The sequence below is a fragment of the Rhinopithecus roxellana genome, chromosome 4 (genome assembly GCF_007565055.1).
Source record: "Rhinopithecus roxellana isolate Shanxi Qingling chromosome 4, ASM756505v1, whole genome shotgun sequence".
Classification (NCBI taxonomy): domain Eukaryota; kingdom Metazoa; phylum Chordata; class Mammalia; order Primates; family Cercopithecidae; genus Rhinopithecus; species Rhinopithecus roxellana.
Genome location: NC_044552.1, coordinates 124,512,893 through 124,657,071, shown reverse-complemented (window position 1 = coordinate 124,657,071; position 144,179 = coordinate 124,512,893). Strand labels below are relative to the sequence as shown.

The 144,179-nt window shown below is 38.8% G+C and overlaps 1 protein-coding gene and 2 pseudogenes across 2 annotated transcripts; 1 reads left to right on the top strand and 2 right to left on the bottom strand.

The window, feature by feature from the left end:
- The first annotated feature begins 26,206 nt into the window (after positions 1-26,206).
- Positions 26,207-109,118, top strand: ENPP1 (ectonucleotide pyrophosphatase/phosphodiesterase 1). Of its 2 annotated transcripts, XM_010357612.2 has the most exons (25): positions 26,207-26,458; positions 64,449-64,521; positions 66,690-66,806; positions 67,842-67,967; positions 68,874-68,934; positions 72,485-72,582; positions 74,647-74,726; positions 76,342-76,461; positions 77,867-77,976; positions 79,574-79,639; positions 79,931-80,003; positions 83,083-83,191; positions 84,777-84,908; positions 87,493-87,524; positions 88,262-88,389; positions 89,603-89,672; positions 91,129-91,216; positions 92,345-92,514; positions 94,018-94,069; positions 95,340-95,494; positions 97,745-97,874; positions 98,959-99,039; positions 100,206-100,338; positions 101,837-101,999; positions 105,509-109,118. In XM_010357612.2, the coding sequence occupies exons 1-25, from the start codon at positions 26,219-26,221 to the stop codon at positions 105,677-105,679; spliced, it is 2,778 nt and encodes a 925-aa protein (XP_010355914.2). In that variant the 5' UTR covers positions 26,207-26,218; the 3' UTR covers positions 105,680-109,118. The 2 variants fall into 2 exon arrangements, 1 of the variants encoding a protein (XP_010355914.2); XR_004056929.1 differs by lacking the exons at positions 101,837-101,999; positions 105,509-109,118 and having other exon boundaries at positions 26,217-26,458; positions 97,745-98,254; positions 100,206-100,222.
- LOC115896914 lies at positions 37,952-38,329 on the bottom strand (annotated as a pseudogene).
- On the bottom strand, positions 40,170-45,160 carry LOC104657743 (annotated as a pseudogene).
- Positions 109,119-144,179: the final 35,061 nt, after the last annotated feature.

Below are 144,179 nucleotides of genomic sequence, written 5' to 3'. Positions count from 1 at the left end.
AAGGCATGTCCAGAATCTTCATTAATATTTCAAACAGCTCTTTTTGAAATTGGCAGGGCAGGTAGTATTATTATTCTCATTTTTTCAAATGTGGAAACCACAACAGAAAGAAGTCAAATGACTTGACTACAGTCATCCCACTTTCCATAGAGAAGCTAGGACTTCAATAAAGGCATTCTGATTCCAAATCCTTTTTTTGCCATATCATGCTACTTCTTTAACTACCTGTATTTGCAAGCAGCTGCAGAAGCCCCTGAAGTAATTCATTTTGGATGCAGCCCATTTAGGATTCATGGATCCTGGGCACAACCCAACCATACTCTTTCCTTCTTTCCTGCCACCACTCCCCTTCTTTTCATCCACTCCTCAAACACAAATCTAATAAAATATCTGTAACTAAAGGAGGAACTTTTGTGAGTAAATGTATTTAGGAAGCAGATTTCCAAACACGCTGGAGCCTAAGAAACAACTATTTTAAAATATGTTTTATGACTGCTCTGGGGTTCCACAGAAACAGATGGACACAGAAGTACTTAGGATGTTTTTGGCATGTGATGGGAAATGATATCACGAGAACAATGAAAAGGGATGTGAAACACAGCAAGCGAAAGGTAATACAAGCAACAACTTTCCCTGCTGCTGCTTCAAAAGGTCAAAAATACAGCTTCATGCTCTTCCCAGAGATGACCAAAGAATTAAGGAACGACTTATCATATGAACTATCACACAATGTCTTGTTCTGCCTTGGGTCCAGGCCCCATATCTCAGACAAAGATATCTCAGCTTTTGAATACTCTTCAAAAGCTACCTATTCTCTGCTAGAAAACAGGACTCCAAACCTGCAGAATTGGGCCCACTCTTTTTTTTTCAAGACTAGTACCCGCCATCTTGAAGATGAGCTGAGATCTTACAAAAAAAAAACACATGCTCACCTCGGGATGCAGCTCCCCTGTCCCCTGTCAGCCAGACCAATAAGTAGGGTCAAGTGACAACACAGTTGAGTTGCATGAGCATCGGGCCTGTGAGGGGAGAAAAAGGACTTAGATCAAATGAGACACAGGATACAGCTCACATATACCAGAGTCTCTGGGGAGAAATTAAGGAACTGAATTCTGAATGTGCTGAATTAAGGGGAATTGAATATCATAGACAATATTCAATACAATAAAGAGTTTATCAATATGGCAGCCTTCTTCTTTAACACAGGATTTAACACTGGTAGGATCCACTGAAGATGATACTAATGCATCGCTAGGCTGGCTTTGAAAACTTTGGGAAAATGATGGCTCACACTCACTTTATTTGAAATTCCACAACTCCATGGTACAAAGTTGAGCGAGGGAGATCAAGAGGCTCATAGCAGCAAGCAGGCTGCAGTGGCAAGATATACTATGTAAGGCCAAAAAGTTCACCAACTGGATATATTCTTTGGGAAAGCCAACGAAGCAGTTTGTCAGACCCGTAAGGAATGTACTAGTGAGAGGATGCCAGCCAGAGTTGTTGTGGAGTTCAGTGATGTTCTTCTCCGGAGTTCAGGGCTGAGGATAGCAGAAGCTTTACAGAACTGGGCTCCCAGAAAGCCGTGGTAATAATGGAAGCCAGGTGGTGGCATTGAAGCTTCAGAAGCCAGGTGGGTGCAATTATGATAATGAACTGCACTGTAGAAGTGGCAATGATAAGAGCCTGAGCCACCAAGAGCTATGAACATGCTTAACAGTGCATGGTATTCCCAGGGCAAGATAAGTGGGCAGACAATAAGGGCATCATTCTATCTAAACTATAAAAGAAATCAAGAATGGATAATCAGGAGGGTGAATACAGAAATTAAAATGTCACAGTCCCCAGTTTAGATTCCAGACCTAAGCCAATTTTCAGATCCAGAATTCATTGACTCATGGAGTGGCTTGGTCCCCATAAGGATGGATCACCATAACACCACAGCAAGGGGATACATTAATGATTCTTCCTCATTCCTTCTTGAAGGGATCTATAGCCGTTTACACAGGCAACTATATTCTGAAGAAATGCATATACCTAGACGTTTTGAGAACTGTTTAACCTAAGGTCTACCTTGATATTGACAACCAGAGACCTGAAGTCCCATCATGGCCACTCTAGCAGAGTAGGGGTGTATGGGAGGCCAAGCAATGGTGGAATGCTCACTCATGTCCAGCTTACCTGGAGCCCATGGATTGACAAAGCGTTCAGTTCCCCAGTCCCTGAATGCATGATTGGAGTGGACATACTTGGTATTTGTCAGAATACTCGTTGGGAGTTTTTGAGCTGTGAAGTAAAAGCTATCATACAGTGGGAAGGCCAAGTGGAAGTCTCTGAAACTGCCTCCACCAGCAATACAGCACACATAAAACAATTTCACACACCAAAGGAATTGTGGAAGTTAGTGTCATCCTTAAAGATCCAAAGGATGCCTGGGTGGTGGTGCCTTTTATGTTCTTTAATTTACCGGCAAATGAAATACATGGCCCCTACATACACTGGACAGATCTTGGCAGATAGTAGCCCCAATTGCAGCAGGGATTTTTATGTGGGAGTAGGCAGTAGTAGCTTCATGTGTGTATTAGTCCATTCTTGCACTGCCAATAAAGACATACTTGAAGCTGGGATAATTTATACAGGAAAGAGGTTTAATTGGCTCACAGTTCAGCATGGTTGGAGAGGCCTCAGGAAACTTAAAATCATGGTGGAAGGGGAAGCAAACATGTCCTTCTTCACATGGCAGCAGGAAGGAGAAGTGCTGAGCAAAAGGGGGGAAAGCCCCTTATAAAACCATCAGATCTTGTGAGAACTCACTATCATGAGAGCAGCAGTATGGGGGTAACTGCCCCCATGATTCAATTACCTCCCACCAGGTCCCTCCCACAACACATGGGGGTTATGGGAACTATAACTCAAGATGAGATTTGGGTGGGGACACAACCAAACCATATCACTGTGCCTTGAAGGGAGTTGAGAAAGATCAGCACAGCTATACTCAAAAAGGAGAAATGGAAGAGAATAGAAATATCTTCAAATACAGTTGAATGGTATTAAAGATCCAGCTAAGTTGAAGGCCATGGGATTCTGATGACATCCATTCTCAGAATATGTGAGTTTTCATGCTCAGAAGCCTAGATAGAGAGATTCTGCTGCTGTATTAGTTTTCTAGGGCTGTGATGGAAAAGTACCCACAACTGGGTATCTTAAAGTGACAGATGTTTATTCTCTCACTGTTTTGGGTGCTAGAAGTTCAAAATGAAGCTGTCAGAAGGGCCATGCTCTCTCTGGAGGCTCTAGGGGAGAATTGTTCCCTGCTAGTTCCTAGTTTCTGCTGGCTCCCAGCAATCCTTCGTGTTGCTTAGCTTGCAGCTGCATAGTCCCAACCTCCATCTGCACTTGGAGTTCTTCCTCTATGTCTTCATATGATTTTCCCTCTGTGCATGTCCGACTTGTGTCTGTGTCCAAATTTCCCTTCTTTCATAAGCACAGCAGTCACTGGATTAGAGCCCACCCTAATACAGCATGACTTCATTAACTTAACTAATCCCGTCTGTAAAGATTCAATTTCCAAATAAGGTCCTATTCAAATGTACTTGTGGTTAGGGTTTCAACATATGTTTTTGGGGAACACAATTTAACTACTGCATAGGTCATGAGGTTAAGACATGATGGAGCTGGGCATGGCAGTGAATGCCTGTCCCAGCTACATGGGAGGCTGAGGCAGGAGGATCAGTTGAGCCAGGAGTTTGAGACCAGCCTGGGCAACATAGGGAGATCCCTGTCTCTTAAAAAAAAAAAAAGCCACAATGGATGTTGGATGTGATAGACTTGCGTAAAAGAAAAAGTTCAGGATCATGTTAAAGAACAGGAGTAGTGGAAATGAGGGTTGGCTGAAAGAATAAGTGGCTCTGGTCAGAAACTAGAGAACTGAAGTTTATATTTTCAGAGGGTAGGCAGTTCCAGGTGGATATTAGATCCAGAGTGGAGCCATGACCTGCTGAGAAGGGTAAACAGAAAGATCATCAGATTTAGCAGGTAAAGGAACATCATGCCCATGAACATTGACATTGCTCATGATCATTGTAAGAGTTAGAGTATGAAGAAATTCCGTGGGCAAGATATAAGTGATATCTGTGAATAATCAGCAGTGATCAGAAGAACACAAGAGAATAATCAGGAAAGAAGGAAAGGATGATATAACCGGAGGATTTCAGGAATATGAAAAAGGAATAGTCCACAAAGCTCTTAACAGCTTGATCCACATCCATTTTAATGTCACATATCAAGTTTTCACCTAATGGTTTTAACAGTCACAGATGATCATTGTCCAGATCTGTTATTGCACTAGGGGTTGTAAACAGATGGTATTCCAATTCTATCACTCTTTTGTTATTTATTAGCTGAAATTTTGATACAAAGAATAATAGTTTCTCATCAATTATTTGGTTGTTCTGAGGTACTATTCAAATAGGAAGAATAAGACAAATGCTTGATTTATTCCATTTATGTATCAATTCTCAGAATAATGAGTTTGTTTCTTACCATATTACAAAGGTGATAGATCAAAAAGATAAAAATTATTTTTGTTAATGTATGGATTTAAGGTGATCCAAATCAAAATACTAACATGATATTTTAATTACATCAGTTTATTCTAAGTTTGTATGGAAAAAAGAAAAGGTGAAACTTGTTAGAAAAACTTCTGGAAGAGAATTATAATGAAGGAAGACTAGATATAGCATATGTTAAATATATTACAAAACTGTAATAATTAAACAATGTGGTTCAGTTACATAAATATATTAGTAGAGAACCTCAAAATAGTCTTCAGTACAAATACAATTCAGTATATGATAAAAGAAATATATATTTTCCAAAGATGCTTGCGATTTTCTTCTTATGATGTGATTTTGACACTTCTCACTCCTATGAGTTAACCTTTTGTTTCCTTTTCTTGACTTTGCATGGGCTTTGTGGCCAATGTGGAGGTGACATTATGTGACTTTAGAGGTTAAGTCTAAATGTGGTACCTATCACTTGACTCTTGTGGGAAGTGAACCCAGCCACCATGTTTTGAGGAAGCCCAAGCAGACACATAAAGAGACCACAAATAAGCATTGCGGCTGATTGCCCAGCTCGGGTCTCAGATAATAGCCTGTATCAACTAATGGGTGAGAAAGTCTTCAGATAATTCCATTCCCCATCACCCCAGCTCTCAAGTATTCCCAGCTGAGGACCCAAATATTGCGGAGTAGAGATAGCCTTACCTGCTGTGATATTTCTATATTCCTGACCCACAGAACTTGTGAGCATAATACAATCACGTGCTGCTTAACGATGGGGATATTCAGAGAAATGGGTCATTAGGTGATTTCATTGTTGTGCGAACATCATAGAGTGTACTTACACAAATCTAGATGGTACAACCTACTATACACCTAGGCTACAAACCCGTATAGCATGTTAGTGTACAGAATACTGTAGGAAATTGTAACATAATGGCAAGTATTTGAGTATCTAAACTTAGAAAATGTACAGTAAAAACAGGGCATTATAATCTTCTAGGACAGGTGTTGGATATGTGGTCCATCATCCACCAAAACACCGCTATGTGGCATATGCAACTATCTAATGGTTTTTCAGTTATGCCACTAATTTTGGGGTGGTTCATTATGCAGCTCTGGTGACTGGAACAGGTAGGAAAAAGATATTCAATAGATGGCTTTAGAAAAAATAGGTGGCTGTTTGTAAAATAAAACCCATATCTAGAATTAAAAAGGACAAACAACTAAGAAGAAAGAATTTCAAGTATGACACAAAAACCTGAAACCATAGAAGATCAATAAATGTGACTACATAAAAACAAAATATTGCATAGAAAAAAAAAACACTTAGGAGCAAAAGTCATAAGTAAAGTCAAAAGGTCTTGACTGTATGATGACTCAGTAAGTAAAAGCCCAGCAGCCTGGTAGAAAAATGAACAAACCAAAAGGAATGGCCGATTCCCAGGAGGGGGCAAAGCAAATTACTACGTAAAGAATGTCAATCTTATTATATGAGAAATAAATAAACCCTTCAATGAAGTACCCTCTTTTCATCCATCGGATTGCAAAAATAAAACTTGAGCAGTATAACCATGGATTTAAAAGCACGAACCCTAAATCAAAAGCCTGCCTGTCTGACTAGTTGTGTCACCCTGGGCAAATGTGTTCATCTCTATTTGCCTCAGTTTCCTCATCTGTAAGTGGTAATGAAATAATAGTACTTATCTCTTAGAGTTTTGTGAGCATTAAGTGACTTAATGTATATAAACCATTTAGAAGAGCGTCTAGAATGTAGTAGATACCAACATGTGGCTGCCATGATTGTTATCACTCTATATTGAGAAGTTGAGGGGGGGTGGGACAGGATCTATCATGCATTGCTTGTCGGAGAGTAAATCCACTCACTCTACATAGAGGACTATTTGCAAGGATCTTTAGAGACTTAAAAAAGCGACCCAGCATTTTCACTTGTAAGTGTGAATCCTACAGATGTAGTCACACTGGGAGATACAGTATGTGCAAAGGTATTCTGTGTAACATTCTTGGAAGTTACAAGATTGGAAACAACCTCATATCCAACTCTATACAAAGGGAATTGGTTTAAAATGTAGTTCATTGGTAAAATGGACTGTAACGAAAGGACTGGAAACCTTTTAGGCTTCTAATGAAAAGAGATGGTGATCCCTGCCTCAGGCAGAGGACTGATAGAGGCACAGCTCTCTAGATGGTTCTGTTTTGCAAACGCAAGTGAAGTATTCCCAAGTGGAGACAATCTGCAATCACACAGCTCAGTGCCTAGCATATTTTAAATGCCCAATAAGTGGGAGCTTTTATGATCTTATTATTTATCATTATTTATTTTCTTGACATAATAGAGTCGCATGGCAACAAGGCTCTCTATGAGGCACCTTATAAATATAAAATGATTGTTTCAACGCCCACTGGAATCATCGTTAGCTTGAAGCTCAAATTTCCTCCACAAAAGCGACTCCACCTCTTGCAGTGGCTGCCAGACTGGACTGTCATCAGCAGCTGTGTCCCAGCCGACCCTAGTCATGGCTTACTGCCGAAGAGCATACTTGAGTGAATCCTTAAAGTCCTTTTGTCTCTGTGATTATTTCACTGTGTTTATAATACAGCAACTGCTGGAGAGCTGAGCTGCCCATTCATCTCTTGTGGCAGCCTTAACTCCGAGCTGGGGAGCCTAGTGCTTCCTTGTGGACAGACTGATAACGGCCTCACATTGTGACTTACAGAGTCTCCATCCCCATTTTCAAAGATACATAATAATTTACTAAAATAAAAACTTGTTGCATTTCACAATTTGTAATTCACAAAGTTCAAATGTCTCTATTCTGAAGAAAGTGGAAAAATAACCAAAATGCATCTTTATATTTCACTTTTTCTGTTTGCACAGAAATTATTCCTATGAAATGTCTGCACAAGTTCAACTTTTTATGTTTGAAGAGAAAAAACAAGACATTCATTTCCCTATTACAGTCCTCAGTAGAATACTTGCTACTTACAGTATCTCAGAACTTAAGTTAAATCAAAACAAAAAATATCTTTACTGATTTCCTTCCTCAAAATCATTGTGTCCTGCTTTCTTTTCCAATCTCCTTTCAAAGGTATAACTTTTAAAATTTACTGCAACTTCCATCATTTTCAAAATACACATTTGAATCTATTTTCAAATGTATATGACTTAATTTACTGCTTCTCTCCCTAATTTTCAAATGCAAATACCCAAATCATTTTTCAAGTGTATATTTTCATTGAAGTTGGTTTACTTACGAGTTCAAATGCCTTCCTCCTCTCTGATTTATAAAACTATATCTGGCAATGTTGGGGGACATTGAATTGTTCCCATCTATAAAAGGGAGCCCATAAAATTGGTGGCTTAAGAACTGATGTATGAATAGTCTCCAGTTGGTGACTCATGGCCAATCTGTCTCATTTCTTCCTATATACACATTTTACACAACCAACAAAAATCATGTTTCGAAATCATCTAGGTCTGTGGTCTTATTTCCACTTCCTTTAGTTCTAAGCCCTACTTATCACTCAAATCTTGGTTCAAGCATCACTTCCTCAGGGAAACTGTCTTTGACCACATCCTACTCCTGCCACAGATTGGTTCAGCTACTCCGGTTATATGTTCTCCTTGCCCCTGGTCCTTTTTCACCAGAGTATTTATTACAATTTTTACAGTTATAATTCTCTGCACTTCATTTGATTCATATCTATGTCTCTTCACTAGACTAAATTTGAGGAGCCTGATGTTCTCTTACTCTTGGGTACTGTGCCTAGAATAATTCTTGCCTCATAGTAGGAACTCCATAAGTATTTGGTGAACAAATGAATTTTTTAAAAAGTCAGTGAATGACGAGGTGAAAAATGAATGGCTAAATTTCCCAGCACCATGATTAACACATGGTGGCACTTAATAAAATGATAGCTATCTTTATTCTTAGTTCCCATTCCTGATCAGATCAATTTGCTAAGTGTTTCAGTTTGTGGAAGATGTGATTATGCTTTCAGAAACTGGAAGTCGGCCAGGCGCAGTGGCTCATGCATGTAATCTCAGCACTTTGGGAGGCCGAGGCGGGTAGATCCTCTGAAGTCAGGAGTTTGAGACCAGCCTGGCCAACCTGGTGAAACACTATCTCTACTAAAAATGCAAAAATTAGCTGAGCGTGGTGGCGCATGCCTGTAATCCCAGCTACTCGGGAAGCTGAGGCAGGAGAATTACTTGAACCCAGGAGATAGAGGTTGCAATGAGTGAAGATCATGCCACTGCACTCCAGCTTGGGAGAGAGACTCCATATATATATATATGTGTATGTGTATGTGTATATGTATATGTATATGTATATATGTATATGTATATTTTTTGCCTTGATTTTCTAAATCATTTTACTAAAACAGTTAATTTTTAATGTTCACTTTTTTCCTAGTCAGGAAATATATTACCAATAGTCAACAAAGTTATTGAAACATTTTTCAATCTTCAAATTTCATTCTAATTTGAATATTTTAATAAAATTATTGCAGTTTTAACACTTTCTAAAGAAAAAGTACAATCATCCAAATAAAATGGGAGATTTCTGGATATTTACTGTTTTTATGCTCTAATAAAGTCAATCGTAATTTTTGATCCTCAGTTTGTTGATAGCAAGATCTCAGAATTACTTGATTTTATGGCTACATGGAAAATTTGCAACCTGTGCATAATTACCATTCCATTCATCTTACATTAATTTCTTAAAATGATTTTACTTATACTTCATTGACAATGAAGATATTTTTGGAAGCTGTTTTCTCCCATTGGAATAATTTTGTAAATAAAATATTTACACATAGTATTATTCCTGTAAATCTTTCTCTTCAAACCAAGTATCAACTCATCCTGTCTTTAATTGGCTTGTCAAACTTTCCAGTAATCTTATTTATTTTTTTCTGAGTTGTAGAAAAGAATTTTCCAAGATATGGGTGGGCGAAGAGTTCACTTAATCACCTCATTCATTCAGTGCCTAGATGTCGGCTGCACATTTCTGGTGTCTCTCTGTCCAGCTGTGATGAGCTTCACTGCATTCGAGTGCTTGCACTGCAGGTCTTGGAGGAAGCAACACTGTCATGCATATGAATCTGTGTACGTCGCTTCTTCATCCTGAAATATTATCTTCTTTCTTATTTTTGCCTAAATCTTGCTGGTCCTTCAAGATTTGCTCAGGCACCACTTTCTTTAGGAAGTCTTTTTGTATGTAATAAAAGAAACCAACTAAAATTAAATCATGGCAAAACAGAGGGACATTGTTTTAAGAATAAAGAAATATTTAAAACCAAAGACAGTAAGTGAGGGAGAGTAGAGCCACGCAGTTCAGGGCTGGGGCCCAACAATCAGGTCACTTCATATTCCCTCCTGTCTCTGTTTCTTTCCAAGAGCTTGCTCTGTGTTTGCCTTTCTGTGTATACCAGATTCCTCTGCTGACTCACTTTGTACACAGCACAGCATGGTCTCCCTCAGCCCCTTTTGCTATTAGGTTGGCGCAAAAGTAATCGCGGTTTTTGTCATTACTTGTAAAATTGCAAAAACCATTAATCGTAAAAACGATTACTTTTGCACCAGCCTAATACGTCATGATCTTCCAGCTATGTCTGCTGCAAAATTCTCAAGCAACAGAAAACCTCAAACTAAGCCAAGGAAACCTCAGTCCCAGCTGAGTCAACAAGTTGCTGAATTTCTGTGAGGCCTCCCTCTCTGCTCAAATTAGTCAGGGGGCAGTGCCATGTCCCAGGATCTGTGGGGCTGTCCCTTCTACTGGCTGTCAGGAGAAAAGGTTTTCCAAAGTGACTACAGGATAAGTGTAAACAATGATGGTCAAAAGGACTATGGCCCTCAATTTGGAATTGATACCTTTCCTATGGGTTCCAATACACTGTACTTTTCTTTCATAGCTGTTAACACACTGAATTGCAATTAACTGTTAATATATTTCTCTGTCTTTCCCACTAGGCTAGAATTTTCTTGTAAGAATGGGCCATTCTTTTTTTCTTTTCTTTATCCCTATGGTTTCTAATACAGTCCTTGGTATACAATCTGTTCAAAGGGCAGATATATTATTATTCAGTATAAACATTTGCAATTGATCTTCTGTATTATTATGGTAATGATATGTTAATCAATTAAATATATTAATAAGGTAATATTTTGCTTCTCTGTTCTGGAATCCTAGAGTCCAAGGGCTCTGGTTTTATTTTCTTCATAGACTAGACCTCACCTCCAGTTTTCTCTCGATAAAAGGGAAGAGACAGTCAGCAGTTGCATGGAGGCAGAAAAATAATCTGGCCTTCTAACAGCTTCTTAAACAGATTTTCAACCAACTGTCCTGTTTTCTAGTCCTACCTTCATCCTCTAACAGAACTACCTGGTGCAGCCCAACCTGGTTTCATCTTTTTTTTTTTTTTTTAGATGGAGTCTCACTCTGTCACCCAGGCAGGAAAGCAGTGGCATGATCTCGGCTCACTGCAACCTCCACCTCGCAGGTTCAAGCAATTCCCCTGCCTCAGCTTTCTGAGTAGAGGGGATTACAGACACCTGCCACTACACCCATACAATTTTTGTGTTTTTAGTAGAGACAGGGTTTCACCATGTTGGCCAGGTTGGCCTCAAACTCCTGACCTCATGATTTGACCACCTTGGCCTCTCAAAGTGCTAGGATTACAGGCGTGAGCCACCGGGCCTTGCCGCTGGTTGCATCTTGACTGTCTCCACATCTGTTTTAGGGTTAAACTTTCTTGGGTCTACTAAAGCAATTACCAAGTGTCCATTTGTTTGTCCATCTAACATTCTATTAATCACCCTCTTTGTCTTTATGGATTTATGTCTTTAAAAAAATAAACGGGCTGGGCGCGGTGGCTCAAGCCTGTAATCCCAGCACTTTGGGAGGCCGAGACAGGCGGATCACGAGGTCAGGAGATTGAGACCATCCTGGCTAACACGGTGAAACCCCGTCTCTACTAAAACATACAAAAAACTAGCCGGGCGAGGTGGTGGGCGCCTGTAGTCCCAGCTATTCGGGAGGCTGAGGCAGGGGAATTGCTTGAACCTGCGAGGCGGAGGTTGCAGTGAGCCGAGATCATGCCACTGCACTCCAGCCTGGGCAACAGAGCGAGACTCTGTCTCAACAACAACAACAACAACAACAACAACAACAACAAAACAGATCCGGCATGGTGGCTCATACCTGTTATCCCAGCACATTGGGAAGCCAACACAGGAGGACTACTTGAAGCTAGAGTAACAAGGCAAAACCCTGTCTGTACCAAAAATTAAAAAACTAGATAGGTACATTGGCTTCCACCTGCAGTTCCAACTACTTGAGAGGCTGGGGTGGGAGGATCGTTTGAGCCCAGGATTTGAAGGCTGTAGTGAGGATATGATTGTAACCAATGCACTCAAGAGTCTGGGTGACAAGAGAAAGATACTGTCTCTAAAAAAAAAAAAAAAAAAAATCAAGAAAGTGAATATAAATGTGTATGGTAGATCCATCCTCTTTTCCCAGAAGTCCGTTTGCATTCATTCATTCTTTATTTAAAAATTTTGCATTAGTGAGGTATATTTTATATACACCAAATGTTTTGATTTTAGGTGTACTATTCAATAGGTTTTGACCTATACATAGGCATTCAATATTCCAGTTTCTCACTAGAGCCACTTACTCCTTCAACCTCCCTCCTTTCTACTACTCATGTTCTTTGACGTTATCATGACCTTTTCTCCCAGTTTATCACATCCATCATGTTTTAACTTCATTCAGTAGTTGTGGTATGAATTGTGTTCCCCAAAAAGTGATGTTGAATTCCCAAATCTGTAGGATCTGTAGTGTTTGTGTTACCTGTTTCATTCACAAAGTTGGGAATTTGTGACTTCTTTTTTTCCTGATAGGTGTGATTAGAAGTTTATCAATTTTATTAAGCTTTTCAAAGAAACATCTTTTGCTGGGCATAGGGGCTCAGGCCTGTAATCCTAGCAATTTTGGAGGCCAAGGTGGGTGAATGACTTGAGCTCAGGAGTTTGTGATCAGCCTGGGCAACATAGTGCGACCCCACCTCTACAAAATTTTTTAAAAATTAGCAGGGCATGGTGGTGAGTGCCTTTGGTCCCAGTTACTTGGGGGCTGAGGTGGGAGAATTGTTTGAGCCCAGGAGATCAAGGCCGAAGCCACTGCACTTCAGCCCGGGTAACAGAATAAGATCCTATCTCAAACAAACACAAATCTTTTGATATTATTGATTTCTCTACTTTTTTTTTTTTTTTTTTTTTGCTTTCAATTTCATTAATTTCTGCTCTTCTCTGGTATTATTTTCTTCCTTTTGCTTATCTGAATTTAATTTGTTCATCTATTTTTTCATTATTATTATTTTCTTCCCTTTGCTTATCTGAATGTAATGTGTTCATCTCGCTCTCTTTTTTTTTTTTTTTTTTTTTGAGACAGAGTCTTGCTCTGTCGCCCAAGCTTGAGTGCAGTGGCATGATCTCTGCTCACTGCAACCTTCGCCTCCTGGGCCCAAGTGATTCTTGTGCCTCAGCCTCCCAAGTAGCTGGGACTACAGGCACATGCCACCATGCCCGGCTAATTTTTTGGTATTTTTAGTAGAAACGGGGTCTCACCATGTTGCCCAGGCTGGTCTTCAACTCCTGAACTTAAGCCATCCAAGTGCCTCAGCCTCCCAAAATGTTGGGATTACGAGCATGAGTCACCACACCTGGCTTAACTGGAGTAGTTCTAATTCCATTTCACCTTCTCATGCTGTGTGTCTTACTTCTGTGTATGTTGCAAATCCCATGATAAATTGACATTAATTTGGCTCAATTGAATTATACTTTAAAGAGATAAAAATGGGAAAAATTATATTTATCCAAACATTTGTAATTTCCTTACTGTTTATTCTTTTTTATAGATCTAAATTTCAGCCTGGTATCATTTTCCTTCTGCCTGAAGAATCTCCTTTAATATTTTTTGTAGTGCAGTTCCAGGGATATATTCTCTCAGTTGGTCTGAATATGTCTTTATAGTATCTTTGTTTTTTAAAGACATTTTAACTGGGTGTGTAAGTCCATTCTCACACTGCTATAAAGAACTACCTGAAACTAGGTAATTTTTGAAGAAAAGAGGTTTAATTAACTCTCAGTTCCACAGGCTGTACAGGAAGCATAGCAGGCAGACCTCAGGAAACTTACAATCATTGCTGAAGGGCAAAGGGGAAGCAAGTACTTTCTTCACATGGTGACAGGAGAGAGAGTGAAGGGGGAAGGGCCACACACTTTTAAGCCATCAGTTCTCATGAGAACTCACTCACTATCATGAGACCAGCAAAGGGGAAAATCCGCCCCCATGATTCAGTCACCTCCCACCAGGTCCCTTCCCCAGCACTAGAAATTACAATTCAACAGGAGATATGGGTGGAGACACAGAGCCAAACTACATCACTGGGTAAAGAATTAAAGGTTGATAAACGTTTTCTGTCTGTCTGTAGTTTAAAGATATCACTCCATTTTCTTCTGGCTCAAACACATTTGGACAAGAAGTCTTCAATAATTCTTATCTTTTTACCCTTTGTATACAATGTATCTTTTTGTTTAGCTGCTTTTTAGATTTTAAAAATTACTCTTTTTCAGCAATTTGACTATGAGATGCCTTGGTGTGGTTTTTTGGTGTCTATTCTGCTTGGTATTTGTTAAAATTCTGGAATCTGGAATCTGTTGGTTCATAGTTTTCTTCAAAATGGAAAAGTGTTATTCCATTATTCTTTCAGATATTATTTCTATCCATCGTTTTTGTAGAACCCTAATACACGTATGCTAATTATATGTCCCTTAGATACCTAATGCTCTGCTAAAATCTTTTTGGTCTTTTCTCTGTGTGCTTATTTTGCATAGTTTCTTTGTAGCAAATATTCTCCAAGGTAGATGAAAAGGAAGGCCATGTTCTTGCCTCTGGCTCGGTTCTCTGCTTTCCATGATCATATATAACCATGTATGATGATGTAATACATCTACTGATGATTACATCGGTAGAAAAAAATTGACATCCTATATTGGTGAATTTTTAAAAATTGTTAAGATTTTATATATATACACGTTATATAAGGTCATATACTAGCAGGGGCATAAGTGAGTAATAATTTTTGACAAGAATGATGAGGGTTTCTTTTGTTTTGTTTTCCTGTGTGTGTGATTTGATCCCTAATCAACCAGAATTATCCATTTGCCTCAGAGCATGGGGACAGAGATAAGGTAGGGAGGCTTGGCCTCATTATGCCAAATATACAAAGAAAAAGAAATTATTATTGTTAGTTTTCTGCTGCAAAAAGATAACTTTCATTACCCAGCAAAGCAAGGTACTGTTAAGAAAGAAAATGATTTCTAAACTTCTTAAACTCCTACAAGCATTATTAAGAGTACAGTCTGAAAGACTTGAATATTCAGTTTACTATAAACCATGGTTAGAAACAAGTCAGGAGATGATGTACAGGAAGTCCCTGCTAGCCTGGAATGAGAGAAAGGTGGCTCTTTTGACTCTGTGGAGTGTGGAAAAGAGTGATAAGAGTTAAGGGGAGCTCCCAATCACACACCTTTATGATGCCTTTACTTATGGAGGAGACTGTTGGATGCGTGTTTCCCTCATCAATATGCAGGTGCTACTTCCAGTGTGTCTAAGCAGAATCCAAGGTAACACTTTGAAGCTTCATTGACTCTCCTGTAGGAAGAGAGCAATCCAGAAGCTGCCCCATGACATTTGGGTCTATGGTGAGTACCTGAGTTGAGAGCCACTGGAGTAATACTGTGGACCTCACAGTTAAAGATGAAGTTATCCTAAACCTGACAGCCAACATTAAAGAGCTTAGACTATGGCTTTATGGAGAATGTGGCTGTATTCAGAGGTGTCTGCTGCTGTACCATGAACTGAGGTAGAGTTTAGCTATGAAAGACCTCTGAGCCTTGATGAAGTTAAGAAAACAAGTCAGAAATTTGCCAGCAGCATCTCAGAAGATACAAGTGGAAAGTTCCCAGGGACCATATCGGACCAGACACTGAGCACATAGATCAGCAAGGACATAAAGAAGAACTCAAAGAGAAGCAAGCCAACGCAAGGCCCCATCTCACACTGCCACAACAACCCTGTCCAACTCCTGCCAATAAACATCTAGACACAATCCTGGGAAAGATTAAAGGCAGGAGAGAAAACAAGAATAATGAACACATCTATCTCCAACCACTGAGTTACCACAAAGATACTGAAATGTATTGAGATGATATGATCTCATTTCCCCTCCCCTACCACTACCATCTCAATCCTTTCTTACCCAGTGGGATGAAGGCTTATAAAGACACTGGACCATTGTATATACACATCTGGCTAGAAATGTGTAGATTTTTGTCTTTTCCATATATTTCCTAAAATTCTGAGTAATATTCAAAAAACAGACATGATGCCCACAATAAGCAGAAGGAGTGGTCCTTCAGAGCAATTTGTCTCAGAAAAAAGTGCCCATGGAGACTTCATAATGTTTAGAAAATGTCAACAATAAATAGGAACCAGTGAAATTCTGGTGAACATTTGTTATCTTTGTTATCCAGCATGAAACTTCCTTTCTTCTGGAACAATATATCAGTTATACATTGAGGATCCAACCCCTTCTTAACCACCTTAAACCTTAACTCAGCTCAACACATGTTTTGGCTCTTTCTATACTACACCAATCACTGAGTTATCCTAAAGGATAGAAAGGGATTGAGATAATGTGATTTAGTATTTATAGAGTAGACATTGGCATAGATAGGGAATTCCTAGCCTACAGTTCAAATGACAGCTGAGGAAAAATTTTAATCCTTTGCAGACATAACTGGTACACCCTTAGGACAGAGTTTGCAAATTAGAAGCCTAAGGATAAGTCAGTCTCACTGGTGCATTTTTTTTTTTTTTTTTTTTTTTTTTTTTTGGCTTTCATGGTGTTTTTAAAAATATTGACTCATTTGCCAATACGTAAAAATTGAAAAAAATCTAATTTCCGGTACTTATTTGAAAATCTGGGATAGAGTTTCAGATATGAAAGTGAAAAGAGTGGCAAATTCATTTCACAAAATGCAAGTATTAAAATGAAAAATACTCTCAACAACACCCATTTCAGGGTTTTGTAAACTGAACATAGGCAGTCAAGTTGGCCTTTTTTACTCCTGAAAAACTGCTGGAGCTTTAGATAACAACAGTGGGAGTTTGCAGCTTTTAGCCACTGTAGGGATAGACTAATTTGATAGAATCATAGTGCAGTGTGAAAACACTGCTTTGTAAAAGTGACAACACCGGTAAAAAGAAACAGAAAAATAATCAGAATTCAGAGTTGTTATAACATATATTTAAAAGTCAAGTTTTTAACTAAAACTATAATTCATGCAAAGAAGATATTGTGACTCATATGCAGGGAAAAAATTAGTGCGTGTATGCAGATCTATATATACGTGTGTGTGCATATGTGTGTGTGTATATATACATACACATACATCTACATACCTATGCCCAATTTCTTTAAAAAGCATAAGATTATTTAAAGCTATGATTGTACCACTGCAACACTGACTTTACAAGACATATAGATTAATATATGACAGTAATAACAGAAAAGAGGGATGAATAAATGGATTTGTATTACATGAAAATTGCTATATTTTACCAGAATTAAGTCAGTTTCAATCTGAAGTAGGTGGTAAGTTGAAAATACATATTGTAACTCCTAGAACAATGACTAAGAAAATAACTTTTAAAAAAGTTACAATTCAACAGAGCAATGAATATGGTATAAAAAAAGCATTTTTAATATATTCAAAGAAGTAAAGGAGGAAGAGAGAGACAAAAAATTAGATACAACAAATAGCAAACTGGCAGGCATAAATTGGAACATCAATCATTACATTAAATATGAATGATTAAATACTCAATTTAAAAGGCAGAGATTGTCAGACTAACCAAAAGCAAGATTTTGTATTTAAACTAAAAGAATAAGAAAAGATATATTATGTAAATGGTAACCATAAGAGAGCTGGATAAGCTAAATTAAGATGCGAAAAAATCAGTTTTAAGACAAGAAATAGAACACTAGAAAATTTAAGGCTAAAAAATTATCAGCACAGAGATGAAGGATGGCATTTCATAATGATTAAATGGATGATACATCAGGAAGATATAACAATTATAAATATATACCTACCCAACAGTAAACAGCAAAATAAACCTACTTGAAAGGACAAATAAACACCTCAACAATTATAGTTAGAGATTCCAAGACTCCTCTCTCAGCAATTACTTTTTAAAAAACTAAAGAGAAAATTGCTAAGGATGTAGACCTACACAATGATATCGACCAACTTGACCTAATTAGCATACACAGGACATTCTACTCGACAACAGCAGAATGCACATTCCTTCCTAGAGTACCTAGAACATTATTTGGGAATAGAATATGCTAGCTATAAATTTCTGTCTAATATTACATGTATAATATTGATTTCAGATCTATTAATATATGACATTACATATTAGAAGGAAATGTATAGCTTTAAATGCTTACATTACAAAAGAATGAAGATCTGAAACCAATCATATAAATTCTCACTTTAAGAAGCTAGAAAATTATTAGCATAGCAAACAAAGTAAGTAGAAGAGAGAGAAAAATAAAAGAATAGAAACCAGTGAAATGAAAAATAAAAAATAATAGAAAATCCGTTAAACTAAAAGTTGGTTCTTTGAAAAGGTTAACGAAACTGACAAACTTTTAGTTGGGCTTGCCAGTATGAAAAGAGAGAAGATGGAAATCTCCATCAAAACCAGAAACAATGAAAGGGGCGTAAGTGTATACATCATAGAAGTTAAAAATATCATAAGAGAATATTATGAACAACTTTATGGACAAAATGATGGAATGGAAAAATTCCTAGAAATTACAAAAAAATTGACCTAGGAAAAAAAATACTATATAAAGTAAAGCAATTAACTTTTTTTGTTTGTCTGTTTGTTTTGAGATAGGGTATCACTCTGTCACCCAGGCTGGAGTGCAGTAGTGTCATTTCAGCTCACTGTAGCCTTGACCACCTGGGCTCAGGCGATTTTTCCCACCTCAGCCTCCCGAATAGCTGGGACTACAGGCGGGTACCGGCACACCCAGCTAATTATTTGTATTTACTGTAGAGATAGGGTTTCATCATGTTGCCCAGGCTAGTCTTGAACTCTGAGGCTCAAGCAATTCACTGTCCTTGGCCTCCCAAATTGCTGGGATTACAGGCATGAGCCACCATGCCTTACTACAATTGGTTTTATAATCAAAATCTTTCCACAAAGAAAGCCCGGGCCTGAATGGCTTAATCTCAATAACTCTAAAAAACACTTAAGGAAGACTGAATGCCCGTCCTACACAAACTCTTTTGGAAAGTAGAGAAGGTAAAATAAACACTTTCTGAGCTAATTTTATATGGTCAGCATTATAGCTGACACAAAAGGCAAATAAACATCATAATAAAAGGAAATTAAAGACCAAGGAAATATAGATTGGAAGGGAAAAAGTAAACCTGTCATTATTTGCAGATAACATGATCTTGCATTTGGAAAATTCTAAGGAATCTACCAAACTGAATCAAACTAAACTATTAGAACGAATAAGCAAGTTGAGCAAAGTCACAGGATACAAGATAAACATACAAAAAATTAATCATATTACAGTACATTGATAATGCACAAACAATATGAAGTTAAGAAAATTATTCCATTCATAATATCATCAAAAACATAAAAATACTTAGGAGTAAATATGACAAAAGAAACCAAGACCTGTATGGTAAGAATACACACTGCTGAAAAAATTAAAGTCAATCTAAATAAATAAAGTGATATCCCATATTCATGGATTATAAGACTAAATATTGTTAAGACGGCAATTCTTCTCAATTTGATTTATAGGTTAAACATAATCCTATGAAAATATGTAGACTTTTTAAAAAATAGAAATTGACAATGTAATTCTAACATTATATGGAAATACAAGGACCTATAATAGTTAAAATAATTTTGAAAAGAAACAAAGTTGGAGGTATGCTAACTTATTTCAAAAATCACTATAAAGCCACAGCAATAAAAAATGTGGTATTTGCATAAGCATATACACATAAATTAGTGAAACGCAACAGAGTTCAGAGATAATGTTAAGTGAAATAAGACAGGCACCTAAAGACAAATACCATATGATTTTACTTACATGTGGACAAATTTGAACTTACAGACATAGAAAGTAGAATGGCAGTAACCAGGAGCTCGTGTGGGATGTGGTGTGGTTGGGGAGATCCTCATCACAATCACAGGGCCAATCACAATAGGAATGAACTTCAACATTTACGGTAAATTAAATTTTGACATAGCTGCCAAGGTAATTCAATGGAGAAATGACAGTCTTCAAAAATTGGTGCTGGAACCATTGGGTAACCATGTTTACAACAATGAATTTAGACCCTTGTCTCACACATCATGCAAAAATTAACTCAGAATGGTCCTAGACCCAAATATAAGGGCTAACATTACAACACTTTAGAAGAAAACATAGGAGAAATTTTTGTGGCTTTGGGTGAGTCAGAGATTTCCTAGGTATGACACCAAAATCAGGTTCCATAAGAGAAAATATCGATAAATTGGATTTTATAAAAATAATTTTTAAAAACTTGTTATTTAAAAGAGAACATTAAGAAAAAGAAATTGGATAAAATATTTGCAAATCATAAATATGATAAAAGACTTGTGTCCAGAATATATAAAGAACTTTATAACTTAATAATCAGATGAGAAGCAAATCTGATAAAAATGGGCAAGAGATTTGAGTAGGCATTTCATCAAAGAAGACATATAGATGGCAGATAAGCACATGAAAAGGTGTTCAACATAATTAGTCATTAGGGAAATGCAAATAAAAGCTACTTTGAGGTACCACCAAACACCTTTTCAAATGGCTATTACAAAAGACTGAGAATAGGAAGTATTGCAAAGTATGTGGACTCTTTACACACGGATATACTGAGAATAGTAAATGTTGGAAGGGTATATGGGCTCCTTACAAGTTGCTGGCAGGAATGTACAATGGTACAACCACATTGGGAAACAGTTTCCTTGTTTCTCAAAAATTTAAATATACGCTTTGCATATGACTTAACAATTATACTCTCAATTATCTACCCAAGGGAAAGGAAAATGCAGATTCACACAGAGACATGCACATGAATGTTCATAGCAGCATTATTTATAATAGCTCAAGCTGGAAATAGTATGAACGTCCGGCAACCGGTGAAAAGATAAAATATGAAATATCCATACAATAAATTACTACTATGTATAAAAAGGGACTACTGATACTTGCATCAGCATGGATGAACTTCAAAACATTATGCTAAGTGAAAGAAGACAGACACAAAAGACAACTTAGTAGAATACCATTTAAATGACTTTTCTAGAAAAGGCAAAGCTACACACAGAAAGCAGAGAAGTCTGTGGTTGGGACTGGAGTGGGAGCAGTTTTTGATTACACATGTGCAGAAACAAACTTTTTGAAGTGATGAAATTGTTCCAAAACTGGATTGCATTATTAGTTGCACAACTGTATAAATTACTAAAAATCACTGAACTGTATGCATATAATGGGTAGATATTATAATAGGTAAATTGTACTTTAATAAAACTTAAAATTCAGGTTGCCTGGCAATCCTACATTTTGTTTGAAATAGAGGTGTAAGAGATAATGAAGGAGTGGCAGATACTGTGGTCAACCAAAACATGAAGGACTGGACAGCAACTTCCTGTAGCAGGTAATCAGCGACGATCTGGGGCCAGTGGTGTGGGGGTAAGAAGAATTTATGAAGATAATTGGAGGTAAAGAAAGTCATATTTATTAGAGCATGTATGAAAATGTGTTGCAAGGGAAAAATGGGCAGGCCAGCAAGAGAGGAGCTGACTGCAAGGAGACAAAGGCTTGCTGGGGATGTTATGGAATGGTGCTTGTGCTGTGTGCTGAAGAGGGCTTTGTGCGGTACTGATAACACTGAGGTTGCAGTGAATTAGCTTGCCTTTTTTTTTTAATCACTCGACGGTCTGATGATAGCTGGGTGCAGAAATATTGTGAGTTATTTGTGCAAGAAGGCTAATGTTCTGGACCACGAAGAAGGGCAGACTTATAGCTTACCTGCTTTATCTTTTTGCTTTCCCTCGGTCCCGCCATCCTGACTCCTTTTCCCTAATTAGAATCCCACACTCCCTTTGGATGGTATATGCGTTTTCCATTTCCCAGTTTCTATTACTCTCCTTTGGATCTTACACTTCTGAATTCTCTCTATTCATTTTGTTACCTAACTGATCCCTATAGGCATCTTTCCTTCATCCCAGAGCAGCAAGTATCCCTTCCTTACCCTCTTTGTAGATGCAGGCCTAATAACAGGTCTCAAACCTTCCCAGAGATTATATATAAACCATGCATAATATAGGAGAACATTAAATCTTTTTATTCTCTCCCTTAGGGGTAGTGAGTGATTGATTTACAAATGGAAAGGATAGATTTAAATGTTTATGTAAAGTTGAAATGTCAAACATTTTGTTGGCATTTAGAGATATTATCTGAAAGAGCATTTTACAAATAAGGAAACTAAGGCTCAGAGGCTTCTGGTAATCTGTTCAAGGTCACATGGTTATCCAAGCTTCTTTCTCCAGAGGACATATTTTTGTGCTTTCAAAAAAAGAAAGAAAAATCAGGATGTCATACACATTCTTAAAAATAAATTAATGGCACAGAAAAAATGTTTTCCCTAGGCCTCACAAAGATTAAAGAAGCTTGTAGGGGTTTTTTTTCTGTTTAGATTTGGCTAGATGTCTTTCTTGTTTTACTGGCGAATTAGAAGAAAGCTGGAAAAGCTCTGGAACAGCTGCTAAAATAATTACCCTACAGCATATTTCATTGTTTAATAACTAAGAAAAGTTGTTTCCCAACCTCAAAGCAATAATTAAACATTGATAAATTGCTTTAGTTTGGTATTTTGGACTTATCTACAACCAAAGCTTCAGGAACCAAGACAGAAATGTTTAAATATTTATGTGTTACAATAAAACTTAATAGAAAACTTGCATAAAATCTTAAATGATCATCTTTACTGCTATACCAGATTAGAGTATGCAGTCACTAAAACAGAGTGATTTAGGATTAAGGGTGAAACATTCATTGTTCACCTTTGCATTAACCCAAAAAATTGTGTTGTGGCTTTATGTCTCAAGACCTCATTGTACTTTGGAATGTGATGGTGAAGCTGCCCCTCAGACCATTTAGAATAAAGAAGACTGAGGCAATATTTCACTATAGGCATTGCAATGTCTATAGCTAAACCTGAAAATGGCATACCTGACTCATTTTTTTTTTTTTTGAAACAGATTATTGCTCTGTTGCTCAGGCTGGAGTGCAGTGGCATGATCTTGGCTCACTGGAATCTCCTAAGTTCAAGCAATTCTCCTGCCTCAGCCTCCAGAGTCTCTGGGGCTACAGGCATGTACCACCATGCCCTGCTAATTTTTGTATTTTTAGTGGAGACGGGGTTTCATCATGTTGGCTGGGCTGGTCTCAGACACCTGACCTCAAGGGACCCACCCACGTCAGCCTCCCAAAATGTTGGGATTACAGGCGTGAGCCACCGCGCCCAGCCTTGGCTCATTTTTCTTCTTCTGATTTTAAACTTCCAATTGGGTTTTTATAATTACCCATATAAGTCCCAACTGGCACAGATGAGGCATGAGCATTAGGCAGAGACCACATCCTGGTGGTGTGTGTGCCAGGTCTATCCTGCAGATGTGCTACATTTTGTTTGACTTTTAAATGTGCTACATTTTGTTTGTTTGAAGAAACTGTTACTCTGAATTTTGTAGACAACATTTTGTAACCTGGAGTATTCACACAAACATTTAAATTTCCTGCTTCTCTTGAAAAATCTGACCATCTGTCCACACTGGGCACACAATCCTGTGGAATAGATGCTACAACCTTTAACACGGCACATGATTCGCCTTTTGCAGTGTGTATAGTGCTGCCTCAGTCAATATGGCTCCTGGCATATTGTGTTTTCAAAAAAAAAAAAAGAGAGAAAAACCAGGATATCATAAAAAATCTTAAAAATAAACTAATGCCACAGAAAAATGTTTTCCCCAGGCCCTAAGATGTTTGTGACTCTGCAGACTGTCTGCACACTGTATTTTCCAAATGATAAGTCTTTAAAGTGGTTTGTTGCCTTGGGATGCAGACAATATACTTCTTCCACTTGTTTTGTCAGGTTCAAAACCACTTTGGATAGCGTCTCCGTTGAGTTGCTTGTAGAAGTTTTGACACTCATTTGACCAGTCTCAGTGGAGCAAATCTGTGTCCTTGAATCTGATTTTTGGAAAGAGTCAAAGGAAAATTTGGAGCCAAGTTTGGGGCAGAAAAATATGTGTGACTATGAAACAGTGAAAACCTGTTTCTCTTGGGTGGTTTGTGAGCTGACTCAAAGGTAACTTTTTAAAAAAGTTCAATAATGCTTTGAGGGAAGGCTTTTACTTCTTCCAGATGTCAACTGCCCTTTCTACTAAGCTCTGGTAATATTGAAGCAGCTTTGTTGTCTGGGGTGACACCCGAGGTTCTTGGTCTCACGGCCACAGAGATCAAATATGTGGACACACACAAAGGGTGACATTTAGAGCAGAATTTTTAATAGGCAAAAGAAAGAGAATAGCTCTCTGCTACAGAGGGGTCCTGGAAAAAAGGGTTGCCGGTACCTGATGAAATGCAGGGGTTTTTATACATGAGCTAGTGGGGAGGTGGTGTCTGATCTACATAAAGAGCGAAAAACCAGTTAGGACCAGGTGTGCCATCTGCATAGGGCTCAAATCTCTGGCAGCCCCCGCCCCAATCTTCTACTATATAGGCAGGTAGCTACTCCATGTTGCTTATTTCCTTCCTACTGTGCATGTGCTAAAAAAGAGGGGAGGTGGAACCCCCATGGTGGACATGCCTGGCCCCCAGTAGCCCCTTCTGTCTGTGCTGCTGCCGGCATCTCCCGTGCAAGCTTACAGTTTACTTACCTATGTTTGCAGCTCAATCTTCCAAGTTGCTCTTTGTTAGAAAGTAATTGATTTCTTGGGCTGCTTTTTGTTAGAAGGTAAGCTATGCCGAGGGCTCTTTTGCTCACACTATATGCCTAAATAATTTCTTTCTCGCTCCTGTATCAATATCGTATGTGTGACTCTATTGTGCATATATGACTTAGGTTTTAATTTTTTTGTTTACAAGTTGGTCTCACCCCCCCCACCCCCGCTTCCACCCACACTTGAGGAAAGATACATTTTAATTCATTTTTTTATATGGTATGCATAGTTGGAGGCCAAAAGGTTGAGTTGAAGGATTCATTACTTGATGAATGAATGGATGGGTGGATGGATGAGTCAGTATAAATGAAGAGCATCCCAAGTTGACTATTTTAAAGGGAATAACATGCATTTTATATTTGTTAAACATTCATTCTCATGTGTAAACATTTGTATGTATTCGTGTATTCAAAATGTATTGAAAATTGTTCCTTGGTCCCTGAAGTCAGTCCCAGGTATTGCAAAGTAGTTCGAAGTCACTGGTTTCCTTCTGTCTCACTTCACAAAACACTGGTGATTTTGCTCACCGACGAGCCAGAAAATAGACAAGTTCCAGAATCAAAGGTAAAACAAAACCCACCAAGAATCAGCTTACTGTTAGCGTCCTAGGTGAAAAATAAGGCTTATCAAAGTATTTCAGATTGCATTAACACTTTTGATATTGCTAGGTATCAGAGTCAACCTCAGGAGAGGGCAACACCAACTCCTGAAACCTTCAATGCAGAAAGTCTAGAAAAATAAGCAAATATACATAAAAACAATAGCAAGAAAACTCCAGAAACCTCATACAACCGTGGAAAACGAAATATCCCTTACACGTGTGTACAGTATATATTAAACCCAAGTATTTTAAGTGGACGATTTCTCTCTCATAGTACCGTAGGTAGTGGGGGACAGGGCTCAGAGAGGGAGAAACAGAATGTCGCCTTCCTCCATGGTTCATTTGCATTTCCAGCCAGAAACTCACAGGTCGACCCCAAGAGTCCACTCTCTCCCGCCTTTGAGAAGCCGGACCGGCATCGGCGGCTGCATCCTTTTCCTCCTCCCCGCTCTATTTTGGGGCCCCATGATCTCATGCCCTCTGTAGACCACATGCTGCAATTCCAGTCCAGCCCGCGCCGTGAGGCCACGCAGGGCGATTCCTGCAAGTGTCGGGAGGGTGGCCGGGGCGCGGGGAGGGGACGGCTTGGGGGGAAGTTCAAGACACGCCCACGTAAGGGACCCAAAATAACCGACACGCAGAGTGCCCGAAATCAGACAGGAAGCCAAATAATCCGGGGCGTTGAGTCGCTTTACCCTGACTGCGAGAACCGGGTGCAGGGCGGGTAGCCAAAGATCTGACCGCGAGGGGCGGGCGCGGCGGGGCGGGGCGGGGAGGCGCGGGGCCTATTAAAGGCGCGGCCGGGCGGCGGGGCCGGAGCGCCTGGGGCCAGGATGGAGCGGGACGGCTGCGCGGGGGGCGGGAGCCGCGGCGGCGAGGGCGGGCGCGCTCCCCGGGAGGGCCCGGCGGGGAACGGCCGCGATCGGGGCCGCAGCCACGCCGCCGAGGCGCCCGGGGACCCGCAGGCGGCCGCGTCCTTGCTGGCCCCTATGGACGTGGGGGAGGAGCCGCTGGAGAAGGCGGCGCGCGCCCGCACTGCCAAGGACCCCAACACCTATAAAGTACTCTCGCTGGTAGGTCCGCGGCCAGGCCCCGGCGCCCGGGAGGGCTGGGAGGACGGGGAGGGCGGCGCCCAGCTCCTGCACTCGCAGCGCAGTCAGCACCGGGCCCCGGAGAGAGGCATGGTCCGCGAGTGCTGCTTCGCCCGCTCGCTCTCCTCCGCAGCCTTTACAAGTGCCCTACACCGCCGCCCCTGCCCGGTACCCTGGCAGGGCAGGATGGTTCACTCTCACTTGAATTACGGATGCCTGTGAAAGCAGGCTGTTCAAAATCGTCATCCTTAGGAATACTCGACCCCCTGCCCCAGGAGAGTACGAGTTTTTAGAGGAGAAAAATGACAAACGTGAACGTTGTTGGTCTTAAGAAAGTGCATCAATGTGTTGCTTCTTTTGGGGAACCCTGGGTGCAGTATACATGATTTCACTTGGGTTAACTGATTCCAGCTGAAGAGTTAGCAGAGCTCTTTAAGTTTTATTAGGAACTTTAGGGAACACTTTTTCCCTTCGGCTCCGTTTTGGAATTTCCTTGCAGCTGCTCAGAAATTCCATGGATATTCACATTTATATGACTGTGAAGAAACCTTTATGATTCTTTGCCCACTCTTCTAACCGTAGGCTACATGGTTTGTGTTGCTAACAAAAGCTACCTATTACTCCTCTGCTATTTTGCTATGACAGTTGCAGGACCCACAGTCAACTTTATGAAATGTGGGGGTTGGTTTTTATTCTGAATTCATGGTGGGAAGTGCTGATTGAGAGAAGGCCTGGATTCCTGGCTGTTATTAATTGCTGAGGCCTTGCGTAACTGTCCCCAAACCTCAATTTCTTCTGTGTGAAAATGGGGCAACATCAGCTGCCTTGTGCATTGCATGGGATTATTGTGAAAATCAAGCTGAAGAATGTATGTAGGGAAGTAAATTGAAAACCACAAGGAAATAGAATCATTTTTATTGTATTATATGGAAATCACAGATTTCTATGTATAGTGTACCCTAAAATATATCCCTTTACATATGATTGAACAATGCTTTGTAGAAAAATTTCTAATTTTTGAAGTCTCCTTTCATTTTGTATACATTTCCATTTTCACTGTATTTGGGATATCATGGAGATGCTATAATACTTTGAGGAATCAATCAATCTTCCTAGACTTAAGAGATGGTGTCATATACTTAGTACTTAAAAAGAAGCCTAAGGTTCAAAAAATAAGTATCCCAAGCCACATGATGTTTGCATCTGAAGATAAAATTTTGCATCTTGTAACACTGTTTGAGTCTATAATAACACTATATTGATGAGAACTTAGTCTCTTGAGTCACCTTTTTAAAATTTTGTTAATGGAAGACCTTAGCTTTTACAACCTGATCACTTAAATTGTTTAGTATCAATATCTTAAGGTGTTTCACACACGACGAGGTAGTCAGTAATCGTATATGGAATCTGTGTATAACTCTAGTGTAAAACCATTTCTACATGCCTACCAATCTTTACAGGTTTTCCAATTGCACAATTCAGTTTTTAAATTTTTCTTGTTCATTTACTTATCCATCCACAACAGATATCAGCAAAGGTCTACTTTTGGAGCAAGCTGTGCAGTCTTTGAGACCTGCAGTCAACTGGTCAAACAGCATTCTGTGTGATGATGCTACTCTCAGCATTTGACATGGAAGTGTCCTAGGACTTACTTCCACAAGTAGGACTATTATGGACCTTTTTTTTATCCCATTAATTGGGGTCTTTTGCACATATTGAATTGGAAAGAATTCTTACTTCATATCTTTTGATGGAACACTGTGAGACATTAACATACGAATGTTACCAAACAGACCTGGTTCGTGACTCATACCTGTTATCCTGGCACTTTAGGAGGCTGAGGCGGTTCCATTGCTTGAGCCCAGGAGTTTGAGACCAGCCTGGGCAACATGATGAAACCCCGTCTCTACAAAAGATACAAAAATTAGCTGGGTATGGTAGCATGCATCTATAGTCCCAGCTACTTGGGAGGCTGACGTGGGAGATTCATCTGAACCAGGGAAAATTAACGCTGCAGTGAGCCGTGATTGTGCCACTGTACTCCAGCTTGGGTGACACGGTGAGACCCTTTATTGTTGAAATTGCTATTTAGCGACTGAACTTAAAGTGCAAACTTGTATTCTTCTTTCCCTTCCCTACTTCAATACCTTTTTTCCCCAACTCCCACTCCCCCCAGAACTTCCCCAAACAATGGGCTTCCAAAGGGAAAAGGCCCCAAAAGCAACCTGACAATTGTTGTCAAAGAGCTCTGGGACATGTCTTCTGGAGAGGAGCTGCAATTACAGAATTCCTTTTTTTCAGACTAAACCTCAGCACACTTTTCATAAAGCTGCAGAAATGGACTGAACTAATTGTACCCTGGGGTTAGGATTGGGAGAGGCCCACCACTGTGATCCTCAGCTACACTGTTTTAATTTAGCGGGATAAATAGAAAAGTTGCCTTGCCTTGCAGAGGCAATCATGTTGCAGTGGCAATGTAATTTTTACATTATTCTGCAGTTTTCTCAGATAAACTAAAATGATGTAGATGTGTGAGAGTGGATGAAGAAGTGAGGATTCTGTCCTTCCCTGGCTTCTCCCCAGCGTGGTGTTTGATCTTAGGAGAGGGCTACCAGGCTCTGCTTTAGAGGCTTTTGGCCCTGGGCCCTGGAATGCTTATGCCTAGGTACTGAGCCAAACTGAGGAAAACAGCAAGAAGGAAAAACAAGTATTATTCTCTACATGCTTCAGTAGATATGTTAGATATTAGATGCCTTTCCTTGCTTGTAAATGAAGTTTTGAACTGAAGTGTAGACTTCCACCGAGATATATTGACTTGGAGATGTATTTAAATATTCCTTTTGTTTCTTGGCGTGATTTTACAGGGTCATGTAATTCTCAACTACATTGCAATACATTTCTCCAGTTAGCTACTCAAAAGCATTTTTTTGTGTGTTTGTGACCTTCTGCTATGCTTATGAATACATATATCTGTGTATCTGTGTATGTGTAAAGGGCTTGTGTATGGGTGGTGGTCACTGAAGACTACTTTCATGTTTCAGTGAAAGAGTTCTTCTTCTTCTCCTTCTTCTTCTTCTTCTTCTTCTTCTTCTTCTTCTTCTTCTTCTTCTTCTTCTTCTTCTTCTTCTTCTTCTTCTTCTTCTTCTTCTTCTTCTTCTTCTTTTCTTTTTTTTTTAAATAAAAGTAGAGAGTCTGGCACAAGTTTGAGGACTGCAACCCAGGAGTGTAGATTCAAGTTGCCCTGAGTATATGCTCCTATTAGCAGCAGTTACAAATGGTTTTTTAAAGGAAAAAAGAAGAGGCAGTTCCTAAGTTGTTTATCAAGCATTTATGTTACAATAACAAGCTATTAGTTGGCTATACATTGTTCTTTGTATCACAGATTCCAGGAACACAAGACAGTGGGTGAAGCAGCTGTCAGGAACAAAATGCTTTTAAATAATTGCCCCTGGGAATGGCTGCAGTGAGATGTGACAGAAGTCCCATGCTTGTGTCCCTCTGGGCCTGATACATTTTGCATAGTTCACATATCTCAGACGGCTCTGAGCAATTTTTCTTTCTCATTTCCTCCTTTTAATAAAAATCTTTCTCTTCTGAAAATACTGATCAACATTTTGGATGTAAGTTTGTCCCACATTGCCAGGAAGGCTCATTTCCGGATAATCTAGTCCCATGTCAGAGGGAATGAGATGGGCAGAAGTACTATAACTTAAGAACTTAGTGAGGCTCCAAGGCTAAATTGGTTGGCAACAATTCAGGGATTGGATTGAACAATAAGGGGACAGAGCAGTGGAGTCTCAGGCCATTCACTTACACTGGAGTTGAGGCGTGTTGGGTCATTTCTAAGCATCTAGCTATTGTGATAAGTTTTTTGTTATAGAATTTTGTGGGAGACTTTAGACATCTTGAAATACAAAGCATAATCAATTTAAGAATAAAAAAGATGACACAAGTAAGGACAATTATCAACAAAACAACTTGAAATACAAATATGAAAAGTGTTCCTATTCCCGAAGGTAACCAAATGAATATTTTAATCCACTTCTTGTCGGGGTCTAAAGAACAAAGTGTTGAAGATCTCCACTGAGAAGGATGTCCACTTAGGCAGGGCAGCCTGATATTGGCACTTCTTACATGGCTGGAGGGAGTCCTTTATTTGATGGCATTTTCCATTAAACAAAATCTCCAGGTTGGAGACCATGATCTTTGATGTTTTTCTCTCCTGAGAGCTTGCTGTTAGAAGAATCCTTAATTAATTTAGAATTTTCAGTGAGAAACTTATAAGGCCTTGGCAATAATGAAGAGTTATCACCTTGTTAATGGAAAAACCAAACTCTGTAAAATATTTTAAAGAGGTTTATCCTGAGCCAAGATGAGTGACTGTGGCTCAGGGAAACACTTTCTCAAGGACTCCTGAGAACATGCACCAGAGGCAGTTGGATTACTGTTTGTTTTTATATATTTTGGGGAGGCAGGAGTTGCTGGCAGAGACGTAAATCAGTACATGAAAGATATACATTGATTCCATATGAAAAGGTGGGATGTCTTAGAGCAAGGGCTTACAGGTTATTTATTCAGCGTGTTCAGAGATACTTTTTTTTTTTTTTTGAGACAGAGTCGTGCTCTGTCACCCACGCTGGAGTGCAATAGCGCGATCTCGGCCCACTGCAACCTCCCCCTCCCGGGTTCAAGCGATTCTCCTGTCTCAGCCTCCCAAGTAGCTGGGATTACATGCACATACCGCCACTCCTGGCTAATTTTTTGTATTTTAGTAGAGACAGGGTTTCACTGTGTTGCCTAGGCTGGTCTTGAACTCCTAAGCTCAGGCAGTCCACCCCCCTCAGCCTCCCAAAGTGCTGTGATTATAGGTGTGAGCCACCGTGCCTGGTAATTCAGAGATTCTTTAATTTTCAGTTGATTAAAGGAGTAAGACTCTGTCTGAAATTTGATATCAACAGAAAGGGATGTTATGGCCGTGTGTGGTGGCTCAAGCCTGTAATCCCAGCACTTTGGGAGGCTGAGGCGGGTGGGATCATTTGAGGTCAGGTGTTCAAGACCAGAATGACCAACATGGTGAAACCCCATCTCTACTAAAAATACAAAAACTAGCAGGGCATGGTATTACGTGCCTGTGGTCCCAACCACTTGGGAGGCTGAGGCAGGAGAATTGCTTGAGCCCGGGAGGCTGAGGTTGCAGTGAGCAGGGATTGCACCATTGCACTCCAGTCCAGGTGACAGAGCAAGACTGTGTCTCAAAAAAAAAAAAAAAAAAAAAAGTGATGTTGTAAGTTAAGCATGCTATGTAGTAAGACTGTTTGCAGAAATGGCCTAACCCTCTCCTGGCATAGCCTTAAGGTCTTTTTTATAACTTGATGTCTTATTGCCACAGAGACTGTTTTTGCAGTCTTATTTCTATTGTAACATTAATGCTGGTCAATTGTTGCACCTAAATTCCAAAAGGGAGGGAGTATAATGAGCTGCGTTTGACCTCTTTTCCTATTTTGACTGAGAACTCAGTTTTTGAGGTTTCTCTGGGGTCTCCTTGGCCAAGAGTGGGTCCACTCAGTTGGTCGAGGGCTTTGGATTTTATTTTTAGTTTACAACTTTTCAGGAGAGCTGGTTCATAGGCTCCTTCATCCAGGTGCATGGATCTTTCCATTCTTATTTCAAAAGGAGAAAGCTGATGTTTTCCAAGCAGGGTAGAATGTAAGTTAAGCAAATGGAAGAGCCTTAGGCCAGAGAAGGTTAAAGCTTTCTGTAAGCTTTGCCAATTAACTTTTCATTATTCCATTTATTTATTCTTCCACTCTGGAAGACTGAGTGTGGTTTGCACAATGGAAATGCCGATCCATCTAATCTCAATCAGCTTCAACCACACAAGATAAGATTTCTGGCGGAGCATAGTGGCTAATGCCCGAAATCCCAGAACTTTGGGAGGCTGATGTGGGAGGATTGCTTGAGCTCAAGAGTTCACAACCAACCTGGGCAACATAGTGAGACCTCATCTCCACAACATGTAGTAGGACTTCCAAGAATGGAGAATGCAGTGAGTTCATGCTGGTACCAAGCACTGATTTTAGAGAAAAACACCAGGGGGTGGTGGGAAGTCACTGAATCCTGCTGACCTAAAGAAAAAAAAAACCAGGACTATATTAATATAATTAGAGAGTTTTATTTGGGCCAAGTTTGAGGAATGCAACCCAGGAGCATAGATTCAAGTTGCCCTGAGTGTGTGCTGTGAAAGAGTTCTTTCTAAGAGGCGGAAGCTGGCATTATTTGAGATTTGGGTGTAAAAATTAAAATTCAGTTAGCTTCCTTTTCCTTCCCTTATAATCTATTATCTGAACTCTAGAATACTGAAGGAAGAATGTTCAAGCTAAGTCTCTGCTCTTAATCAGACTTGGAGTTGACATTGTTCCTTTGGTTTATAAAATTTGTCTGTCCAGCCATAGTTGAACATTTCATTTCAAAATAACCAGAGCATCTTAAGAGGCTAGAGAAGTATCCGCAGTGTCCCTTATGGTATTTGTTTCACATGTTCTAATAAAATACATAAAGGATTCCTAGGAACCCAAGACTGTTGTGTTTACTATTAGGCAGAAGATAGTACCTGACACTCAGTGTCAGCTTTTAATTGCTTGAATGAATGTACTGCATTTTTAGTTAGACTGAGCCCCACTTTGACTTGGAAAAGAGGAAGGTGGGAAGACTGAATACACAAGCAGAGACCTATAGGGTCTGTGATGGTCAGGAATCCAAACAGAGATGACACTTGAGTATAAATTCAGGGGTAAGATTAAAACTGGGATATAATTTTATTTGGGTATAGGGAGATGGAGGACGTAGTGAAGGAACAGAAGTACCCAACTAAGGTGAGGGTGCCTAAGAAGAAGGCAGACAGGGCCTCTGATAACTTGGATTCAGAATCAGAAATCTAGTCAGTGAACATTCTCTCAGGTACAAACAGTCCAAGTGTGGCAGTCGGCATGTATGAAGGAGAGCCTCCTTCACTTACACCAAGGCCCCTTTGGTTTTGGTAACTGTGCTGCCACATCCTGAATTCGGTCTTTGTGATTCTTGTAGACGGCACGCTCTTCTTCAGCATTACTTTCTGTCCCTTCTTTTCTTCTGCTTTGAATCTTGTTCTGGTATTTCTTTCTCACCATTTATAGCTCAGCTGTTTCTACTCCATGTTGTCTCTTTCTCAGGGATACGCAGGTACTGTTTCAAAAACACTTTGCTAATTTCTCTTCTGTTTCACTTGTTGAGTTAACTTTGGACACTCAGTTTTGTCATGTCCTGCCCCCATCATATCCTAATCATGACTCTTAAGAAAATCCCTGGTGGTCACATTGACAGACCTTATGTGTTCTGATTAATAAAGAACTGGGGGCCATTAACCTTTCTAGAACATTTACAGAAACTTTTATAAGTTTCTGTAAGCTTTTTCTTTTCTTTCTTTTTTTTTTTTTTTTGAGACGGAGTCTCACTCTGTTGCGCAGGCTGAAGTGCAGTGGCGTGAACTTGGCTCACTGCAACCTCTGTCCGGCTCCCGGGTTCAAGCGATTCTCCTGGCTCAGCCTCCTGAGTAGCTGGGATTACAGTAGGGAAATACCACAGCTGGCTAATTTTTTGTTTGTTTGTTTGTTTGTATATTTAGTAGAGATAGTGTTTTACCATGTTGGCTAGGCTGGTCTCGAACTCCTGACCTCAAGTGATCTGCCCGCCCCGGCCTCCCAAAGTGCTGAGATTACAGGCGTGAGCCACTGCACCGGCTCTATCAGCTTTTCATCTTCATCCAGCGGACTCTTTTTATCTTAAGTAGCAATATTAAAGGTAAATGAAAATAGTTTCATATTCAGTTTTACTCTCAAGCTTGATGAATACCACTGTAAAATATTTGTGTGATGGTTAAGATACAGCAAATGTGTTTCATCTATATTGTGGCCTTTTTGTACAAGCCAGATAACTTTATCGTGATTTATAACTTCTCTTTTTTTCTTGCTATGGGGAGAGGCATTTTAAGTTCCAGACGACTTAGGAACAAATAAGCGTTTGGAATACAACTTGTAATTAGAGATCTGCTTTTGGTTAAAATAAGCATGCCTCCATCAACCATAAAATATCCCCCAAACAAGAAAAAATAAACAAGAAACCTTTTAGCAAATGAGCTCAGGGCTGAACATAGATTACTCTCCTAAGCATAATTCTTGGGCAACAAAACCTGATACTCAGAATTCTGACCCAACTCGAAAATCCCTTGTCATCAGATAAAAACTAAGTTATGCATTTACCAAGGAAAGACAGTGTAGTAACATATTTAAAGTTTTTCAAAAGAGTGACCAGAATGTTCAGTTAAATATTAACGAGAAGACTATTTTCTGAGTATTCTAGTTATCTGAGATTTAGTTATAACAATTAAGATAATATCTGTAGTGTCTTTGAAAAATTATTTTCACCTTTTTTTACTTTTAGTTTTTAGAAGAGTTGGTAGAAATGTAGGTGGTAGAGGTTTAGATGGTTATAATCATTTTTGTAGCACTTGGCAGTTTTAAAAAGCATTTCCCATATATTTTTGATTGATCCTCAATACTTAACAACTGTGAAATAGGAAAGTATGATGACAGTCAATTCTGCTTTACAGATAAGGAAGCTGAGACTCAGTCAGGCAGTCAGTCAGGTTTCCATGCAAACAGTATTGTGCATAAAAACCACCTGGGAAGTGTTAAAGACAGAGATTCCTAGTCTCCAATCTCAGCGATTATGATTTATTAGATTTGGAATGGACCCAAAGAATCCTCACTTTTTAACAAGCACCTCAAGTTATTCAGATGTAGGTGGTTCAATTACTCTACTTCTAGCAACAATGGGCTAAATTTATAGGCAAAAGTCACACCATTAGTAAGTAATAGACTTATGATGGTAACAGGAAGGACTTTTATCTACAGATTTTTATCATGGACTAATAGCTAAATGTTATATCCTATTCATCAAGCTTGGCCTGCTGTTGGGTTTCCAACTCTCCTTTGCCTGCTTCAGTATAACAATATGTAATTAGAACCTCAGAAATTTCTGGTGTGGTGATGCTAAAGATTGCCTCTATATTGAGATATACATGTGTCTTTGGTAGTTCAGTGACTAAATTTTCCTGGGTGGAAGCCAAAATTAGTGCACTTTATTAGTGTGAAGTCAACAATCCACTGTTTCTGTGAGCTTCCAAAGTAGGTATACTTTTGGGAATTTACGCTTTTCTTCTTAGAGTTTCCTTCTTGGCTTATTTTTGAGTGTAGTAGAATAGAAAAATAGAGAGCTTTGATAGAAAGTGATTTTGGGCTGTGTGAGGTGGCTCATGCCTCTAAAGGGGAGGCCGAGGCAGGAGAATCAGTTGAGGCCATAATTTAAGATCAGCCTGGGCAATATAATGAAACCCCATGTCTCGCTCTCTCTCTCTCAATCTCTCTCTGTCTCTCTTTCTCTCTCTCCATACACACACACACACACACACACACACACACACACAGACACACAGACACAGTGTGTATGTACATATCTCCATATTATATATATATATAATATGTATAAGAAAGTCATTTTGGAGGAAGTAAATTGTCACAGCGAATTGTCACAAGTGTTTCTCACTTATGAATTGACAATTTTCTCACCATATTTCAGGACTTTGCACAGACTTAGCTGGCAAACATCCTATGACAGTTGTGATTTGAGAGTCTTAAAAAAAATCACTCTATCTTGGTTTTCAGGTGAATATTTTTAAGAAAGTAGCTTGTTCCTAACAGTGTGTTTCCCGCCCCCCCCCCCCCCCCCCCCCCCCCCGCTTAGAAAGCTTTTTTTGACATTAGCAAGCATCTGGGGGTCTTGATGATTTTTTATGGTTAGAGAGAGAGAACTGAAAAGAAACTCAGTAGATTAAGACATTATTTGCCCTTTCAGTATGTTGACCTTTATACTGTGGTATTAAAGGAGTGATAGCACCTTAGCAGAAGTCATTGCAGTGGCACCAGTTGTACAAGTAGTCATGCCCTTGCAATAAAAAAAAAAAAAAAAAAAAAAAATGCCATTTCACTAAAAAGAACACCTTAGATGAAGCAATAAAAATGTCCTTGATGAGGCCGGCATCAAGGACAAATGACTTATGCCTGTAATCCCTGCACTTTGGGAGGCTGAGACAGGCGGACCACGAGGTCGGGAGATGGAGACCATCCTGGCTAATATGGTGAAACCCTGTCTCTACTAAAAATACAAAAACACTTAGCTGGGCATGGTGGCGGGCACCTGTAGTCCCACCTACTTGGGAGGCCGAGGCAGGAGAATGGCATGAACCTGGGAGGCGGAGGTTGCAGTGAGCCGGGATTGCGCCACTGCACTCCAGCCTGGGCGACAGAGCAAGACTCCGTCTCAAAAAAATAAATGTCCTTGATGAAGCAGATTTAATAATCTCAAACCTAGATTGCCTTTTTGATATTCTATGTGACACAATTGGAAGTATGCATGTAGCATATCTGCTGCATACTGAAGTACTGTTTTCTAGAGGAAAAGCAGCTGTGCAGTTTAAGTTGCACGCTGAACTAATTTTTTTTTCAAAGAACACCATTTTTATTTGAAAGAACTGACAAGCTTTTTATTTAGACTTAATTATTGACATATTTTCTCAAAAATGAGTGATGTTAGCTTGTCCCTTCAAGGAAAACCTATGAAACTACCAGTTGTCTATGATAAAGTCTGAGTTACCAAGCAAAAATTTGATTTTTGAAAAACTTGTATTTGCCATTTGAGTGTCACAGCTTACTGATCCTTATACAAAATTGATGAAGATAGCAAGGAGTGTGTGTTTTTTTTCATGTTGTTTAATGACATGCGTTAACATTTGGAAGAATGATAAAACTTAGTGAACCAGTATTTTCCAAAGGACGAGCAGATGATGTTACAAAATTATGCATTGGTATAATTTCCATTCAAAGTGCAAGATAGACTAATGGATTTTATTATAACAGTATGAAAAGTTCAGTAATACCTTTTCCATTTTTATGCCATAATTTACTTTTTTAATAAGACAAATATAAGATAAAAATTAATTCAAGAGCACAGATATATGCATACTATCAAAATAGATACAATGTGATTTATAAATGAGAACAAATTACCAATGAACAGTATTTCAGAAGTTGGAAAGGTGACACTAACAGTATTAAATACACAGCCTTTTATTTATATTCTTCAGATTCAGGTTTTTTGTGTGCATTTAATATAAAGATGAGGAGTTCATTTTGCAACCTAAAAATATTTACTTACTGAAACTGTATTAATACTTTAATAAACTATACAAAAAAGATAATGAGACAAACGTTCATTTGTGGAACTACGTGTCAGTCAGCCAGTTCCCTGCAGAGGGAATTCTCAGCGTTACCTCATTCATCTGTGAGGACATAGAGCAGTCCCTATTTAGACACACACATTTGTCTACTGCTCCAGCATGGCCAGCCCACCACTTATTGATGGTTTTCTTCTGCTGTGACTGTGCATGTCCAGTTGTCTTCTTCGTAGAGCAGACATTTGCCTTCCTCATCCACCAGCCATTGGAGGAGGACTGGGGCCATGCAAATGATTGATTCGACCTATTCTTTGGGGAGGATTTCCCTGTGGCCCTCTTCCATCATCATATCTGGAATCAGATGAGTTTCCATAGCTTCTTTTTTTTTTTTTTTTTTCGCATCTTGCTGAAGCAGAGTTTTGAAAAGCAAAACCACAAACTCTGCTATTCCCCAGAAGAAATCTTATCAATCTTCATGGAGACTGACTCCAGCTGTCCAACACTTGTCCGTTCGAGATGTAAACCATCTTGCCCCCCTTCCCTGCTTTGGAGCAACTGGCCACAGTTTAAGAAATTACTACTTTTAGAATTTTGGTGTGGTTTTAAAGAAGAATGTCCATAATCATCTGAAAAGGCATCTCAGGGTTGTTAGTAACTTTTAGAAGTATAATGGGATCCTGACAAGAAAAATTTTGTGAATATAGTTACAAATATTTAGGAAATAGGTGTATATTCAGTAATATTTTCAGTAATATTTTTAAAAACTAGGGGATGTGAGGGCGATCTGGCTGCGACATCTATCACCTCATTGATCACCAGGGCTGATTTGGCTGATCTGGCTGGCTACGCGGGTGTCTCCTTCCTCCCTCACTACTCCACATGTGTCCGTCCCGAGGAAGTGCACTTGGTTGAAGAAGACGACCATCTCCCACAGACTAGGACCAGTCTTTGGTCAAAGGTATATGAGTAGCTGCACTCCCCTGCTAGAACCTCCAAACAAACTCTCAAGAACTGGGGAGAGGAGAGTGAAAATTAACCTAGTTACAATGATTGTATCTTTACATTCTTTTATAGATTTCAGAATACCTCTGCACCTCCTACCTCATTAGTCCAAACCACAGTGCTGCTGTTATCTGTCCTCATGTTAGAGATGAAAAAATCATGGCTCAGAGAAAGTTTGGAGACTTTCCAAGATCACAAAATTAATAATTCTGTTAATCTCATCTCTGTAGTTTACTGGTGAATAGTTTTGGAGTCAGACAAAGTCAGACTTAAATCCTGGTACTGTCACTAGCTGTTTGAATATAGACCAAAAAGTTTCCCAAATAGTACCACAACTGTAGCATAGAGACAAAATCATATTAGAGTGTGTTAGGATAAGTAAATTATAATGTGTACAAAATGGTACATAATGTACCCTGAATAAGTGGTTTTTTTTTGTTGTTGTTATTATTGATAAGCTTCAGTGTGACTGAGAATTTTTATTTTTCCTTACTCAGAAGGCACTTTATATCCTTACTACCCAAAGTGTGGTCTGCAGACTGACATGTCAGTATTATCCTCTTAGAATCTGTAAGAAATGCAGAATCTTGGGCCCCACCCCAGACCCACCAAACCAAGATCTGCATTTTCATAGATCCTCAGAGGTTTGTCTGCACAATTAAGTTTGAGTATCAACACTCCATAAGGCTATGAGATGGCACAGAAGGCACCACATCTGGAATTTCTGTAGCTGGGAATTCTAATTAACCCTCGCTGTGCCACTGACTTCATATGTGATGTTGTGATTAGAAACCTAAAACAAAATGAAAAAACTCAGTGGGCCTCCCTGACCTCAACTGTGGTTGCATTAGGTTGAATTGGTGCTACTGTGGTTTGCATTTGGCCCCTTTCCTTCTGAGAACCTCAGTGGCACATGGATACAAGTAGCCTGATTGCTTTTGCACATATAGAACACGGCATAGTCTCCTCCCTTTGTATATGCAGTCTGCGTCTTTCAGGAACCTGCCTGTGCTCTCATTTGTTGCTTATAATTTAATTGCCTTCTTTTACTCTGCACTGGCTTGTCCTTTAATTGCTCTTTATTGCCCTTAGCTTTGCCAGTCTTCTATCTTTGCTGTTACCTGATAACATTCAGATGTTTTTCCAATTCAGCCATCCATCTATTAAAATATCATGTAGATGGTGCTTTTCATTGCACCATCAATGGAACTTTCCAATTCCAAGTTTCCACTGCAGTCCCCTCTCAACAATCGACAGTATACTTGACACAAAACCAAAACAAAATAATCTTATACCAATGCTTTTTCAGGTGATGTAAAATGAGGTTAAATGTCCTTGACCCAGAGTTTATTCCATAATACTTTATCATCCAAACACACTAGCTTCCTGTAAACTGCCACCCAGCACCATTTCGATTAGAATCTCTGGGATCCTAGGAAATGGGTGAATGAAATATTCATGTGGGAATGTGTGGTTTAGGAGCATTATGGATAGACTCTGTTGGTCTTACCTACTTTTGGATTAGTTGGGGAAATAAGCAGGAAACAACTCTACTTGGACACGATTTATTTGAATACCTTACTAATCAGCATAAAGGAGGTAAATGTGAAGAATATTGACATATATAAATATTTATACATTTGTTATCTCTTAGAAACTTTCAAAGAAAAAGAATATTGACTATTATGGAATGATTCAAGCAAAGGTCTTCAGAGACAGGGATCATGTAAAGGGTCTAAACTTGAATCACAAGAATCATTTGCTACGTGACCTTTGAACAATTACTTTCTTTCTTTGACTTTCAGTTTCCATAACCATAATATGAGAGGTTGTATTAGATGGGTTCCTTCTAGTTCTAAAATATTTGTTTTGAGAGCTTATAATATTTTCCCACTTGTTATAAAAATACTATCTATTGCAAAAAATTCAGAAAATATAAAAAAGGGTAAAGTAGAAAATGAAAATTGCTTTTGGTTTTTTTCCCCTCTAGGACTTTTCTATGTGTAGGTATCACTTTAAAAAAAAAAAAAAAAACAAAGATGAGATCACTTTGTGCATATTATTCTGTTGCCTTTTTTTATTTATAATCCATTATGAAAGTTTACCATTGATAGACAGCTTTCTATTGTACTTTTCATAAGTAGGATTTTGAGACTTTTATTTTAGTATCCTGAATTTAATAGGTAATCTTTGAAACTATTTCTATGCATACTTTAGACATTCTCAGCCCCCAAGAATTTTCAGCTTTTTGGTATGTGTTTATTTTCTGTTTTATTCATTCCACAGCTCCACCTCTGTTGCTCATGTCCTTTCTCATGGTTAGAGTATTAGGTTTTCTAAAACAATAACTTCTCCGCATTATGTTTCTGCTCTGAATTTTTCTGGAACTGCCACAGCACACAATGAGGCTAGTTGAGACTAGTTTTTATTTCCCACACTCGGGGTAAGAGTAGACGTTAATCATTGTAGGGCTCACCATGAATAGTTGCATCCATTCATAGCAGTGCTGAAAGTCTGTGACATAAGTGTTCAGTCGTTTATGAGTTAATATTTGTCAACCACTTAGAGTAGACCTTGCTGGTAGTAAGTGCTATGTGTGTTCATTAAATACATACATACCTATTTGTGTTTACTATTTGTCTGGCCCTATGCTAAGCACTTATCTCCTTTAATGGGTACAGTTCTGTGAGGTAGGAGGGAGCAAACCTGTTGGCTTGGGAGTGTCTGTCTGGCCTAGCTCCCATACCTCAGTGGGACTCAGTATCCTATTTGTTGTATAGTATATGCATATATTATGTGCATACTTTGTATTTAGGAGTTTGTGGGGCTCAGATATGTTTCAGTCAACTGCTGCTCTGATGGCACTTTGCCAGTTTAGAGAGTCAAAAAAGGACTGAAGATGCATATCTCTCTTCAGCATTCCACACCTCTGAAGCATGCCTTCCATGACATTCAGCTCAACCTTGTATAGTTCTCCAAATACACTTTGTACAGATTATATCTCTTTTCTACCCCAGAGTGATTTGTTTAACCTCTCCTTCTCTCACCGGTGCAACATCAGGCACCCACCAAGACCCAACTCAATGTGTCCTCTCAAAAGAAACATTCCTTAGATGCTCTTTGGCCCCATCTTCCTATCCCAGAACCACTCAATTGCTACTGAATCCTGTTGAGGCCATAGAGCTTAGTGAGTAAGGGCCAGACCCTGGAGCCAGATTACTGGAGTGTAAATCGCGTCTCTGCCAATAATTGCTTTGGGTCTTTGGGCAGGTCCCTTAACTTCTCTGTGTTGTAGCTTCCTTGCCTATTAAATGGGGATAATAATAGTAGGTACTTCATAGGTTTGTTTTGAGGGTTAGATGGATTCATATTTATAAACTAATGAGAAGACTGCCTGATAGTAGATGTTAGATCAGGGTTCAATATTGTTATTGCTGTGGCTTGTAACTTATTTAACAAATATGTAGAGTTTCTACTGTGTGGGCAGTCTGGTGCAAGAGGCTGGGGGCTAAATGGTCAAAGGGAAAATTTACTTACTGTCTGTTTTTTGGGTTTTATCCGAGGGGACCAGATACTTATCAAAGAATTACACAAGAATATCTCAAGTTGCAGCTGAAATAATTGCAGCCCAGAAGCTGTGTACGGGTTAGAGAGGGAATAGTGAGGGGGGAATTAGCCTTGTCCAGGAGGTCTGAGAAGGCATTTCTTAGGAAGTGACAGGCAAGCAGAAGAGGATTATGAGATAAGGCAGCAGCAGGGAAAAGGCCCTGGGAGAGGAGACGACATGGCCCATCCCAGAGCTCGGAGGAGGCCAGGATGGCTGGTGTGCAGTGCTGAGTGGAGTGTAATGGAAATGAGGTGGGAAATGTTGCCAGAGCCATCTCCAGGCAGGATTTTTGTTGTTGTTGTTTTTTGAGACGGAGTCTCGCTCTGTCACCCACGCTGTAGTGCAGTGGTGCCATCTTGGCTCACTGCCACCTCTGCCTCCCAGGTTCAAGTGATTCTCCTGCCTCAGCTTCCCAGGTAGCTGGGATTACAGGTGCCCGCCACCACGCCCAGTGAATTTTTGTATTTTTAGTAGAGACAGGGTTTCACTGTGTTGGCCAGGCTGGTCTCGAACTCCTGACCTCGTGATCCACCCGCCTTGGCCTCCCAAAGTGCTGGGATTACAAGTGTGAGCCACTGCACCCAGCCGGTTTTTGTTTTAAGAGCAACTGGAGGCCGGGCACAGTGACTCACGCCTGTAATCCCAACATTTTGGGAGGCCGAGGCAGGCAGATCACTTGAGCCAAGAGTTCAAGACCAGCCTGGGCAACATGGTGAAACCCCATGTCTACCAAAAATACAAGAATTAGCCCGTCATGGTGGCACACACCTATAATCCCAGCTACTCGGGAGACTGAGGCACCAGAATTGCTTGAACCCAGGAATATAAGTAATGTTATTGTGCCGTAACTTTAAGCAGGAAAGATTCTTAAGATGCTGACAGTTAATGATCTCTTCCGCAGTTTTAAGGTTATTTTCCTTTAGGTCTAACTCATGCAAATTATTCAGTCTGAAAATGGAGTATGGAATATGTTCCAGGTCACAGCTGATCATTTCTGGACTTTCCTTATTGACCATGGTTTTCAAGTTGCTCAGCACAGCCAGTTTGCATCCATCATTATCAAGGGACAATTTCTGCAGTGAAGGCAGCAGGTCTGCAATGACCTGTGGGATCCGGGAGAGGCTGCCCTTCAAGTAGAGGGGCCGTGGATTTTTTTCAGTCCCGAAAGCCCTCTAACTGCATAGTACTCAACTGTTCAGGGAGAACACAGCCTCCCTGTGTGGGAGAGAAAAGGTTCCCTAAGATTCTTCAGGTGAAACACCCAGCATGGGATTTTTCCCATTTCAGGATGCTTCAGGCAGAGGATTTTAAAATTCTGCTCCAAAAAACCAGTGCAGGATGGTCTACTACCAAAGATGAATGGTCCACATGAAGCTCCTTGAGGTTAATCAGCTGTGAGATGGTAGAGGGCAGCTGCACCTCCGGGATCTGCTCCAGGCTTAGCACCTCCATTTGTCTGGAAGACAGTTGAGCATAAAAAGATGCAGTTCTATCTTGTCTTGGGCATTTTCCACAAGCTAATGTTTCAGTTTCTCAACTGTCCATTCGGTATTGAGCTTGATCTCTTTCAGTTTGTTCTCACTGACCTCTGATAGGAATATGGACAAGCGTCTGGAATAAAAAGGATCGTACTGATCAGCCAGATGAAGGATGAAGGCAAAGTCATTCTTGACATCAGGGATGTCACTATAGTTGCTTTTTTCTCTTAACACCTCAAAGGAATATTGCTTCAGGGAACTCCTCAGCATCCACCACAGCCTGTAGGAGGAGGTCAGACTGTAGAGTATATCCAAAATGGCATAAAATTAAGCCAGAAGCTTCAAGATTTCTGTGAAGGAATAGACACACTGGTAGGCTTATATTCTGTAAAAGCCTGCATGTCAACTGAACAGACAATTTAAAGAGTGACGTAAGTTAAAAAATACAGAACATAAGTTATGATGAGCACGAACAAAATGACTTTGACTGTTATCTGCTTCAGATACACGCTATAAATGATGTCCTGTTCCACGCACATGCGGAATCTTCTCACTTTTTCAAACATGGCTGTGGCCTGTTGCCCCACCTTCTTGTCCAGGCCCAAACTGGAATTTGGGCTTTCTATACCAGCTGACTCCAAACCTGGCTGCGGGTAGGACAATGACTGCTTGCTGGAATCAATGTCAGTTGAACACCCTGAGAACAAAAGCAAAATCTTGAACTGGGAGAGTTTCAGAGGCGTCACTGACTGCTCGACCACTCTTTCTGACAGGACGCGGGTGGTCCATGGAGAATCAAAGCACTTGTAAAGATGGCCACAAAATGCTCAAGCCTGGATCTGGTGCTGGGGTAGTGAAGCCAAAAGTTGCTGCAGGCTGCAAAAAAGAGTGTGTGCAAGAGCGCCAGGAAGGGGGAAATCTTTGCAAGCCAATGGAACTGTTTCTCGTAACAGACAGCATTGATGTAGGAGTGCTGCTGTCAGTGGAGGTCATTCTGGATTCCCAGTGGGAGCAGAAAGTGGTGTCCCAGGATTAGAGGATGTGTTTATGCTGGCATTCAGGATGTCCCAAGGCATGGCGCAGTGATTGTCAAATTCCACTTTGCATGAAGACAGCACAGAACCCTGCTCTGTGTCAGCTGGAGAGCTCCAGCCAGCATGTCCACGTGATCAACATGATGTAATACCAGAAGACATCCTACTATGATTTTAAGATGTGATAAGATGACTGGGCATCTCTAATAAACATTTTAGCTCAGTTAGTATAATCATGACTTTCCCTTGTAGGAGGACAGAAATATAATGAAAAAATATAAAATAATCAGAAATGCTTCAGTCAGGTGGTCTACACCTTTTGAAGTTTCTTAGACATACCATCTCTGTATTTGTCTTCATTCCTATGAATGCTGGCCAACTGGAACCCTGCAATGAGTCTCAAACTGAAAAATTTCCTGTCTTTAGCCACAGGGTCAATGGTGGACGAGGCTAATGAGTGTGGTATTGAAAACATGGAGTTTTCAGTACCTGTGGGCCATCCAGGTAGTGAGGTCCAGTAGGCAGCTGGAAAATAAGCCAGAGCCTTTGTGTGCCTCCAGCCCCGGGCCCCGGGCCTACACATTCCCTTCCATTACCAATTTTAAAATTCTGTCTTTAAGTTGTCACTGTAATTGTGATTGAGTAAATACTAGGCCTTTACAGAAATTAAGTGGTGGTTTATATCTCCCATTTCCTGTCCGCAGGAAGAATTACTAGAAATCCTTTGTTTAGTTGTCTTTTTGTTTGTTTCTACTGAGCCCATCTTTCAAGGATAAACACAAGGTGCCCGAATGACTATGTTCCAAAAATTATTTCAGAGAAAAACAGCAAATAAATGACAGAAACTTAACTGCACATTATGTTCTTTCCACACTTTGTTTTTCGTCTCTGACCTACTATCTGCGTAGGCAAGATACTTGCCTAGGCAGGAAAAACTATGTTTTTTGGATAAGATTCATGAGACTTCTCCTTTCGGTCCATCTGTTGGGTCCTCTGCCTGAGGGCAGAAAGAGCTGTTCTGCACCATTAATAAAACTGCTTTCCTCCCTTTCCTATCTTATGAGCTGAACTAAACTTTATCATTCTTTTCTAAAGTAATTTAATACTACTTTTACTTAATGATATACCTTTCTTGATAGTTGCTGCAAAATAGACCAACTATTTTTAGGATTGAGGGACAATTTTTCTTTTTTTTTTAAAACCGACTGAAGAAAGATCTAATTAAAATATGCTTTTGCATTAAAGAGATTTGAGAATTAGAAAAGAAGATAACCGTCAAAATGGAGCGTTCTTTGCCTATGTTAAATTAAGTTTAGATTGTGCCTTGGGATGTCTGTCTGTCTGTCTGTCTATCCATCCATCCATGTATTTATCTGTCTTGCTCTGATTATTTACTGTTAGTCAGAGTCCAATGAGAAAAACAAAGCTCATACTCAGTAGCTTAGTCAAAAGAATTTAATATAGGAAACAGATACCAAAAGTGTTAGAAGAGCTAATGGTCAAACAGGGAATGGTGGGGCCCTTAGGCAACCCTGAGAAGAGTAACAGAAGGAAGCCACTACCACCTGGAGAGCAGGAAGGTCAACAGAAAAAGGTGATGAAACCAGAGCTTGGGAGCTAGGACTTTGCTGTAGCAGCTGGGACCCTGGGGAGCTGCAGCCACTGCAGGGGTCCCACCTGGAGCAGGGAGGACAAGGTAGATACATTCTGATTGCTCCCTTCCTCCCACCCTCCAGTGTTCTCTTTCCTGTTGACTTATCCTGGCCTGATGCTTGGAGTCTGGGAGCCTGGGAAATGTAGTAGTCAAACTTATTTCTCTGAGTTGGCAGATCAAAAGAAAGGCAGTAACACAACTTGGGTTTTTTTGGGAAACAGACTATTAGATGGAAATGAGCATGCCTGGGATTTCACTGGAGTATGTTCTTGAGATCAGCACCCGTGAAAGGCAAGACGAGGAATTAGGGTTGTACAGAGGATGAATGTGAGCTGCAATGCTCATTGGGCGTGATGCTCATTGGAGGCTCTGCACCTGTGGAAGGCAAGGCAGGAAAGTAGGGCTGTGCAGAGGGTGAAGGTGAGCTGTAGTGCTCAGTGGATGTGATGCTCATTGGAGGCTATGCCCACTCTATGGATCTTCTTAAACTAGTCTGAGACACTCTAGAGTGGTCCAGGAGGGAGCAAGCTGCCCCAGGAAGAAGGAGAGACTTTGGGCAAAGTAGCTGTCTTTTGCTGAGACACTCCCTATAGGGGACCACTCCCAGCAGCCAGAGGAGCAGTGGTGCCTTTATCTCTGAAGGAGAGTCGAGGCACCTGACCACAGTGTCCATCACAGGCAGGGAAAGGATGTGAAAGCACTGTCTGCACATTGTTGATTTAAAAAAAATCATACATTGATGAAATGTATAAAGTGAAAGTTCAGTTTGTCTTTTTAACTTAATTCTGTTTATGATTTACGTATTTCCATGTCCCAGCCTGTAGATCTACCTAAATTAAAATATGTATATTTTAGAAGATTTATTGATAAGAAAATGGTTAAAAAATAGCATTACATGCAAAAAGATGAAACAAAAATTGCATATAGAATCATTTCTCAGTTACATACATTTATGGGTTTGAGTGTGTAAATGGATTTAAAACAATAAAAAAAAAAAAATAAGGCCAGGCTGGGTGGCTCACGCCTGTAATCCCAGAATTCTGGAAAACTGAGGTGGGTGAATTGCTTGAGCTCAGGAGTTTAAGACCAGCCTTGGCAACGTGATGAAACCACTGTCTCTACCAAAAATACAGAAAATTGGCTGGTCATGGTGGCATGTGCCTGTAGTCCCAGCTACTTGAGAGGCTGAGGTGGGAGGATCATCTGCGCCTGGGAGGTGGAGGTTGCAGTGAGCCAAGATCACACCACTGCACGCCAGTCTGGGCGACAGAGTGACAGCTCATCTCTCAAAAAAAAAAAAAAAAAAAAAAAAAGAAAAAGAAAAAAAGATAAAAAATTTTAAAAAATGAAATAGAATTTTTTTGGTAGAATAATATGGATTCATGCCTGTCTCTCTTTTCTCTTTTCTCTTTTTCCTTTCAGTAAACATACTGTTTGAAACTAGTTTTAGAGTTACAGAAAAGCTGTGAAGCTTGTGCAGAGTTCCATATACTCCATACCCAATTCCTCTGTCATTAACATCTTACATTAGTAAGGTACATTTGTTACAGCTCATGAATCAACAGTGATACATGATTATTAACTAAAGTCCATACTTTATTCAGAATTACTTGTTTTTTCCCTAGTGTCTTTTTTTGTTTTTTTGTTCCAGTACCCCATCCAGGAATACCACATTACATTGAGTTGTCAGGTTTATTTAGGCTTTTCTTGGTGAAGTGCCTCAGACTTTCCTTGTTTTTGGTGACCTTGACAGTTTTAAAGAGTATGAGTCATGTATTTTGTGGAATGTCCTTCAACTGGGATTTGTCTGATGTTTTTCTCATGATTATACTTGATTGATGTATTTTTGGGAAGCACATGACAGATGGTAAAGTGCCATTCTTAACACATCATTTCAAGAGTATCTGCTATTAATATGTCTTGTCATTGATGATGTTAACCTTGACTACCCAGCTGAGGTAGTTTTTTTCAGGTTTCTTTGCTGTAAATATACTCTTTTTTGTCCCTTTCCATACTGTACCTTTGGAAGGAAGTCACCTTAAAGGGTAGAGAGTTACATTCCACCTCCTTGATGGTGGAGTATCTGCATACATTATTTGGAATTCTTCTGAATTGGAAATTTGTTCTCCCCCTTATATTTATTTATTCAGTCTTTTTCAGTATGGAGTCATTAATGTCATCAATGTCTATTTTATACTTTGAATTATAACCTGGTACTCTGTTTTCCATGTTTTTGCTCAACTTGTTTCAGCCATGGCCAATTGGCAGTTAATTTCTGTGACCCTTTGACGTGTGTGTGTTTGTATGTGTTTGGTACTTCCTTACTTTCTGCCCCTACAGGATGTTCCAGGCTTTTAGGTTCTCTTGACTTGTTTTTTTTTTTTCCTTACAGATTTCCTAATATTCTATAACCATAAAACTAGTGTGTATAATCAAAAGTCAATTTCTCCACCCTGCAAATTAGGAGTAGACTTACATAAACCGTTGTGCCTGAACTCTGTGCATTTCCCAAAGGCGACATCACACCACCCATGCCTCCGTTGCACCATATGTGTGGATTAGTTTTCAGACATCTCCCTTTCTCCAATGAAGTGATGAACAACCAGGTTATTACCTGAGAATGAAGCTGGCCAGATGTGCACTTTACCTTGGAAATGATTTAGGCATAAAATGTGGGAGAAGGAGACAGGCAAGCATGCTTCCTCATGTGGGCAGGGATCCATCTTGGTTTGTGTGACCAACTTGATAAATTAATCTCTGTTCAGCACCTGGTCATCAGCTCTGTAGACTCAAAAATCTCTCATAGTTTTTGGTGTGTCAGGAGTCCACAAAAGGCTTGACTGGACCTGTGTGAATCAGGGTCTCTCATGCAGCTGCAGTTAGATGGTGACTTAGAGTTGGAACAGCAAGGGCTGGGCATTTAGGAGCTGGCCAGGCATCTTTCTCTCTCTTCATGCAGTCTTAGGGCCTCCTCACGTGGTCTCTATGCATGGAATGGTTGGGATTCCTCATAGTGTGGTGGCCTCTGTGTAAGGGTAACTGCTCACATGGAGGCTGAAGGCTTTAACAGCAAGTATTCCAGTGATGGATCTACATAACTTTAAAGTAATTGGATAGTATTTTGTGTTGTTTGGATTTATCACATTGTATTGTATTTGCTCCATTATTTATAAACAGAAATTTAGGTTATTTGCGAGTTTTTGCAGTTCCAAACACTGCTACAATAAATATCTCTGTGTGCATATCTTTGTGTGCTTATGTGAATATTTCTAGCAGATAATAGAAATGGAATTGCAAGAGTGGTAAATATGCACACTTTGAATTTAGATAGATTCCTTGAAATGACCTTTTAGAAAAGAACTTACACTTCTGTGAAGACAGTGTGAAAGAGTCTATTTCTCCTCACGTGCTTGTCAGCACTGGTGATCATCAGTCTTTTTAATGTTTGTTCATTTTGTTGGGTAGAAAAGGGACTCATTGATTTTTAGTTCTTTGATTTTTTTAATGAAAGTGAATGTTTTATATTTTTATTAGCTATTTTCTTTAAATAGTTGGTTTATTACTTTTGGTATTTTTAAAAATTGGGGTTTTTTTTTTCTACTTGATTTTTATACCCTATTATCTATTGTCCTGTACCAAAAATGTCTTATCCTAGTTCCCCCATCCCAATGTGGTGGATTTTTTTTTTTTTTGGCTTTACAGGAATTTTCAATTTTTATGAACTCAAATGTATCAACTTTTCCATTATAATTTTTGGATTTTGTGTCATACATGTAAAGCAAAATCGTAAAAATATTTGCTCATCTTTTCTTCTGGTGATTTTATTTTATACGTTTAAACATTTGCTCCATTTGCCATTTAATTTTGTTATCAGGCAAGAGATAGAAATTTTGTTTACTAAGCACTTTCCTCAAGATGTTTTTTCTCAATAGATTGCTTTTCTTAAGATGCTGAAGTAAATCAGTACCATAGATAAAGAAAAGCCACAAAACCAGCATTTTGCTACAGTGACAGTCCTACTGAAGACAGGAGACAGTTAAACCCATCGGACCAAGAACAGAAGAGTGGATATTTAATAATTCTGTGATTAGTTCTGGGGGTTAACTATTTGTGAATCTAAATAGAAGTTCCAGCGGCTGGAGGTGTATCCGAGGAGGGACCCATTAGCCTTTTGAAGAGTGATTCTGCTGTGCAGTTGTAGTGTTTTCTGTCACTCTCCTTATTGATGAGATGCTTGTGTCTTCAGATTCAATGACGGTCTACAAGTCATGGAGTGAAGGTGAACATCAAAGCTCAATGAAACCAGTACTTTATACTATGAGATGGATGTTTTATTCTTTGACCTTTAACTTCAGAGAGAAATGACCTGTGAAAGCACTTGGTGAGATATTAGTAAAGAAGTGATTTGCCCACTGAGGCAGAAGTTATAGGTGCTGGTTATGTTTTCTTTGAAAATGTTTGGTACTTACTGAAACAAAAATGAATGAGCATGATAGGAGAGGAGAATAATTGCCCTAGAAATATCAGCTGTCTAAAGGGCTTGCAGAAACCCAGGAAAGATTTCAAATATAAAGGGCCTGCTGCAGGTGAGTTTCTGACCACTTTTCTGCTTTAACTGGGGAAGTGAGGCTCCTGGGCTGGTGTTTCAGGAGCTTCTCAAGACAAGCTTCTCATTCTAATAGCCTGTGTTCAACCAAGAATTTTATGCATGTACATATTTGAGGTAATAGTCTTGTTTTTTTTTTTTTTTTTTTTTTTTTTTTTTCTGAGATAGAGTCTCACTCTGTCACCAACACTGGAGTGCAGTGGCATGATCTCAGCCCACTGCAACCTCTGCCTCCCGGGTTCAAGCAGTTCTCCTGCCTCAGCCCCCTGAGTAGCTAGGATTGCAGGTGTGTGCCACCATGTCTGGCTAATTTTTTTGTATTTTTAGTAGAGATGGGGTTTCACCATGTTGGCCAGGCTGTTCTTGAAATCCTGACCTCGTGATCTACCCACCTTGGCCTCCCAAAGAGCTGAGATTACAGGCGTGAGTCATCGCGCCCAGCCAAGGTAATAGTCTTAAAGAGAAGAGGGTACAGGATGTAGGGTCAGGGTTTATCCAAATAAAGTTATATTTAGTTTCCAGAGAGAAGTACATTTGTAGACATTTTACATTTATTAGGAACCACAGAAAATATTTAGTCCAACTCTTTATTTTTATCGATAAAGGGACATAAATAATGTAACTTTCTCAAGATCACAAAGCTCCAAAAGTAATACATGTCTTAATTCAGATATGAAGCCATTGAGAGTTACTAGTCCCTTGTGATTATGGTCACAATTTCACCAAACTTATGTTTTTAATTGAATATGGCTGGAATTTTAATGTGTAATTTACTTACAGTTTAACTGGTAAAATATGAGTCATTTCTGCTTTCTTAAGCCATTCTTTTAATTTGGTATTTCATTTTAACCTTTCCTTCTAAAAAAAATTATTTTGTCAGTTGTCATTACCAGCTCCCATGAGTTACTGATAGGAGTTTTCTTTGAGTCTGTTCTTCAAATGCTTATTTATCAGGATAATTAATTAAAAAGAGAAATGATGTAATGATTCTTTGCTTAAATATCAGAGGTACTAAAATACCTTTTCTGGATTACTAATCTTAGTTTAGAGAAGAATCTGATAGTTTTATTTGCCCAAGATACTAGTCCAACCAAATCTATACTGTGTTTATCTAAAATAATTGTTTGTTTTTATTTTTATTTTTTTTTCTTCAACTTCTATTTTTAATTCAGGGGTTCATGTGCAGAATGTGCAGGTTGGTTTCATAGGCGAACATGTGACATGGTGGTTTGCTGCACAGATCATCCCATCACCCAGATATTAAGCCCAGCATCCATTAGGTGTTCTTCCTGATGCTCTCCCTCCCCGCACCCCTGACAGGCCCAGTGTGTGTTGTTCCCCCATGTGTCCATGTGTTCTCATAATTTAAAATAATTGTTTTGAGCTGCATTTTCTATTACCAGTGACTCCTAACATTATATTAGATTTAGGGGATTGTGTTCTTATCTTAATTTTTCATTTAAAGAAAGGTTAAAGGCCCAGAGCTCCTAAGTGACATATGGGGACCACTTAAGGATTTCTATTTCGTGTCGTAATCGTAAAACTTCTCAACCTTCTCTGACTTTATTTCTCTTGTCTTCTGTTCTTTTAAAAGAAAGATGTGACAAAAAGCACAAAAGATCCCCAAAAAGAGTGTGTGGTTTTCTTTCTTTTCTTTTTTTCTTTGAGACGGAGTTTTGTTCTTGCTGCCCAGGCTGGAGTGCAATGGCGTGATCTCAGCTCACTGCAACCTCTGCCTCCTGGGTTCAAGCGATTCTCCTGCCTCAGCCTCCCTAGTAGCTGGGATCACAGGCACCCGCCGCCATGCCTGATTAATTTTTTGTATTTTCAGTAGAGACAGGATTTCACCATGTTGGTCAGACTGGTCTTGAACATCTGACTTCAGGTGATCTGCCCGCCTCAGCCTCCCAGAGTGCTGGGATTACAGGCATGAGACACCACGCCCAGCCGAGTGTTTTTTTTTTATTTTTATTTTTTTATATGAATGCTGTTCTCTTTATTCACAATTAGAATCCACTTAGATAAAATCTTATTGTTCTCTTTATTCACAATTAGAATCCACTGAGATAAAATCTTATTGTTCTCTTCACAATTAGAATCTACATAGGTAAAATCTATTAAACTCAGCCTGCTACCAATTTTCCCCACTTACCAAATAATAAAAGAACTTGGCGTTTTTTTTAAATGCACGAGATTAATGACACTGACACAAATTAGAAGCAAGTACTGTTTGACACGATGGCATGCGTCCAGCAATTTCATTAATCATTATTGTAAAAAAATGGGTTGATGGTGGATTCTTGGAAAGTCAAACAAAATTGCTGTGATATGTCTCTGAAGCATGTTTTTGTGGACTCCTGTCTTAACATTACTCATTTTTAAGCCGATACTCTTCCTTTTATGTTTGTGGAAAGTGCAGTACTGGCATCCATAGGGCAGAGATTCTTTTTATCTGTAGCAGCAGGAATCCCTTTTTAGGCAAGGTGCTTGTGATCTTAGCTTGCTTAGAACTCACACAGGGAGGTCCTAGACGTGCTTTAGCAGCTGGACTTGAACAGGCAGTGACAAGTACTACCTTATGTGTGGATCTGTGCAGAGCCAAAGGAAACCAGTAGGGTTCCCCTCTGTTACGTTGCCATTAGCCTACTGATTGCTCCTTGTCAATTTTTACAAGCAGTGGTTTGGTAATAAATGCCCTTGTCCACCGAGAACCAGAGTGAGTTTTCTAGCTTATTTGGGGCTCCTGTTGTCATTGTGTGTGTGTGTAGTTTAATAAATTGCTTAAAAGTTTATAAAGGCCAGACACGGTGGCTCATGCCTGTAATCCCAGCACTTTGGGAGGCTGAGGTGGGCGGATTGCCTGGGGTCAGGAGTTTGAAGCCAGACTGGCCAACGTGGTGAAACCCCGTCTCTACTAAAAATAGAAAAATTAGCTGGGCATAGTGGCGCATGCCTGTAGTCCCAGCCACTCGGGAGGCTGAGGCAGGAGAATCATTTGAACCTGGGAGGCGGAGGTTGCAGTGAGCTCTTGCCACTGTATTCCAGCCTGAATGACAGGGTGAGACTCTGTCTCAAAAAAAAAAACCAACCAACCAAACAAAAAACAAACAAAAGTTTATAAAATAACTCTTCCATTACTTCTTTACTACTTCCCCTTCTTTCTATCATTGTCATTTTCAACCTATGCTGGCTGTAAGTTGATAGATATTCCTATAATGATTTCTGTGAAACTTGAGACCTGTTAATGAGATAATAAATATTACTATTCTCATAATTGCCAAGGCTGACGTAATTATGAGGATATAGGGCATTCTGCTCTAAGGCAATTATCATATTAGATGTTCCCAGGCATCACAGAGTCAGGCATTAATATTTAATCTTTAGTGTCTTCTACCATGTCTCTTTTGCTCTTAAAACATTGAGTTCATTTTATTCATTTTATTTTTCATTTCTAGAAATTTTATTTTTTTAGCTTTCTTGATCTTTTTAAAAATAATATACTGTTTTCTGTTACTATTATCTTGCCTTATTTCTTATTTTGAACACTATTTGAAGAGATGACAATTCAGGAACTCGTGAAAGACACCAATCTTTAGATTCACGTAGCTTATTGAATCTTAAGCAGAATAGATAAAATAAATATATGTTGACAACAGAATAACATTGTAGAACATAAAGCTGAAAATAAAAAAGTTTAAAGGTATTGGAGAAAATAAGACAGATTCACTTCAAACGTATGATATTCTGATGACTGGATTCTCAGTGGTGATGATTAAAGCATAAGGTAGTGTCATGATATCATCACTGTGCCAAAAGAAAATAATTGCCAAACTGGAATTTGTATATCCAGGAGAAATATCTTTCAAAAACAAGAACAAACCAAAGACATATACAGACTGACGAATACTGAGAGAGTCTGCCATCAGGAAAAATCTAAAAGATATACTTTAGGCTGATGATTCCAGATGAAAGCTGAGAAGAAAAAAATGCATAAAGAAAATGGTAAATATTTGGTAAGTTTAAATGAACTTGTAAAACAATGATGTCTTAATATTGTAGTAAATATTACTATTTACAAGTTAGAATAATAGTAATATTAAAAGAAAAGTCTGAAAAGCTATAATCTAAGCATCCATATTAACAGTAAGAAACAAACAAACAAACGAAAAACCCAAGCCCAGAACATTAAGCCTAGATATGGAAAGAAAGAAAAATAAGAGTAAGACCAGAAATTAATAAAATAACAATAAGCATACAAAAGAGAAGATAAGATTACTCCTGGTTAGCCTGATTAAGCAGAAAACAGACAAAAATAGGGCGGCAGTACAAATAATATCAGGAATGACAAAGAACACAAATAGAGGTGCTCCAGACATTGAAAGTATAACAAAGGGTTATTATAAACAACTTTATAACAATATGTTTGAAAATGTAGGTGAAATGAAAAACTACAAGAAAAAATACAACTTATCAAAATGACTCAAGAACAATTAGAAAATCTAAGTAATTCTGTAACCCATGAGGAGATTGAACCACAAATGAATAAACTTCTTACACAGATTTTTCTAGGCCCAGATACCTTTACCACTGAGTTCTTCTAAACCTCCAAGGAGAAACGAACTCTAATCTTACCATCCTTACAGCCTAGTTTATGAGGTTAGCGTGGCCTTTCACCTGAAAATCTTTTTACTGTTGTTGTCCTGGAATTTTGCAATGATGTGAATCGGTATGAGCTTTCTTCTATGATTTATTGTTTTGGATATTAGGACTCTTTGATGTGAAGTTTTGTATATGTCTTTTTGAATCCCATTGAATATACTTAATAAGATGTCTTTTTATTTCTAATTTTTTTCTCTTCCCCTCTCCCCTTTACCCTTCTGTGTTGATCTTAGACTTTTGTTGTAGGCTTACCTCAAATGACTGGTGAATCATGGTGGTTCATTTACATTTAAGAATGAGAGATTAGGTAGATTTCATAGAGCTTTGCGTATTCAGGCAGAATTTGTTTATTGGAGTTTGCTTAAGGTAAATAGGCAGAGAAGGAGCTTACTGTTATGCTGAGAACGCCTGAAATGCCAGAATGAGGAAGAGTTTTCTCTGGGTCACTAATACCCATACTGGCCCTGTGGTTGTCCTGTGTACTGATTCCAAAAGTACATGGGTCCATTGGAGAAACTTTGGAAAATAAATATAAACACTAAGAAGATGACAAAATAACTTGTAAGCCCATCCATCAACTGTAGATTTATGTATAACCAAAAATTGGGACCATATTACCCATTCTGTTTTACAATCTGTTCTTTGTACCCAGTAATGTGTCCTTTATCCATGTCAATTAAATATTCTTCTAAATCATCACTGTTAACAGCCGTATAACAGCCAGTTATATAAATAGTCTATATTTTCTTTAGCTATTTTCCTACTCTTGGACATTATGTGTATGTCTATTTTTTCTTATATATAGTACTGTAATGTATATTTAGATATTTGTATTTGTATCTAAATATTTGTACGTGCTTTCTTAACCTTAGTATAAACTCCCGGAAGTGCAAATAATATGTTTTATGGCATTTGTTTCAGGATTTTTCACAGCTACTTGTACCCAAAATGCTTGGATCAGTCTAAGGCTGCAATATATTAAAAGTGCAGATAGATATGAATCTATAGACGTCTCTAATATATTAATACAAATTGGTGTTTATATGGATTCCCTTTTCAGTAGCATGGGCTGCTTGGCCATTGTATACTTATAACTAAAATGTCTAGTACTATCATTTCCTGCAAAATAATATGTTGTATTTCTTCTCAGATTCCTTTCTCCTGCATGGTCTTCAGCTACTGTTGAAAACAGATTACTGTAGAACTAAAACAAAAAGAGGAAAAATGTTAATGCACTGGTTTATGGCATTTAAGAAAATAGGAACTAGGCTGTCCTACAGTTGACAAACGTTGGTAAAGTTGTACTATCCCTTTGGAAGAATCTGTAGTGGGCCCAGTCCTTTCAGTGATTGGATATTTCTAGTAGGAACCACCATTTATTCAGTAACCCTGTGCCCCCGTCACCAATCTAGGCATGTTTGGTACATTCTGCCAAAGGCTCCTGCCAACTTTGTGAGGTGGGTATTATCACCACTTCATAGATTTAAAAATGAGGCTTAGTGAGGATTTGAAACATTCCCTACTTTCATAGCTGCTGGTTGTCTAGAAGTCAGAAGAATGCAAGCCGCCTGAGACCTCTGTAGTTCTTTTGTGCACAAGGGTATCTCTCGCACTAGGTCAGTGCTTGAGATACAGTAGGGTCTCAAGAAATATTTGTTCAATGCTGAGTACATGAATCGAAAGGTGGGATTTGAACCAAAGTCATTTTGAACTTGAAGTTCTTTCTACCAGACAGATGTCAATTTCTTCAGTTTTAGTGTTTCACTGAGAGATTGTGAGATTTGTCCCTATGTGATGTGCTTGTTCAGTGCTGGATGTCTCTTTTCCTGATTTTCATGTGACTAGTTATGTTGTAAGTGGCTTCACATCAAGTTTCACTGCAATTTGAGAGGATCTTCTTCAGATAAGTCTAGCGTAACTAAAATGATACTGAGTGCATAAGAGACCAAGCATGCATGAACAACTGCTTGAGTGGACTTAGGAACTTTTTTAGAAGATTCTAACCTCTGCTTTGAGCTTGTGTAATGCTCAAAAGTTCTTCAGGAATGTATTGTCTTTGAGTCTCCCTTTGAATCTCTAGTAGAAGTTTCTTGGCACTGGATTTACTCAATAGAATTGAATCCCCATCCTCCAGCAAATGAAATCCCTTGAAGACTCCCAGCACCATGCTGGTCTGAATCCTCACAGTTCTTTTTCAGAAAGCATGCAATTTTGGTCAAAGGTCAGAGGACTGATAGGCAATGTAGTCAGCTAATTCATTTCAAATGGCCTTTTCATACCATCCGTCACATTGGAATACCACATCCAGCAATCTACCATTTCCTAAAAAAAATTTTGTTTGTATATTTGTTGTAGGTATCCTTTATGTAAAGCAGACACAATGTCACTTAATAAACTGACTTTGTCAGCTTAGATGAAGAAAATTAGGGGATTTAAGGTTTCTCCCCAATTATGTTTAATTAAATCACAGCTTGCTGATGTTCAAGCTTAACGATTATTTGTTGAATGTTTACTTTGTGCAAGGCACCGTGCTAGACATGGAAAACACAGGATTGAGTAAATAAATCCATGCCTCTCGGGAACTCACAGTCTAGTCAGAGACAGACAAATCTTATGGAGCCTGGTAAGAGCTGCAGTAACTAGGGGTGAGGAAAGACCTAGAGAAACACGGTGCTAGCATCTTCTGGGTGAAGAGGGGTCGGCAAGTCCAAGGCCTTATTTCCCACTGGACTCATAACATAGCCTTCCACAATGATCCAAAGGGATTGTTCTGGGATTTGTAAATCCAGTCCTGTCACTTTCATATTTTAGTGCCTGAACACACTCCACTGATCTCCCCCAGGCTGCCTCAGGACCCTTTTGTTCCCTCCCTTTTCCCTCCAGCCACTTCCCTTCCCACTCCTACCTGCTTCCTTTACACTCTGCCTGCCTATGTTCAAATCTTGCCATGGATGCTTATTAACCCCCTGTCCTTGGCAAGTTACTAACCTCCGTAGCTCACCTTCCTTAAACTGTGTTAATCATAATCTATCTTGTGATGTTATAGTGGGGATTAAATGATTTAATATAAAACTCTTAGAAAAGTGCCCGGCACGTAGGAATTACTAGAGAAGTGACAGCCATGATTGTTATTGTTATTTTCTCCTTCCCAGGCTGGTGCTGTCTTCCCTGCCTCTGTGGTTTTGCATGAAGCACCATGCATATATGGTCACCACTATGTCATTTCTTAGGTTGTTTCTAACTATGTCATAATCATCAGCCTATGGCATCATTCCAGAGTTGTTGTTGCCTTTATTAGATTTATAAACTCTGACATTAGGACTTCACTACAGATTTTTTTTTTCTTTTTTTTGGTATTTCCCCACAGAATCTAAATACATTGCATCTTGCAGATACTCAAACCTTTGTTTACTGATAGAGGGAAATGTCCCTTTTTCTCCAAATCTCTTTTTGTAAAGCCTTTTGAAACCCTTTTCTTCTTTTCTGTTCTCCACTGTGTTGTTAGTATGTTAGCATTTTTTACATGTTTCAACCGAAGTCCATTGCAATCATTTATTTTAATGCTCCCCACGCCCAACTTCTTTGTTTCTGTAAGGGTAGGAGTTGTTTTCTTTGTATCTCTGGTCTTTAGTACAGGGACTGCACACTGTAGACACTCATATTTCAATGAATGCCCGATACAGAAAGAATAATACACATGATATTAATGCCATTGTATTTGAGGAAATCGGTGAGGAAAAAAAATTTTTTTTGAGTATTTCTTTTGACTCACTAAATGTCTAAGAACTAGTGATTTAGTTAACTAAAGAAGCAGGAAACTCCAAATATTCCAAAATCTTTGCTTTGACTTTCTGTCTCCCAGTTTCTTGTTTTCTAAGATAAGATGTTTTTCTATGGCTTCTTAGAAAATATTAAAATTTGAAAATATCTAAATTGTTATGGAGATTAAAATGGATGGTAGATTTTGACATTGATGAATTCAACTACTTTGATGAGAAAATTCAAACTAAATTAGATTTCACAGCTCTGAAAACTGTTGGAGGGGAATTTCCTACTAAAAATCATTCTGATTAGGTGTTTTGCAACAGAGTAGTAAATATTCTGAATTTCCTCTTTTATGGATGTGACTGTAAATGAGAAATGATCGTTTCTATCATCATACTTTTGTTTCAGTTCTATGCTATTTTTAATCTTACAAAAGATAAATCAAGAACTTCTTTTTAACAATGAAGAGGGGATTTTTAAAAGTCAGCATGTGTCTTCAGCTACTTAACCAAAGGATAAAGGGCTGTATATAAACCATGTGTATTTTAAACCAATGATTACCATTTAAATGCTTGCTTACCACCTAGTCTTTCCATAGTAGTTTTCCTCTGCATCTAGTTCTCCTACTCAAATACCCATATCCAATTGGTCCTGCCCCTTTCAGCCATTCCACCCATGCCTTAATTCTCTTATCCCCTTTTGTATTCTGTTTTCGCCACCTTTCCCTCTTCCAGGGCATATCATCTTTTTTTCCCCCATTTTCCCACTTCTACTCCTAGAATTTCAGGCCATTCAAGTTTGTTATATTCCGTGATTTCAGATTAAGCTGGGCTCCCAGAGCTTGAGGGTCTTTTCACTCTTTCCTCGTTGACTTAGTCTTCATTGTCCCCACTGGTTTATTGCCATCTTTCACATGGGATGCCCTAAGCCCTGTCTATTCCTTCCACACTCCCACCCAGATGCTTCTTACTTGACCAAGAAGATTGAAGGGGTTCATCATCAGCTGTTTATAGCTCCTGTTGCTATACTTTAGTTTGTTTTGTTTGTGTATGTGGTGGGTTTTTTCTTGTGTGTGTTTCTTAAACTTAAAATGTTTATCTTTTTAAAGATATCTTCCTTAAAATGAGCTTAGATTGTTCCTAGTTTTTTTGTTTGTTTTATAAATACAGTTTTGAAATAAACACCCTTGAGCAACTATTTTGGCCATTTGTGAGAGTACAGTTAGCACTAGCTTTGCATGATTCTCTGCATGCACTATTTCAGTTACTATAGTTTAATTAAATAAAACCAGCTCCCAACAATGTAGTTCAAATTTCATTTACCGAGATATATTAACTGTGAGTAATTGCATAAAGTGCAGACTTTGCTGCTAGCTCATCAATCCACAAATCGCTGTGCAAATAGCAAGTGCAAATTATGGTCAGTAACCAATTGCATCATTTCTTTCAAAGTCTGTCAGTGATTAGCCCATAGGCATCTTTTAGTCAGTTCATGCACAGACAGCAAAGCATGTAGTTGTGTTGTTGCTTTGCCTCTCAGAGGTAAACCTATATGACATTTTCAAAAAGTGGATAATTGAAAAAGTGAATGGACTGATAAAGAGTGAAAGTAAAGTAAAGAAAAGAGGTCATAATGCTGGAAGTGAAACTGAAGCCAAAGTAAATGGAGTTATGGAAGAAACAGCTAACCATGGGAATGGTAACACTGCCAGGTGTGATAGACTCCAGATATGAAGCCAGAGGAGTCTAGTGAAACTGAATTTTTTGAAACGAATGAGGGGAGTGGTTGTGAGAAAAAGAAAGAAGATATCCCAGAGGAAGTGACACTGGTACAAAACTTCCTCTTGGAGACATTTCATAGTGTTGTAGGTGCAAAGGTTATGTGAAAACAGTGGAAACTGATCTAAACTTAGAAAGGAATATGGAATATGATAATTCTCCAAGGCATAGAAAATATTCTTACTCTGTATTGTGTGTTATGTGATAGATGAGAAGAAGGTAAGTACTGTTTAGACTATTCTAGATAAGTTTACAGATAAATACAGTTTCAATTCTTCATGTTTTTTTTTTGTTTTGGTTTTGTTTTTAAGGCAGAGTCTCACTCTGTCGCCCAGGCTGGATCATGGCTCACTGCAACCTCTGCCTCTGCGAGTTCAAGTGATTCTCCTGCCTCAGCCTCCCAAGTAGCTGGGATTACAGGAGCCTACCACTGCGACTGACAAATTGTCGTATTTTTAGTAGAGACGGGATTTCACCATCTTTGCCAGGCTGGTCTTTAACTCCTGACTTCGTGATCTACCTGCCTCGGCCTCCAAGAGTGCTGGGATTACAGGCATAAGCCACCGCGCCTGACCGATTCTTCATGTTTTAAATGTTTTAAATTATAATACACTAAATATAGATGTTTTACTATGTTTTATTTTCTTATACATTTATAATTGACAGTAAAACAGTAGTTTTTGTTGTTTTGTTTTGGGTTTTTTGTTGTTGTTGTTGTTATTGTTATTTTTGAGCATCTTGCTCTGTCACCCAGGCTGGAGTGCAGTGGCACGATCTGTGCTCACTGCAACCTCTGCCTCCCGGGTTCAAGTGATTCTCCTTCCTCAGCAACCCCAAGCAGCGGGGATTATAGGCGTGCACCACCATGCTGGGCTAATTTTTTTGTATTTTTAGTAGAGATGGGGTTTCACCGTGTTGACCAGGCAGGTCTTGAACTCCTGGCCTCAAGTGATCCCCCCACCTCAGCCTCTCAAAGTGCTGGGATTATAGGCGTGAGCCACTGCGCCTGGCCGTTTTTTGATGTTTTTGATAGATATTTTTAGAGATTATCTTTCCATACAGTCTTGTCAGTTTATACCACCATCAGAGGTTTAGGAGAATCCATTACTGTTCTCTTCTGATACCTTGTTCTGCTTATTTGCCCTTGTTAACTTATTTATTCAAGCTCTTCCTCTGATACCTCCTTATTTTAATGAATACACACACACACACACACACACACAAACATATGTTTTTGTGTCCTTAAAGAAGGCTAACCTTTTGCTCTCTTTGCAAAAACTCTTCCTTTCTTTTATCCATTTTATTTTGCAGTGAGTTAACCTGCTGCCTCACTTTCCTTACCATTCACTTCCTCTTAAGTCTTTGCGGTCACTTGACAGTAGACACGTTGAGAGCAGAAGTCATGTCTGTTTTATTACTGAATATCCAGTACATAGTCGGTACTCGATATTCTTCATCTGAAGGAATGAATTCGTAAAAGCCTCCACCCACCATCCACTTGGTCCTATTCACCCATTCTTCCTGTCTCTATTATCTCTTCACCTTAGCTTTCCGGAAATACTACACCATCTTTCCATACCTCCATCCATTGTCCATTCCCCTTTGCATTTTCTTGGTTCCAGCTAAGATAGGCTGCTCATTATTCATCTGCCACCTTCCGTGTGCCTGCCTTCCTGGAACCCTTCTTTATGCTGCCCTTTCTCCTAGAAGTTTGCTGTGTTCTGTCCTTTCTTCCCTTCCTCCAGTTCTGCCTGGCAACATCATGCCATCATTTCCCCCCATTCAGAGCCATGCCAAAAGCTTGCTCTAGGAAACTCTTTCTGATATCCCTCTTCCCAACCACCCCAACCTTTCTCCTTCTTTAAACAACTGTAGAACTTTGCACGAGGTTTGTAGGGCCTACCAAATATGGGCCATTGATGTGCTGTTTTTAACTTCTCCTACCCAAATAGAAATTCCTTGAGCTATCTCTTATTTTTTCCTTCTGTGTATAACAGTCTTTGCACATCATTAGTACTCAATTAATATTTTATTGAGGTTCCCTATAATCTGACATTCCAGGGAGCTTTCGAGGAATCTTTGTCCCACTAAAAAAAATTGAGGATTGTTTTGTGGGTTATTCCGCTCCTTTGTCTTCTAACTCATAGAAGTTCCGTCATGATTCTTAGGGGTTGTAGGGTCTGCCCACTTATTTTAAAATGTCAAAGACCAGAAGAGTGGAGAATGGGAAAGTGGCAAAGCGTTAGCACTGGAAAGATGTTTAGAGATCATGTAGTCCAACCCTTAAATTGTATAGATGAATAAACTGGTATGCAGAAAACTTCAGTAACCTGCCTGAAATCACACAACTAGTTTGTGGTAACACTTGATCCGGGAGGTTGTCAGTTGACCCTCTTCAGGGCTTGTTCCCACAAGGTGCCACAGTGCATGTGAGGATGTTAGGTTTGGGTTTGTGTAGAACTGTTAAAGGAGGCATATAATATTCCATATATTGCCTTTAATGGATGAATACATAGGTAATCCAGACTCTAAATAGAGTTTTCTCTCTCTTTTCCTTAATAATTGTAATTTTTATGACTGATTCATTTATACTAACTGGAAGAGTTTCTAATTACATTAACATAGGATGGTATAGAATGGTTGGTTGACATTTGAGTAAACTTCTTATTGAAGTACAAAATACTTACAGAAATGTATACGAATCACATGTGTATAGCTGGAATTTTCAAAAAGTGAACACATCTATGTGACTAGCCCCAGGCTGGAAAAAAGAACAGCATCAGCAAATTTAGAAACATTTAAAGCAATAAAACATTTGGAGAAATAAAAGGATTTTGAAACTGTATAAGGCCAGTCATAGTGGCTCTTGCCTATAATCCCAGCACTTTGGGAGTCTGAGGCAGGAGGATCCCTTGATGCCAGGATTTCGAGGTTACAGTGAACTATGATCATGCCACTGTACCCTAGCCTGGGTAACAGAGTGAGACACTATCTCTAAAAATATAAAATAATAAAATATTTTTTAAAAAAGAAACCATATCATTTTCTCTTTTCTCCCTACAGGTATTGTCAGTATGTGTGTTAACAACAATACTTGGTTGTATATTTGGGTTGAAACCAAGCTGTGCCAAAGAAGGTAATTAGTCGTGTGTGTGTGTGTGTGTGTGTGTGTATGTGTGTGCACAGCCTTATTGAGAATATGATTGAGGTAAACATCTCCTGTTTCTATGAGTACTCCATAGATATTGTCAAGTCAACACTGGTTTGAGCCTTCTTCTTGAAACTCTTGTATTTTATTAGCCATATAAAATTCTACTTATACATCTTCAAATAATAAAAAATTAAGAACCAATAAGCAGACACGGCCGGGGGTTCTGATGCAGTTGTCCTGGAGCTCACGCTCCTTGACTTCCTCCAGGGACTCGGAGGGCATTCTTTACTGCTCTTTTCCCCTAAGGAGTTAGTTGCTGAAGCAACCCTGTAGGCTACTAGGTGACGGTTACCATCCCTGGGCAACCAGAAACTTATCAGTACATGCTGTTAAGGTTCCAAAATTGCAGACATTGGTTGTTTCAAAGCCATAGTGATATTTTTTGAACTTCTAGATATATTTTTTTCTTTCCATCAATTGCAGAAATCTATCCAGCATTGATGAAATTACAATAAATAATTAAACTGGATCACAGTAAATTGTAGTGGTTATTATTTTGTCTTTGAGGTAGTTCCCCCCCGTCCCCTCACAATAAAATCATTGATGGTCATCCTAGAGAATTCAGCTTTGAAAATTGAACAGGCTCTTCTGTTTGGCTATTCTGTGATTGTAATATTAATTATTTAAAAAATTTTTAGTGATTGTTAAGCTATCATGTACTGTTGAAAGGTAGTCATTTTATGTATTCAGTAAACTATTCAGAACACATGTATCTAAGTTTAACTGAAGTAAACAGTTACAGACTTTATTGTTTACCTATGTCATCTTTTAGCAGGAAGTGATTCACTCTTGAGTTGACACATACAAATGGAAAAATAGCAATTTTAATCCAAGCCCGACATAGTATGCATCGTATTTTTAAAAATTATTAGGTATATATTAATGAGCTCCAAGTAATAGCCATTATTCTAACAGACTTCCCCGACCCCCACTCCAGGTTAGGAAAGTTCGTATTTCTGACACTAGAAATTATTATTGTTACTTCATCTTCTTAAAATTGACTGATTTCCCAGTATCAAATGAGAGTTAAATTCCATGGCAGTGTCTTTTTGGGTCAGAACACCATTAAAGTCAAGAACTAAGATTATTTTTTTGTTCTTGTTGTTGGATGTCCATTATTTTCCATGTGTTCCTTTTTTTCTTCTTTTTCTGATTGTCCTAATTTTGTAGTTCTCCACTGAAACCTGGCTTATTCAAGGTATCTAGTAATGAACTGCAACAGTTAAATTGTTGTTTGTCATGAAAAGTACTTTCCTCCCATGTCTACCATTTATTCATTTAGCAAAAATGTGCCAATCTCAACTACATGGCATGTACCTGGCTGGGTTTTAGAGATACAGTATGCTGGGCAAAAGCCAGATGTGGTCTTGGTTTGCTGTCTAACTGGGATATTAATCAAATAACCTAGTTACAAGTGGAATTAAGTAATTGAGGGGAAGGACAAGGTTTTATATGAGCTTAAAAAAATGGAAATCAGGCCTAGCTGGGGAGTTAGGAAAGCTTTTTGGAGGGAGCCAGGCTGGATCTAAAGGTGAAATGGGTGTTTCAGGTCAGGGAGGGAAGAGCTATGCCAGGGAGCATGTTCTGAACAAACCCACTACTTCTTTACACCAGGATTGAGAGTGAGGCAGGCTAGGTAATCTTTTCCTTTCTAAAATATTCGTAATCACTTCTAAAAAAAATTTTTTTCCCATATTTTGAAATTTTAGGGAACCTCATGCCTGCTTAATCCAACTTTTTCATAGCATGAAATATTCAGAACAAGCCTTTATTCTGACTTTTATTTTATCATACCATAGGTATTTAAGTCTTATCAGACCCAGTAAGGTTTGTAATAATAATAATAATAAAGTTCCCTTTCTTTCCTACATCAGGATATAAAAATCACAAACCAGGCACCTAAGGTTACTTTCTGTTTGTGTCACTTTTTGTGTGTATTTGTGAAAAGATTTTTGGGTCACTTTATTACTCCATCTGTATTTTCTAAAGTGGTATTTGAACCTAGTATACACCTGACTTAGTTGTATTAGTTGATGTTTTCTTTGAATTACATAATGATTAGAAACATCTGACTTACTGTTCAATGTTTTCAGTTAAAAGTTGCAAAGGTCGCTGTTTTGAGAGAACATTTGGGAACTGTCGCTGTGATGCTGCCTGTGTTGAGCTTGGAAACTGCTGTTTAGATTACCAGGAGACGTGTATAGAACCAGGTAAGGATGTGCAGGGAAAAAATGGAGTTATGGTCATTAGGAAAAGATCAAGGAAAGTTCTCTGTCTTTCAGGTATGTGATTTACCTAATTCATTTGAATTTTTTTTTATTTACCATACACACACATTTTGACATTAGCTTTTATATTTTCTTTCAGCAGTTCGTTAAGAGAAACAAATTTACAGAATTCTTTGTTAAACATTTTATGGATAGCAGAACTTTGCCTATTTTTAATGTATGCTGAAAACCTTTGTAATCTAATTTGCATTCAAATTCTAAAAGCCTGCTGGAAATATAGGAATATTTTCATTATGGTTCTCTGACAGCAAGAGGTCTTATATGTCCACCTATATTTTTAAAAATAAAACTATCAGAATATGAAAATTTTCTTAGTTAGATTTGGACTTCTCTGCATATGACATGGAATAATATTTCAATGAAAGAGATTTATCTATTTTTCATTAGTTTTTATTTTTTAAAGACAGGGACTTGTTCTGTCACCCAGGCTGGAGAGCAGTTGCTCGATCATGGCTCATTGCAACCTTGAACTCCTGGGCTCAAGAGATCCTCCTGCCTCAGCCTCCCAAGTAGCTGGAGCTACAGGCTCACACCATTGTGCCCAACTGATTTTTAAAATTTTTGTAGAGATGAGGTCTCACTACATTGCCCAGGTTGATCTCAAACTCCTGGCCTCAAGCAATCCTCTCACCTTGGCCTGAAAGTCAGACTTACAGTAAATTTTAGCAGGTAGGAGAAGCCAAGTCTGCATATGAATTGCATAGTGGTAAGGCGCGTCTAAATTTGAAAATGACAAAATTCTGGAGTTTTAGTGAAATAATAATAATTGGTTCCTACATATTTTACCCCCCTTAGTTTGGAGTGGCCATGGTAGTGGCAGATTCTGTGAGTGACTAAGAGCTGTGAAATTGTTCATTGTTGCTCATGGATCACACTCAGGAAGACAGCAATTCTGTGTTCACTTTGGACATGTTGAATTTGAGACATAAAACACATTTTGCTGATGTTTGTTTCTAGAACATATATGGACTTGCAACAAATTCAGGTGTGGTGAGAAAAGGTTGACCAGAAGCCTCTGTGCCTGTTCAGATGACTGCAAGGACCAGGGCGACTGCTGCATCAACTACAGTTCTGTGTGTCAAGGTCAGGTGCTCGTTGGGCTCTGCAGCAGCCTGGCGTCTTCCAGCATCTTAGCTGAGCTTTACATAGGTGTTATCTTTTATACTAGGAGTCATGGCTGTTGGCCAACTGTATTAGCTGAAAAAAATAATTTTAAAACTTTTTATTAAAGAAACTTTTAAACATACACATGAGGAGAGAAAGTATGTAATGAACATTGTACCCATCACCCAGCTTAATGATTATTATTATGTACACATGGCCAATCATATTTTATCTATAACCATGGATTCTCCTGCCACCACTCTCTCATGTTATTTTGATAATAGCAGCATGCTTAATGCTGTATTTGTGGAAAGATCCTTCTTACAGTCCTGGCTGGCTTTTATGTCCTGGCTTCCCTCCTAGTAGATGGGGACACTGTCTGCTGTGCATTGAGAGAGTCGATGTGAAATTGTTTAGAAAGATTCGAGGGCATTTTATAAGGTGATACTATTATGATGTCTTGTCCAGGTATTATTATTTTTTTTAATTTCTTAACAGAACCTGACTCTATATGGGAGAGAACTAAGACACCAAAATACCAAGGATTTTGATGAGTGGATAGAAGGAGAGGGTTGTAAATTTTGACTGAAAATATTAAGAATTTGAAAATGGAAAAGATACCTTCAGGTTCTCACAAATACAGTAGTATGTTTTAGTCTTACAATTATGCATCCATTTTTAATTCCTGATATCAACTAACTCTTATTTTGAAACAGAATAATTATCTTTATTGATTATACACCTCCAGAGTCATGTCCTGTGTTATCTATCAATCTGTTCACATACTTTGTTTTTAGAGTCTGTCCTAATGTGTCTCACAAGCATCAAAATTATTATTACTGTTAAGTGTGTTGAATTCATTTTATTTTCTTGAAAATATTTTAGGTGAGAAAAGTTGGGTAGAAGAACCATGTGAGAGCATTAATGAGCCACAGTGCCCAGCAGGGTAAGATTATATTCTGAGGTATTAATTTTTTCTTTTTTAGAAGTACAGCATCATTTTTTTTCTTTCCAAATTAAGATGATAAAAATAATAAAATCACTGATTTATTAAATATTACAGGTTGAGTATCCTTTATCCAAAATGTTTGGTATGATAATTGTTTTGGATTTTGGATTTTTTCGGATTTTGGAATATTTGCGTTTTACCAGTTTGAGCATCTCAAATCTGAAAATCCCAAATGCTCCAGTGAGCATTTCCTTTCAGCATCATGTCAGTGCTCAAAAGTTATGGATTTTGAAGCATTTGAGATGTCAGATTTTCAGGTTTGGGATGCCCAGCCTGTATTTTTAGCCAGATCTTGTGTTTGGCAATGGTGGAACAGAAATTATTATGGAGTTATCCCTATTCTGGAAGTTTATAGAAAAAAGAGAGGTCATGAATATTTAGTCTTTAGTATTGAAGAATGCTAGATAGAAATATTTGCATTTTCCTTTTCTTTTCTTTTTTTTTTTTTGAGACAGAGTCTCGCGCTCTGTCGCCCAGGCTGGAGTGCAGTGGCGCGATCTCGGCTCACTGCAAACTCCGCCTCCTGGGTTCACGCCATTCTCCTGCCTCAGCCTCCCGAGCAGCTGGGACTACAGGCGCCTGCCACCTTGCCCAGCTAGCTTTTTGTATTTTTTTTTTTTTTTTTTTAGTAGAGACGGGGTTTCACCGTGTTCGCCAGGATGGTCTCCATCTCCTGACCTCGTGATCCGCCCGTCTCGGCCTCCCAAAGTGCTGGGATTACAGGCTTGAGCCACCGCGCCTGGCCTTCCTTTTCAAGAAGGAAGGATCTTTACTTTCATTTGGAGTTTTGAGAGCTGCTAAACTTGTAGAAAATTTAAGTTCTTTTTTTTTTTTTTTTTTTTTTTTTTTTTGTATTTTGGTCCATTTATACATTTTGGGGATAAACAAGCTGTTTGTGAGAGATGATACATTTTCTAAAATAATTCATATATTTTTTTTGGTCCTTCAAATATTTTGTACAGGGTCTTCTATATATGACACCATCGAAAAGAGTGGAATTTAAAGGGTGAAGATTTTATAAAGGTGTTAGGTGTATTTATCTTTGTTCCATTTGAGGTCTACCATCTCATCCATTTGAATTATTCATCTTCAGAAATGTATTTTTACCTCTTTAAAATGATAGTTTTCTCAGACTGTTAAAATTTTTAAGCTGTATTTTAGTTCATTTTGTTCATGTATATAATTTTTGTTATATGTCTTCTTTTTTTCTTTTGGAAGGAAGAGTACTTTTGATTTCAATAAGCAGGAGCAACAGCAGCCAAAACTAAACCTCAACCAAATGATTTCAACAGAAGAGCCTTTTTTTAAGGAAAACTTTTCATGTACCCTAAACTGTCTTTTAAATCCAAGGAATACTAGGAATGTTAGACTTAGTGAATTTCGAATCTTTCTTTTTCTTCTAAATATTGCTTATAATTTTTCAATTGTAATATTGAATCTTTTTGTGGAAAACATAACCCTTTCTTTACAAGAAGATCATAACTTAGGCCACTTATTATTACACTGGATAATTTACCAGTGTGTTTACCTAATGGCCCACTAACCTGCTTTTATGATTTCTGTTGATTGAATAAAACTAATTTTATATAGTTTTATTTGGACCATTAAGATTATATACACTGGTTCTGCGGAATCTCTCAGTGGAGCTATGTTACAGATAGTAGCTAGTGAAAATTGTATAAAAATTTTCTCCTTGTCGGGTTGCTTTTGTGTTTGTGTGTGAGCATAAGATGGGAGGAGGCAGAGTTGAAAAGGCAAGGTAAGATATTTGCTGTCAAATTTAAATTTACTGAGTAAACTTTCAGTGGGAAGTCTTCTCACAGTTACCCAGTGTTAAACTGCCAAGAGCAGCTCGGCTGGGGAGACCCTAACCCAGCGGCGCTAGAGGAATTAAAGACACACACACAGAAATACTGAGGTGTGAAGTGGGAAATCGGGTCTCACAGCATTCAGAGCTGAGAGCCCTGAACAGAGATTTACCCACATATTTATTAATAGCAAGCCAATCATTAGCATTGTTTCTATAGATATTAAATTAACTAAAAGTATCCCTTATAGGAAACAAAGGAAGGGATGGGCCGAGTTAAAGGAATAGGTTGGGCTAGTTAACTGCAGCAGGAGCATGTCCTTAAGGCACAGATCGCTCATGCTATTGTTTGTGGCTTAAGAATGCCTTTAAGCGGGTTTTCTGCCCGGGGTGGGCCAGGTGTTCCTTGCCCTCATTCTGGTAAACCCACAACCTTCCAGCGTGGGTGTTACAGCCATCATGAACATGTCACAGTGCTGCAGAGATTTTGTTTATGGTCAGTTTTGGGGCCAGTTTATGGCCAGATTTTGGGGGGCCTGTTCCCAACATTATACAAGTTCCCTACCACCTACCATGTATCACTAGATGCTGCCAGATGTCTGAGCCATGGCTGTTTGGGGGTAGCCACATAGCCACCGTCCATAGCTATTCTCATTTGTCAAGTATATTAGCATCCTCTGTGGTTTTTGGCCTCCTCTTTGGAATTTCCACACTGCATGTTAACTCTTTGTATATGTATGTATGTGTTGTTGAAACCTCATTGATCATTCCCAGCTTTGGAATCATTTCTTTGTTGTTTATATATTTAAATATAGTATCTTTCAAACCTTTGTATTAAGTATTTATATCTTTTAAATATAGTAAGCCTAAAAACTAAATACAGTATATATAGGCTTGGTGGGTGGCTCATACCTGTAATCCTAACACTTTGGGAGGCCGAGCAGGGAAGATTCCTTGAGCCTAGGAATTTGAGACCAGGCTGGGCAACATAGTGAGACCTCGTCTCTACAAAAATAAAAATAAAAATATTAACCAGGCGTGGTGGTATGTGTTTGTAGTCCCAGCAACTCAGGAGGGTGAGGCAGGAGGATCACTTGAGCCCAGGAGGTTAAGGCTGCAGTGAGCTGTGATAGTGCCACTGCACTGCAGCCTGAGCAACAGAGTGAGACCCTGTCTCAAAAATAAAACAAAAATAAAATAATAAAATAGTGTGTAATGTATATACTATATGAAGTACTATTTAGTATATTAGAGTCCATATCAGAAAGTGGTGGTTTAGGAAAAATATTTACAGAAATATTGTGTGCTGGTTTTTTTATTGTTTATTTTCCTGCAAATTGGGAAAACAATATTATATTTCAGTAGCAATTGGTTTAGCTTTCCGAACAGCAGGAACCATGAATGATGTTTCTGTATGGTGGCTCAAAATGATATGAATGCTTAATATATACTATTTGATGATATATGTATTATGAAATGATAGAGCATGTATATAAATATAAATGCATGTAAAATATACTTTATAAGTATGCTTGCCGACTTTGTTAGTTAGTTTTCTTAAGATCACACAGACCTTAGTGGAAAATCTTCACTGGACCTGTGCCTAGAAGGTAGCACATCTTCACTGGATATGTGTTGTCTTTGCTTCTTTAAACATTTTTTTTCTTTTTCATTACCCAGGTTTGAAACGCCTCCTACCCTCTTATTTTCTTTGGATGGATTCAGGGCAGAATATTTACACACTTGGGGTGGACTTCTTCCTGTTATTAGCAAACTAAGTGAGTAACTTCGGAGTTTACTGCTGGAATATCACGATTTCAGTGCGATCGACTAGGCAGGCAGTCTTTCTTGGAAAAGTACTGGCAGAACCTAATTGTTTCACTAAACTTTTCTATGGCAAAGTAGTTGAACCTGGTGATAAGGAACTTACCTTTAATAGTGTGATTACTCTGAAGCTGTCCTTCAAAAAAAATAAGTTAATATGGTTATCTTAGAATTTTAACCTTTGGCCATTTTTGTATGTATTTATTCTTTCTCAGAATTTTGAATTCCTTGTGAAAAAGTCCCTTGTTTATTTATTTTACAAATATTATTATTATTATTTTTGAGACTGAGTCTCACTCTGTCACCCAGGCCGGAGTGCAGTGGTGCGATCTTGGCTCACTGCAACCTCTGCCTCCCAGGTTCAAGCGATTCTCATGCCACAGCCTCCCAAGTAGCTGGGATTACAAGCGCATGACACCACGCCTGGCTAATTTTTGTATTTTTAGTAGAGATGGGGTTTTGCCATGTTTCCCAGGCTGGTCTCGAACTCCTGGGCTCAAGCAATCCACCCACCTTGGCCTCCCAAAGTGCTGGGATTATAGGCATGAGCCACCACACCCAGCCTTATTTAATAGACATTTTATTTCAGAAAAAGAATTTTAAAAACTAAAGGTATTTCTGAGATATTACAAGTACAGACAGAATATTTGTCAGTTATTCTGTATTCTCCTTTGGATTGAATTGGATTCTTCAGAATATTCTTTTTTTTGTTGTTGTTAAATCTCAATCAGGCCTTAATTAAGTGGTTTTTCTATAAATTCCCCATAAAATAGAATGGTGTTTTCTTAATATTGATGCTAAAGTTTTAAATCACATTAACAACCTTTAAGCAGCTACAATGTAATACTGGACCAAAACAGAAGTAAGTAAATACAATTACTTTAGCTTTTTTCTGGGATTCTAAATTATTTTTTACCAGATTAGAGTATGTGAGGTGCTTTGAACATTAACATCACTCCCGGTATATTCATATGTATGTCACTATGCTTGTCTTATGAAGTGCCAAAATAATTTTGGGAGAATTTTTAAAATGTTCAGTTTTTAGTTTCTACGTGGAAGAAGATGGTTTTGTTTTGTTTTAATATTTTGCATAAAAAGTCTTTAGCTTTGCATGGACAAAGCTGTGTTCTTCCCAGCAGGCCCATGGCCTTTGAAGTTTAAATACAGCCCTTTGTTACCATTATCAGGAGAGCTTGTCTGTATGGTACCAAATGCGGCATTGTGAGTTTAGAGTTAAGAGGTGGAGGTACCTGCATATGAAGTTTACAATAAATCATTAAACAATGAGCCCAAGCCCTAGCTTTGAATAATTAGGGAATGTAGCCTGTAATTCTGAACTGATAGAAGGCAGTGAGATAATATAGACACATGCCAATTTGAGGGACATTTTTAGGCGAATGGAGTATTGAATGCTGGAATCATTAGTTATGTGTTCCCTCCTCAATAGTAGAGGCAGGAAGAAAAAGAACGAGGCACCAGAACTAGATCAGCAGGCCAACAGGAATAGGCGGACTTCGGCGCTTTCTTGGACTTGAAGCCACAGATGCCTTTTGTCTTTAAAGTGGCTGAGTTTGTCCAAGGTTAGCTGGTTCTAGATCTATGGCCTGGGACACTGTCTTCCCAGCTACTCCTTCATCCTTGTTTTAATGTATAGACTTAGTTCAGTTTTCTTTTTCTACCTCTTATGATTTAGGTATTTGATCACTAAGTAGTATCAAAGAACTTACAAGCATCATTTTATTATAACCTGTTCATCTTGAATGAAGTAATGTTATGGGTAATTGGCTTAATCATTTTAATGTTTTTCTGACTAAGAGAAAAATGAAGTCATCTTTAACATTGGATTCGTATCCACAGTGTTGCTTTATAATTATATTCATCCTGAATTTTTATCTGAGTAAAATCCCTCCCGGGCTAAGTTTTTTTACGTGATTTAGACTGCTGTGGTACCACCGCTAAAAGAGGTAGGCCAATTGTCAGATGTGTTTAATAACAATGTTTATTTTTTTCCCTTCTAGAAAAATGTGGAACATATACTAAAAACATGAGACCGGTATATCCAACAAAAACTTTCCCCAATCACTACAGCATTGTCACCGTAAGCTCTGCATTTCAACTTCTATCTGTTTGCAGAAGTGAGATGGGATTATAGCATTTTTTGAGAGAATAGATTTAAGATAAAAGAAAAACAACTTATTTTCCAGTATGTAGTTAAGCAAGGAAACCCAGGTTCTGATCTTTGCTGTGCCACAAACTAGCTGTGGCTTTGGAAAGGTCACTTTACTGGCTGCGTCTCCATTTTCTCATCTGTGAAAAGAGATGACTCAACACCTCAAGAAATGATTTCCTGGTTTCCTTTCAGTGTTAATATTCTGTGATTCTTGTATCCTAGTTTTGAGGCTTACTTTATGTGAGCCAAAAAGCTGTCCCAAACTCCTGTGTTCACAACTTGTCTTTCCAATCATCTTAATGATGAATTTAAGCAAGCCGCTTCACCTGACTCCAAATAGGATTACAATCCTGTTTTTGTTTCAATGTTTCCAGATTTAATTTGAGTCAAATATAACAGTAGAACTCATTAAACTTTAGAACTGAAGCCAGAAAATTAGTATGTTAGCTTATATTGATTCAAGCTGCTTTACTCAGCAGTTTAAAAAGATAACAGCATTGTTTTCAAAATTTGAGAGGCTACCATTTTTTTTTTTTTTTTTTGAGATGGGCTCTCTCACTGTCACCAGGCTGGAGTGCAGTGGTGCAGTCTCGGCTTACTGCAACCTCCACCTCCCAAGTTCAAGTAATTCTCCTGCCTCAGCCTCCCAAGTAGCTGGGACTACAGGTGCACACCACCACACCCAGCTAATTTTTGTATTTTTAGTAGAGTCGGGGTTTTGTAGCCTGCACGGGCCTAGGGGGACTGAACAAAGTGGCAGAGGCAGGGAATGTTGGAATAAAAGACAAAGACAAAAGAGTATATCTGGAAGAAGCGGTCAGGGGGTACCTTGCCTCTAGTGGACAAGGACCCTGAGCTTTACACAGCCCTCCATTTTTATTAGGCAAAAGAGATAGCGAGTGGGGGCGGTGGTTGTCTGCTAATTGTCAGTTGGCCTTTTGGTTCACAGCAGGCTTGTGAGACTGCATTCTTTGAACAATAGGCCTGATTTTTCAATAGATGACTTCAAGGATCCTGGCGCCAGGGAGTGAGGCCCTCAGCAAACCTTTTGGTGGCAGGGCAGTGTGAGTTTGCCCACATCCTGCATTCATGATAAACAGTTTGCTGTTTGATCATATAGCCTCCAGTGGAATGCTGAGTTGGTCACGTTCCACAGGCCTTCGGCTCCCTGCAGTGTTTCACCGTGTTGGCCAGAATGGTCTCCATCTCTTGACCTCGTGATCCACCTGCCTCATCCTCCCAAAGTACTGAGATTACAAGTGTGAGCCACTGGGCCCAGCCAAGGCTGCCTTTTTTATATAGATCTTTATCCTTAGTATTACTAACTTATTTTCTCCTATTACATAATTTAAATCACAAATACTACATAAAATCTTAAGTGGTTGTGTTTTGCCGTTACCCGATTTTTTTGTTTTTCTTTCCTTAAACTTATTATAATTCCATGTGATTTCAGTTATCGGTTTCTTTTTGATGATTTTTTTCTATGAATTTATTTAACATTAAGTAAACACAACTTGCATATAATCTGTTTTATCTTTTTTAGGGGTTGTATCCAGAATCTCATGGCATAATTGACAATAAAATGTATGATCCCAAAATGAATGCTTCCTTTTCACTTAAAAGTAAAGAGAAATTTAATCCTGAGTGGTACAAAGGAGAACCAGTGAGTTCTTTGTTTTTCTACTAAAATAGTTTATTATTCTCATCTATTTCAATTAGAGTAAAATAACCAGATTCTCTGGAGCTTTTAATAACCGATTTCATTTACTGTGTCTGTGGTCATTCTTTTGTAAATGGAGATGAATACTGATAATCCTAAACATAACTTGTGTAATTGCGTAAAAGGAGAGTAGTTTATTTCAGAGGTGGATTTGGGTTGTGCTGGGCCATTTTTCTTTTCTGAGCAATTCTTCTTCTACCAGTAGCATAAAGCAGTAGTATGGGGGTAATAACTTTGATCTACACAAAACTATGTTGCTTTTGAAAGTCTTGGTTTGATTTACGTGTGCTAATTTAGGAGGTTCTTTCCAATTGTGATTTAGCTGTATTCTCCTTTTTACTTTTTAAAATTCTCCAATTCTCCAATTTACTTTTAAAAATTGCCACAATTTAAAAAAATGTTTTTTAAAGTTGCCACAATTTTTTACATTGCCACACTAATTATATAAGGTCTATTTAAATAATCACGATATTCCTCTTAGAAGGACAGAGAGCATAAGAGTTTGCAGGTTAGGAATTCAAATTTTAGCTCTGACATTTAAAGCTGTGTGACTTTGGACAAATCATCCTGTTTCTGCCTCCGTTTTATCTTATCTATACTGTAGATACTATTGTTTACTACTTCGTAGGATTATTGTGGGATTATGTGAATTAATAATGTAGGATGCTTGTAGGAATACTATTTAGAACCATGATTGGCAATAATAAGTGCTTAATAAATGTTAGTTACATCCACAAATATCTCAGCAAGTTAAAGACATGTATATTTGTGAATTTTTTTTTTCTTTTTAGAGAAAACTGTCAATTAAGGGAATAGCTCCAAAAGCTGCAGGAGTTAATCTCTGACTATTTAATATCTTGTTGCTGCTTAAGAGTCATATTGGCCAGGCGCGGTGGCTCAAGCCTGTAATCCCAGCACTTTGGGAGGCCGAGACAGGCGGATCACGAGGTCAGCAGATCAAGACCATCCTGGCTAACATGGTGAAACCCCGTCTCTACCAAAAAATACAAAAAACTAGCCGGGTGAGGTGGCGGGCGCCTGTAGTCCCAGCTACTCGGGAGGCTGAGGCAGGAGAATGGCGTGAACCCGGGAGGTGGAGCTTGCAGTGAGCTGAGATCCGGCCACTGCACTCCAGCCTGGGCAACAGAGTGAGACTCCGTCTCAAAAAAAAAAAAAAAAAAAAAAAAGAGTCATATTACATGATTATTGTAATCTAAGTGCTGCAGCTTGTTGACCTTAAAAACATTCTAGTACTAGAGAGGAATTCATTGGTGTTGCATGAACACATACTTTCACGAGAGATGAATGTTTGCATGATTTCTTAATTTTCCTTCATTATCTGCTCCAGATTTGGGTCACAGCTAAGTATCAAGGCCTCAAGTCTGGCACATTTTTCTGGCCAGGATCAGATGTGGAAATTAATGGAATTTTCCCAGACATCTATAAAATGTATAATGGGTATGTGAAATGAACTTTTTCTAGGATCTGTAACGTAGAACAGCTTATTCTTATGTAATCTCCTTTTTATGAAATCCTAAGCTTTAGCATTTGAGTGATATGTTGACTGAAAAATGAGAACTGAAGAACTCTTTCTCAAAGAGTTTAGATAGATGGTAAATGGACAGTAAAACTAGAGAAGTGGGCCGGCCTCGGTGGCTCACACCTGTAATCCCAGCACTTTGGGAGACTGAGGCGAGTGGGTCACCTGAGGTCAGGAGTTCGAGACCAGCCTGGCCAACGTGGTAAAACCCCGTCTCTACTAAAAATACAAAAATTTCCATTTCTAAATTAGTAAATATGCTTTCTAATATAAGAAATGGATTAGAATTAACCTCTGTGTGATATTTGAGATCCATGATGCATTAAGAAAAAACAAAAACTTTTTAATAGGAGAAACTCTTTGGCCCATTTGAGCAAGATTACTGAAATAATTTTATTTATTTTTAAATTATAAAATTTCTGTCACAATATCAATACAATGCATTTAGAAGGATGAACAGAAAATATCTTAAATCCCAGACATGAAATGCATAGCAGTTTTCCTTGTGATCTTATGCTAGTTTGTGTTCTTTATGGCTTCCGTGAGCACAGTGCAATGCCTCTTCTTCACCTTCTTATTTGCCACTGTTTTTATTCCATGGACAGTAATTAAGAGTTTATGGGCTGGGCATGGTGGCTCACTCCTGTAATCTTACCACTCTGGGAGGCCGAGGCGGGCAGATCACAAGGTCGGGAGATCACCTGGCTAACACGGTGAAACCCCGTCTCTACTAAAATACAAAAAAGAAAAAGAAAAAGAAAAAAATAGCCAGGTGTGGTGGTGCACACTTGTAGTCCCAGTTGCTTGGGAGGCTGAGGCAGAGGAATTGCTTGAACCTGGGAGGCGGAGATTGCAGTGAACCGAGATCGCGCTACTGCACTCCAGCCTGGCAACACAGTGAGACTCCGTCTCAAAAAAAAAAAAAAAAAAAAAAAGAGTTTATGTACTAAGAATGGGGGATTCAAAGATTAATAGTATATGGTCTGTTGGCTTTTTAACAGTACACAACTAATTGTACTTGGATGTGGCAAGAACTCTGATTAGAGGTGTGTAAACAAAGCCTGTGTCCAGAGGAAGGCATAAGGCATAGTCAATTCTGCTCAGGAAATACTGCCTGGAGAACTGCTATCTGCTTCTCAGGTGCCTGCTTCACAACTGTGCTGACTCATCAGCGAGTGAGTGCTTCGTGCTGTATGCTTTGCGAAGTATATTAACACATGAGTTATTCATGTGGTATGCAGTGACTGTTTTCAGGCCCATGAATATTATCCTCAAGTAGAGGATAGCAAGCAAAGTTTTAAATCCAGTTGCAACTTTTATCTGTGTAAAACCTAACTTTCATTCCTTCACTGGGAAAATAAATTTTTCAAATAAAACTCTTACTTGATTTCCAACACAATAGATGTGAAATAGCTTTTAGTAGTTCTTAATGACATTTTCAATGAAAAAAAAACCTGTATTTTAAACCCAAACAATTGTCAGACATCTTTTATTTTTGTTTGTTCTAAATTTTAGTTCAGTACCATTCGAAGAAAGGATTTTGGCTGTTCTTCAGTGGCTACAGCTTCCTAAAGATGAAAGGTCTGTAGGCAATTAATTTCTATTGTAAATACTTCATTTTGTAGAAATGATATACTATTTTAAAAACAGACTACAACAAAACTTTGCTATTTGCTATGCTGTTTTATATCGAAATAAATTCTTTAATGGTCATACCACATTTTGAAGAATTTCAAAGTTGTAAATTGTTTCTCAGTAGAACTGTTACCCCAGTGTTATAAAATTTAATCCCTATCAGTTGATGAATTATTTTTTTCATTCTGTTTTTCAATGTGTTCGTAAAATATTACATTTTGATACTGTTTGATTTAGACCACACTTTTACACTCTGTATTTAGAAGAACCAGATTCTTCAGGTCATTCATATGGACCAGTCAGCAGTGAAGTAAGTACATTTTTATCAGTAATTATTTCATTAAACCCAGTCATCAAACTGAACTTTGCTTTAAAGGAGGCTGCTGGACCATTCTGTAAGATTCTATGGTTTCTGGAAAAAGCAAGTATTATACACAATATTACTAAATAAAAGGATGCACTTTAAACACAATAAGAGTTGGGAGAATTGTTTAGCCTGTGCTAAATTGAACTGATGATGAAATAGCTTCTATATTTTCAATGTGAAAGCCTTTATCCACTCCATCGCCCCCTACCTTGGCCTAAATACTAAGTGCTTTTTGAGAAAGTTGTAAACAGCTAAACCTCCAGTAGAAAATACAGGGTAATAAGTCAAATAGTAGAGGAAGCCTCCTCTGAACTCTCTTGCTTAGGAGATATGCTTTGGCCACCTGAGACCATGCTTACAACAGAGGTCCCATAGAAGGATGGGAGATTTTATCAAAAGTATAGCAATATTTGAATAATTGTTTTTGTTGATTATTTCCGAGGAAACTAGAGGTATGAAATAGCTCATGGACTAACACTTTCAGTGTAACATCTCGTTTGATCTGACACCCTTTCAGGAACTTAGCCATCTCCTAGCTATGTTTTTAATCTGTGTAGCACTTTAAAACAGCAAACACTGCTTTCAGTTTTCACGTGGCCGTATTATTTTTGTTACCATTTTAATGGCAAAAAAACACAATTACTTTTGCACCAACCTAGTATTTTGGAACATGGGAAGCATTAGAACAGAAAATGATTTGAAGGCTGGGCACGGTGGCTAACACCTGTAATCCCAGCACTTTGGGAGGCCGAGACGGGTGGATCACCTGAGGTCAGGAGTTTGACGCCAGCCTGGCCAACATGGCAAAACCCTGCCTCTACTAAAAATACAAAAAAATTAGCCAGGCCTTGTGGTGTGTGTCCATAATCCCAGCTACTCAGGAGGCTGAGGCAAGAGAATCGCTTGAACCCAGGAGTGGGAGGTTGCAGTGAGCCGAGATTGCACCACTGTACTCCAGCCTGGGCGACAGAGTGGGACACTGTCTCAAAAAAAAAAAAAAAAAAAAAAAAAAAAAAGAGAAAGAAAAAGAAAATGATTTGAGCATATTTCCTTGTACCTCTAAGTTGACTTTCCTTCTGATATATATTTTGTCTGTGACCTAAGATATGAAAGGAAGTAAAAAGTAAGGATCTTGACTATGTTGGGTCATGATGAAAGTGGAAAGAGGTATTGCCAGGATCCCTCCTGTCTGAATCCTTGTGTAGTTATCTTGTGCCGCCTGTGATTCCAAGGGGGTCATAGACTATTAAAAAAAAACACTCTTTCTTAATTTCTAGGGCTTCATTCCCAAATTCCTATCAGTTCTCCCGCCCAGGTAGCCCAGGTTGGATAGTCGGTGAGCCTTAAGGACTCTTCAGCACAGAGTCGAGACTAAAGCCTGGCCTGACGTGTCTGTCATGATCCCTGTTTTTGAGGGTGCTGCTTGCCTAATTCAGCAACAGCAGAGGGAGGAAAAAAAAAGCATCCTTATTTTTCTCGCTTGAATTTACAACAGCTGCCTAAACCATCTTCCCTTCATTTCCCTTTCCCTGGGTCTGCCCTAGATTTGCCCCTCTTAAAAAGTAGGTACTGCCTGGATCACTATCACCTTGGATAAAAGACAGTGAAGAGAGAAGGAAGTTGACCCTCACCTAGGTCTGTTTTTACCCTTTGTATTCTTTCCATCAAAATCCATCTCCAGCAGCTCCACTGTAGTTAGTAACTCCATTGTGCCTTCCTTTCATTCTGTCCTTCAACTTAGCAGAAATACTCCTGGCTTAGAGGGAGGATAAGGAAGATGCATGCCAGCAACTTGGACATGTCATAATTGGTCAAAGGGAAAAGTTTCTTGTAGCTGTTGTCTTGATTTGAACAATTGGCTACATGCTAGTTTGATTTTTGCTCTTTCACTAAAATCACTGATACCCAAGACTCGTGTCTCGGTCAGTTTGGCTACAGAAAAATCCAAGGATTGTTTTATACTTGTTTTTAAGGTTACATACGTTTAAAAATCATTGCTACCTTTTCTAATTCACTAACAATGTGACAAAGCACCTGCTTTTCTGACTCATCTTCACTTAAGATTGAGCCCATTACTTTTCAAATCATATCCATCAATTTGCAAACTCTGTAAACTCCAGCATTACTGGCACAACAAAACCCACTTTATCTTAATACTTAAAAATTCCAATTCATGTTTCTTGGATATCTTTGAATGAAAGACCTTGTCTTGTTTCCTATTACAGTGAAAGAGCTTATCTTATATTACAGTGAAATATACTGACAATGAATGAAGATTAAACTGATTCCACATGTTACAGAAAACACACAAAACTGCACAAGAATTTTTCTCAAATGTTTTTGCAAGGAGAGAGGATAAAATGAGTGCCAGAAAGCAATTTGCCAATATCATTTGTCATTCTGTGTTCCTGTGATATTCATATGTAAAATACATGCAGTTTGTAAGGAAATAATGAGTTGTATTCCTATGAGTTCTAATTTAGAAAATTAAATACATTGAATTATAAGAAGCATTTCATGAATAGTTTGAACATTTTTGAAAATTAGGAAACGTATTTATACAGTGACCATTTAAATGATCAGAAAGTATAAGAAGAAATTAATTGAGGAAAATGAAGTGGTAATTAAGAACATATTGGTTTCTGGCCAAACACTGTAGATTTGAGCTATTATTATTTTGGCTTAAGTTGGGTCTAATTTAAGTAGTAGCATTCTGACCTCGGGAAGGGAGAACTAATAGATCAGCTAATCTCATTCACAAAACTTCAAATAGAACATGTATAGAATTAGGACTCTTGCATTGTTAATGATCTGCAGTTATTTACTGTTCTTTGTATCTCTGACCCTGACCTGTCTTAGTCTAATGTGAATCAGCTCATCCTAGTTGCATCCACTGGCCCTTATCTATCTATCTTTCTTTCTTTTTCTTCTTCTTTTTTTTCTTTTTAACAGAGATAGCTTTATGTATAAATAGCCATTAGTGTGGAATGCATCGCATGAGGTTGTTGCTTCCCATTCTTAGGTCATCAAAGCCTTGCAGAGGGTTGACAATATGGTTGGTATGCTGATGGATGGTCTGAAAGAGCTGAACTTGCACAGATGCCTGAACCTCATCCTTATTTCGGATCATGGTAATCTGAATTTGCATTATTTGCTCTTCAGGATAAAGGGCTGAACAAAGTTTACTTGATTGTTTCCCAATTTCTTCTGAATGTTATAGTGAATTCTTTTTAAAAAATGTAGTTCCTTGTGGAAAGTCTTTAGGAAAAAAATACATTAAATATAAAATATAAGTGAAACACAGAATTCACAGAAACCTAAGTGCCTATCAAGCACAATGTACCAATCTTCTGATTTGAGAAAGGAATACACCAAGAATTTGAATAGTTAAAAAATATACATTTTCGGCCGGGCGCGGTGGCTCAAGCCTGTAATCCCAGCACTTTGGGAGGCCGAGACGGGTGGATCACGAGGTCAGGAGATCGAGACCATCCTGGCTAACACAGTGAAACCTCGTCTCTACTAAAAATACAAAAAAAAAAAACTAGCTGGGCGAGGTGGCCGGCGCCTGTAGTCCCAGCTACTCTGGAGGCTGAGGCAGGAGAATGGCGTGAACCCGGGAGGCAGAGCTTGCAGTGAGCTGAGATCCGGCCACTGTACTCCAGCCCGGGCGACAGAGCCAGACTCCGTCTCAAAAAAAAAAAAAAAAAATATATATATATATATGTATATGTATATATATACATTTTCAACATTGAATTTTTATTACTCTACAATTTTAGATTTAATTGGAACTGATCATTATGTCTTCAATTGTCTTTTTTTGTTTTTGAGACAGTCTCACGCTGTTACCCAGGCTGGAGTGCAGTAGCATGATCACAGCTCACTGCAGCCTCAGCTTCGTGGGCTCAGGTGATTCTCCTGCCTCAGCCTCCCAAGTAGTGGAACTACAGGCATATGCCTTGACTAATAAAGAGAATTTTTTTTGGTAGAGATGGGATCTTGCTATGTTGACCAGGCTGGTCTCGAACTCTTGGTCTCAAGCTCCCATAGCTGCCTCTCAAAGTGGTGGGATTACAGGCATTAGCCATCGTGCCCAGCCTTCAATTATCTTTAGCGTGATAAATCTGACTTTAGAAGCATTGTATATTAATTTCGATAGTATTTTAATTTCACTTGTATTTACTATGATCTTTGTAATACGCTTGTGTACAGTTTGGGGACTATAGGAGCAGTGTGCCTACAGAAAGTAGAAAATAGGTTCTTTTTGTTATTGTTCTTGTTGTTTGCTTCAGAAATAATTATAGAAATCTGTGTTTAGAAGCAGTCCTAAGAAGTGACATGCTAAAGAAGCTCCAGTCTTGGAATGAGAGTGAATCATACACATCCACTCCCAGGTGGTTTGGGGCAAATAACTGGGCTTTCACATTCAGTCTAAAACTGTGATAAGACATTCTTCTTTGCTCACAAGATGATATTGTAATATATAAATAAAAAGAAACATTAAACTAAATTTGGGTGATGGAAAAGATTTTGAAAAAAGTGAAGCGATAAGTACAGCTGAAATTCTGTCTTACCTATCAGATGTTCAACTAATATGAGTGCTACACACCCTTGTTTAACGAATTTAACTCTGGAAGTGAAGGAAATTCTGCTCTGCATATTAAATTTTTTGTTAAAGTTACAGCATGTTTTGGGATTTTTTTTTTCTCCTAGGCATGGAACAGGGCAGTTGTAAGAAATACATATATCTGAATAAATATTTGGGGGATGTTAAAAATATTAAAGTTATCTATGGACCTGCAGCTCGACTGAGACCCTCTGATGTCCCAGATAAATACTATTCATGTAAGTATATCTCTGTGATACCTTTGAATGTGGTCATATTAAGAATACCTTCCTCTAGGCCGGGCACGGTGGCTCACGTCTGTAATCACAGCACTTTGGGAGGCCGAAGTGGGCGGATCACCTGAAGTCAGGAGTTCGAGACCAGCCTAGCCAATGTGGTGAAACCCTGAAAATACGTATATGATACTATACTATATCTATACTAAAAATATAAAAATTAGCCTGGCTTGGTGGCGGATGCCTGTAATCCCAGCTACTCGGGGGGCTGAGGCACAAGAATCGCTTGAATCCAGGAGGCAGAGGTTGCAGTGATCTAAGGTCATGCCATTGTACGCCAGCCTGGGCAACAGAGTGAGACTTGGTCTCAAAAAAAAGAAAAAAAAAAGAATACCTTCCTTTAAATCATTATATCTCTAAACTAAAGGGAATCAGAGTTAATTTTTTTCATGATTAAATCTCCAATGCAGATCTTTTGTACACAAATGGATTTTATGGGACTGGATGTGAGAACACAACTTACCTATTGGTTATTCATGGACTAAGCATAGTATTTGATGAGTTTAGTGCAATTTTATGTTGAAGTATGTGTTTTACTTGTGTATCAGAGTGAAGATTATACTAGAAAAAAAGTTTAAGAGAAAAATCCAACTACATTTATTCAAGTTTAATAAATTAATGACACTCCATTAAAACTACTTAGTTTGGGAATAATATTCTGTTGTGAGGAGGAATGCTGGCAGAAATGATTAATTCTATAGGCAATTGATTCCTGTCCTCCCTTAAACCATTTCAGAAACAATAAAGAATGTATCTTTTAAATAGGGAAGAATGAATTTCACATTCTCTCTTGACTACATGTGGAACATAAACTGCCAAAAGATGTTTTAAAATATTTATTCTTTTGCCAGTCAAGTGTATTTCATAACTGTTTCCACCTCTGTTACCTCCCTCTCTTTTTGATTACCATCCGTGATAACTTTCAGATGTGTAGAGCGAATTTTGTGTCTTTTTGATATAGTTAACTTTGAAACAGAAATAGAATAAGCTTTTCTGACAATTATCAGAATTGGGTTAGATTGGGCTATTTGGTAAGATATGTTTCAATAGATAGATACTATTGACTATTAATGAGGAAAATATATTTCACTGCAGGAAAATGGTTATGCAGATATATTTACACAGTGTTACAAAGTACAGGCTGTGTATGCCTAATACCAAGTGTTAATTAGTATTTTTTTAATTTAGAAAAGTAGTACATGACTGTTATAAAACCTGTTCTAAAAACTATACAGATATGCCGGGCACGATGGTGGCTCACACCTATAATTCCAGCACTTTGGGAGGCCAAGGCAGGTGGATCACAAGGTTAAAAGATCGAGACCATCCTGGCCAACATGGTGAAACCCCGTCTCTACTAAAAATACAAAAATTAGCTGGCCGTGATGGCACGTGCCTGTAGTCCCAGCTACTGGGGAGGCTGAGGCAGGAGAATTGCTTGAACCTGTGAGGCAGAGGTTGTAGTGAGCTGAGATCGCGCTGCTGCACTCCAGTGTGGTGACAAAGAGAGACTCTATTTAAAAAAAAAAAAAAAAAAAAAACTCTAGGGCAATAGCAGTCTCCAGAGATGTTTGTGATGGGATAGCTAAGCTGTACCATACCCTTATCTCAGTTAGGCCCTCAAGTTTCCCAAATTAAAGCAAAAACTATATATGTATATCACTTTACATAAATATATAAAATATATGTATATAAAATGTATACTCTTATCTGGATAATTTTCTCCAATTTATGTAATGTTTGGCTAAAATAAAATCTGGGAAGCTAGACAGTTATTGATTTGTAGTAGAAAGTACCCTAAGTAAATCCATGGCCTTACTATGCAAATTCAGTTTTTAAATTAGTCTACTTGCCTTCTCTTTGAAGTTTCCTCATACCCCTCTTATTTGAAAATTCTAGAACTGTCATTGAATATTGAAGTATACAAAGTAAAAAGTAACAGCTTCCCACCTGAAGTCCTCCTGCTTGACAACTCATTTCCCCTGTTTAGAAACAACCGTTGTTAGGCTTGGATTATGTCTTCCCAGATAATTGTGATGTTCGAGTAACTATTTTTGTTGTTAAGTATTTCCTAGGGAACTAGAGGTACAAAGCAGCTTTACAAAACACATACAGTTTTTATTTTTACCCAGTGAAACCATACCAGATCTAGATGGATAGATACTTTGAGGGATGGATGGATATTGGTTACTAACCGGATGGAAAGATGGTTGGACAGGTGGATGGATAGTTAGATGGATGAATGGATATGTGGGTTAACAGATGGGTGGATACGTAGATGTTCTGTAACTTGTCTTTCCATTTAACAATATGACACTATATCATAGGTGTCATTACAGGGTGATACCTAAAGGTCTGTCTAATTCCTTTCAGTGGCTACAATGTAATGACTTAAATGAACTCTTTATACTTAATACCTGCCTTGGTATTTAAATATAGAGTTTGGATCTGACATTCTATATTTTTGTATTATGTTTTAGTTATAGCATACAATCAACTATTAATTCTTATGTTTGTTCCCCTCCAGTTAACTATGAAGGCATTGCCCGAAATCTTTCTGTGAGTATCTTTATTTTCCATTATCTAGTTATTTTTAGTTTTGTATAGTATATAGAGAGAAAAGTTTCAGCATCTATTATTGGGATTGAAGGATTAGAATATTTTAGTAACCTGGGCCAACATGGAAATGCTGTGTAGTTTAAAGATCTCTAAGATTGTGTCCCAATAATGTAGATTTGAAAATTTTTAAAGAATTTATCTGTTGGCATTATGAAATTTATATGAGAAGAATAAATAATTTTAAAACTATTTATAAGAAATAATTTTTAAAGTAGAAGGAAAAATCATGTGGCTGTATCACCATAAACACCATTAGCATTATGATATATTTCCTTCCAGTCTTTTTTTATGCCTTAAAAAATAAGTTTTTATGCTAGTGCTGAGTTATCTATACTACATTTTATACTCACACGTTTTAAGTCTGCAAGAAAACTCTTAAATTGCAGTTATAAGGATGTTTGAAAATAGAACCATCAGTGGTAACTTAATATAATCTAGTGACACTGTCTGAGTTCTGGGGCTTTTGTGCAGTAATAATTATGATTTCCTCTAAATATTTCAAGTAGTTTGGAAGATTTACCTTTTACATTTTACAAGTAGTAAGAACTTTTAGCTGTTTTTCCATCTGACTTATTGGGCCGGCTGATGAAATGTTTGTGAAAAAAAATTTCATGTGAAATTTTGACACTTTAGATAACAGGGAAATAATACTTTTTCTCTGCTGTTTGCAATTTCAGTGCCGGGAACCAAACCAACACTTCAAACCTTACCTGAAACATTTCTTACCTAAGCGTTTGCACTTTGCTAAGAGTGATAGAATTGAGCCCTTGACATTCTATTTGGACCCTCAGTGGCAACTTGCATTGTAAGTTCTGACAGTCTCCCAGGTAAACTTAACCTGATCGGTTAGTGATTCAGGGTAACCACTGGACCCTTTCTAACCATATTGTTATGTGAAAACTGTGTAAGTATGATTCTCTTCACTCTAACTCAGGATTTCTAATGTCGGCCTATGGATGTTTGAGTTAGATAATTCTTTGTTGTTGAGAGCTGTCCTGCACATTGTGGGATATTTGACAAGGATCCTTTACTTCTCCCCACTGGATGAAAGTAGCACTTCTTCTCTAATGTGACAACCAAAAATGTCCCTCAGCATTGCCAAAAGTCCCCTGGGAAGGAGGAATCACCCAGACCATCCTTGGCTAAGAATCACTGGTCTGGCTTTTCATATCTATATTGATTACTTCTTATAATCTACGTTTGTTACCACTTGCCATTGCATGTCTTCTACACATTACAGTATGTCTAATTGTGCTGCCAAAGCCCAGCCAACAGTTGGTAAAAGCACTTTACTTTATAATAATGAGTAACTATCTTCATTATACACAGTTGTTTTTTCATTCTTCTCATAATAATCCATCAATAAACTTTAGTTTATTAGTGTGTTTTTCAAATTATTTGGATGGTTAATAGTGTTAATATCTCACAATTTGTTCATTAACTGTTTTGGTGGTTGCCAAGAAGCCAGTCATGATACATACCCCTGTCAAGCAAAACCTAAGCAGTGAACCAAAATTCAGTAAACAGAATTATACTGTCTCCACTCTTATTGGAGAGCTGGGCTTTTAGTTTTCAAAAAAAAAAAAAAAAAGAATATGAAAGGAGAAATCGTCCTATCTTCATGAGAGAACTAATATTTAGTAAATATCTAAACACCATGTTGGAAGCATTTCTTTAGGCTACATCATTGAATTTTTACAAATAACTAACATGAGAAATTGAAATCAAAGATGATAGTTAAATCTATCTAAATTCACGGGCAGTTAATCACACAGCTAGTGTTCAAAACCACTTCTGTCCTGATGCTGGTGGTTTTTTTTCTGTCTACTATATTGCTTATAGTTTGCTTGTCCATGAAATAAAAGATAGAAGTGACTTCTTAATGCTTTTCAAAGCCAGGTGGTTTTATTTACCCATTGTGTTGGTTTAACAAAGTAGTTACATACTTTTTATTAATGAAAATAATGTTATGTTTATGAAAGGACTTTACACTTTTAATTCATATATGTCAACATTAGGAATCCCTCAGAAAGGAAATATTGTGGAAGTGGATTTCATGGCTCTGACAATATATTTTCAAATATGCAAGTGAGTAAACCTATTATACTTAATTGAATTGAATCTAAAGAAAAAATGATATACAAAGTTTTACACTTGAAAACAGACTGTGATTATATGTCTTGAATGAGAATTAATGAAACATACTTTCATAAAGCTATTTTTCTTTGAACATTAAAGAATTTTGTTAAAATTTTATATTCATTGGCTATCACTAAAAAGTCAAAAAACAACAGATGTGGTAAGGATGTGGAGAAAAGGGAATACTTATACACAGTCGAAGGGAATGTAAGTTAGTACAACTTCTGTGGATCCCTGTATAGAGATTTCTCAAAGAAATAATAATGAAACTACCCCTAATCCAGCAATCCCACTACTGGGATTTCCCAAAGGAAAATAAATCATTTTATTAAACAGACACCTGCACTCGTATGTTTATCGCAACACTGTTCACAGAAGTAAAGTTATGGAATCAACCTAAATATTTATCAATGGAATATGGATTAAAAATGTGGTATATGTATGTGTGTGTGTATATATATATATATATATATATATATATATATATATATATATATATCGTGGAATACTGCTCAGCCATAAAAAGGAATGAAATCATGTCCTTTGCAGCAACATGGATGGAATTGGAGGCCATTATCCTTAGTGAAATAACTCAAACAAAAAACTAAAAACCACATGTTCTCACTTGTAAGTGGTAGCTAAACAGTAGGCACACACGGACGTACAGAGTGGAATAATAGATATTGGAGACTCCCTAAAGGTGGGAAGGTGGGAGGAGTATGAGGTATGAAATACCACTTATTGGGTTCAGTGTACGCTCTTCTGGTGATGGGTGACACTAAAAGCTCAGACTTCACCACTATGCAATATATCCATGAAAGATAACTTGCTCATACCCCTAAATCCATAAAAATTAGAAAATTAATAAAATTTTATATTCATGTTTCATAAGCATATGACGTATCTCCTATTATATTTCTAATAATTATTTTTCATGTTTTTTGTGCTCTGTTAAGAATATTGCTTTACAGTTAAGAAAGCTAGTGATAGATAAGAAAGTATCATATTTACGTTCTTAGAAGAGATAATATCTTGCATTTACCCAGCACTTTAACGTTTTCAAAATAAACTTGTAGTAATTTTCTAATTTGATCCCTGAAGCACTGTGTAAGGTGGGCAGGGTGAAGTTTATATTCAATGTCATAGATGAAAAAAAAATTTATCATTCTTTCTGTTCTGATTGTCAAGTCAAGAATTTTAGTAAAACTAAGAGACATATCCTAGATGTTCTTAGATTATATGTGTGATAGAGTTAAAACTATATTTCCCACAAAGTCCACTGAGCATGGTAGTTTTCCTCTTACCATAACCAGTTTGTATATGTACAATTTGGATAACAGAATTTTTTGGACTAACCTGCAGACAGCTGAAATGCACTGATAAACTTCCCTTTTTGGCCATCTAGGCCCTCTTTGTTGGCTATGGACCTGGATTCAAGCATGGCATTGAGGTTGACACCTTTGAAAACGTTGAAGTCTATAACTTAATGTGTGGTAAGTGTGAACAGGTGGCTTTTTTCCCTTCTGCAAACAGACCTGAAATAGGATTGTCAAAAGCAGATCACATTGTAGGCACCTTTGTGGAGAGGATGGTGAAGCAAGACAGATTTTTACCTTCTTCCTGACTCAGACTCACTGAAGAAATGTGGGGAACATGTCATCTTATTACTTATCTGTTTGTTCCACTAGGCTGCTTGCTGGTTAAAGTACACCACTCACAGCAGGGTGGTCTGCACACCCCCAGTGCCCAGCACTTTCCTAGACCCTTGGCTTAATTATTTGATTCTTGACTCAGAGCAGTGATAGAAGCCAGAGAAAAGACATTGAGGGCAGTGAAAGGTGGACAAAACTTGTGGAACTTCTGGTAGCCATAATGGTTGAATGTAAGTCAATGTCAAGGTTGTAGAAATGACGGAGGACCCATTAGGGATGTTCTTGGTTTACTTTGTACCTTCTAAAGTAGTCCTTTTATGGTGAAGCATTGTGTTTTAAATATTAATTTCTTATTCTCATAATGGTCCTAGGCATTTACAAAACCTTAAATATGTCTTAACTATAATTCTTTTGGTGGGAGTCTATATAGTTTAAATGAGGAAATATATCCTAAAATACTTAAAACAGCACCTGGCATATAGTAAGTGCTTACTACGTAAGTATTTGCTATTATCACATTTAAGAGCATGAGTCTTAGACTCAGACAAAGCTGGTTTTGAATTCTAGATCATTTAGTTAGTAACTTTGAGACTTGGGCAAAACACTTTGATTACTCATCTACTAAATATTGATGATAACTTATAAAATTGTTTTGGGGAATAAATAAGAAAATATGTTAGCACCATGACTGGCAGAAAATATGCATTCAACAGGTGGTGACTATAGTTATTGTACACTTTAAAAATCAGAAATTTTGTACTGAAATACAGCATATACATATCAGTATTTCTATTAAAAAGAACCTAGTCTTAAATACTCTAAAACTCAAGAGAGTTTTATACTTTTCTTTTAGTTAAAGAGTAAAGGACTCATGTATTTGGTTTTAAAAAAGTAAAGATCATGGCACAAGTCTACTATTTGTTTGATTTGAAACATCTAAGTAACTCTACCATTCTTGAAATGATGCAGATTTACTGAATTTGACACCAGCTCCTAATAATGGAACTCATGGAAGTCTTAACCACCTTCTAAAGAATCCCGTTTACACACCAAAGCATCCCAAAGAGGTGCACCCCCTGATACAGTGCCCCTTCACAAGAAACCCCAGAGATAACCTTGGCTGCTCATGTAACGCTTCGGTAAGTATCGTCAGGAAGTTTGGTCCAGTATGTATGGTTTGATAGCACCCTCTACACAGCATGTGCTGTAGAAATGCTTAATAATCAAATTAGAATTTAGGAATGGGGGTAGGTAAACATATATTTTAATCCTAGGGGGCACATGCAGATCTTTTGTAATATTTCTTTTCTCTTTCTAGTTTTTGCATTTTATGCTCTTATTTTTAATTCCTTGGAGCTGTGACTTGACTTGGGTGCAGATGTGAAGAAGTCTAGTTCAGTTCTTGAGCATCCTGTATTAGGGAATCTGTACTGTTACTCTAGTAGTGAGGTCATGAGCACATAGTAAACCAATCACAATGTACCTTTTTAAAAATACAATTCAGGTTAAGTGTAGGGAGGAAAAAAGATTTCTTGGTATGAAATGAATATATTACACTGTCCTTTTTTACTTCCATGTTAATATATCATTATTATAAAAAGATAAAAATACTAGACAAGTTATGAACAAAATTGATAACATCCATAAGCGGGCACCTGTAATCCCAGCTACTTGGGAGGCTGAGGCAGGAAAATCGTTTGAACCCGGGAGGCGGAGGTTGCAGTGAGCCAAGATCGCACCACTGCATTGCAGACTGGGCAACAGGGTGAGACTCCATCTCAAAAAAAAAAATATATATATATATATGTATATATACACACACACGTGCACACATATATACAAAAATATGTATAAATATATATCTATATATAAAATATAATATATTATAATATTAAAAATATAATACATAAATATAAATATATATAAATATATGTTTTGATATATATATCAAAAATATACATATATACACTGTGTGTGTATATATACGATATATGTGTATATGTAGCAATTTGGAGAGTAGTTTATTTTATGCTTGACATTTTGTTTTAGACTTGAGTTAGACTAGAAGAAAGACTTGGGGTACCTAGATAAGAATTACAAAGCAGCAGTCATATTCTTATTTTTTAATTGCTGGCATAATGCTTATACTAACAATTTTGTCTTTTGCAACTGTCATTCCTCTCCTCTGTCCTCTTCATCAAAAAAGTAACTTCTGTCCAGGCATGGTGTACCACACCTGTAATCCCAGTACTTTGGGAGGCCGAGGTGAGAGGGTTGCTTGAGACCAGGAGTTCAAGACCAGACTGGGCAACACAGTGAGACCCCATCTGTACAAAAAGCTAAAAAATTAGCTGGGCATGGTGGCATATGCCTGGAGTCCCATTTACCTGGCAACCTAGGTGGGAGGATTGCTTGAGCCCAGTAGGCCGAGGCTGCAGTGAGTCATGATTGCACCACTGCATGCCAGCCTGGGTGGAAGAGCAAGACTCTTGCCTTTAAAGAGAAAAAAAAAATCCACTCATACAAGACTATTGTAAATGATCTTTGTTCTGTGTTGGGATAATCAATCTATAGCGGTTCTGTGTTATAAAAATTAAAACATGTCTCTCAGTCCTTAAAAATAGTTTTATAACCTTTTTTAGATTTTGCCAATTGAGGATTTTCAGACACAGTTTAATCTGACCGTGGCAGAAGGTAAGGCATGCTACCCTCAAGCTTGGAATGTGAAACAGTTTTCTCATCAGTGTGAAATGCAGAGAACTGGTTTGGGGACATTATTTAAGAATAACCAGTAAAATAAAGGGAGTTCTGGAGGACCACCTGATGAAACATAGAGGTTTCTTTGCTTGACAGTTTAGACTGTTAGACATAAGGAAAGAAGAGATATTTTGCAGTGGATATTGTATGTAACGTATTTAGTGGAAGCTGAATCACGCTTTATGAACATGATGGAGGTGTTCTGAAATTTTTGACGATTTCTATAGGTTGATAGTAGAGACTCAGATTCCCATTTGAAATACCTAAGTTTCTATCTCACCTGGTTCTTAGTTAATCATACAAGGTTATATATTGATTTATTGATCTAAAGCTATTTCTTCATCACTTTTGACCAACAATCAAGGATATACAGACATCCGATGAAATTTTTCAATTATGACTTGAATGTTTGGAGTCACTATAATACACTCTCTCATCCTTAAGTTACCTGGCACACATTTTTTTTTCTTTCTACTAGAATAAAGAGGTAAATTCTGTGTTAATTCTGATATGAGCTTGTCTCTGTAAAATCCGTAGGATATCTTCAAGGTGGCAAAGTATTGTAGTGAATGGTGGCACTTTCAGAATGGAGTAGATCCAAGTTTGAATATGAGCTTAGGTACTATATGTTCATGGAAAGAGTATTCCCTATCAGCTGCTATTTCCTCATCTGTAAAATGGGCATATAACCTTAATTCATATGGAAATGTAAAAATTAGTTATATGATATGTAGCAAGCACTCGACATTTGGAAAAATGGCAATAAATAATATCTATATTGTTATTGTTTTATTTAGTTTAATCTCATAGTTTCAATTCTGAACTTTTGCTTTCCAAGTACACATATCATTAAAAAAATTTACTTTCTGGAGTGTGTCCTAAAGAGTAAGTAATTAAAATAATGCTTAAGAATTTTTGATAATATAACTTTGAATTAACTGGAATATCTAGCAATTTCATGTAGTGTCCTCATGGTATCTTGATATTACATTGATTTCAGAATCTTTATAGGCAAAAATTACAGTGAATCTGAAATGTCTTCTTAAGTGTTTATGCTTCTACCCTTTGTAATCAGTTTTTTTAAATAGTTAAAAGTAAATCTTCAATATGGTTAAGTAGAAGAAAGGATTAGATGAGGGTATCACACTATATATTATCATATAATGCACACTAACTAAATTTATTTATTTTCATCCTATGACCCAAGAGAAGAATATTAAGCATGAAACTTTACCCTATGGAAGACCCAGAGTTCTCCAGAAGAAAAACACCATCTGTCTTCTTTCCCAGCACCAGTTTATGAGTGGATACAGCCAAGACATCTTAATGCCCCTTTGGACATCCTATACCGTGGACAGAAATGCAAGTATTTGTCACCTCTTTATGTGTGGCTATTTCAAATTAATGATTAAGCAGAACATTGAATGCATAGTTTCTCACTGTTCACCTTGGCTTTATACTCAGTTCCTGCATTAGAGGAACACTGAACAGGGAGTCAGAAAAATTCAGTTCCAGTTCAAGCTCTGCCACTGAGCAGCTGCATGATTTTGAGAACTCAGACCAAATTTCTTCTGTGAAATGAGGGTTGTGCAGTAAAGAATTCTGTTTTGGGCTGGGCACAGTGGCTTATGCTTGTAATCCCAGCAAATTGGGAGGCCGAGGCAGGCGGATCACGAGGTCAGGAGATCGAGACCATCCTGGCTAACACGGTGAAACCCTATCTCTACTAAAAATACAGAAAAATTAGCCAGGCGTGGTGGCGGGCGCCTGTAGTCCCAGCTACTCGGGAGGCTGAGGCAGGAGACTCCAGCCTGGACTACAGAGCGAGACTCCATCTCAAAAAAAAAAAAAAAAAAGAAAAAGAAAAAAGAAAAGAATTCTCTTTTCCCTCCCTGACCCCAGTTTTAATATTTTATGATTCCAATTTATAATTGCAGGAAATCAGCCTTAGGATCAGTCACAGTTACCCATTTCTAAATACATGCTGTGTGAGGACAAGTATTTCCCTCAGCCGTCCAAATCTAAGGGAGCCCTCACTGTTTGGCAAAGCCATTAGAGCTCAGTAACATCATTGCATGTACCATCTATAGGAAGACACGAGCCCAAACCAGGGAGAGACCAGAATCCTGCCCACCACCAACACCAGAGGAGTTAGGCCTTGAAAAGAGTGAGGGCAAATATCCCAGAATAAAAGTAGCCTTCCCCCTCACTCATGGTCCCCTGGGTGCTCTGGTAGAAGAAGAAATGGTGAAGGAGATGGTGCTGGAAAGAGAGAAGGGGGAAGATGAGATTTTGGTCTTACATGGAATTGAAATTTTAAACTGGGATGAAACTGAAAGTGACTGGCAAGGTACAGGATGCCCTAAGGGAACGACAAAGGGATTTGAGAGGGCATAGTGGAGGGCAGCAATTTGATTTAAAAAATAAAATTATTTTTACTAATCAGTGAGATGGCCAAATAAAAAGATAGGGAAATGTCTGTTTATATATAATTTCTATGTTCCAAATATATAATACACACATATATTTATATAAAGTTTCTTGAACTTTGATTTAAAAAATTTTTCAAGACTGTCTTCAAACACCAAACACTTAAAAAAAATTTTCACTTTGTGATTGATCAGTCTACACCACTTTTTATAGGCACCCCATCCTATTTATTAATATTTATACCTTAATTATGGTGTTCCTTGATTCCATTTTCAGTTTTCTTATATAATTAAAATGCATGACTTTACAGTCATTGCGATGCTTGAGGTTTTTGAGTTGCTGTTCAGTGACTCTCCTCCCTTACTCCAGCGACTTTTGGCAGTGTAGTTAGCTATGGAAGATAGACTCAGATCTCTAAAAATCAGCATTTTACTATATAAAAGCTTAAAACTGGCCAGGCGTGGTGGCTCACACCTGTAATCCCAGCACTTCGGGAGGCCAAGGAGGGCGAGTCATGAGGTCAGGAGATCGAGACCATCCTGGCTAACACGGTGAAACCCGGTCTCTACTAAAAATACAAAAAATTAGCCAGGTGTGGTGGGTCACACCTGTAATCCCAGCACTTTGTGGGGGCTGCGGAGGGTGGATCACCTGAGGTCAGGAGCTCAAGACCAGCCTTGCCAACATGGTGAAACCCCATCTCTACTAAAAACACAAAAATTAGCTGGATGTGGTGGCAGATGCCTATAGTCCCAGCTACTCGGGAGGCTGAGGCAGGAGAATCGCTTGTACCTGGGGGACAGAGTTGCAGTGAGCCGAGATTGCGCCACTGCATTCTAGCCTGGGTGACAGAGAGAGACTCCGTCTTAAAAAATAAATAAATAAATAAAAGTTTAAAATTGTAGATAAAAACATTCTAAACATTATTTCATATTAGCGTAGCAGAATCTGAAAATATTTGCACAAATATGACAATTAGTATCTTTAATATTTTAAAGCATTTTTACACTTTAGTTAGAAAAAAAGATGAATATACTAGTAGGAAAATGGGAAAATAGTCAAGGACATGAGCTGACAGCTAGAGCTTCCTAATTTTATGATGTAGTTCACCTTTAAATATTAATAAAGCAATTTTCTTCTCTGTGCCTGATATCTGAGAGTTCTTTTCATTTCGTTCTTCAGGACAGTTTCTCTACGGAAGACTTTTCCAACTGTCTGTACCAGGACTTTAGAATTTCTCTTAGTCCTGTCCATAAATGTTCATTTTATAAAAATAACACCAAAGTGAGTTATGGGTTCCTCTCCCCACCACGTAAGTTTTTTCCTCTCCTTACCTTCCCTTTTCTTATGCTCTTCTCCTTTTTGTTTTCTTTCTTGTTTATAAATCCTACCATACATTATTTATTGGTGAAAAATTGTGGATTTGGTCTAGAACTACCAACGGGAAAATTTTAATCATCTAAAACTTAAATTTTATAAAATGTTCTTTTTGTTGGGGGGTAGTTGATTTAGTGCAGATGTGGAAGCGGCACACTTCATGGTTCCTTTCTGCATTTCTTTCAAACAGAATTTGAGAATACTGTGAAGTTGGAATATATATATATATATCAAGTCGGAAGAATATATCAAGGTTCTTAGGAAGGAGATCTAACTTTGTTGTTTAAAAAGAAAATGCGATTGTCAGAGAAGTAGGTAAAGGTAGAGGCTTAAATATTCTTGCTTTTTCACTGATCCAGAACCTCTAGGGAATGGCTTTTTTGAAGCTAAGTATACTATTTTTTGAAATGGCAAATTTGTATGTTGATGAGAAGCCATTTTGCGGCCAGCCTTAAAAGGCAAAAATCGAAACCTACAGGTGCTCAACTACCATCAGCATCCAGTTCAGTTCCCAGAGTGTGTGTCTGAAGTCAGAACTTGGCTATTGCATTATAAAAATAGACTAGGTCCAAGCCTCAAATTCATACAGAGAAGCCTTGTATGGCATTTCGAGACAGACATCCTGTGATGTTTTTTCTGGGTAGCAGGTGTTGTTCTGGAGCCAGATGTTCTCTTTTTTCTTTTCACTGTGAAAAAGTGTAAGGAAAGAAGATTGTCAACACAATTCCTTTTAGCTGAAATAAGGTCAATAAAGTTTGAATATGTTTAATTTGGGGCTCTTGTTATTAAAGTTTATGTTTCTTTGACATGCTCATCTTGAAAAGACTTAAATATTTTATTTTTGTAAAGGACTTGACCAAACACATTACATTTTCCCTTGACCCAGTACTTGGGAAAGTTTTTCAGGTTTAAGATGGTACTCAGCTAGTTTTTAAAAATGCTCGCCTCTGCCATGAGAAACTATAATTTCTTATGTTATTTGTGAAGAATGAAAAATTTGTCCTCTTTTCTCTTTGTAGAACTAAATAAAAATTCAAGTGGAATATATTCTGAAGCTTTGCTTACTACAAATATAGTGCCAATGTACCAGAGTTTTCAAGGTAAAAAAATGTTAACTCTATATTTGATAATTTTAATTAATTTCTGCACATATAGGCATAATTCATATGTAATAGGACTTATGGTCTAGATTAAATGAATTAATACCAAATACATTCTTAAAGGTTTAACTATGAGCATACTAGTACACAAAAATTCTACAAATATGAGAATTATCATATATTCCAGTATCCATTCTGCTTTGTATTTAATTGTTTGCAAACATTTTTGGTGGGAAAGTATATGATGCGCTTCCTAAAGTTATTCAGCTAATACAGTCTGCTATCGCTTATATTAACTTTCATTCGGCTTCCTTATTTAACTTTTTTGAAGTTCTTGATAATTGTCTGTGCTTTCAAATGAATAGATTTTACATCATCATTTACTTGCAGCATTTGACTTTTACAGGAATAAAAATATAGTTACTTATATTGATGTATAGAATATCAAAATATAAGCATAAAGAGAGTTTTTACTCTAATATATATCTAGAATACTTGTGAATATTTCAAAGTTAATATTCAGATATTAATAGGAAATCTGAATAATATGCCTTGTTTGTGTTTGCAATGTTGCTATGCTTGATGATGACATATGATCACAATTTGAACATGATGTACTTGTTCAGTGATACCTCAAACAGAGGGGTTCAGCTTTTGTCTGTGAGTCCTTTCAAAGTCCAAGGCTGAACAATGAAGTTTTGGCCTCACACTAAGATTGGAGCCAAGGCTGGGTGTGGTGACTCATGCTTGCAGTCCCAGCACTTTGGGGAGGCCAACTCAGAAGGACTGCTTGAGGCCAGGAGTTCAAGATCAGCCTGGAAAACAGTGAGGCCTGGTCTCTAGTCTCTACAAAAAATTTTAATTAACTGGGCATGGTGATGTGCACCTGTAGTCCTAGCTATTCTAGAGACTGAGGCAGCAGCATCTCTTGACCCCAAGAATTTGAGGCTGCAGTGAGCTATGGTTGTGCCACTGCACTCCAGCCTGGGTGATATAGCAAGACCCTGTCTCTAAACAAAAAACACAAAAAGCAAAGACTGAAGCCAAACTTGACTTTATCTTTATTTACTATAAATGCTAATTTTGAATCATGGTGTTAGTTTATTTCACATGACAACATGGTACCTTGTTCTTTTGAAACTACGCTGTCTTCTATCTCGTTTCAGTTATATGGCGCTACTTTCATGACACCCTACTGCGAAAGTATGCTGAAGAAAGAAATGGTGTCAATGTCGTCAGTGGTCCTGTGTTTGACTTTGATTATGATGGACGTTATGATTCCTTAGAGATTCTGAGGCAGTAAGAACATATTTCATTACTCTTAAAAATAGGAACCAGATGGGATTACCATCCAGTTGAGTCAACAGAACCTTTTTTATCCAGTGTCATATGTTTGTGTATGACATTTCTGACTACACAGGAATCCTTTTGAAATATCTGATCAATTTTGGCGTTTTGCTCAACATTCAGTAAAATATTTTTTAGGTAAAAGAAGTAGTGTTTCTCACCCATTCAGTTCAGTTGAGTAATTTTTGAGCTCAGTTTAAATGTTGAACTCATTTAAGATCTCTGTGTGGCTAATTGTTAAGGTATGATCTTAATATACTGTCATTCAGAAGATGAAGAACTCTATGGTGTGGCTACAGATATCTTGAGTCTAGGAATGAATAGTGTTATAAAGCTGGAATGCTTGGGAGTCTGGTGGCCTTGGGTGACTGTTACACCTTTTACCCAACTCTGGCTGGAAGGGCATGATAAAAAGCAACCGTCTGAAGGAAACCATCAGTGGCGCTTTTTTAAAAAAAGAGATGGAGAGAACATTTTGGAAACTGGTTGATCTTTATTAAAACAATAATTTCAGTAGTTTGGGAAAGAATTTCGCTGTTAAGTCCGTAGGAAAAAGACTGAGATTCCACTGAGATTCATCCCCTCTCAGAACTTTCCTACTCTCCCAGGCTGACTTAGATTATATGTGACTTACAAAATACACCGGAGAGCACATCAATTTGTAAAGTTACAGTTTTTTACTTTCCCTTGAGGCATAAAGCTGCCTTAGAAACTGTAGCACTAGAGAGGATAAAGAAGGGAACTGCATATGCTTCCTACCCACGGCTTCACCCAGAGCCCTCTGTTTAAATAGTTTTATAGATTATGATTCTACATAAGGTCATATTTGAAAACAATGATTCCACTACCTTAAGTTTTGAAAGATATTAAAAAAACAAACAGCCTTAAAATGAAAAGAAATAGGAGAATGACTATGAGGTAAAGATGTTTGGGACATCTTTGATAATATACTGCAGTTTAAAAGATTAAGTTATTAAGATAAGGAGGAAAATCCAGTTAGAACAAACAATTCATGACAACATGTCCTCTCTGAAGGGGCTGAAATAAAAAATTCCTAACCAGTTCTTTCTCTGCCCACTATTTGTCTATAATGGCCTAGAAGTTAAGACTATCGGTAATGGTTTATACTCTTGGTCATAAGTGTTTAAAAATGATATTTTGTTTTCTTTAATGTTTCAATTTCAGTGTCTTTAAGTAGAACTAAAAGAATTCCAAAAGTCAATAAATTTCTACAGAAAACAAAAATTATTTGGACTGGGTTTATCTGCCTGTCTTATTATTACTCTGAATCTGGCAGAATATGTTGAGGCATTGTGATTACTGGCTTCTTATATTTAATTATTTGTTTGAATTTGATTTTTATATGTATTAAAAGCGTGCTCTACTGAAATAGTCATCAAAAGGAAGATAGTTATTTCTTTCTTAAAATGAATATTGGCATATTTTACAGAAAAAGAAGAGTCATCCGTAATCAAGAAATTTTGATTCCAACTCACTTCTTTATTGTGCTAACAAGCTGTAAAGATGCATCTCAGACTCCTTTGCACTGTGAAAACTTAGACACCTTGGCTTTCATTTTGCCTCACAGGACTGATAACAGTGAGAGCTGTGTTGTAAGTAGCTTTTGTATATTTACTTTGCATGTTGAAAATCTAGACATACGCATATTTGTTTGTGTCATACATCTGACATTACAGTGAGAGAAAGCACAACTCTTGAGTATACATGGACTTTGAAATTACAGTATGCTTTTAAATTTGATCTTTTAAGATGACGTATCTTTGGGGAAGACTACCCTTGTCTGCTTTTATTTTTCATTTTCTTTTTTTTTTAGAGAGAGGGTCTTGCTCTGTTGCCCAAGCAGGTCTTGAACTCCTGGCCTCAAATAATCCTCCTGCCTTGGCCTCCCAAAGTGCTGAGATTGCAGGCATGAGTCACCCTGCCTGGCCCCTTTGTCTGGTAAAGATACTAAAAATCAGATCAGAATCAAACTTTGTATGGCTTAACCACTAAAGTCTAGGTTTATCTGAAGTATGGATTTTCTCTTATTTCAAAACTGGATTTATAATTTCAAAGTGTCAGCACTGTTATAAATTAGTCTTAAAGTTGTTAGACAACATTTCAAATTTTCTATGCATCACTTAATTATAAAAAATATTTTCCTTTCTTATCCTGTTGTCATACCAGTGTGTTTGGGAATAATTGTTTTATATTATCTTATTTGCTCAGAATTTAAAAAATCTACATTGTAGATTGGGACATCATGACTGCATAACAGTTTAGCTTTTTTTTTTTTTTTTTTTTTTTTTGAGGCAGAGTCTCGCTTTGGCGCCCAGGCTGGAGTGCAGTGGCGTGATCTCGGCTCACTGCCAGCTCCGCCTCCCGGGTTCACGCCATTCTCCTGCCTCAGCCTCCGGAGTAGCTGGGACTACAGGCAGCCCCCACCGCGCCCGCCTAATTATTTTTGTATTTTTTTTTTTTTTAGTAGAGACGGGGTTTCACCGTGTCAGCCTCGGATCTCTCGACCTCGTGATCCGTCCGCCTCGGCCTCCCAAAGTGCTGGGATTACAGACGTGAGCCGCTGCACCCGGCCTTTTTTTTTTTTTTTTTTTTTTTTTTTTTTTTTTTTTTTGAGGTGGAGTCTCGCTCTGTCGCCTGGGCTGGAGGGCAGTGGCGTGATCTCCACTCACTGCAACCTCCGCTTCCCGTGCTCAAGCGATTCTCCTGTCTTAGCCTCCCGAGTAGCTTGGATTACAGGCGCCTGCCACCATGCCTGGCTAATTTTTGTATTTTTAGTGGCGATGGAGTTTCGCCGTCTTGGCCAGGCTGTTCTCGACCTCCTGACCTCGGGTGATCTGCCGGCCTCAGCCTCCCAAAGTGCAGGGGTTATAGTCGTGAGCCACTGCGCCCGGCCCATTTTAGCAATTTTTAAGTTTTTCCTTATGGTGAGCCAAAACATTTTTCTTTCAGAGTACTTCCCACATTTCCGTTTTTTTTTTTTTTTTTTTTTTTTCCATTGAAGTGACACCAAGTACGTCTTGACCTGAATCTGCAAAAAGATGTAACTTTCATACCAGTCCTAGTGAATGGGTGGTAGGTATACCTGGAGTTAGGATCTTGAGATCCAGTATGAGCTCATCAGGGAAGAGTGCTGCATTCACTCATTCATTCATTCACTACTACTTTGATTCAGCCATTCATTCCTTTGATATTTATAATCAAGTGCTCTAGGTACTGAGGACACAGAAGTAAACAAAATAGTGAGCTCTTCTCTGGGCCCAGGAGTAGAATACAGTGGTCCATTTGCCATTCTTGATGGTAGTAGTCTTTGTATATATCGTTAAAATTCATGAAGATATGTCTCTCCTTGTTTCTGTGATAAACTTTCAGAATTACTTGTTCCTATAGAACACATTTCTCATTAAGTTATTTTTCCCCTTATTCTTCAGAATTAAATACAGAATAGCATGACTTTAGTTGGTTGCCTGATCTGACTCCGCTGAAAGTTGTCAGTTTTGTGGGCATTCTTAGATACATGCAACCATTGCCTGCTTCATTACTTTCTTTATTTTGAGAGATTATATCGTCATTGAATGCATCAATTAGAGTAGGGTTCTGCAGCAAATAACAGAAACGCCTTTGCAGTGGCTTAAGCAAGTCAGAGATTCCTCATAGAACAGGAAGTCCAGCTGTGCACAGTCCTGGGATGGCGCTTTGGGTCAACTGCACCACTGGGGACCCAGAACTTTTCCCTCTTTCTGCTCCACCATTCTTAGCATGTGGCTTTGGCCCACGTGGACGTCTTCATGCATCTTTGTAGATAACACATTCTCATAAAAACCAGTATTTCTGTAGTATGTTTGCACACATCATTATATTTGATCGTCAAAATAACCCAATGAGGAGGATACAGATAAAGGAATCAAGATTTATATGTTAAATAACTTTCCTTAGTTTACCCGATAAGATAGTCACAGAACCAGTCTCTTTTTAAAAAATTTCCAACTTTTATTTTAAGTTCAGGGGTATGTGTGCAGGATGTGCAGGTTTGTTGCATAGGTAAATGTGTGCCATGGTGGTTTGCTACACAGATCATCCCATCACCTAGGTATTAAGCCCAGCATCCATTAGCTGTTCTTTCTGATGCTCTCCCTCCTCCCCCCTGCCCTCCAACAGGCCCCAGTGTATGTTGTTCCCCCACACGTGTCTATGTGTTCTCATCCTTCAGCACCCTCTTATAACTGAGAACATGCAGTGTTTGGTTTTCTGTTCTCACATTAGTTTGCTAAGGATAATGGCCTCCAGCTCCATCCACGTCCCTGCAAAGGACATGATCTTTTATGGGTGCATAGTATTCCATGGTATACATGTACCACATTTTCTTTATTTAGTCTATCATTGACCACATACACCATAGTGTTCCATGGTGTATATGAACCACATTTTCTTGATCCAGTCTATCACTGATGGGCATTTAAGTTGATTCCTTGTCTTTCCTATTGTGACTAGTGCTGCACTGAACATATGTATGCATGTATCTGCATAATAGAATGATTTATATTTCTGTGCTTATATACCCAGTAATGGGTTTGCTGGATCAAATGGTATTTCTGCCTCTAGGTCTTTGAGGAATTGCCACACTGTCTTCCGCAGTGGTTGAACTAATTTACACTCCCTACCAACAATGTAAAAGCATTCTTTTTTCTCCACAACCTTGCCAGCATCTGTTATTTTTTGACTTTTTAATAATAGCCATTCTGACTGAGAACCAGATTCTTTATATTAATTCCCATATTCTTTCTACCATGCCATGTAATTTCTGTTTTCCGACTTTTTTTAACTCCACACCATTGAAGTTTCTTAAACCAATTTAATGCAGGATCATCTTTTCCATGTATACTTTCTTTTTCCCAAACTTGATGCATCTAATTAAACAAACATACATGGTATGTATTAGAAGGAAAGCTACTCGAGAGGAGAGATGATGCCTAACAAATCATATGGCATGTTCCACTTTAGAGCTGAAGTCTCATAAATGATTAAACTGGGAAGATGGAGCGTGTATAGAAGTGAACTGAGTGTCCTCTTGGTAACTTGTCTTTTATATTTCTTATTCTGCTAGCATGGGAAGCATGAATCCTCATGGGTTGAAGAACTGTTAATGTTACACAGAGCACGGATCACAGATGTTGAGCACATCACTGGACTCAGCTTCTATCAACAAAGAAAAGAGCCCGTGTCAGACATTTTAAAGTTGAAAACACATTTGCCAACCTTTAGCCAAGAAGACTGATATATTTTTTTATCCCCAAACACCATAAATCTTTTTGAGAGAAACTTATATTTTATATAGTCCTCTATCTACACTATCGCATTGTTCAGAAACTGTCGACCAGAGTGAGAACGGAGCCCTTGGTGATGCGGACATCTCAGGGAAACTTGCGTACTCAGCACAGCAGTGGGAGAGGGTTCCTGTTGAATCTTGCACATATTTGGATGTGTAAGCATTGTATACATTGATCAAGTTTGGGGGATAAAGACAGACCACACCTAAAACTGCCTTTCTGCTTCTCTTAAGGGAGAAGTAGCTGTGAACATTGTCTGGATACCAGATATTTGAATCTTACTATATAAACCTTGATGGCATTGGGCAAACAGTAGACTTAGTAGGATTGGGGTAGCCCATGTTATGTGACTATCTTTACGAGAATTTTAAAGTAGTTCTGGATTTCTTTTAAGTTGGAGTTTCATTTCTTTTCATTTTAATCAAAAAAACAAAAAATTAACAGAAGCCAAAATACTTCTGAGATCTTGTTTCAGTCTTTGCTGTATATCCCCTCAAAAGCCAAATTGTTAATCTTGTTTGTTTGTTTATTTTTTTTATTTTTTGATTGGATTTCTTTAGATTTAATGGTTCAAACAAGTTCAACTTTGAGGGACGATCTTTGAACATACTTACCTATGATAAAATCTTACTTTGTATTTGTATTAAAAAAAAGAGAAATATTCCCATCCTGCTCACTGGTAATTAACATAGGTTTACAATGGCTTTAAATGTGGCCCTTTGACTGTTAAAATTGTATCTTATCTTTGGCGAAACTTCAGAGCACCAGTCAGTACATGCAAGGTACCATTTTTTACTGAGATGGTAGGAATGTTTCTCTCTGTGCACAAGACTTACCCTACCACTGCAGAGCTGTTCTCTGTTAAGCGGTGCACTTTGAAGTTCCATAGATTGAAGAGAACATGTCACCTCACATCTTCTTGGTGGACATGATAAATGACACAGTGATCTTGATTTCTTTACTACCTTGACTGTACCTTTTTGTCCCTATCTGTAAATCTTCAAAGATTGCATTAACTTTTAGGCTACCTAGGTCCAATTTAGGTATAATATCAGTACATACACCAAAGATTTTTATATATCCTTCATATGATCATTCTTTAACAGCCTAAGGGCCAGCTGCAAAGACCTTTGGAAAATCCAATTTGCAACTGAAAATTATTTAATAATTTTGGAAGTTTTTTTGTTTGTTTGTTTGTTTTTAAGTTCTGCAGTTTCCTGAGGCTCTGTATATGATATTTTTTTCAGCCTGCTTCTCTCTTGTTCAGATTAGGTAATTTCTATTCTTCTGTCTCGAAGTTCAGTGATTCTTTCTTCTGTCTAATCTGTTCTGCTGTTGAGCCCATTTATTCCTGATTTTTATATTTTAGTTATTGTGTGTTTTATTTCTAAAATGTCCATTTGGTTTTTTTTTTTTTATATCTTCTATTTGCTGAGAATTTCTGTCTCTGCTGAGACTTTCTACATTTTCATTTGTTTCAAGTGCATTTATACTTGCTCGTTGAAGCATTTTTATAATGGCTGCTGTAAAATCCTTATCAGATAATTCCAACATCTGTCACCTCATTGTTTGCATCTACTGATGGTCTTTTTTCCATTCAGAAGCATTTTCCTGTTTCTCGGTGTGTGAAATGATTTTTTATTGAAACCTGGATATTTTTAGGTATTATGTTATGAGACTATGGGTCTTATTTAAACCTTCTGCTTTAGGCAACTGTCTCTGATACCACCACAGTAGGGGAATTGGGAGTACTGCTTCATTATTACCAGGTGTGGCTGGGAGTCCAGGTTCCCTAGTCAGCCTCCCTTGATACTGAGTGACAGGGTCCCCTTGTTACTACTGAGCAAGGTGAGAATTCAGTTTCCCATTAGGCCTCTATTGATTCCTCCCTGGCTGGGATGTGCAGGGCACCTTTTGCTGCACCCTGGGAATCTCCACTAATGCTGTGGGACAGGAGTGACCAGGAAGGGCTTCATTACACCAGGTGGGAATGAAATTCCCAGTGGCCTACACAGCCTTCTCCAACACCACTCTGGTGTTGTATTCTTCCAGCACACAAACATACACAATTTAACTCAAAGCATCTTAGCAGAGCTTAATTAAATGGATAGATGCCTGTTCCCTTTTGCTGGACACCAAGAATACAAAAATAGGGGAGCTGGGACACCTCTTCACAGCTTGGTGAGAGTGTAAGTCTAGACTCCCCACTCAGCATTTGCTGGTATGGGTGGGGCCATGGTTTTTTCCATGGTGTTTGGTTGGAGTAGAACCATTTTTACCCTTGCTTGGCTACCCTTTTCTGGTCCTTTGGCAGGAGAGAAAGCGGGACTCTTTTAGGGTTTTTTTCCCCTGCATTTGTTGACATTTCCAGGTTGCTGACTTTTTCAGCTCCACGTTGGAAATATATGAGCTGAAAAGAAAATGCAAGGAACTCATCACAGTGTTGTTCCTTGGGCCCTGATGTTCCCAGCCTGTCCGTTTTCTCTGTACTGTTCAGAGTCTTGCTGTGTTTTAATATAATATACAGGATTTTTATATGCATTTAGCAGAAGGATATCTACTCTGTCTTTGTAGAAGTGTCTCACTGATTTTTATATATTCTTCCAGCACACAAACATATATAATTTAACTCAAAGCATCTTAGCAGAGCTTAATTAAATGGATAGATGCCTGTTCCCTTTGCTGGACACCAAGAATACATAAAAGAACAAGTGACAGCTTTGTCTGTCTTAGGGAGAAGAGGCAGCAGAAGTGTAAAGGATCCCTCAAGAGTGATAGATGTTATCATGAAGCCACAGGAGGGTGCCATGCAGCACAAAAGAGACTCTGGATGCTTCTTGGTAGTAGAGGCAGTGGCTTCCCAGCCTTGGGGCTAAGGCTTGTAGGGTGAATTGGAACTTTTCAGATGAGCAAGGCAAAGAAGGGACCTTCTAACATTCCTTGGATGGAACATTTTTGACATTTTTCCCATTTACAGCTACTTATATTTTCTACAAGTGTCACTGTGACCAACTTATGGACAAATATACTTTTTCTTGCTTTGTTATAATAATCTGTTCTTAAAGAAAATGTCACTCTCTACATTCTATGCTGACTCTTAAGGAAAGAGCACCCACATCTGCTCCTACTTAGCTTTTCTTCTGTGGTTCTTACACAGTATGACTTTTTTCTTTTGTTTTCTTGGAAGAGACTCCTCCTTTCTTTCCTTTTCTTGAAAGAGTTTTAAACTGATAAAATGGCAAAAGTGACTGATCTCTACTCCCTAGTTTGAATGGTAAATTCAAATGTGAATGGTAAATTTAAATGGTAAATTCCCATGAACATGTATGGAAATGCCTTTATCCTACTTTCTCCAGTAAAGGCTGTTCTTAGCTTTTCAAATGCAAAGTAAAACCTTATCCTGATTTCTACTGCCATGCCACAAGTCAGTACTTCTTTTTTTTTTTTTTTAAGAAATGGAGTCTCACTCTGTAGCCCAGGCTGGAGTGCAGTGGCCTGATCTTGACTCACTGCAACCTCCACCTCCCGGGTTCTAGCAATTCTCCTGCCTCAGCCTCCTGAGTAGCTGGGATTACAGGCGCACGCCACCACGTCCAGACAAGTTTTTGTATTTTAGTAGAGATGGGGTTTCACCGTGTTGCCCAGGCTAGTCTCGAACTCCTGAGCTCAGACAATCCCCCCACCTTAGCCTCCCAAAGTGCTAGGATTACAGGCATGAGCCACTGTGTACTTCTTAAGTGAGGTAAGTAACTTCCATAGAAAATTTCCATCAGTTCATTCATGAAAGAACAGAGTACCTGGCAGAACTTAAAAATGTTTCCAAGAATCAGAGAAAAAAGGACAAACCTTAGGGAGAAGAAGGCAGATGCTCATGTTCCAGCCAGGGAAGCAGCTGCGTAGAGTACAAGGACTGTTAGGTCTGCTGGCCGTTCCTATTTAAGGAGACAAGATGGGCATGGAACAGGGACCACCCCCTCCTCTGGGAGAAGTTGTTACCCCCTTCACTTTTCCTCTGTCATTACCCACAGTCACTTTCCTTCTTTGTACTGTGGTAGGTGTTTACCCATCATAGGAATGGGCCTTTGAACTTTGAAACTGAATGTGGTGATTACACTTCATGCTGAAGCTTATCACAGGAGTGCTTTCATAAGCATTAAGTAAGATTTCATAATGACTGAAGCCAAGGACATTTTCCCTGGTTTTTGGCCAGTCTAAATATTGTAAGAGAGAGAAGAAAAGTGTATGGCATATAATTGTCTCTAAGCTAAGAAACGTGGATGTTCGAATAAAACATATATACAGAACCCTGGGTGCTTTCCTTTGTGGCTATGTGTGTGTGTGGAGGATGGGTAGGGTCACGGCCGAGGGTGCCTCTCTGAAGACATGAAACTGAGTCCAAGGGTTGTTGACAGTTAACCACAGCTGTAATGTTGAAAGGCGAGTTCATTTCAGGTTCATAGAGTAAACATACCTGATCTGTGACCTATATCCTTGTTCTTGGTATTTTAATTATATTTAATCATACTTCCAAGTAAAAACAAATGACAGGCATATATATTCTTTAGTATTTAGAATGGTCTGGAACCAAACTTGGCACTTCTATAGATTCTTTTAATGTGAAATTTTTGTATTTATTCTCTCCATTATAGTGACTGAACAAAAAAATGTTTACTAGAAATCATATTCATACCAGAACCCATAGATACGTGAAATACATTTCAGTCTACTGGAAATGGAAGAATCCCTGGAAGCGGCATTATGCTCATGGGATACCAAAAGAAAGGAACATGAAAGAAGTATCTTTCATCCTACCCATTGCTATTGTTTTAAATTTAACTTTTTACTTGCCTGTAAATTCTCGATTCAAGGGATAGTTTTAGGATTTTAATTAAAACAACATATTTTAAATGATATATCAGAAATTCAGAACTCAGAATGGAATATACTTTGGCTTTCACATAGTAGAGATACAAAACAATTGAAGAAATATATAGGAAATAAATTATTTACAGTGTCTCATACAATGTCTCATAGTTTTGCCCCACAGTGTTTAGATATTTTTCACTGTCAAAAAATGTATGCATTTACTTAGATGGCATTGTGCTGGTTGTGACATAAAGGAAAACAGGGATCTCCGAACTGAAAGTTTATAACTTACTAAAAATTCTAAAGGATTTTAAATGAGACAAATTTTCTCAGTCCAATGAATGGATCTTGTTCAAATTTTTGTAGTAAAATAATCACTGGCCGGGCGTGGTGGCTCAGCCTGTAATCCCAGCACTTTGGGAGGCCGAGGTGGGCAGATCACGAGGTCAGGAGATAGAGACCATCCTGGCTAAGACAGTGAAACCCCATCTCTACTAAAAATACAAAAAAAAAAAAAAAAAAAAATTAGCCAGGCGTCGTGGCAGGCGCCTGTAGTCCCAGCTACTCGGGAGGCTGAGGCAGGAGAATGGCTTGAACCTGGGAGGTGGAGCTTGCAGTGAGTTGAGATCGCACCACTGCACTGCAGCCTGGACGACAGAGTGAGACTCCGTCTCAAAAAAAAAAAAAAAAATCTGATGATACCTACAATTTTGGATTCTCTGTTACATTCTGTATCTTGACACAGTGTCACTGTCTGGAGAGTTGACCACTTTTATTAAGTTCCAAACAGAAACAAGATGGTAAATCTGTGGGTCTTTTGTCTGTGTGCTTGTTCATAAGCTGTCTCTGCAGTTTTATTCAACAGCACACTTGAAGACATTGGCACTGGAATAGATTTTTCCAGCTCAGGGTTGACAATAGATTTCAAAGCTGTGCTTACTCTGTGTCCGGCATTGGGGTAAGTTGGAGAACAGGGCAGACGGGATGCCTGCCCCCTTGGTGCTCTCGCCAATGTTTTACCTCTATTTCAAGGTCCAGCCCAAAGCCATATCCTTAGGATCCATTGGTCATGTGGTCAGACTTTCCCAACAATTACAGATGTGTAATGCAGTTGATTATTCCATAACCCACACACTATGTTGTTAGATGGCACTGCGGCCTATTAAGAAATTTTGCCCAGAACGCAGTCTCCAAATCCAAATACACAACTTGCTAAAAACAATCTTTGCAAGTTTAACATGAAATAAAATAATTTCAAGGTGGTGTGGTTGTAGGTATAAGAGGATTGTTAGCTTCCACTTGGGGCTTCCAGGGACCTGGCAAGATCTTATCCTACAGAGAACACCAACCTCTTAAGGAAATTGGGAAGCCCAGAGAAGCTGTGCCACCTAAACATTTCCCAGCCTGTGATCCTGTGAGAAAAGAAAAATAGCTCAGGGCAGCCTGAGCTGTGTGAGGCATGTAGAATTTATTAGGCCCAGAGAGATGTGAGTGCGAGACTTTATTCTTACCACCCACCTCCCTCCATGCCTGGGGGCAGCTGTTTAAAGTCATTTCATTACTCATTAGTTGCCTTACTCATTATCCTCACATACCTGGAGTTTGTGATGCAAAGAACAATGTACAGCAAGTCAATAGCTTATGTTATTTTGATGTAACTAGATGGTAAACAATTTAGGAATAGTCTCTTTTGTTCTTCAAAAGCCCACTTGTAACTGCTGCTAATTGGAGCACATATTCAGGGCAAACTTGAATCCATGTCCCTGGATTACAACTCTCAAAACTGGCCCAAATAAACTCTGCTTGTATTAAGTTTGGCTCAGTTTCTTCTTTTAGGTCAACATTAGTTACATTTTCTTAGACTGCATACTGTGAACATAGTCCTGAAAACTGTAACCCTGATGAGATTTATGTGTCCCAAGAGTGCTGTTTCACAAGTGTAATCACCTGATGGGTTCTTCCTGCCCAGTGACTAGACAAAACCAGTTCACTGAGATTGTGACATTGCAGTAAAGAAAGCATTTAATTAATGTTAGGCTAGCCACGTGGCTCAGAGATTAGGGTTTTTCAAGGACAGCTTGGTAGGCATAGGACTGGGGAATGGGTACTGCTGATTGGTTGGGAAGGCAATCATAGGGGTATGAAAACAGTCTTCCTGCACTGAGTCCACCTCTGAGTGGGTCACAGGACTGGTTAAGTTATGAGTCATGGGTCCAGGTGAAGTCAGTCAGTTGCCAGAACGCAAAAATTGGAAAAATTTATCAAAAGATCCATCTTAGGTTCTACAATAGTGACGTTATCTATAGGGACAATTGAGGAAGTCACAAATTTGCTTCACTGAATTGAGTGAAGACAGCCAGCCTGTGAGGCTAGAAATAAGATAGAGTCAGCCACATTAGATTTCTCTCACTGTCATAATCTTTGCAAAGGCAGTTTCACAGGGCGACAGCTCAATACTGTGGGATTTTTTTTTTTCAGTGACTGTAACTCTTATTTAGCATTTTAGAATCTGTATTAGTCCATTCTCACACTGCTATAAAGATATACCTGAGACTGGGTAATTTATAAAGAAAAGAGGTTGTTTAATTGGCTCACAGTTCTGCAGGCTGCACAGGCTTCTGCTTCTCCAAAGGCCTCAGGAAACTTACAATCATGGCAGAAGGTGAAGGGGAAGGAAGCACATATTCACATGGCCAACAGGAGAGAGCAAGAGCATAAGGGGATGGGCTACATACTTTAAAACCAGTTGTCATAAGAACTCACTCATTATCATGGGAACAAGAAATGGAAGTCTGCCCCCATGATCCAGTCACCTCCTCCCAGGGCCTTCCTCTAACAGTGAGAATTACAATTTGACATGAGAGTTGGGTGGGGACACAGACCCAAACCATGTTGGCATATATTTCTTCAGAGATAGATTCCTTTTCACGTGTTTATCGTCACTGTATTTGTCTATTTGCATTGCTATACAGGAATACTCACAACTGGGTAATTTAAAAAGAAAAGAGGTTTATTTGCTTCACAGCTCTGCAGGCTATGTAAGCATGGCACCAGCATCTGCTTGGCTTCTTGTGAGGCCTGGAGAGCTTCCAATCATAGCAGAAGGCAAAGGGTGAGCCAGCATGTCACGTGGCAAGAGAGGGAGTAAGAGAGACAGGGAGGTGTCAAGCTCTTTTAAACAGTAGGTCTTGTGTGAACTCATAGGTGAGAATTCATTATCGCAAGGACAGAGCCATTCATGAGGGATCCACCCCCATGACCAAAACACCTCCCACCAGGCCTATCTCCGGCATCGAATATCACATTTCAACATGAGATCTGGAGGGGAGAAAACATCCAAACCATATCAGTCATGTCTCAAAAACCATCTGTTATTTCTAGCATAATGTCTGGCACGTAGGAGTTGCTCAGTAAAAAATATCCAGATGAATGAAAACCAAAGGTACAATCTTAGCAAACATCCACTTAAGATAGCTAAGGAACTCCAGCCTGGGCAACAGAGCGAGACTCCACCTCAAAAAAAAAAAAAGATAGCTAAGGAATAACAGGCTACAGAAATACAGCCAGAGGACAATTTCACAGTAATTATTTCTTGCCTCCCTAGCTATAAGTGTTAGATGACACTTTCAATGGGATATTTTTTGAAAGAGTTCCTTTATAGACGTCATCCCAGTGCACAAAGCAGAATTTTTAAAAAAATAATAAAAGAATAAGAATACTTTTCAAGAGCCATTCACAATTGTTTCAGTTAATCTGTCCTGTGGAAAGTCTGCTGCCTGGCGAGCTGAGGGGAAAGCACGAGATTTTCAGTTCTGACATCTCAAATGAAAACCTCTCTAGAAAGCACATGGTGTTTCTCCAGCGACCAGCTATCATAAACATTCACCGGCAAAGGGGGAGATGCAGGGGAGTGCCTCTTGGTTCTCACATCCCTCAACTCCAGGTAACACCTTCTGCTGTGAGGAAAAGCATGCCGGTGTTACTGGTGTTACTACCCCAGTAGCAAACACACCGGGGCATCTGGAACAAATCGATTTTGGGCAATTTTCACACACTTTACCAAAGAGGGGAGACATTTTTTCACCCTCCCTCCTATCTTTGAAATTCAGGGCAATGGAGTTTAGCATTGGCTAAGATAGTAGTGAAGTGAATTAGAGGTAAACAAATTGTCCCATCCATCAGGTGTCTGATGGAAAGCTGACAGTGAAACTGCAATATGGAACATGAATTTTCATAGACCCAATGAATCAGTAATATTGTGATACCCAAGATATCTCTGAAATAGATCAAATACAAACATGAAAATAATCATAGCTATCATTTACTGGGTGCCTGTTTTGTTCCAGACATTGTGCTAAATGATTTACATTATCCAAGGGAGAATTTGAACCCAGGACTTGGCAAAGCTCATATATTTAAGTAATACGTTATATTGCCTCCTTTGAAAGCACATTGAAAATGCTGCTGTTCTTTCATTAAGTTCTATTCCATCAGTAGTTGCATTCTAAACCAGTTTTTGAAATAAATTTATTAATAGTGTGCTAACAACATGAAATATTATCAGTAAAAAAGCACACTTAAAAACAAAATCAATAAAAGTGAACTCTCAAATGAAAAAATGGGCACAAGATGAAATTAAGATGTTCATAGGAAACAAATGCAAAGAGCTAACAGATACATAAAAATGTTTTAGTTTATTAATTGAATCAAAGATAAGAAAGTGACATATTTTTGTGCTTACCACACGGGAAAAGATTTAAAAGATGCAGATCTCCAGTGTCGTGAAGGTGCAATTAGAGACAGTCATACTTTGGGGACATCTTGTGTCATGAGGTGCTGTGACATATCTGAGGGCGATTTGATAATTGTGTTCCAAAACTCTAATGCTTGTTCAACTATGACTCATATTTCAGTTCTTCAAATTTATTCAGAAGAAACCACTGTATATTTTTACAAAAATGCAAAGTGAAGTTTAATCAAAATAGTTTATTTTTATTAGTGAAATGGTCACAATACAGTATATTTATGTAACACTACATTAAAACAATTTGATGTTTAATTTACTAACGATAAAAAATTTGATGTTTATTTAACTTTGTAAAGTAGAAAACTTCACAATATCTTAATTGAAAATGACAGCTCTTATTTATGATAATATATCCACTTTGGTGAGTGAAAAAATGGAATCTCTTTTTCTTCCTTTCTTCCTCCCACTCCTCTTTCTCTGCTTCCTTATCTCTCATCTTCAGATTCTTTCCTCTTATTCTTCTCTCTGGAACTTCATGCACTAAAATGCTCACAGTTACTACATCTGAGTGGTGAGATTTAGGATGATTCTCACATTCTTATTCCTCTGTAATGAACTACTTTTATAACCTGGAAAAAGTGATCAGTAAAATTCATTTAGGCAAAAGATATTTTTAAATGTCCTAAAGTTCTTGAAGTATCTTTACCCATCTCTATATATGCGATAATAAATGTACAAACAGCAGAAAGTATCCAGTACCTAATGATATTGACTAGGTGCAGTTTCATGGTGAATATATGATATCCCCTCATTGTATTGCTGCTTGCGACAAGCATTTCTGAGTTCACACATGCTGACTTTCTTTCTAGTCCTTCATAGAGGAAGTGTGACTCTTTTTCTTTCAGACCTGACACCTCACTTCCTACAAGGCTTTGTTTCTCATATAACACACACACACACACACACACACACACACACACACACACACACACAGCCCTGTAATTCCCACCTCTGCGCTGCTTCCATCTCTCTTCTTGAATATGCTCTTTTCCTTCTGTTTTTCTATTGTCTTTACCTCATTCTTTTTGTTCCCTCTGGCTCTCTCAGGCTTCTCTTTTTACTGTGGGACAGGACTAATAAGTGCTTGGTTTATATTTTCTGTGTTTATTTCCTTACTAAGCTCTCCCTTTTTTATATGTCCGTTTCTGACCCCCTCCCAACACCTCCCCACCTCCCATAACCTCCCTTTAAAAAATAATAGTGATTTTCCAATGGACAGATTTTATTTTTATTTTGAAAATTTAAAAATAATACTGTGAAGTATAAGGAAGAAAATAACAAGCATCCATGCAACCCACGACAGTTAACGTTCTGCCTGTTTTGCTAGCTTCTTGATTATTGCATTAATCTCTTTTAAAAATATTTTTCATCACTGTGATTATCTCATACATTCCTATATGTCCCATTGCTTTCATTTTTTATCAACACTTATTGTATTACCTGCTATTTGTAGTTTATTATTTCTATATTTTTATTTTTTGGGACCTGTTATTCCCTGTTTTAAAATCTCCCTCTGTTGTTTTATCGTTTCTTCTTTGAGCTTATTTTTATTTATTGGATTTGTGTTCCTTCCTATCAACCTGTTATATAACATGAAGCATTTTTTTCAGTGTTTATTCTCATTTTTTATCCCCTATATTTTCCCCTATATTTTCTTGTAAGTGGAGCAGGTGGAATGAGCCTTTCCTTTCTCCCTTCCTCTCTCCCTCCATTTCTTTCTTCCCTCCTTCCTTCTTTTATTCCATCCTTCCTTGTTCCCTCTCTTCCTTTCTTTGTTTCCTTATTTTAACCCTATAGTATATTTATTGAGTTTAATGCCATTTCTTTTTATGCCATTCATGATCGACATCCTAGTTCACTCTGAGATGGATAGGTGACCATCTTCCAAATTGTGTCTGAGTTGTTTGTTTCTTCTTTTAAATTACAGTATCAGGGAGGAACATTTTGTAACTTATCAACTTTTCTGAAGCCCAAAGGAAGGTTGGGGTAGAAGAAAGGATGGATTGAGATTGTCCTCAGACTTTCCGTGATATCTGGGCTGTTTTCCTCTTCTGAAATTGTGTCTCATATGAAGTTTCTCTTCATTTGAGGTATAAATAATTCCTGTGTTGAGTACTCTTGTACTTTGGTCCATTTATTTATCACCTACCCAGGAGATATCACATCTCTGTCAACTCTGTTTTCTATTACTTTTTTCCTGTGCTCAAGTAATCCTCCTGCCTCAGCCTCCCAAGTAGCTGGGACTACAGGTGCATGCCACTGTCCCTGGCCTGTGTTTTCCCTTTCCTTGTTTCACCAGTTTTCCCATCATGTTACCATTTTCCGTAGTGATTGTTTTATCTTTCCATCCTGCATGCTCCTTTGCAAAGTGACTTTGCTCCTCCCCCGTCAATAGGCAGAGCCTGTTTCCACATCCTCTGAATGTAGGCTAGCCTTGGGACTCGCTTTGGCCAATAGAATATGGCAGAAGTGACATTTTGCATTTTGTAAGGCATCCTTAGGAGGTTTTGCAGCTTCTACTTTAGGTTCCAAAAATGGAACTCCTACCACTATGAAAGAAAGCTAAGGTTAAACTACTTGAATGATGAGAGACCACCCAGTAGAGAGGCCCAGGCTCACAGCCAGCACCAAGGCCCCACATGAGAGAGTAAGACCATTTTATGCCCTCCGGTCCCAATAGAGCTGCCAGATGACTGCTGCGGCACAAGTGACCCCAGAAAAGCCCATAAGAATAACAACCTATATGAGCCCAGACAAGCCACAGAATCATGAAAAATAGGAACTTGTGCAAAGCCAATAAATAGACATATGATTTGTTATGCAGCATTAGCTAAATAAGACAACGTGACTTCCATCCCAAAGTATTCAGGAAAAGGAATAGGTAAACCTATACAGTCAATTTGCTTTTCTTCATATTTGAGGGAATTAGTGAGAAAAACCAGGGTTCTGAAAGGCTGGGGCAGAATTCGGAGCCAATTCTGGCTCTACTTCTCACTTTCAGAATCTCCTGTTTATTTCAGGAGGTTTAGCTGTTTCTCCAATTAAGAGGGAGTATAAGCCACTCTTCCGCTATGCTCATTCTTATAACACAATGTGTCATTTTAAAGCCACTTTGGCCTCTCTGCCTTGGATTGGGTGAACCTAATTATGGTCTGCTTGAGGAAACTTGGCTTGAGGCTGTGGTTCTCTACCATTACTGTCTATAAAACTCAGTAAACCCTACTGGTGGATAGAATCCTGCCCATCACTCTCACAACAGTCTGCAGCTCTTCCTTGTAAATACACACTAGGTAATTCTGAGGCTAGTGATCTATACTTTGAGAAATACAATTGACGTAAGTCTAACATTTCAGAGAATAATCGGTCCAGTTTTACTTCTTTCCATCAGTTGTTTGTGAAGTTTAGTAATTGAGACACAGCCTAAGTGTCAAAGCAAGATTACATGTCTACAAAAGATACAAAAACAAATTAGCCATACATAGTGGTGTGCACCTGTAGTCCCAGCTACTTAGGAGGCTGAGGTGGGAGGATCCCTTGAGCCCAGGAGTTTGAGGCTGTAGTGAGCCATGATCATACCACTGCACTCCAGTTTGGAAACAGAGTAAGACCCTGTCTCAAAAATATAAAATAAAGAATTGAGGCAGGACGCGGTGGCTCTCACCTGTAATATCAGCACTTTGAGAGGCTGAGGTGGGTGGATCATGTGAGGTTGGCATTTCAAGACCAGCCTGACCAACATGGAGAAACCCCGTCTGTACTAAAAATACAAAATTAGCTGGGCGTGGTGGCGCATGCCTGTAATCCCAGCTACTTGGGAGGCTGAGGCAGGAGAATTGCTTGAACCCTGAGGCAGAGGTTATGATGAGACAAGATTGTACCACTGCACTCCAGCCTGGGCGAAAAGAGTGAAACTCCATCTCAAAAAAAAAAAAAAAAAAAAAAAAAAAAAAAAAGGAGAATTGGGTCAGAAGTCATCTGAGTGAGCATATTGCTTCCATACTTCAAAGGACATAGTAGATGCATACCCATGTTCACAGCATTGTTCACAGTAGCCAGGGGATGGAGACAACCCAAGTGGCCACTGACAGATAAATGAAGAAATAAAATGTGGAATATTTATGGAATATTATTCAGCCTTAAAAAAGAAGGAAGTTCTCACACATGCTACAACATGGATGAACCTTGAGGACATTATGTTAAGTAAAATAAGCCATTCACAAAAAGACAAAGTATGATTCCACTTACATAAGACACCCAAAGGAGTCAAATTTCTAGAAATGGAAAGTAGAATAGTGCTTAACGAGGAGCTGGGAGAATGGGGAGCTAATGGGTGTAGATTTTCACTTTTACAAGATGAAAGAGTTCTACGAATCTGTTGCACAACAATGTAAACACTTCTAAACCACATCATTACAAGTGTTTAAGATGGCAAAAATTTTTAATGTGGATTTTTTTAAAACTGTGGTTAACCACAATTTTTTTTTTTTAATGAGGAGGAAGAGGAGGACGTGTTGACAGCATAAATGATAAATCCTGATTGGAGATGGAGAATTTGCAAGTTTGTTATGACTATGTTTCATAACAATACTAAAAACAACAGCAATAAATACAATTGTCACTTTAGAAACATTGTTAACCCTATACATCAGATAAAATTGAACGTAGGAATTTCAGTTTTATATACATGCAGAGTAGTATGCAGTTACAGGCCAATTCTAAAGAGTTGCTCTCCCCCTGCTGGCAGGTCTTGGAATTGTTCAGTTTGGGGAAGGAACCAGGACAGCTAGTGTGAGAACGTTCTCAGTAAGATACTCGTCATTAAAACGTAGGTGCTTTCATTCATCAAAATATTTCCTAGAAAGATACCAAACTCCCATAGCTATTATCTGAAGTTATTCACTAATACATTCTTCCACTTATTTCTTTTAAATATTTTAATTGACAAATGACAGATTATATATATTTATGGTGTACAATGTAAACTTTTGATATGTGTATACATTGCGGAATGATTAAATCCAATTCTTCCACTTCTTAAAATGAATGTACAATTTATTGGACTATAGCTCATCCATTCACCGACCTGTATTTAACTCTTAATATGCACTGTTGTGCTAAACACTGGGATTTCACAGATGACATTGGTGCGGACCCAGGTTTGATATCTGATAGAGTTGTAAGTGTAATAGAAACCATCTATGTGCTAGAGTATAAGAATTGGGGCATAAAGGAAGCAGTAAACGGATCCAGCAGGAGTATAATTAATATATCGGATTCCTGCCCTTTTTAAAATTATTATTATTATTTTTGAGACTGAATCTCGCTCTGTTGCCCAGGCTGGAGTGCAGGGGCAAGTCGGGTCACTGCAAACCTCCCCCTCCTGGGTTCAAGCCATTCTCCTGCTGCAGTCTCCTGAGTAGCTGGATTACAGGCACACACCACATTCTCTCTCTGTTTTTGTTAGCTGGATTTTTTTTTAAAGACTTTCGTTTTGAAATAATTACAAATTCACAGGAAATTGCAGAGGTGGATGGTGCAGAGGTGGATAGTACAGAGGTTCTGTGTAACCTTTACCTGGTTTCCCCAGCGATTACATCATCAAAACCAAGGAGTTGATTGACAACGATAAAAAATGTATGCATAATTCTATGTCCTTTTACCATCTGTTTAGATTTGATAAGCACCACTTCAATCAAGATATAGAACTATTTCATTACCACAGGGATCTCGCAGGGCTACCCCTTTACAATACTACTAACCTCCTCCCTCTAGCATCGTTAAACCCTGGCAACTGTTCATTTATTAAAGGATGACATCGGCACTGGAGATGACATCGAACAGAGACACAGACAAGTAAATCATGCAAACTATGCAGAGAATAAACTAAGCTTGTAACCTGTAATAGCTTGTAACTTCAATGTTATATAAATGAAATCATGCAGTATGTGACTCTTTGAGATTGACTTTATTCCCCCTAATCAGTGCACTTTCCTGTAATCAAGTTGCTGCGTGTATCAATAGTTTGTTGCTTTTTTACTGCCGAGTTATGTTTCTAGTTTGGAGGTACACAGTTTGTTGAATCATTCACCTATTGTAGGACATTTTCAGTTATTTCCAGTTCTTATCGGTTACATATAACACCGCTATGAACAACTGTATGCAGGTTCCTTTGTGAACATAAAGTTGCATTTCTCTGAGTTAAATGTCCAGGAGGATGATTGCTAGGTTGATTAGTAAGTGAATGTTTAGTTCTTTCTGAGAAACTGCAAACTGTTTTTCAGAGTGACCGTAACACTTAACATCACCACCTGTGATGTGTGAACCATCTAGTATTTCCATATTCTTACTGGCATTATTTTTCATTATTGTCATTATTTTTCATTGATTTGATTTGATAGGCATGCCGTGATAGCTCGTAGTGATCCTAATTTGCATTTCACAAATTGGATTCTGATGTTGCATATGTCTTCATGTGCTTATTTGACACTTATATATGCTTTCTGGTGAAATACCTCATCATGTCTTTCGCCTATTTTCTAAGTGAATAGGTTAACTTTTTACTGTTGCAGTTTGAGAGTTCTTATAAATTCTACACGTGACCCCTTTATCAGATATGTGTTTTGCAAATATTTTCTCTAAGTCTTCAGCTTGTATTTTCACATCTTTACTGAGTCTTCTGCAAGACAAACACTTTTAATTTGGATGAAGTTTAATTTATCATTTTTTCTTCTTTTATGAAGCATGTTTTTAGTGTCAGGTCTAAGAACTCTTCATCATACTCCAGGTCCTGAAAATGTTTGCCTATGATTTCTTCTAAAGTTTTATAGTTTGCATTTTATTTTTAAATCTATGATTCAAAAATCTGAGTTAATTTTTAAATAATGTGTGAGATTTAGGTCAAGGTTCACATTTTTACCTATGAATGTACAATAGCTGCAGGGTCATATATTGAAAAGGCTATCTTTCCTCCATTACAACGCTTTTTGACTTTTGTTAAGACTAAGTTCAGTGTATTTTCCTGGGTTCTTTATCCTGTTCCATTGATTTATGTCACTGTCCCTCCATCAATACGATGTAACCTGTTTACTGTGTCAGCAAAGTGAGTCTTGAAATTGGGTACAGTGAGTCTTTCCACTTAATTCATCTTTTTCAAAATTGTTTTTAGCTATTCTAATTCCTTTGCCTTTCCATATAAATTTTATCTTATTTTATTTTTGAAACAAGTTCTCACTCTATCACCCAGGCTGGAGTGCGGTGGCGTGATCACTGTTCACTGCAGCCTCAACCTCCCAGGATCAGAAGATTCTCCTGCCTCAGTCTCCTGAGTGACTGGGACCACAGGTGTGGACCACCACACCTGGCTAATTTTTGTTTTTGTTTTTGTTTTTTTTTAATTTTTAGAAACGGGGTCTTGCGCTGGGCGCAGTCTCCTGTAATCCTAGCACTTTGGGAGGCCAAGGCGGACAAATTTTCTGAACTCAGGAGTTCAAGACCAGCCAGGGCAACATGGTGAAACCCTGTCTCTACTAAAATACAAAAAAATTAGTCGGGCATTTGGCGTGTGCCTGTAGTCCCAGTACTCGGGAGGCTGAGGCAGGAGAATTGCTTGAACCTGGGAGGTGGGAGGCATCAGCGAGCCGAGGAGGCGCCACTGCACACCAGCTTGCGAGACAGAGAGACTCCATCTCTTTTTTTTTTTTTTTTTTTTTTTTGAGACGGAGTCTCGCTGTGTCGCCCAGGCTGGAGTGCAGTGGCCGGATCTCAGCTCACTGCAAGCTCCGCCTCCCGGGTTCATGCCATTCTCCTGCCTCAGCCTCCCAAGTAGCTGGGACAACAGGCGCCCGCCACCTCGCCCGGCTAGTTTTTTGTATTTTTTAGTAGAGACGGGGTTTCACCGTGTTAGCCAAGATTGTCTCGATCTCCTGACCTCGTGATCCACCCGTCTCGGCCTCCCAAAGTGCTGGGATTACAGGCTTGAGCCACCGCACCCGGCCCGAGACTCCATCTCTAAATAAATAAATAAACAAGGTCTTCCTACATTGCCAAAGCTGGTCTTGAACTCCCGGGCTCAAGCATCCTCCCAGGTTGACCTCCCAAAACGTTGGGATTACAGGCAAGAGCCACTGTGCCCAGCACCATATAAATTTTAGAATAATCTTGTCTTTGTCCTTATCAACAAAATTTCTTGCTGGGATTGTCATGGAAATTGCAATAAACCTATATATCAATTTGGGGAGAACTGACATTTTAACTGTGTTGAGTTGTCTGATCCATGACCACAGTATGTCTCTCCATTCATTTAGATTTTTGATTTCTTTCATTGCTGTTTTATAGTTTTCAGCATGCTTTTATTAGATTCACACCCAATAATATTTTTAGCAATTGTAAATGCTACTGTATCTAAAATTTTAGCTTCCACATTTCCATTGCTAGTATATAGAAATACAATTAATTTTTGTTCTGGGAGGGTGTTTTGGTGGATTCCTTGGGACTTTTGTAGATAGACAATCATGCTCTCTACAAAAAGGGACAGTTTTAATTTTCTCTTTCCAATATGCATACCTTTTATTTCCTTTCCTTGCTTTATTGCACTGGCTAGCACTGCTAGTACCATGCTGAAAAGCGGTGGTAAGTGGACATTTTTGCCTTGTTCCTGATTCGAGCAAGAACATATTGTCTTTCATCCTGAAGAATGATGTTAGCTGTAGGGATTTTTTGGGGGGTGTTGATATTAGTACTCTCTGTTTTTAGAAACAAATATAACATCTGAATTTGTCCACCACTCTAAGGTGCAAGAAACTCCACTTTATTTAATTTTTCTCGATCAAGTTAAATCAGAATGTTAGTTGTTATGTTTATGAAGTTTCCACTTTTGTATTAAATAGTAGTTATTTTATTTTTTTAATAAAAACCAGAAATTTTTATTGGCTCACATTTCTGGAGGCTGAAAAGTTCAAAATCACGGTGCCAGTGCTAATGAGGGCTTTTGTGCTATGTCATCCCATAGAGGAAGGTGAAGGGCAAGTGAGAGAAGAATGAACTAACCTTGTCCTTTTGTAACAAACCAACTCCCTAGATAATGGCCTTGATCCACTCATGAAGGTGGAGCCCTGGTGGCCTAACTACCTCCTTAATGGTCTCACCTCTTAACACTGTTGCATTAGGGATTAAGTTTCCAACACATGCCTTTTGGGAGACACATTTAAACCATAGCACATGTGATGTTGAGCAGGTGACTCACAAAAGAGTCACACTAAATAGTAGTTATTAAAACACACACACACACACACCTAGAAAAAATAATAAATAATGCAAAGAAAAACTTGCACTCCTGGTAAAAATTTTTAATACCCATATTAGCATATTTATAAATAATTGTAAATTTCACCTTGTGGTAATCATATGAAAAGTGGTGATCACATTAATAATTAGTACATCAATAACTTTAAAATATCTTTTGTGTCTTCTTTTGAGTGTTTTTTCTTTCTTCTCATAATGAAGCCCTCTTCTTTGTGAAGTAAGAAAAGTAAGTCAGCAACTATAGTTAGCTCTTGTAATTATGTTTTTGTATAATAGACAATGCAAAGTCTTTTAAATATTAGATCTAGGTGAAGTATCATCCTTGGACATTTTTAGTTTAGGAAATGTTAGGGGTATTTGACGTAAGAGTGCTCATGAACTAGATACACAGATGTCATGGGAATTTTGGGGGAATCAAGGAGTATCCACTGGGGTCTTTGAACACTGAGAGGAGCATCATATGGGGAGAAATGCCTTCCCTTGTACTTCATGGGTCACTGCAGTCTGGGCCAATCAGTGGGACCTTCACCAGTCACATGGAAACTCTCAGAATGAATGGCAATGGCTGCAACTGCCACTGGGAACATTTCTCTGAACTGTCTAGACTGTCATTTTTCAACGGCTTCTGTCTTCACAACTGTAGTGACACCGCAGGAACAAGAACTGAATGTTACAGCTGCTTAGGGTTAAATTCGTTCTTGTGATACAATTTGTCCTTAAGGGCTACATCTGTTTGCCCAGCAGGTGGCAGTAAGCGATTACAAGAAATACGGTAACACCCATCAGCGTAAGAGACTTTGGAGTATACTCAGGGCTACTTGGAAGGATTAACTTTTCAACATTCTGAGAATCTGAAGTTAGCTTTTAATTTAGATATCAACTGTAATACTGTTTTATTTGGTGACTCTAAGCTGGTGAAGTGGTGCATACTGTTTTAGCGCAGATTTTACAGTAGAGCTGCTTCAGTTGAATAGGGGCATGAGAGCTGGAGGCTACCTACTCAGTGCCATCTTCCCCAAATACAGCAGACCATCGAGTCTTTGAAGACCCTGCTTTGGCTCAACTTCTCTGTGGAACAACAGACATGGAATTCTTACAAGTCTGTTTCTTACAAAGTAATTTGTAATTCTTACAAAGTCACCCGGATTCAGTATATTCAAACCAAGCAGTGGTGTGCAGGGACCAGCCTCCACCTACTTAGAAGAGTCCATTGATGAATTGTCAGAGGTTTTGCAAGCTGGTTGACTTCACATTGGTAGTTTGAAATTATCCACAGTGGAAGCATTTACAATAGAAGTCGTAATTCTACCAACAAAGATCTCCCCCTCGCCTCCAGCTGTTTATTCAATATTTAGTAATGTTACACTGATCTAAGCACACTTGCTTTCTCCTTGAACAACATCCCTTCTCCTGCCAACACATCCCATCTGATATGGTTTGAATTTGTGTTCCTGCCCAAATCTCATGTCGACTTGGAGGAGGGGCCTGGTGGGGGGTGACTAGAGCATGGGGCGGATTTCCCCCGTGCTGTTCTCATCATACTGAGTGAGTTCTCATGAGATATGATGGTTTAAAAGTGTGTGGCCCTTCCCCCATAGCTCTGTCTCTCTCATGCCATCATATGAAGAGGTGCTTGCTTCCCCTTCACCTTCCGCCACGACTGTAAGTGATTAGGTTTGGTGGTGTCCCCGCCCAAATCTCATCTTGAATTGTAGCTCCCATAATTCCCACTTGTTGTGGGAAGGACCCGGTGGGAGACAACTGAATCATGGGGCGGTTTCCTCCATACTGTGGTTGAGGTAGTGAATCAGCCTCATGAGATCTGATGATTTTATAAGAGGTTTCCCCTTTTGACTGGCTCTCATTCTCTCTTGTCTACCACCATGTAAGATGTGTTTTTGCCTCCTGCCATGATTGTGAGGCCTCCCCAGACACGTGGAACTGTAAGCCAGTTAAACGTCTTTTCTTTATAAATTACTCAATCTTGGGTATGTCTTTATTAGCAGTGTGAAAACAGACTAATAAAGTAAGTTTCCTGAGGCCTCCCAGTCATGTTTCCTGTTAAGTCTGCAGAACTGTGAGTCAATTAAACCTCTTTTCTTCATAAATTACCCAGTCTCAGGCAGTTATTTATAGCAATGTGAAAACAGACTAATACACCATCAATCCCCAAACCTCTCATTATCTCACTCTGCAAAGCTCTGTCCAAATTCTTCCCCTGCAGTGACACTGAACTTGGCCACTCTCCCACCATCACCTCTTCTTCCCTTGCCTCTGGTTTCCTAACGCTCTTTGCTTATGTCACAGGGTAAAATACTCTTATTTTATAACATGTGTTTCTCAACAACTTAATGGCTACACATTAGCCTCTGTGTTCCTAGAGGGGACTTTGAGGTCCGTGTGACTTCATGGTAACCTCGGTGGCTATGGTAGATCTTGGTACATGGTAGATAGATGCTCATTAAATGGTTGTGGTTTTTGTTTTTACCACAGAATAACTTTCCAATTCTTTTTTGTTCCATGATCTGACCCCAACCAACCTATTAACATTATTTTTTTATTATTCATCTTCATGATATTTGCTAGATTTTTCTCAACCCGTGGCCCTTGGTTTGCCCCATATCCACCTCACATCTTCTCTCTCCATCTTTGTGTGTGCTCTTCCCTCCTCATGGGCGGCCTTTCACGTTTCCTTTAGGGTCTTGCTCAAATGCCATTTTCTCTGTGAAGCTATTTTCTCCTTTTTTTCGATTCTGCCACTCTCAGTAATCAGATCTCTACAGTGTTGCATCTGTCCACTAACTTCTAAAATTCCATGAAAAGGGGAAACTAAACTCATCCACTGTGGTTAACCAGACCACAAAGAGGAATGCTGGCGTTCATGAAGAATATTCTGAGAGCCTTGTCAAAGTCACTCCCTTGTCCAGACCAAACAGAGGAGTGTGGATGATAGAGATTTCGGATGTGGTTTGTGAAGGGGAGGAGAGCAAGGCTGGCAGAGGTGGAGTTCTGTCTATTTAAAGTAGCTGTCTGTTTGGCAGTGCTCCCTGGAGGAGACTGGGCTGCCTGTGCTCTGGGCCATATCAAAGGTGCCCTCAGCACCCCACAGTTCAGGTCTGTTAGCTTTCCTCATAAAACCATGTTTGGAGAGATAGCTTTTCAGAGGGAATTTTGGCTTGAAACTGGAAGAAAGCATGCCTGAAGTTTAATTGGGAAGTAAGGGCTATATCAAGGGGGGAAAGGCAGCAGCTTTGAAGTGGAAAATATCTTGCAAAGAGTAAAAATAGTGGCTTTTAAGTGGCATATGAGGAGGTTCGGTGGCCAGCCCTTTCATTAGCTGACTTCCTGTGCCCCACTGGGACTGTCCTCTGAGGGCTGATTGCTGCCTTTGATGCCTCTAACCAGCTGGTGTCACTACTCAGGCCAAGAATTTCAGGAAGACAGGTAACTTAGCATAGAGGAAGAGAAGGTTTGTTTCATGAAAGCTGGTCTACCAATCACCATCTGGCAAGAGATTAATAACCAGAATACATAAGGAGCTCAAACGACTCTATAGGAAAAAAAAATAATAATTTGATTAAAATAAAGGGCAAAAGATCTAAATAGGCATTTCTTAAAAGAAGACATACAGATATGGGGGCAAATGGGGGAATGCAAAATAGCTGGCTAGACATAGCCAGATAGACATAGCCAGGTGGAGCATATCCCACAGAGGGACCCAGATGCCTGGCATGCTTATAACAGATCCTAAGAGGGAAGGTACTGAGAATGGATGGAGGGAAGACACAGAAGCTGGGTTGGAGGGGAAGAGACCTGGGAATGCTGCCTGGGGATACTGCTCACTGGTACTGATTTTTGGACCACGGCAGCTCCAGGAGAGTGGGTGAATTGAACTGGCAAGGAGCAACCTTATCTCTCCACAGGCCTCTGGAACCCCGGTAGGAGAAGATCCCTTGATCACCGTGGACACTCAAGTTGTCAGGAAGAGCTCCTTAGAGAAGTCGTGGGAGGGCAAGCAAGCTGTCCAGGAAGGTTTGATGTGGGAGCGCCTGAAGTGGAGCACAGTCAGGGACGGCCATCTCCCCAGGCCTGACTTGCTCCCATAGGAGACTTTAGCCCTAGGGGAACTGTCCATCCTGAACTCTGCAGGGTGGTCTTGTCCATCAGACAGGGCTTATTCGACCTGAGCACTCCTTGGTCTGCTGGCCTTTCTGAGGTCCCAGCCTGGCCAGACCTGCTTGCAGGGCAGTCTTGGGTGCCCTGGAGGCCACAACGTAGCTTCTGTGCTGGCAGACGGTATCCGACTGGTGGAGACTCCAGCAAGGCTGCCCCTAGGCAACACACCAGCCCATCCACCCCCTCCCCATACTGCAGCTTCCCTAGGCCCAGGAAACTCCTCATATCTCTTTGCTGGCACAAGTCTGCACAGGCAGATTTTGCCTTCCTTGCCCTGCCAGTGCATGGGAGTGTAGTCTGCCCCCTGCCCCTTCTGGCCGCCATTGAAGACAGAGCCTTGGTGGGCACAGAGCCAGCCAGCTCCCCCCCCACCCCCGCCCCAGCACCTGGCCCTTGTGCTAACACTGTGCAGAGAACAGTGGATCCTCCTCCCACCCTGAGTGATCACTCCTGCTTGCGGGGCACAGAGAAGGTGTCCAGACCTGCTCACACCAGTGCCCTGCCCCCAAGCCAACACCACATCCAGCAGTACTCTACACCCAGTCTTCAGCATAGAAGTGAAAGATCTCTACGAGGAGAACTACGAAACACTGCTCAAAATAATCAAAGATGACACAAACAAATGGAAAAACATGCAATGCTCATGGATAGGAAGAATCAATATAAAAATCAATATCATAAACAGCAATTTATAGATTCAATGCTATTCCTATTAAACTACCATTGATATTCTTCACCAAACTAGAGAAAATTATTTTAAAGTGCATATGGAACCAAAAAAGAGCCTGAATAGCCAAGGAAATCCTAAGCAAAAAGAACAAAGCTGGAAGCATCATGCTATCCAACTTCAAATTATACTACAGTACTACAGTAACCAAAACAGTATGGTACTGGTACAAAAACAGACACACAGACCAATGGAACAGAATAGAGAACCCAGAAATGATGACATACACCTACAACTATCTGATCTTCTATAAACCTGACAAAAACAAGCAATGGGGAAACGATTCTGTATTCACTAAATGGTGCTGGAATAACTGGCTAGCCATATGCAGAAGATTAACACTGGACCCTTTCCTCATACCACACACAAACATCAACTCAAGATGGATGAAAGACTTAAATGTAAAACCCCAAACTATAAGAACAATAGAAGACAACCTAGGCAATACCATCTTGGATATAGGAACAGGCAAAAATTTCATTACAAAGACACCAAAAGCAATTGAAACAAAAGCAAAAATTGACAAATAGGATCTAAATAAAACTAAGGAGCTTCTGCACAGCAAAGAAAATATCAACAGAGTGAACAGACAACCTACAGAATGACAGTATTTGCAAACTATACATCCAACAAAGGTCTAATATTCGGCATCTATAAGAAATGTAAACAAATTTCCAAAAACAGCCCCATTAAAAAGTGGGCAAAGAGTATGAACAGACACTTTTCAAAAGAAGACATACAAGCAGTCAACAAACATGAAAAAGGCTCAACATCACAAATCATTAGATAAATGCAAATCAAAACCACAATGAAACATCACCTCAAACTAGTCAGAATGGCTGATGGCTATTATTAAAAAGTCAAAAAATAACATGCTGGCAAGGTTGTGGAGAAAAGCGAATGCTTATGCACTGTTGGTGGGAGTGTAAATTAGTTCAATCGTTGTGGTTGACAGTGTGGTGATTCCTCAAAGACCTGAAAACAGAAATATAATTCTACCCAGCAATGCCGTTACTGGGTATATACCAAATATATATAAATCATTCTATTATAAAGACACCTGCACTTGCATGTTCATTGCAGCACTATTTACAATAACAAAGACACAAAATCAATTTAAATACCCATCAATGATAGACTGGATAAAGAAAATGTGGTGCATATACACCATGGAATACATGGTATTCCATAGCCATAAAAAAGAATGAGATCATGTCCTTTTCAGGAACGTGGATGGAGCTGGAGGCCATTACCCTTAGCAAACAAAGGCAGGAACAGAAAACCAAATACTGCATGTTCTTACTTATAAGTGATGAGAACACATGGACACATGGGAAGGAACAATATTTATTGGGGCCTGTCAAAGGGAAGGGGGTGGGAGGAGGGAGAGAATCAGGAATAATAGCTAATGAGTACTAGGTTCAATACTTGAGTGACTAAACAATCTGTACAATAAATCTCCATGACACAAGTTTACCTGTGTAACAAACCTACACATATATTCCTGGACTTAAAATAAAAGTTATAAAAAGACATATAAATGGCAAATAGGCATATGAAAATGTGCTCAACATTGATCATCAGATAAATACAAGTCAAAACTACAATCAGGTATCATCTCACCCCAGTTAAAATGGCCTATATCTAAAAGACAGGCAATAAAAAATGCTGGTGAGAATGTAGAGAAAAGAGAACCCTTGTGTACTGTTGATGGGAATGTAAATTAGTGCATGCAGTATGGAGAACAGTTTGCAGATTCCACAAAAAAACTAGAAATTGAGTTACCATATGATCCAGCAATCCCACTTTTGCGGATATACATGCAAAAGAAAGGAAATCAGTGTGCTGAAGAGATATTTGCACTCCTATGTTTGTTGCAGCACTGTTTACAATAGCTAAGATTTGAGAGCAACGTAAGTGTCCATCAACAGATGAATGGATAAAGAAAATGTGGTACAGATACACAAGGGAATACTATTTAGCCATAAAAAAAGAACGCGATCCAGTTGTTTGAAACAACATGAATGAAACTGGAGATAATTATATTATGTGAAATAAGTCAGGCACAGAAAGATAAACATCACATGTTCTCATTCATTTGTGGGATCTAAAAATCAAAACAATTGAACTCATGAACATAGACAGTAGAAGAATGGTTACCAGGGAACGGTAGTAGGGGGCTGGCAGGGAGGTGGGGATGGTTAATGGGTACAAAAAAAATAGAAAGAAAGAAAATGAATAAGACCTACTATATGATAGCATAATAGGGTGATTATAGTCAATAATAACTTAATTGTACATTTTAAAATAGCTGGCCGGGCGCGGTGGCTCAAGCCTGTAATCCCAGCACTTTGGGAGGCCGAGACGGGCGGATCACGAGGTGAGGAGATCGAGACCATCCTGGCTAACACAGTGAAACCCCGTCTCTACTAAAAAATACAAAAAAACTAGCCGGGTGAGGTGGCGGGCGCCTGTAGTCCCAGCTACTCGGGAGGCTGAGGCAGGAGAATGGCGTAAACCCGGGAGGCGGAGCTTGCAGTGAGCCGAGATCCTGCCACTGCACTCCAGCCTGGGTGACAGAGCGAGACTCCGTCTCAAAAAAAAAATAAATAAATAAATACAAAATTAAATAAAATAGCTTAAAGAGTGTATATGGATGATTTATAACTCAACAGATAAATGCTTGAGGAAATGGATAACCCGTTCTCCATTATGTGCTTAGTTACCATTGAATGCCTGTATCAAAACAGCTCATGTACCTCATCAGTATATACACCTACTATGTACCCACAAAAATTAAAAATAAAAATCAGGTGAGTGCCTTCTATGTGTCAAGACAGTCACAGGTGCTGGTGAGGGCAGGGAGGGAAGACATAGATAAATATGTGTGTCGATTTTTTTTTTTTTTTTTTTTTTTTTTTTTTTAGTGCTTTGGGTAAAGTGAATTGTTTTCATTTGTCTGAGAAGATTGACAAATAAAGAAAGAGAGAAAATAAACACATTTTTCCAATAGGAAGAGAACACTAAATATGGCAATGAAGCTTTCCCATGGAGCTGGGACATGGCCTCAGAATATTCTCAACACAGAGCTCGGGAGAGCCACTAGCAGTCATTTTCCACTTGCATGGAGTGGAGGCCTATTTTTTATCCCGTCCCCATCCCTAACTGATGTTCTGCTCCTCCTTTCTGTTAATTCGTGGCGTGTGGTCTATCATTCCTGCTTTTGTAACCCAACCTTCTCTTACAAATGATTACATTAAATTATGTTTTGTAATTTTGAATAGAGAACTCATCTTAGGCTTCATCTGTGGAAATCCTCTACAACGTGACTTGGAAATATTTCCCTCTGAAGAGGTTTCCAGTTTGCTTTAGTCAGACACCCTGGAGATATTAGTATCTTGGGACTAACTTTGTATTAATCTCCTCTCTTGGGGGTTCTCAGACTACATAGGTAGTGCTATTTCAAACCTCAAGCAGTTTTATGGGAAGACTCACAGATATAAATGGTGGGGAAAATTGTTTTCCTATCCAGACAGATCGAACTGTTTCCCCTTGTGCTAGTGGGTGGATTTTTTCTAAGCCACCCCTTCAATAAGGTTTTGGTTCAATAAGTGTTCTGGCTTTATTGGGGGATGGTCATGGGGAGGTGACTGTAGTTTCAGCTTCATCTGCTGGGTTCAGAGTTTACATTCTGTGCTCATGTGGATGCTAAGACTGCAGACTTTTGGTGACTGGGACTGGAAACCTTCCTCCCTCCCAGGGTGGCCTCCATGTTATTTGGCACTCATAGCCATAGTTTTAAATTTATTATTATTTGAAGACCCTGTAGAATTCCTTTTTCTTGTGAGCTCAACAATGCATTTGAAATAATGTTGGCTATATTTTACCCAGCATTTCTAGGTTTGTAGTGGGAGAATGTTCCGTTTATCTACAGCTCAGAAACATAAATCCACCCAGCAAATTCTGAACACCTGAGGTCATTCGTTCAAGCAGTCCTCAGCATTCATAGATACATTTAGTAACAAAGTAGGACCAGTGACAACTGCTCCTTCTCTGATTATCGGAGCCCTTTGCAGATATAGATATAGAAGACTGAGCCCTTCTTCACTCTCCCATGGCAGAAACAAATATATTACAGGCATGACCCATATTACTGATTTTTTTTTTTTTTTTTTGAGACGGAGTCTCGCTCTGTCACCCAGGCTGGAGTGCAGTGGCAGGATCTCGGCTCACTGCAAGCTCCGCCTCCCGGGTTTACGCCATTCTCCCTCCTCAGCCTCCCGAGTAGCTGGGACTACAGGCGCCCGCCACCACGCCCGGCTAGTTTTTTGTATTTTTTTAGTAGAGACGGGGTTTCACTGTGTTAGCCAGGATGGTCTCGATATCCTGACCTCGTGATCCGCCCGTCTCGGCCTCCCAAAGTGCTGGGATTACAGGTTTGAGCCACCGCGCCTGGCCATTACTGATTTTTAATACACAAATGTGGTGACAATTTTTCTGTGTAATTTTAAAAAATCCAGATGCCTGGATTTTATTCTTTATGCAAGAATCCAGTGTCTCTCTTTTGAGGTCTTACTTTCTCCCCTAAATTATTGAAGAACTCTTAAGGATTATTCAATACAAGGGAGTTGGTCCTCTTCCAAGTCCCAAACAGAGAGTAATGGAGTCTGTTGTCCCTCAGTGCAGCTATCTCAGACATTGCTACAAGGTGTCGCTGTTGGACATGGGTCTTGCTGGGTTCAGAGGCCACTTGTCTGCCACTGCCAATTCATCCGTGCTGGTACTCTCATTTCTACGATAAGGTTACAGTCTTTAGTTCACTCCAGATTTTTAGCAATTGTATTCTGATGCTATGGCAGAGTAGCTGGTCCTGAGGGCCTTTTAGCCTTAGCTAATGCTGTGCCAAACGAGTTCTTTCTCACATAGGTTTTCCTGTTCTCTTGCATTGTGTTAGGGTTTAGACTGCATATATTTATTTCAAGAGTATTATGCTTCCACATTCTTTTCACTTCTCACTTAATACAGATAAAGTAGTAACTCTCATGGATACAGTGCCCTGCTATCTCATAATTTTTTGATCCTCAGAACTCACTCTATGCAGGCAGTACTGAACCCCAAAGAGGGGCAATGACCTTCCCAGGGGAATCTACAAATTAATAGAAGAGCTGGAAATTCACTGCCCACTGCACCACCACCAAGTCTTTTGGACAGTATCTCTTGACGCATGGTAAGCAGTTTGAGGTAAAAACCAAATATCTCCTATACAGCTGCACATACCCTTGCTCCTCTAAGTGGAATTCGTCTCACTCATGGTCTGCTCTGAATTCTAGCAGTTGCAAACACAACACCAGTGGTTTTCTCAAATGTAGTGCTGGGACCAGGAGTATCAGCATCACCAGGAAATTTGTTAGAAATGCAAATTTTCAGATCCCACCTCAGACCTACAGAGTCAAAAACTCTGGGGATGGAGACCACCAATCTTTGTTTTAACAAATCCTATGCCAAGGATTTTGATGATTTGGATTAAAGTTTGAGAAGGCTTGTCATAAAACAATATTTCATCTATTAGGAACTCCAGATGGAGTGCTTATGGACATAAAGTTTTAAAGGCCTACAAAAATGTTTGTAAAGTTTTGTCTCCAAATCACAGAAGAAAAATACTAAAGTGTAAATCAGGACTAATGGGCCGACAGCAGTGGCTCCCATCTATAATCCCAGTGCTTTGGGAGGCTGAGGCTCGAGGATTGCTTGAGGCCAGGAGTTTGAGACCAGTCCGGGGCAACATAGCAAGACCCTGTCTCAACCAAAAAAAAAAAAATAGCCAGGCACGACGGTATGTGCCTGTAGTCCTAGCTAGTTCAGAGACTGAGGCAGAAGGATAACTTAAGCCCAGGAATTTGGGGTTGTGGTAACCTATGATCCCGCTATTGCACTCCAGTCCAGGTGGCAGAGTGAAACCTTGTCTCCCTAAAACTTACAAACAAACTATAAATATTTTATTAACTATCTAAAGCACGAAAGAATATGTCAAATTTTTCAACTAATCTGAATTCTTAGAATTATCTATGTATATAGTATGTTTAAAGCCTCCAAAAGGGACTGTTTTGTCATTTGGTTCTTAAATGTAGAGATTCAATAGAGATTCAACTACTCATGTGGCATTTCTGCAGCTGAAGGTTAAAAATCTGAGAATGACAGTTGTCAATTTCTAGAGACGTCCTCAGATAGCCACACGATGTCAGTGTAATGCAAAAGAAAGCGCAGATGACTCTATTGCAGTGGACTTCCATTGCAACGTCTTTTGAAACAAAATCATTAGGGGCAAGTGAAATGAGGGGGGAAAAAACCCAAACTGTATATAATCCTATTAGTCTTTTATGGCAGGGTGTCATGTTTTATTTTTATTTTCTTCCTATCTCTGCTCTTTTGCCTGTGTGTTCTCCAATGTAGCTGGGTTAGATGGTTAAGTAACATAAAGGGGAAAAGAAAAAAAAAAAAAAGAATTTTTACTTAGCACTTATATATGAGCTACTATGTACCTAGCAGAAAATAAATGCTTCAAAGGATCCATTGAATGAAATACTAAATTTTGATATTTACATTGACATACAGGGCATTTATTTACTGCTTCCTTTTAAGATGGGGAAAGGTTTAGGAAGATTAAATTACATTCTAAGGCCACACAACTGGTAAATGGGGATCCAGGATTTAAATGTAGGTTGTTGAAACACTAGAAACCCGTAATTTTTTCCCAATACCATGCGGCATCTCTGAGAAGTAGCCTTGATGATGAATATTGTCTCTAGACAATTTTTGCTGCGCAAGGAGTATTGATGCCATTAACAATTTCTTTGGGAACTGAAAATTTGTGAAATAATTTAGCCTTTTTGTGCCAGTATATTCAATATATCAAATACAGTATATTTCCATCTAAGAATAATTATTCTTTAAGTATGAGAAGTCCAGATTTGCTATAGTTGAGCTGAAATTCAAAAGTTGACATTTAAGGAAAATTTTTCTTATTAGAGAATCTATTTTGAGACTTTATTACTCCCTGTTCTCTTACAAGACTTTAAGTATAGCAAGTCTCATCAATCTGTTTTGCATTGGTTGCTTAGAGGCAGTCTGTGGGTACTGTATGATTTGTCAACTATACAGTCACCTCCTAAAAATGGTATTTATTGCTTGATCATAATCCTGAATGAGAGAATAGCCCGTAGAAACTATTGACAGATGATTGTCTGTTATTGTTACTACAACGAGGACAGATGTATTATGAAAAGTTTAGCTCGTAAATACTCCTTTCATCCAAGTCCATACTTAGATTTTTGGAAATACATCTCATTGCATGGTCCAGGGCTCCCCTACCTGCTACTTCTCTGCTCTGCCCTCGGTGTTTTAGGAGGAGGTCTAATTGAGGAATGGAGGTCCAATACAAATAATTTGCTTAGCAGTAAGTTCATGCCAGCAGATAAGGATATCTCATTCATTTTAGTCTTTGCAAGGTTGTAGATGAATAGTGCTATGGCAACATGTTCTTGACATATTGAGAAGTGGAAAAAATGATTATCAAATAGTTTGTACAGTATTTAACCATTAAAATTATATTTATTGAACAATTTAGATGGATATACACACCAACATGTAATATAGTAGTGCTGTTCAATAGAAATACATGAGTCAGGCCGGGCGCAGTGGCTCATACCTGTAATCCCAGCACTTTGGGAGGCTGAGGCGGGCAGATCACCTGAGGTCAAGAGTTCAAGACGAGCCTGGTCAACATGGTGAAACCCTGTCTCTACTAAAAACACAAAATAAATTAGTTGGGTGTGGTGGCAGATGCCTGTGACCCCAGCTACTCAGGAGGCTGAGGCAGGAGAATTGTTTGAACCCGGGAGGCGGAGGTTGTGGTGAGCCGAGATCATGCCATTGTACTCCAGCCTGGGCAACAAGAGCAAAACTCTGTCTCAAAAAAAGAAGAAGAAGAAGAAGAAATACATGAGTCATATATGTAATTGAAAAATTTTCAGGAGTCCCATTAAACAATAAAAAGAAACACATAAAATTAGTTTCAATGATACATTAATATATTCTTAAATATATTACTTTATACATTTATATAGTTATATATTTTACATAAAATATACAAATGTTTAGTATATTTATATTTAAATATATATTAAATTAGTCTATTAATAATATGTTAATGCCACATAGTAAAAGTGATATATTTTATTTAAGCCCAATACAATGTCATTATTTCAATGCATATTCATTATAAAATTGATATATTTTACACTTTTTTATACTTAGTCTTTGAAAGCCCATCTCAACTCAGACACTAACTTTCCATTGAAAATATCTGATTTGTGTACAGATTTTATAAAATTAATGACTGAAACATAGAGTCATATACTTAAATTATTCTAGTCACATATTAAAATTTTTCAATAACTGAACAGAGTATTGCTTTTTAAAGTTAAATACAAATTAAATAAAGTTAAAAAATTAGTTCCTTAGTTGCACTAGACACATTTCAAATGCTCAGTAACAATGTGTGGCTAGTGGCGACAGCTCTGGACAGTGATTTCCATAGGAAAAGGATTTCCATAGCATCTCAAACTGCATTTTCACATATAGACCTAGAGGATGGCTTTTCCAGTTCCTGCCAGCTTGTCCTGCTTTCAACATCATTTCTGTTACCAGGCTCAGCTCCCTGTGTCAGGCCCCTTGTGGGCAATGACACACATGGCACATGCTGTAATTCTAGGGATGGCACTCACACTGTCATGCACTGCTAGTGGCCTCCAGCTGATTCCATCAGGTCAGATGTGGGTGGGTGTCCAGGGCATCCAGCACACTCAACTCCAGGCCTCTTTCTCCATCAGCCTCCTTCGTGATGTGCTCTGTTCAATCACCTCACCTTCCCTCCTAACCCACCTGAGATTGGGGCGGGCAGCCACAGCTCCACTGGTGATACTTCCTTCCCCAAGAACTCTTTACCATGAACGAGCAACTTCTCAATGGCTCCATGATCAGAGACTGCTTGTGTCTTGCCTGCTCATTCCATGAAGAAGATGGGATGAGGTTAGACTTGAGAGTCAGGCTTACACTTTTGCTTCTAATCAATCAGGGCATTATTACTAAAAGTAAAACAACAAGAGCAACAATGAAACTTAAAAAAAGGTAGTAATTAGATTCCAGAAGTTCTCTTTCTGAGATTGAGTGAAGAGACATCTGATTTTATCATTAGAATCTATGGAAATAATTTTACTTATGGTATAACAATTGTCTCTGCTTCAAAACCTGAAACTTAGTGGTCTTCAGACTGAAAACATGAATTCAGTGGGAAATGGGAAGTCAGGGGACTGAGATGCTCCATCACAGTCAGAGAAATCCTTTAATCACTGAGATCACCTGACTCTAAGAGTAATGGGGTTAGAAGTATAAGTACAAAAGAGTGATAGCAAGACATCCTTTTGAATCTTGGGAGCAGAAGTGCAACTTGCCTTAAGGAAGGAATCTGCCTTAACAACTGGGGTGACAATTTGCTTTAGACAAATCAAATCAAGAGGAGAAAAACGTCCAAAAAAATATAGCCTTTTCTGGGATAAGAGTCAGAGACTCTTAATTGAAAGATCAGTTCAGGACAGCCCAGTGTCTAAGGAGGAACCCCTAGGGCCCACTGAGGGAAGGCATCATGCAAAGAGCCTGGAATGGGAGCTAAGAGGCCTCTCAGAAAACTAGAGAAAGAATGGTGTCAGGGCAGGAGTTCTGGAGTCAGGGGGAGTAGTTATTTGGAGCGAGAAAATGAAGGCATATTTTTGGCTCCAGATCACCATAAAAATGTATTATACTTAAAAGCAAGCTCTTCAACAGGTCCTACTTCCATGAGGCCGCTGGGGTGCAATGTCTGCAGCTTAGTACTTAAGCATCCTTTCCTCCACTTCCTCCCCTTCACTCCTGTTCCTCAGTTTTAAAGTTTCTAGCTTTTGTCCTGCTGTCTCACACATAGCTTCTACTCTTTGATCTTTGCAAAATGACTTTTTATTTTAGTTTCTTCTTAAGGTTCTATTTCTGAGATCCACTTTTGGGATGCATTTTTTCTCACCGAGAATAGTTTTGGGATAATGCATCTTTGGGGCTATTTTATTCTTTGAGAAGCATAGGCACAGAGACTTTTCAGAGGGCCATGAAATGACTGAGTCCTGAAAAAATACGCACAGGCTCAAAATAATTTTAGAAATGGGAAAATTGAAAGTAATAAATGTTAAAGTCTTATGACTATAACACTATGTCAACTGTATTAATTGTAAAATTTACGATGCATACAAATTTCATTACATTCAAATGAATGCAATGAAGCAGTGGAATGAGGGCAGATGCTGTTGTCTTTCTCTCCTAATAGTGCAATTTGTCAGATGTCTCCCGTGTGTACTCGAACTGACCATATTAAGTGTTTCATTATTCGAAATACAAATTTCATTACATTCGAAAATAATTTTGGAAGTTGGGATTTCTTACTTTGAAAGAGTTCCTAAGTATACAGGGTGATGATAGCTAGCAAATCATAGCCAATCACAAATCAAATGCCACTTGGAGGCAAATGATTTCAAAAGCAAAATTATAAACATCTCTTCAAAAATTTACAGTCCTGAATTATATTTAATGTGGGATGAGGGTTTGTTTTGATTTTTTAATATGCTATAGAGAAGAACCTCCATAGTAAGAATTCTCAGAGTTTATTAAGGCCTTAAAATGACACTGAAAACCCCTTTCCACCCAGACCATACCTGGCCTTTCCATTTCCCTGACAGGACAATTGCACATAGTAGGTAGCATGGTATGTCAAAAAGAGTCAGTGGAACATATAAATTTCTAGCAGTAAGAATTTTGGCAGTGGCTGGATGCAGTGGCTCAGTCCTGTAATCCTAGCACTTTGGGAGGCTGAGGCAGACGAATTACTTGAGGTCTGGAGTCCAAGACCAGCCTGGCCAACATGGTGAAACCCTGTCTCTACTAAAAATACAAAAACTAGCTGGGCGTGCTGCATGCCTGTAATCCCAGCTACTCGGGATGCTGAGGCAGGAGAATTGCTTGAGCCCAGGAGGCAGAGGTTGAACTGAGCTGAGATGGTGTCACTGCACTCCAGCCTGGGGACAAGAGCAAAATTCCATTAAAAAAAAAGAAGAAGAAGAAGAAGAAGAAGAATTTTGGTAGCTTCATTCGCCTTTCCGTTCTTTCGTTTATTTGAATATGCAGATGTTTCTTATTTCTGGGAGGATTACAGATGATGCTACCCAGTGGGTTGGTTGTATAGTCTGGGAAAAAGAGGACAGGGGTTAAGTCTTTGTACCCAGTGGAAGAATAGGCTGTTCAATTCTCCGTAAGAGTAGAATTGAACATTGGATCTAATACTTATCCTTATAAAATTTGGTGTGTCCAGGAGCGGTGGCTCACCTTTGTAATCCAGCAATCTGGGAGGCCAAGGCAGGAAGATTACTTGAGCCCTGGAGCTTGAGACCAGCCTGAGCAATACAGCAAAACCCTGTGCGAATTTAAGCTTTAAAAAGATGAAATTTGGTATTATTTATTGCAGGAAGGATACAGTTAAGGTGGTTGTACAAATTTGGTCTTGTGGTAGATTGCATTGCTGTTCCAAGGATTCATTCTCGGCCCTGTGAGATAATTATGCATTTTCACCTCTTGCCATGTTCCTTGCAGAGCCCCCCTTTGGCAGCATACACTTCCTGCAGCAGGTCAGGTTCGCCGTGTAACTTGCTTCAGCCATTGGAAGTGTACAATGCCACAGCCAAGCAGCAGCTTGAAGGGGGAATTGTGTGATTTGGCTGTGCCCCTTACTTTCTTCCCTCTGCCTCAAGAATGATGGTATGTCTCCAGTAGGGGCTACTCTTTTAGCTTGGTTCCTGGAATGAGAAGGTGCAAAGAGCAAAGCCACAGCAACAGAGGTACAGCTGCGAAAATGTAACTGTGCAAAATAATAAACATTTGTTGTTACAAGTCACTGTGATTTGGGGGCTGTTTGTTTCTACAGGAACGCTGACTGATAGAGTTGTTCAGGAGGAAAGCTCCCTAGTAGTTCTTCTATGATTCAATTTGAAAAATGGGGCTTTTTGCATTAATCGGTAAAACAACAACAACAACAACAGAACAGTATGTTCCACTCTCCTAGAATAGTGTTGTACATACCTTACAGTAACTAGCACTTTAACAGAATTAGAGAGTTAACATAAAGTTAATCCTTGTCATGGTGTCACAAGGTTCCATGTCAGGATGCTGGGAGTGAAGTCATAGAGGTATTTGAGTGTCCAATAACGTTACTTATTTGTCCCTAATGACACCTCCTAGGATTTACTGAGGTAGGCAATTTACTTTTTTCAACTACAAGTGTGAAATATTCTTGTTGCCAATTTTGCTAGTGTTAGGAATTCTTTGAAAGGTACTTTCTGCATTTCATGGAAAATCAGCATTAAATAAATCAATTCAGCTCCCAACGGCTTCATTTAATACACTGCTTATTTCCATATGGTGTGAATCTGTTCTTTCTTCTCTGAGCTTAAATGAGGTAACTTGACTCAGAAGAACATAACCTTTTATTAATTATAGAAAAGTAGAAGCTGCTAAGATTTTGTTGTTGCTGTTGTTGTTTCTGGTTTATTTTGATTGATTGATTGATTGACTGATTGAATGCTACTTTTAGGTGTTCTTGTGCAACCATCTGACCAGGCAATGAAACTTTAAACAGAGAGATTGTCTTTCTTTGGAAGCTTGGGATTATTGCACTATTCTAAACATTTCCGTATTATCCCATGTGGAGGAGGCATAAAGTAATTTCAATAAACAACCAGAATAGGCCAGGCACAGTGTTCATGCCTGTGATCCCAGCACTTTGGGAGGCCGAGGTGGACTGATCATTTAACGTCAGGAGTTCAAGATCAGTCTGGTCAACATGGTGAAATTCCGTCTCTACTAAAAATATAAAAGTTAGTTGGGCATGGTGGTAGGCGCCTGTAATCCCAGCTACTGGGGACGCTGAGGCATGAGAATTGCTTGAACCTGGGAGCCAGAAGTTGCAGTGAGCCGAGATCATGCCACTGTACTTCAGCCTGGGCAACAGGGCTAGACTCTTGTCTCTCAAAAAAAAAAAAAAAAAAGTAATAATAAAATAAACAACCAGAACAGTGCTTTCAAATCTCACTTTTGGTGATGGAAATGTTCTATATTTGTGCTGTCTAGAATGGAAGCCACTAGCCACATGTCACTACTGAGTGCTTGAAATATTGCTACTGTGACAGAGAGGGATAAAGAAGCTGAAAACATATCACCAGGATTTAGTACTTTCCATATCTCTGCATTAACTCTTCTTTCTCCTTTATGGTACCTTCAGCCTCAGATAAGCTGCTCCAAGGTGGCTATTGGCACGTCCAAAGCTAGATTTTTCTGGACTCAGAACCAGCACAAAAAGCTACAATCTTTGTCACAGAAGTCCCAACAAAATTCTTGAGCTTTCATGGTTTAGGCAAGCAGAGGCTAACACTTACCTCTGAAGCCATCACTCATGACAGTGGCAGTGAATGTGCAGGCTGATTTAGCCCAGGCAAGCCTTAGAGACCATGAGTGGGGTCAGCTTTACCCAAAGCACATGGACTGAAACTTGGGTAATAACGGTTCCACCAGAGCAAAGATCAGCAATTTTTGTTTTCTGAAAAGCGCCTCACAGTAAATATTTTTAGCCTTTGTGGGCCATACAATCTGTCACTCAATTCTGCCACTGTAGCTCAAAAGCAGCCATGGATACTACATTTTTTTTTTAAAGGGCATGACTGTGTACCAATAAAACTTTATTTACAAAATCAGAGAGCAGGCCAGATTCAGATGACAGGCCATAGTTTGCAAACTCCTGTGCTAGAGAGAGATTAAGTACACTTATCAGACTGGAAGTCAGGCTATAAAAGCAAGCAACAAATGTCCACCATATGCATAGAATAATGTAGATACTCCTGCTTCTCTGGGTCTTTAGCTTTTCTCTCTCTTTGTAATAAGAGCCATAACAGATGACCTTAGGAGGCTCTTTTTCTTCCGATGTTCACCTGACCTCAAATTAAAATGGTCTACTGAGTGTCCAGGTGGTGGCTTTTGCAAATGCTTGGGATCCAGGCAGAAAGGTGGCAGCCTTCATGGTAGCAAGCCTAAGGACAGTAGCAGCCCCAGAATCAAATGATTTGCTTCTAGATGTAACAGTTTCACATACTAAAATATCAAACCTTTCTCCTCAGAAAAATTAATCTACTTTTTCCCTAGTCTTTCCAATGCCAGGTAATAGCACCACAGTTTATCCATTCCTTTAGGCAAAAGGCTGGGGTGATATATTTGTTTTCCTGTTGATATCCCCCCAGCCAACCTATCAGCAAGTCCCAAGTGCAGAATATGCACTAAATCTGACGACTACGTTTACCTCCACCAACACAGCTCCCACCCGTGTCATCACGTGCCTCTCCTGGACTTCTCCAGTAGCCTCCCCAGTCTCCCTCCTCCCTCTTGCTCCTGTACT

Coding starts and splice junctions, on each gene's coding strand:
- ENPP1 (XM_010357612.2), top strand. CDS start 26,219: ATGGAGCGGGACGGCTGCGCGGGGGGCGGGAGCCGCGGCGGCGAGGGC. Junction 89,673..91,128: donor ATATATTTTCAAATATGCAA/GTGAGTAAACCT, acceptor TTGGCCATCTAG/GCCCTCTTTGTTGGCTATGG. Junction 92,515..94,017: donor GCTGCTCATGTAACGCTTCG/GTAAGTATCGTC, acceptor AACCTTTTTTAG/ATTTTGCCAATTGAGGATTT.